Below are 144,179 nucleotides of genomic sequence, written 5' to 3'. Positions count from 1 at the left end.
TAATATCGGCTGCGGGCCCTGAGCCGCTTGCCGTGACAGCGCAGTCGGCGCCAATAACCGATCGCCGAGCAGCAATACCTCAGCACAGCACCGCGTGCCGCACGCAGCACGCAGCATCTTTCCTGATATACGGCCCCTCGCAGCCCTGCCCTCCCTGCCTCCGCGGCTTCTACAAATTTATTGCTCCCAGGTTGTCCCTATATGCGGGGGAACACAACGGGACGTGGAGGAGTGAAAGAGACGACGAATTTTTCTACGCCTGCCTCTGCCTCGCAGCCTGACCGCTCCATCCACGATCACGCTCTCTCACATTCTCAAGTCAAGACTAATTTTTACTTTCATAGGGCTCTTTTCATTTTTTATTTTGTGTTTAATTTATTAATTTATTTTTCTTTTTTCATCCAGTTTATTCAGCGAATTTTTCCTCGGAACACGTAAAAACCTTCTTACTTGAATAAATATCATATATTTTTTTCCGTTTTCGAACTCTTGGTAGGAGATTTCTTCCCTCCTTTATTGGTTTCAATACGGTGTCATCAGATCATCTTTCACCTAAGTGTAACTAGCTTCCGTCGCTAATAAACACATTCTGTCAACAGTGTTCAGTTTTGATAGTCTTACACCAACACTTTCGAGGTAAACATAGCGTAAATTCCTATAATTTACTTTCAGAAATGGCTCTGAGCACTATGGGACTTAACTTCTGAGGTCATCAGTCCCCTAGAACTTAGAACTACTTAAACCTAACTAACCTAAGGACATCACACACACATCCATGCCCGAGGCAAGATTTGAACCTGCGACCGTAGCGGTCGCACCATGCCAGACTTTTGCGCCTAGAACCACTCGGCCACACCAGCCGACTTACTTTCAGTATCAAACAGTTTTCGTTGTCATGGAAATCACGTTTTGATGTTGAAAGTTTCTTTAAAAAAATATTACGTTGACTGTGGTTGTTGTGGTCTTCAGTCCTGAGACTGGTTTGATGCAGCTCTCCATGCTACTCTGTCCTGTGTAAGCTTCTTCATCTCCCAGTACCTACTGCAACTTACATCCCTCTGAATCTACTTAGTGTATTCATCTCTTGATCTCCCTCTACGATTTTTACCCTCGACGCTGCCCTCCAATACTAAGTTGGTGATCCCTTGATGCCTCAGAACATGTCCTACTAACCGATCCCTTCTTTTGGTGAAGTTGTGCCACAAACGTCTCTTCACCCCAATCCTATGCAATAGTTCCTCATTGGTTATGTGATCTACCCATCTAATCTGCAGCATTCTTCTGTAGCACCACACTTCGAAAGCTTCTATTCTCTTCTTGTCCAAATTATTTATCGTCCATGTTTCACTTCCATACATGGCTACGCTCCATACAAATACTTTCACAAATGACTTCCTGACACTTAAATCTATACTCGATGTTTATTGCCTTTGCATTGGTAATTTCTTTGATTTGATAGAAAAGTTGTTTAAGCTGCATCTACTTTAAACAATGCATGGGAAGAGAATCACACTCTGTGATTTACAAGAACGTGCACTGAGTCGCCTAATAAAGGAAACTAGATTCTACGTAAGTTCCCTTCAAAAATCGTAACACTCTGTTTCATACTTCTTTACTTATCTGACATGAAATTTGATAAAACCATAACTGATTTCTAGCATTTTCAAAGGTCGCCACTTGAAATCTAAAATACGATATTTTTCTTCTTCTGGGTTACCAGTGGCAATGAATAACGTTAGGGCAACTGCTCTGTGCAGATTACTGTTGTTGCAGCTGCTGCTATTGAAAGCTAGTAAAAAGGCGAGTGTCATTTATAGAGCTGCAAACTAACTACAGGTTAGGTCCGTGTGCAACGAGATCACCCAATGTGTCTGAAATTTAAATCGCAGTTGTGAAAGTTTATCTACTGAATGACAAATATGTAGAAACTGATCATGAAATGTTATGTTAAATTAATGCTGATGCATTTGAAATGTGTACAAGCAAATTTAGAAAAGTCACTTCACTCGTGCTGCAGATCGCGTTGGTGCCATGTGTAGGTTTCCGCCAGACCATATCGTTTAGTTGGCTTGGTTGCACTGTTTGTCTTCTTCTCGTGTTCACTGGCGCTACTAGGTTTAGCAAGCGCTGTCTGTCTGCTAGTAACGGCGTTTATCGATATGTAGTGCTGCTGCGCTATCTGTGGGACGACCTGAGGCTTCTTCTGTGTGGTGTGAGTGTGGAGTTTGGTTGGGGACGTAGGAGCAGCGAGAACCACTCAGAACGACAATACGCCGGGACCCCTGGCGGCGTGTATGGACTGCTGGATCGAAGGGCAGTGGTCACGAGGGTGCACGACCTCGTCGTCAGCGGATCCTGCACACTTGAAATCATTGCATTTCGTATAGAGAAACCTCCACCACTGTTAAATCTCGCGATTCTCCAGTGACGTGGGTTCGTGTTACTGCTCATTGTGTTGCCGAGGCGAAAAACAGCGAGTGAAGTACCTGGGGAAGGCTGATCTGATTAGCCTTCCTGAGCTTCTAATTACTGTTTACTACTTTCAGCTTCTTACACTGTTCTGCCTTGTGGCCGCTAACACCCCAGTTACCTGCCCTGGGGGTTAAGTGTATCTAACGGCTGTGTACATTTCCTCGCCTTGCCGCTGCTGTCTGGTGTGGCATGTAACTTGGACAGCTTCTTCATTGTAGGTTGGGTGGCCTTCTTCTACCTTAGTGGTAGTCATTCCTCGTTGTTCTGGGTGCTCAAAGCCACGGGATCCGAATTTGGTGTAACTTTACATCTTGCATTTGTTTTGTTGGATGTCAGGTAACCTCACCAAGATTATCATTAGTAGCTCGTTAGACTGTCACTAGTCCGAGTTACCATCTTGTGATCTGAATGCAACTCTTGGCTGCCTTTCTCTTCACTCGCGAAAGTGTTTTAGGTGTGACCCCTTCAGAGTTCGATTCCTGGAGCACCGTCTGTCACTTGTCCTTGTGTTTTGTATTATTATTGTATTATTAAGTTAGCATCATTTGTCTCACCTGTTTGGTGATCTGTTGTTTGTTTTGTTGGGGCCAGTGAACACGAGAAGAAGACAGACAACGCAACCATGCCTACTAAACGATACGGTCTGGCAGAAACCTATATACGGCACCAACCCGAGCTTCCGCATGGTTCATCACTTTACAAAAATATTCATCGTTATAATCAAGAGCAGCAAAGAAATGATATTACGAATATAATATCTGTTCATCGTAGATTACGAAAGGTTGCACCAACTGAGTTAATCTTTCCCAAATGATTTCTAATGTTACCGAATTAAGAAAAGGGGAAATATCTGTGTTGGACATCACATTGTTATATTGGTGTGCAGGCAGCAGATCGCGCGCAATTAAAGCAAAGAACATTAATTATTGCCTTATTATCCGAAAACTACCTCGAGCAATTTAACAGAGAACCGACACGTGGTGATAACATCTTGGACCTATTGATAACAAACAGACCCGAACGTTTCCACTCTGTACGTGCAGAACAGGGAATCAGTGACCATAAAGCCGTTGCAGCATCCCTGAATATGGAAGTTAATAGGAGTATAAAAAAAGGGAGGAAGGTTTATCTGTTTAGCAAGAGTAATAGAGGGCAGATTTCAGACTACCTAATAGATCAAAACGAAAGTTTCTATTCTGACACTGACAATGTTGAGTGTTTATGGAAAAAGTTCAAGGCAATCGTAAAATGCGTTTTAGACAGGTACGTGCCGAGTAAAACTGCGAGGGACGGGAAAAACCCACCGTGGTACAACAACAAAGGTAGGAAACTACTGCGAAAGCAAAGAGAGCTTCACTAAAAGTTTAAACGCAGCCAAAACCTCTCAGACAAACAGAAGCTAAACGATGTCAAAGTTAGCGTAAGGAGGGCTATGTGTGAAGCGTTCAGTGAATTCGAAAGTAAAATTCTATGTACCGACTTGACAGAAAATCCTAGGAAGTTCTGGTCATACGTTAAATCAGTAAGTGGCTCGAAACAGAATTTCCAGACCCTTCGGGATGATGACGGCATTGAAACAGAGGATGGCACGCGTAAAGCTGAAATACTAAACACCTTTTTCCAAAGCTGTTTCACATAGGAAGATCGCAATGCATTTCCTTCTCTAAATCCTCGCACAAACACAAAAATGGCTGACATCGAAATAAGTGTCCAAGGAATAGAAAAGCAACTGGAATCACTCAACAGAGGATAGTCCACTGGACCGCACGGGATACCAATTCGATTCTACACAGAGTACGCAAAAGAACTTGTCCACCTTATAACAGCGGTGTACAGCAAGTCTCTAGAGGAAAGGAAGGTTCCAAATGATTGGAAAAGAGCACAGGTAGTCCCAGTCTTCAAGAAGGGTCGTCGAGCAGACGCGCAAAACTATAGACCTACATCTCTGACGTCGATCTGTTGTAGAATTTTAGAATACGTATCATGTCGTTTTTCGAAACCCAGAATCTACTATGTAGGAATCAACATGGAATCCGGAAACAGCGATCGTGTGAGACCCAACTCGCTTTATTTGTTCATGAGACCCAGAAAATATTAGATACAGGCTCTCAGGTAGATGCTACTTTTCTTGACTTCCGGAAGGCGTTCGCTACAGTTCCGCACTGTTGTCTGCTAAACAAAGTAAGAACCTACGGAATATGAGACCAGCTGTGTGGCTGGATTGAAGAGTTTTTAGCAAACAGAACACAGCATGTTGTTATCAACGGCGAGACGCCTACAGACGTTAAAGTAACCTCTGGTGTGCCACAGGGGAGTGCTTTGGGACCATTGCTTTTCACAATATATATAAATGACCTAGTAGATATTGTCGGAAGTTCCATGCGGCTTTTCGAGGATGATGCTGTAGTATACAGAGAAGTTGCAGCATTAGAAAATTGTAGCGAAATGCAGGAGTAACTGCAGCGGATATGCACTTGGTGCAGGTAGTGGCAACTGACCCTTAACATAGACAAATGTAACGTACTGCGAATACGTAGAAAGAGGGAACTTTTATTCTGTGATTATATGATAGTGGAACAAACACTTCTGTAAAATACCTGGGAGTATGCGTGCGGAACGATGTGAAGTGGAATGATCATATAAAATTAATTGTTGGTAAGGCGGGTGCCCGGTTGAGATTCATTGGGGAGTCCTTAGAAAATGTAGTCCATCAACAAAGGAGTTGGCTTACAAAACACTCGTACGACCTATACTTGAGTGTTGCTAATCAGTGTGGGATCCGTACCAGATCGGGTTGAAGGAGAAGATAGAGAAGATCCAAAGAATAGTGGCACGTTTCGTCACAGGGTTATATGGAAACCATGATAGCGTTACGGAGATGTTTAACAAACTCAAGTGGCAGACTCTGCAAGAGAGGCGATCTGCATCGCGGTGTAGCTTGCTCGCCAGTTCTCGAGAGGGTGCGTTTCTGGATGAGGTATCGAATATATTGCTTCCCCCTACTTATACCTCCCGAGGAGGTCACGAATGTAAAATTAGATAGATTAGAGCGCGCACGGTGGCTTTCAGACAGTCGTTCTTCCCGCGAACCATACGCGATTGAAACAGGAAAGGGAGTTAATGACAGTGCACGTAAAGTGCCCTCCGCCACACACCGTTGGGTGGCTTCCGGAGTATAAATGTAGATGTAGATTATGAAGTATTCATGAAATAAGTAAAAAAATCTTGATTTCTCGCAATAAAGATTTCAGAAACGATTAATAAAGTCAATTTGCACAATGATGAAAATATTTTATTATTCTTGTCATGCCGCTATCGCGTTCGAGTCTCCCTACACGATTACCCATTGTGAAATGGTTGTCTCTGTGACCATCATCATGGCTGAGCAGCCGTCGCAGAGAGTTGTAACAGACGCAGGGTGTAGCGGATAACATTGTGCACTGACTGAGAAACAAAGTAAGCGCGACCGCCGTCTGCGTATCCGAGTTAGAGGGGAAGCTGATATTAAACCAACAGCCCTTTTAGTTGTGGACGTCTCTTCTCAATTTCTGGGCAGCTTTTGTTACCATTTACATGTGCCGGAGTAACGAAATATATCAACTGATTTTATTTCATTTCCTTTAGTTAACTTGTTAGATGTTAATGCAATCAGTTTTATGCTTTCTTTGCAATGTTTTTTTGTCAAATTTGAGTTACAACTGTTTCAAAAGTTTATATCATGCTCAGCACTTCTATTAGGACAGTGCCATATGCAAATACACTCCTGGAAATAGAAAAAAGAACACATTGACACCGGTGTGTCAGACCCACCATACTTGCTCCGGACACTGCGAGGGGGCTGTACAAGCAATGATCACACGCACGGCACAGCGGACACACCAGGAACCGCGGTGTTGGCCGTAGAATGGCGCTAGCTGCGCAGCATTTGTGCACCGCCGCCGTCAGTGTCAGCCAGTTTGCCGTGGCATACGGAGCTCCATCGCAGTCTTTAACACTGGTAGCATGCCGCGACAGCGTGGACGTGAACCGTATGTGCAGTTGACGGAATTTGAGCGAGGGTGTATAGTGGGCATGCGGGAGGCCGGGTGGACGTACCGCCGAATTGCTCAACACGTGGGGCGTGAGGTCTCCACAGTACATCGATGTTGTCGCCAGTGGTCGGCGGAAGGTGCACGTGCCCGTCGACCTGGCACCGGACCGCAGCGACGCACGGATGCACGCCAAGACCGTAGGATCCTACGCAGTGCCGTAGGGGACCGCACCGCCACTTCCCACCAAATTAGGGACACTGTTGCTCCTGGGGTATCGGCGAGGACCATTCGCAACCGTCTCCATGAAGCTGGGCTACGGTCCCGCACACCGTTAGGCCGTCTTCCGCTCACGCCCCAACATCGTGAAGCCCGCCTCCAGTGGTGTCGCGACAGGCGTGAATGGAGGGACGAATGGAGACGTGTCGTCTTCAGCGATGAGAGTCGCTTCTGCCTTGGTGCCAATGATGGTCGTATGCGTGTTTGGCGCCGTGCAGGTGAGCGCCACAATCAGGACTGCATACGACCGAGGCACAAAGGGCCAACATCCGGCATCATGGTGTGGGGAGCGATCTCCTACACTGGCCGTACACCTCTGGTGATCGTCGAGGGGACACTGAATAGTGCACGTTACATCCAAACCGTCATCGAACCCATCGTTCTACCATTCCTAGACCGGCAAGGGAACTTGCTGTTCCAACAGGACAATGCACATCCGCATGTATCCCGTGCCACCCAACGTGCTCTAGAAGGTGTAAGTCAACTACCCTGGCCAGCAAGATCTCCGGATCTGTCCCCCATTGAGCATGTTTGGGACTGGATGAAGCGTCATCTCACGCGGTCTGCACGTCCAGCACGAACGCTGGTCCAACTGAGGCGCCAGGTGGAAATGTCATGGCAAGCCGTTCCACAGGACTACATCCAGCATCTTTACGATCGTCTCCATGGGAGAATAGCAGCCTGCATTGCTGCGAAAGGTGGATATACACTGTACTAATAACGACATTGTGCATGCTCTGTTGCCTGTGTCTATGTGCCTGTGGTTCTGTCAGTGTGATCATGTGATGTATCTGACCCCCGGAATGTGTCAATAAAGTATCCCCTTCCTGGGACAATGATTTCACGGTGTTCGTATTTCAATTTCCAGGAGTGTAGTATGCAACTAAATCTGATTTGACCTTGAACATCTTCGAAGCTTCTTCGATGAAGAAAAAAATGGTTCAAATGGCTCTGAGCACTATGGGACTTAACATCTGAGGTCATTAGTCCCCTAGAACTTAGAACTACTTAAACTAACCTAAGGACATCACACACATCCATTCCCGAGGCAGGATTCGAACCTGCGTCTGTAGCGGTCGCGCGGTTCGAGGCTGAAGCGCCTAGAACCGCTCGGCCATATCGGCCGGCTTCGATGAAGAGATTAAGCAAATGATACAATGAGCCACATTGTTTTACATTTTCTTTAATTTTAGCTTCACGTTGTTCTTCTTTAATATCTAACATCAATATTGGGGATTTTTGTATCTCGTATTGTTATTCTGTCTTTCCAGGCTAAAAGGGTATTTGTTTAAATTACTTCAGATAAAACAGCCAAGTATTTTTTTTATCAATAAAGCCTGCAGATCCCCATGTTTGGTGTGGAATTATAGTGATTTTTAGAAGTTTAGTTCGTTGTGCAATCGAACTTATCGTTTAAAGTTGATATATGCATTTTAGTTGTGTATGAAATTAGGTCTTTCGCTCTCTATTTGGAGTAATCTTATTATATGACTTTCATCGTTTCAGTGAAAGCTCTACATAGCACGAATAACGAATACTCACTTAACCTTAGGATATAAAACGAAATACAAATCACAAATGGACCGTACGAGAATACAGAATATGCATAAAAATTTTAATGCTACGTCCTCATTATGAAGCTGTTACATTTAGCAAGGACTCTAAATGAGCCTGAGTGTGATGCATCAAGAAATCTCCATCCAGTAAAGTACTTACAAAAATGCATTAAACTTGAATTAACATAATTTATCTGTTGCACATATTACACTTCCTTAAGGAAAACTGTGAGAAAACTAGCGTCAAAAAATAACAGATATGGACAACAGCATGATGTGTAGAGTCATTAAAGTACTCTGCGTCAATTACAGACACCTAACATACGTACGTAATAGCTGTGTTAATCCTCTCACGGTGATGGGCGAGCGGTTCTAGGCGCTTCAGTCTGGAACCGCGCGTCCGCAACGGCCGCAGGTTCGAATCCTGCCTCGGATATGGATGTGTGTGATGTCCTTAGGTTAGTTAGGTTTTAGTAGTTCTAGGGGACTGATGACCTGAGATGTTAAGTCCCATAGTACTCAGAGCCATTTGAACCATTTGAACAATTCCGCCCACCATTTAAATCACACGTGGACAAGCAGTTGTAGAAGGACTGGATGCACCCTTAATATATTTCGACGAAATATGCCTATTACGCATCTGTAGATAACATTATTCTTACGTCGTACGACATGCGCAAAAAGTTGTTTTTCTCTAGAGTTTTATTTATCAAAGTAATTGTCGTTTTGTGTAACCATTTTACATTCCAGCTAGTGTTTGCGTAAAAGTTGTGTATTAACATGAAAGTTTTAGGGGCATGATAACGTGTCGTATCGTCTTCATAGCCGAGTAGCCAGCGAGGTAGAATATGACGTGAAAGGCCCAGGTTCGATTCCTGTCTGCGTTCGAGGTTTTCTCCTCTCGGGGAGTCAATGTTTTCTTCAACGTCATTTCATCTTCATCGACTCGCTGAAATGGGTCAACTAAAGACAATTTTACCAGGCAACCGTTAACCCGACGGGGCCCTATCCACAGGCACATTTCATTTTATTTCTCTGAAGAAACCAACGTTTTGGCCAGAGCGTTCAGTGTATGCCTTTTGTATTCCATTCAGAGACTTTGGGCTTCAGAACTTGGAAGTGTCACGGCTTTTTGCGTTAATGTTGTTTCGAAAAACTGCTAAATATTTAGTGCAGGTGACTGTGATGAGAAGTTATAATATTGACATCTCAGTGCTGTTGGTGATGATGAGAAATGTTGGCACTGTAGTAACCATCCCAGCACATAGTCCCCTGACAGCACCAAGAGAACCGCTTAGTTTTACGTTCCCATCCTACAGATGAATCATCATCAACTGTTCCACATGTTAACACTTAATGAGACTCAGCGAAGAGGTTTCTGGTTTAGTCGACAGTACTTACCACAATCTGTGGTTATCAAAGTCGCAATGTTTCCATTTCTCCCTTCCTTGTTGGTCATTTCAGGGAGATGAAATTTTCTTCCACTTATTAGTAAAGCTCCACCTCCATGCCATGTGATGACGACTCAGCGATCATAAAGCGGTTACGGCATCGATGATTTCAGCAGTAAATAGAAATATTAAAAAAAGGTAGGAAGATTTCTCTGTTTGGCAAAAGTGAAAAAAAAGTAGATTACAGAGTACCTGACGGCTCAACGCAAAAGTTTTGTCTCAAGTACAGATAGTGTTGAGGATCAGTGGAAAAAGTTCAAAAGCATCGTACAATATGCGTTAGATGAGTATGTGCCTGCAAGATGGTAAGAGATGGAAAAGAGCCACCGTGGTACAACAACCGAGATATAAAAATGCTGCGGAAGCAAAGCGAACTTCACAGCAAACATAAACATTGCCAAAGCCTTGCAGACAAACAAAAATTACGCGAAGCGAAATGTAGTGTGAGAAGGGCTATGCGAGAGGCGTTCAATGAATTAGAAAGTAAAGTTCTATGTATTGACTTGGCAGAAAATCGTAAGAAATTTTGGTCTTATGTCAAAGCGGTAGGAGGATCAAAACAAAATGTCCAGACACTCTCACAGAGGAAGACTGCACTGTAGTTCCTTTTCTAGATTGTCGCACAGATGACAAAATGGTAGATATCGAAAGAGACGACAGAGGTACAGAGAAATAACTACAATCTCTCAAAAGACGAAAAGCCGCTGGACCTGATGGGATGCCAGTTGGATCTTACACAGAGTACGCCAAGGAACTTGCCCCCCTTCTTGCAGCGGTGTACCGTAGGTCTCTAGAAGAGCGTAACGTTCCAAAGGATTGGAAAAGGGCACAGGTCATCCCAGTATTCAAGAAGGGACGTCGAACAGATTTGCAGAACTATAGACCTATATCTCTAACGTCGATCAGTTGTAGAATTTTGGAACACGTTTTATTTTCGAGTATAATGACTTTTCTGGAGACCAGAAATCTACTCTGTAGGAATCAGCATGGGTTTCGAAAAACACGGTCGTGAAACCCAGCTCGCGCTATTCATCCACGAGACTCAGAAGGCCATAGACACGGGTTCACAGATAGACGCCGTGTTTCTTGACTTCCGCAAGGCGTTCGATAAAGTTCCCCACAGTCGTTTAATGAACAAAGTAGGAGCATATGGAGTATCAGACCAATTGTGTGATTTGATCGAGGAGTTCCTAGATAACAGAACGAGGCATGTCATTCTCAATGGAGAGAAGTCTTCCGACGTAAGAGTGATTTCAGGTGTGCCGCAGGGGAGTGTCAGAAGACCGTTGCTATTCACAATATACATAAATGTCCTGGTGGATGAATCGGAAGTTCACTGGGGGGTTTTGCAGATGATGCTGTGGTGTATCGAGAGGTTGTAACAATGGAAAATCGTACTGAAATGCAGGAGAATCTGCAGCGAATTGACGCATGGTGCAGGGAATGGCAATTGAATCTCAATGTAGACAAGTGTAATGTGCTGCCAATACATAGAACGACAGTTCCCTTATCCTTTAGCTACAAAATAGCAGGTCAGCAACTGGAAGCAGTTAATTCCATAAATTATCTGGGAGTACGCATTAGGAGTGATTTAAAATGGAATGATGATATAAAGTTGACTGTAGGTAAAGCAGATGCCAGACTGAGATTCATTGGAAGAATCCTTTGGAAATGCAATCAGAAAACAATGGAAGTAGGTTACAGTACGCTTGTTCGCCCACTGCTTGAATACTGCTCAGCAGTGTGGGATCCGTACCTGATAGAATTGATAGAAGAGATAGAGGAGATCCAACGGAGAGCAGTGTGCTTCGTTACAGGATCATTTAGTAATCGCGAAAGCGTTACGGAGATTATGGATAAACTCCAGTGGAAGACTCTGCAGGAGAGACGCTCTGTAGCTCGATACCGGCTTTTGTTAAAGTTTCGAGAACATACCTTCACTGAAGAGTCAAGCAGTATATTGCTCCCTTCTACCTATATCTCGCGAAGAGACCATGAGGATAAAATCAGAGTGATTAGAGCCCACACAGGAGTATACCGACAATCGTTCTTTCCACGAACAATACGAAACTGGAATAGAAGGGAGAACCGATGGAGGTACTCAGGGTACCCTCCGCCACACACCGTCATGTGGCTTGCGGAGTATGGATGTAGATGTAGATGTAGACGACTTCGGCTACGCAATAGATGCTTCATGTTTTCCTCCTATCGTCCTGGCTAACATCATTCAAATATCTCTGCACTATTAAGATATACAGCAAAAGAATAAAATGCAGAAATTCGTCAATTGGGAACAAGAAATCTAAAATAGAAGTTGACTCTTGGTTGGCGGTGCCTTTAATAAAGATCTAGGAAACTTACAAGACAACTTCTTTAGTGTATGTACTTCAAAATACACAGATTGAGAAAAAAAGATGATAATCACAACTGCACTTGCAACTGTACAGCATAAGCCAGCGTACGCTAGTACGAAATGTACTGGTAGAGTCCTTAGCTACTGCTTCCCTTTTCTTTATTAGTGGGAGGGAGAGGAGGTGATTACTTTCATGTCGTCCGCCACAACTACCTCTCTTGTGCTGGCGTCTCCTTCCAGGAGTAGCACTTACACTCTAAATCCCGAAAGTCTGATTTCTCCTACAGCCTTCCCGCACAAACTTTCCGCTCTACAACTCCCTATACTATTAGCATGAAGATAATCCCTGATGACTTAGCACATGTCCTACCACAATGTCCCTCCTTCCAGTTAATGTCTTGCTTCGAGTCATCACCAGTGATGCTGAGGACCACATAACTTTCAGCATCTTTCAGTAACATTTAATTTTCTTCCATTCTCTTCTCTCATTCGTCACCCTTTACACATTGTTCACTAGATTGCAAGATAGTGCTCCACAATTACACCTACCGTAATCTTTCTTTAAAATTAAGACCTGTGTTTGATTCTCGTAGACTCTTTTTTGTTATGTATTACTCTTTAATCTTCTGTATTCAACTTCCATTTTTTTTTTTTGTAGACACGCAGGAGGGAGCAATTCATCGGTAGACTGTCCTACAAATGGAAGCTCACTTCGTTGTAACAGTACGCATGAACCACGTTGTGTTGGGAAACGATTCTGCGTACTGTCTGCCACTACAGTTGGATGAGCTCTCCTTGACGTTTTCGCTCTTGCTAAACGAATATGTCACGAAACACGCTGCTCTTCTTTGGATCTTCTCTATTTACTCTGCCTAGTGTCACAGATTGGCGAGCTGTGTTCAAACACTGGTCGAAAATGTTTTTGTAAGCTACCTCCTTCGTGCGCGGGCTACACTTACTATTGACCATCTGACGCAATCAGAGGCTGTTATTCGCCTTTCCTACGAATGCCATTTTATTTTCTTCTTTTTCACTTTCGGTCCCCTTTTAATCGTTCCATATGCACACATCCAGATATTTAACGAGTGAGACTACTTCGAATGCTTAATAAATATTAATGGTCCATTAAGCCTGTTTATGCGAAGTATTTTCATTTAGTCTGAGGGTCTACTGCTACTCCCTGCACCAAGCGTAGAACCTCCACAGTTCTTCCTGGTTTTCATTATAATTTTCCAGGGTTGCGACTTCACTAAATGCAACAGCATCGTCATGAAGCTTCTGATGTTATTCACATAGTCATAAATGTATACACTGAAAAATAATGGTCCTATGAGAACACTTTAGACAACGCCTGAAGCTAAGTCTACGCCTGAAGGTATCACCCCGTTAAGAATGACGTGCTGTGCTTCATTTGCTAGGAACTCTTCATTCACAAAGCTGATCTGTTATTCTGCACGCATGTAATTTTTCATTAGGGAACAATGAGCACGGGACTTTCTCGCACATTTTCCAAGAATTAAAAATTATGGCATCAACCTTTGCGCCGATACGGTTATTTCCAGACTTTCATATCCTCCCTGAGTTCCTCTATCCATCCTACTTGTTGTTTCATGCTCAAGTTTCTCTATAGTTTCTCCACGTGTGACAAAAAAAAAATACATAATTTATTTTCGTACAGTGCGTGTAATGTGCTCCAGTACACTGTAGACCACTTCATTTGGCACTATACACCATTGGCCGTCTTTTGATATATTTATTATTTATGTATGTTGTAGCTATAATTATTTCGGCCTTTAGGATTTTGTTGATTCTGTTTCTCTGCATGATTTTGAGAACAGTTTCAAATTCGCATTTCGTCTCTGGTCGAATTACGGTGTTTTAATGTAGTTTTGAGGGATAGTGTATGTAGACAAATTAAATTTTGAGTTCTTATCATTGTTTTAGTTCTTTCTTGCCATTCAAGTTGTGTGTTATAATTTCTCCTAAGTATTTAAACTGTTTCGGTATTTTTCCTTCCTTGTTATTCACTGTTACTTGGTTGACTGGTAGTGGATCTGGTACCAATATCTCAGTCTTTTCGGTTGATAACTTGAGACCAGTTTTTTGTGCTATATTTTGTAAGCTTGTTATTTGATTTCTGGTTTCTTGCATATAGTTAACTAGCAACAGTAAATCATCTGTGCATCCAAAGCAATTTATTTAATCTTTCTTGGCTGTATTTCTCATTTTGCTTGTACGGTATCATTCCCTTGATGCGTACTTCAGAGAACAGTTGAAAATTAATGGCGATGAACCCTCTACAAGTCTTGGGCCTGTTGGCTTTATTTAATAAGCTCTCAGAGTTTTCACGTAAAAAATTCGGAGACATTCCTTCTCAGCTCACCGTCATGATTTGTGTGCATTTGACGTTCCTCTTTCTCCTATTACTTCAAAATACTAAGACACCGCCGGTCACTCATAACGACCAGAAAGGCGTCAATTCAAGCCTTATCAAATGACTATGAGTCGCTAGCATTTCTTTCATTCCCGAGGTTGATGATCACTTTCACTCTGTACCACTCCATAGACACTTCCAGCAACTGAACTCGAAGCCGAGGGATTTTGGAAAGGGGGTTACCTCACGGTTAGAGGTAACATTCATTAGCATATAACATCTCACAGCTGGCAGCTTTTTTCAAGAGAGATGGAAATCTATAGGTGGCCATTCGCTTGTCCCCTGCCCGGCACATCCGACCCGGACCGGACCGCACGTTAAAACGAGAAGTTTTTAATAACATTGCAATATATGAATTTTCATGACGCGCCGCCTGTCGTTTGCCATTCCAAATTGCCGCTCCGATGATGTGTGGCGCCGCGGCGACATAATGGGACGTATGATAATGGTGGGCGTATCAGTCGGTGCAGCCGGCTCGTGTCCCCATTTGTATGCAGCGAGATTAATTACTACAATTAATTCAGCGGAACGATTGCTATCAAATTGGCGGATCTTATCAGACTACGGTTCCATCCAAAGTTAAAAACAGCCTCCATGAATCACAACCGACACGCATGTACCAGCTTACCTTTTTTTTCCTTTCCTCTTTTTTTCTAAGTTCAGATTTGTCCGACCCGTGTATCGCACGTTAGGGAAACCCTAATTTACCAAGCAGTCATTTGACAAATGCGACGTAAACACGTAACTACGTAATATGCGTATGCTCGTTAAGCTAGGAAAATGTGAGAAATACACTTGTTAAGTACGTTTATAATGCGACCTACATTTCCTATTACTAGTGATTTATGTACACACAAAAATAATCATTAAAAACGAGTGTTTTCTAATTAGCAGATAAATGGGGTGCTTTTTATAAGCCAGATGAGAGAGGAAGGCTGGATCTACTCCAGTTTCCGTCTTCTTCTACAGTTTTTCGCTTATACCTCCCTCTAATGCCATGGAAGGTAATATCTGATGTCTTAACACATGTCCTATCATGCTACCTTCTTCTCTCGTCAGTGTTTTCCAAATATTCCTTTCATCGCTGATCCTGCGGAGAACGTCGTCATTCCTAATGTAATCAGTCCACCTAATTTTCAACATTCTTCCGTGGGAAGTGTATAGAGCACCTTTTTTTTAAGGAGGCACAGGTTAATGGAATATCTGCTACGGAATCCTGGTATATTTAACAAGGAGCTAAGAGGAGAAGATGGACCTCGGTATCTGTTGGGAGGGGGGGGGGGGGGGAGAGGGGTGTTGATAGCAGAAGCAGAACAAGATCATGGAGAACCAGATGAAAGATCATTTTGGGTGTAGTTGTAACGTATGGACGAGAATGATTGTACGACAGTGTAAAGGACAAAGGGCAGCATCGAACCAGTGAAGAGACAAGCGACTTTAAAGATAAAAAATACAAAAAGTCTAAAAAACTTTTTGGAGACAGTCAAGATGAAATGACCACCAATTGGACGGTGCGGATGTGTTTCCTGTAGTCATGAAAGACTGTACCTGATTTTCAGTTCAGATTCTGAGCCTATTAAAATTTTTGGTGATCCAAATCTACAGATATCCTTAATAGTACAGGAGCGGGGACATTGAGTTTTGAAGATTTATCACTCAATTTTCTTTTTCTTGTTTTTTCCCTTGTGACTAATATAGAAAGATATTCCAATTACGAGTTTGCTGTCTAACTTCCTACAAAATGTATAAGCAAGCAGAATGCATAGGCTTGATACGATGTAACTGCCAGTATTAATTTGAAAGACTAAATATATTTGGAAAACTTCCCGTATTTGTTAATCTGATCACAGGACCAAAATTAATTATAATTTCAGATGTATCTGTTTATCTTTGATAGCATAGTGTGTCCTTCCATGTCTTTTACGCATTGAGTAAAATTTTCTTAATTAACTCTAACGTACTGTTAATAAATAACTATTACTACTACTGGGACATTTTTCTCCATATACTGCAGGTGTAGCCAACCTTTGCGGCAGGAGGGTCAAATTTTTGGGAGGAGATATCCCCGCCGGCCGTTTTACTAATTTTTGTTTACTGAATCAAAACAAGAAAAAATATTAATTTCTTAAAGAAAATAAGAAAATGCAGGAAAGAACACTTATTGTTTAATTTCATGAAATGCGATATAAGTGGGATGTCTTTCTTCCTTTGACTGAACTGATTCAGTGTTTATGTCACCTGAAACTGTTGCTACACGCAAAGAGTTTTCCAAATGAACATTGTAATTTGTGTTCTCATTTATGATTTGATGTAATTCATCTGACTGAAACGTAATTCACACACGTGTTTCCAAATAATGAAATAATTTTTAAAGCATGTTTGTAAAACGCTGGATGTTACTTCTTGCCCAAACATTTTATAGCACAGTTCCAAACCAACCTGATTAAATTTATCTTTTAACTGAGCTTCGAATCCTGCCTCGGGCATGGACGTGTGTGATGTCCTTAGGTTAGTTAAGTTTAAGTAGTTCTAAGTTCTAGGGGACTAATGACCACAACAGTTAAGTCCCATAGTGCTCAGAGCCATTTGAACCATTTTTAACTGAGCTTCACATTGTATTTCGCAGAATCCATTTGTAAATGTCCCGGTAGTAAACTCATGTGTACGGAGAATGGCGTAGCAAATGCAGACAGGAAAGAAAACATTTCGTAAAATTTTGAAATCGCTTTTCGAATTCGTATTTAAAGTCCACAGAGGCGTATTTAATCGCGTCGCCTGTGTGTCGTGTGACTTGACACTGCAGCAACATGTGTGAAATATTTGTTCGTAACTATTGTTCCCAAAACCCAAGTTTCATTTGGAATGCGGAAATAAGATCACTCATGACATTAATCGGCTTATCTTTTCCTTCGACTCGAGATTTAATATAATTTAGGTGGCTAGTTATGTCTACCAAGAACGCAAAGTCGGAAAGCCATTCTTTATCTTCGAACTCCGTGGGTCTCTTTTACTTACTTTCAAATAATGATTGTATTTCTTACTTTAAGTCAAACACTCTTTTAAACATTTTCGCAAGTGTTAGTTATCTTACTACTGTATAATACGAAATGTTGTCATGTTACCATATCTGACAGTGATTCAACCCTATTCGACTTAACAAAGGTCACTGTTTTGACAACTACCTTCATGAGATAGTCCATTTTTTAGGGACTTAGCACATAAATTCTCTTGGTGGATAATGCAATGACAGTTTATTAACGACTTATTGCCTACTTTGTGGGCCTCGTTTTCAGTCAATTGAACTACACCTTCGTATTTCCCAGGCACTGCTGAAGCACCATCCGTTATTAGCCCCACAGGTTGTTAAGTTTTACCGAAAAGTGACATATTGTCAATATAATTGATTCCAACAAATTTTGTGACTTCGTGGTATCCTTAATGGATACAATGCCACTAATTGTTCTGTTTCATTGAGATGGGAATCAACACCTCAGACATAAATCGCAACTTCGGTGATGTTCGTCATAACTGTCCATTCATCGAAATATAGACAATAAAATATAAAATCAGACATATTAAAAAACTGGAAACCCACCTCGATTGCGTGAAAAGCACATAGTGTTAAGTGTTAACACAGGTTTCGGCGTAGATAACTACACCTTCTTCAGAACAACAATAAAACCCACAAGCGCCTTTGTCAATGATTAAAAGAACACCATAGCTATAAATTAATAAACGAAAAAGAAAAGGAAAACACACAGTATATATGTACAAAGTCAAAAGCAATACTTAAATTCGCGGTGTACGCTCCACCTCACTCCGGCCTATGTTTTATGGGCCATGACCCGCCATGGCCATTCTGAAGAAGGTGTAGTTATCTACGCCGAAACTTGGGTTAACACTTAACATTAGGTGCTTTTTTCGCAGTCGAGGCAGTTTTTTAGTTTTTTAATATATTAACCAACGATTGCTGACGCACTGCGATGTTGAAGGTTCTTATAAACTCAGATATATGATTTTTTAAAATAGCTTCAATTTGTCTTCCATTGTGGTCCACACGTCTAGAAGTAGTCAGACAAGAAATCTTTTTTTCTTTTACGGATGCACAATTTCAACCAATGTGTCTAAGAATTCTTTATCCATTTCGCTATCTGAATATGGCTTTGATTTCATTGCCTGTATCAAAACTACTACATAACTCGCTTTCATATAGCATGTTGACTCTGAATTCGCTCTTGTAAATATCTGAATTGTCCCCTGTACTATAAAACATAACTGCACGTTTAGTCTCGTAACGTCGTTTGATTTTATATTCATTTGGAAGCGAAATAGCTTCATTTCTTATCAAATTTACGGGTTTTGTATTATATTACACAAAAAAATTGTTTACTGTTCACTTGTCTCGAAAAGTTCTCAACGACTCTGTAACTTTCCTCTTCTTTGGTTCCATTTATTAATTAGTTGACCTAGTTGACCGCGATAAAAAGTTTCGTCTTAAACTGAAACAGACTTTTTTCACCGCAAGTCGGTAACTGATAAAGAGACTCAGAGTGTTTAATTATATAGCGTAAGTATTCGAACTGACCGGAAAGAAACTAAAAGAGTAATGACCGAAACTAGACTCGAACCAGCAATCTAGCAATTACGTTTCAACTACTATTTGTTTTAATCTTTATGTCTTCACCTCTTCACGGAAATGCTGGCAGAGCATGCGACTATGTTTAAAAATATACATCGAATGCACCTATGTTTAAAAATACAACCCACCTGGGAATCGAACCCTACCACTTCACCTTTTCTTTTCGCTTATGACATGTTGTTCGTTGCGTTTCTTCGGGACAAACGTCCCATGACACCTGTTCAAGTTCATCGTTGATTCGTTCACTCAGTTTTTATTACAGACGGTCGCTAACAGTCTGACCGAACACCCTGAGCTACCGTGCCGGCGTGCTTGGTAGTCTAGCATCGTGCCTTATAGCTACGTTGATCGTCGAGGCAGCGGTTTTCGTTTGATTATTACACTCACTTGGAAAACTTCATAGTCTGTTCTCTCGAGAATGTTTTATAGTAGTATTCAATTGCTGTAGGTCACTGATGTTTTAGTTCTAAATGTTATACATCATAAATATAAAACATTATCTATGCTTCACTTAACCTAGCAGCCTTAATTTCAATTTTGACCAACATTTCGACTTCTTTTGTTACTATTGTCTCTTAATACTATCTTACATTTCAAGTCCATAAGATTATTAGTTTCTGTAAATGAGAAAGAATGGGAGGTGGATGAAATTTCAGTTTTTTTTGTAATGCAGAATCCTTAAACGTCATTAATAATAAAAACAAGTTATTAGAGTTAATTGTTTATTTATTTTGTACTAGTAAAATTAAAAGCAGGTACTCAGACAGAAACCATTGCTAATAACGACTGGTGTACCTACTAACCATGACTGAATACATGAGATAAATGCAAGCCTAGTAAAATTAAAGACGAACAGCGAAGATTAATAGTAAAAAGATAAAACACGACCCAACTTACCTGAAGTGATGACAGGTCTATAACAATCGAATGTGCACCACGTATACAAGTGAGGGACCGTAACTTTACCGCTATAGTGCTGTGAGTTTGCAGTAAAATTAAATATCGAATGTATTGGCTACGTCTGGCACTCTTCTCACTCGTGCAGCACAATTAACATGTCCGGTTGAACGGTCCTTACTACGTGCCTAGGAAAATTAAACTGACTGCAGGGGTGGAAATGGTCCCCAAGATTAGATGTATAGTTGCGCTGATCCATTGTGCCTTCCAGAATGACGAGGTCACCCAGTAAATCCCATGAAAACACTCCCAACATGATAACGCTCCTCCTATGGCCTTGACCACCCTGATGATTGTTGCAGTATGTTTTCTTTTCCTTTTTTTTCAGACACTGTAAGACATCGCGGTCTACTGACCTTCATTGCTTACATATTCTGCCCTCACAATCATATTCCGCATATCAAGACGCTTCATTCGAACCCAAACTCGATAAGATAAAGTCAATGTTGTACAAATTCATGTTAATTATATGCAAATAACTAGTAAATCGCAAGTGCGCACTGAGACTGAAATACTCGAGGCTGGCCTACACACACACATTCAAGACATGATGGTCGCAGGGGCTTTTAGTTTGGGAGAGACAACTGCACACCAGGAGGCCGGTCCCTTCAGAGGACGAGAAAACCTATCTACGTCGGCCGGTGACCGCCCATAGAGCAGACAGCGTTTGCCCGAGTGAAAAGAAGAATGACCCCGGGTTTGGCTTAAAAGCAAATTCCGCTACTTGAGTGGGAACGTCCAGCCTATGCATTCTTTACAAACATAGTACACAGTTTCAGAGGTTTCCACAAAGAGACAGCAAACGCCAAACGCCGATGCTACAGATTCCCACATTGGTCGCCTTAAAAGAAACGTCATTCTCCCGTTTTAGAAGAGCAATGCTGATTGGCAGACGATATTTCTGACGCCTTGAGCTGAAGGAGACAATTCCGTAGTCGCTCTTGGTGTGAGAACAAGTAACGAGAGCGTGCGCACTCGTATGTGTACTCAAAGAGCGAGGAACAAGTCTCTACTCAGTACTTCACTGGGAGAGCACCTCTGTCGAGAGCGAATCGGAGTGCGACTCTATATTGAGTCCTTGCGATTAAGCATTGTTCACTATGTTGGCCACCACACTTATTGTGCGGGGTGAACGGACAGAGTTGTAGTTAAACGCCTGCGAGCGAATTTTTGAGTGGCATCGCGGTGGACTGATTGTCTGACCGGTGTATCACGCCAATAGTTATACTAGGGGCGAATAAGAGTCCTTGACTTCATCAAGGCGTAGGGAGAGATTGATTGGCGAAGGTCAATCCAGATAGGATGAGAGTTATCTTATTCGTCAGCAGCGAGTGGTGCAGACAGCAGTCATCGCAGCTTACAGTACTGTGTGCTACAGCTCTTGCGAGCCCCATATTTCCTCCAAAACAGTACACTTCACTGCATTTCACATGTGACAGCCTTGACCATAGCTAGCAGCAATCTAAGGGATAATTATACAAGTTGAGTAGGCGCGGCTCCAAGCCATTCTGCTAAGCCAATAACAATCATAAACTTTCTACAGAAATTTCATTAACGAAGCCTATCCTTGAGAGGTAACTTCACATTCCGTAACGAACACGGAGATGTTCATTTCATAACTGCCCGCATCTCGTGGTCGTGCGGTAGCGTTCTCGCTTCCCACTCCCGGGTTCCCGGGTTCGATTCCCGGCGGGGTCAGGGATTTTCTCTGCCTCGTGATGGCTGGGTGTTGTGTGATGCCCTTAGGTTAGTTAGGTTTAAGTAGTTCTAAGTTATAGGGGACTGATGACCACAGTAGTTAAGTCCCATAGTGCTCAGAGCCATTTGAACCATAACTAAAAGTGCCATTCTGATTTCTCAGAATTTTTGCAATAAAAATAGTAATCTTCGTTAGTTTCATGTTTTTCTTACACTAACTAGCACTACTTCAGTACCCAAGTATCCCACTAGTTACGTAATAAATTTTGTGAATTTATGTGTCATTTCCTTACAGCGGACGACTCCAGAAGATATTTATTGCTGAAAGTTTCAGGCACTTCTCTTTAGAACGTTAGGAGCGTCTGTCTGACTTCTGTAGTAGTGTGGGGGTGGAAATTGCATCTTGCAAGTGCCACAGGGTAAAGGGTACATCTCAGATTAATCCATTGAGCAGAATGACATAATAGCACCCACACGCTCACAACATTTCGCATGATACACGGTAACTACCATCTGTTCACAGGACCACAGAACGTGATTCATCTCACAAGGCCGTCTGTGGCCACTTTGTGGACGTCCAGTTGCGGTATTACTGCGCAGATTCCAGTCTTCGTGGCCGATGATCAGCCGTTACCATGAGTGTATGAACCAGGCGCCTGCTGTCTAGGTACATTCACTGCAACGTTCCTGAACACTCGTTCAAGAGGCACTGTTGGTTCGTCTGGGAGGCCAGCTGCTCAGCAGCTGCACGTATATTCGCTCGTACACGTCCTCTACGGCTAGTGATGTACCTGAGCACCGGTTTTGGATAGCGTCAGTTTGCTTGCTCAGTATACTTTAACCACGGCGGCTTGACTATTTCGAAAAGGCTTTCACCCTTAGCCTGAAAGCTAATGGTCTTCGCTTTTAGATGTAAAATAAACTGCAGCTTCCCGCATTACGAAAACTGCATCGTTTGCCAAGACCCCCCGACACGCTTTATATACTCCCCACTACTAATCCTGCCGCCTGCTGTCTGTGAGTGATCGCATTAACCTGATTGGACCGCGTATATCAGCGCATCTGTGATTGAAAACAACGACAGGTTAGTGAATTTCTACTGTTAACTTGCGGACACCTATTACTTTAGCGTTTGTCCCGCCTGGCAGCACATTCCGCTAATGCGATTCGCTGTCTACATGTTGTTCAATCGTGGACAATGTCTGAAGATTTAGATGTTTCCGACATGGGAAGAGGAATCTCGCCTAGTGCAAGTCACCTATTTTCTGTTTTGTTTCACCCAGAAATGTTTCAGCACGTTTTTTGCTATCTTCAGTGGGTTCTTTTTTTCACAGTTGAGATATTTATTAACGACCTGATGCCAAGTGTGTTGTTTATAACACTAAGTCAAAGTTCTACTTATGGCTAATTGGCAAAAGTGTGGATGTATGCATTAGTCTACATAATATATTTATTAACGACCTGATGCCAAGTGTGTTGTTTATAACACAAAGTCAAAGTTCTACTTATGGCTAATTGGCAAAAGTGTGGATGTATGCATTAGTCTACATAATTTACATGATACTATTGGACATTTATTTTTGTAACTATTCTGCTACACAATCTACAACATCTCATCTGAAAACATCAAAATGTAATTTTTATTCTTGTTTATTATGTATTTACAAACGGAAATCTGTATATATCACGTTTCTCATGCATAACTTACGGTTTTGTTATTGTGGCACTTGCTCATGTGTTGTTGGCGAAGTGATTTGGTATATTTCGTGACCCATGGTCGCTCCCAACATTGGCAGAGTTTTTTCCGCCATTATGTGTCTGTGCGTGTGTTCAGGACTGGGGTAGAGACAAAGAGAGAGTGAGTGAGTGAGAGAGAGAGAGAGAGAGAGAGAGAGAGAGAGAGAGAGACAGAGAGAGAAGGGAGGGGGGGGAGGGAGAAATAATTTTTTCCTCGTGAGTAGTTTTGATGTGGGTGTTTTTTGTACAGTTCTTCCATTGTGGCGAAGAGGGTTGTAGATTGTGTAGCAGAATAGCTACCCAAATAAATATCCAATAGTATCATGTAAGGTGTGTAAATTAATGCATACTTCCACCATTTTGACAATTAGCTATAAGTAGAACTTTGACATAATGTTATAAGCAACACATAGGGCATCAGGGCGTTAATAAATATCTCACTGTGAAAAAACAACCCACTGTAGATAGCCCAAAATATGCTGAAACATGTCTGGGTGAAAGAAAACAGGAAAACGGTGTCTTGCATAAGGCGGAATTCCTCTTCCCATTTCGTAGCAAGCACGGACATAACAAGAAGAACTGCTACACCACAAGGTGATAAGTTCTACGCCAAGCCAGATACTTCCTTCGCAGCTCTTCCAGAACACAGACATCAAATTTCAAGAACCCATCCTCAACATAAACTTCAACACACTTTGTTTGACTTATAAAATAGTACCCAACTATGTAACCATAACTGTAAACAACTTCTCTAAGCAGGCAAAACTTAAGGCTGAAATCATATTGATAATGCAAGAAATCCGGTCTATGTATTCCAAAAACAGGCTCTAAATATTGAACTGTACAGATTTCATATACACTCCTGGAAATGGAAAAAGAACACATTGACACCGGTGTGTCAGACCCACCATACTTGCTCCGGACACTGCGAGAGGGCTGTACAAGCAATGATCACACGCACGGCACAGCGGACATACCAGGAACCGCGGTGTTGGCCGTCGAATGGCGCTAGCTGCGCAGCATTTGTGCACCGCCGCCGTCAGTGTCAGCCAGTTTGCCGTGGCATACGGAGCTCCATCGCAGTCTTTAACACTGGTAGCATGCCGCGACAGCGTGGACGTGAACCGTATGTGCAGTTGACGGACTTTGAGCGAGGGCGTACAGTGGGCATGCGGGAGGCCGGGTGGTCGTCCGCCGAATTGCTCAACACGTGGGGCGTGAGGTCTCCACAGTACATCGATGTTGTCGCCAGTAGTCGGCGGAAGGTGCACGTGCCCGTCGACCTGGGACCGGACCGCAGCGACGCACGGATGCACGCCAAGACCGTAGGATCCTACGCAGTGCCGTAGGGGACCGCACCGCCACTTCCCACCAAATTAGGGACACTGTTGCTCCTGGGGTATCGGCGAGGACCATTCGCAACCGTCTCCATGAAGCTGGGCTACGGTCCCGCACACCGTTGGGCCGTCTTCGGATCACGTCCCAACATCGTGCAGCCCGCCTCCAGTGGTGTCGCGACAGGCGTGAATGGAGGGACGAATGGAAACGTGTCGTCTTCAGCGATTAGAGTCGCTTCTGCCTTGGTGCCAATGATTGTCGTATGCGTGTTTGGCGCCGTGCAGGTGAGCGCCACAATCAGGATTGCATACGACCGAGGCACACAGGGCCAACACCCGGCATCATGGTGTGGGGAGAGATCTCCTACACTGGCCGTACACCTCTGGTGATCGCCGAGGGTACACTGAATAGTGCACGGTTCATCCAAACCGTCATCGAACCCATCGTTCTACCATTCCTAGACCGGCAAGGGAACTTGCTGTTCCAACAGGAGAATGCACGTCCGCATGTATCCCGTGCCACCCAACGTGCTCTAGAAGGTGTAAGTCAACTACCCTGGCCAGCAAGATCTCCGGATCTGTCCCCCATTGAGCATGTTTGGGACTCGATGAAGCGTCGTCTGACGCGGTCTGCACGTCCAGCACGAACGCTGGTCCAACTGAGTCGCCAGGTGGAAATGTCATGGCAAGCCGTTCCACAGGACTACATCCAGCATCTCTACGATCGTCTCCATGGGAGAATAGCAGCCTGCATTGCTGCGAAAGGTGGATATACACTGTACTAATAACGACATTGTGCATGCTCTGTTGCCTGTGTCTATGTGCCTGTGGTTCTGTCGGTGTGATCATGTGATGTATCTGACCCCAGGAATGTGTCAATAAAGTTTCCCTTTCCTGGGACAATGAATTCATGGTGTTCTTATTTCAATTTCCAGGAATGCAGAAATAGCAAATTACATAAAATATCCACCATTCATTGATGAATTAACTGAAGGGTCAGGACATACACAGATACCATAATAGGCAGAAAGCAGACAATCCAACCAAAAAACTCACCAAAATGATAAACCACATATCCTCCTTCACTCTCTCTATGTGCATCTCCTCCTCTTTCCTTTCTCTGTCCACATCCCAAAGCCCTCTGTCCGTTTCCTTCTCCCCAATATTTGTGTTAATCGCCTCGTTCCTCTTTCTGTCAGTCCATTCTCCTACCGTTCTCTCCCAACATTATCATCCCCAAACCTAATAAGAGCGTACCGGTACTGTTTATTATCTCCTCAGCATTTCTTTCCAGATAGTGACAAGTATGTGTATCAGGTTTGACTCAGATAGTTCTAAGAATTTAGGATGAGTTCCTCATCCGCAGCATGTCTCAGATACGCATATGTCGCATATATCTCACATATTTTTAATATATTTCACCTGTATCTCTCAGGAATTTCGTGCTGTAGGTTCGTTTCCACGCAGCTCAACGTTTATGGGATCATGTAGCCTGAAATAATTATTGTACAATGATATAATTTTGTAGGTACATTCACCGGCATATGTGAATACAGTCTGCGAAATGTGTTGCCAATAGAGTTAGTAGAAAAGAACCAATAAATTAAAATTTTTCCCATGCGGTAGTCTCTCTGCATGAACAGCGAAAAAAATGTAGTATTTGATAAACTTTTTTCTTTCATCATTTTGTAGGGATCGTCAGCTAAGAAAAGTTTCGTAAGGGTTTGAAATTGTGTAAAGTTTGTTGCAAATCAATAAATGCTCTCATTCTCAAATACTGGATGGTTAAAGTCTCACCCCCACCACTTTGATAGGTAGGTGTTTTTTAACCCCACAGTGACTGTTTCCAGACACCTGAATGATATGTGTACCAACGTTCGTTGTAATCGGTTCCTTGTAGGAGCCGTCATGGACCATACAAACATGCTTACATTTTTATAATATGTATGAACTTCTTTACATTTTAGACAGACGTAGCAGCTTGTCCCTTGGTGCTGAATTGCAGTGTATGCCAAATGTTTTTGTGACCAGAATGTTTGAGTAAAAATTAGGCCATGTATCAGATTTTATCCTCGCCAGTATTAAAAGAAATAAATTATACAAGAGGACACGTTGACGCATATGCGTTGCCTGTGCGGAACCACAACGTCGACGCAGCAGATTCGGGTCCACGGCTATGGCTCCTTGGGCTTTCTTAGCGTGAAATATGGGCCGGTGGCCTTCGGACAGTTCAGATTTATTGCCTGCCCTTGACAGTTCCGCGAAACGTCTTCGCATACAAGCAGGCTGAACGCCATGTGCGTCGCAGTCCCGTTCCATTCTGACCAGACGTTTCCCCTGGCTGCAAGTAACAGCGTGTCAAGAGCGCGGTCTCACGTTCGAATGTATGCGAATCTGTAAAAAATGAATTCACGTTGTCCTATCATTCACGCCTTCAAGCTCTGTTCGTGCTACATCATTTTCGTCTTTGTGATAGTGTCATAGGTTAAAGCAGGCAAGAATGCTCACTTTTCCTTTGAATGCTAATATAATGTAGGATACGTAATAAACAACAGTAATATTTTAAATTATATTTCGTCTAAATTTTGGCTACTGTGTCAAATAGGGACAAATAAATATTAAACAGCGTTGGAAACTGTAAAAAAAAAAAAGTAATACAAATGTACAGTTCACGTGACCACGGGGTGGGAATATGTCTTTAGTCATGTAAATTTGTTCATCATTATTAAAATGAGAAGAATATACGTAATTCATTTCTTGTTCGCTATGTAATTTTGACAGTAAATTACGGTACCACATCTTGTTAGTCAGAATATGATAGTTACTGTTCTACAAAATTTAATTTAGTAAACAGTTCTCGCACTTGTGAACAACGTAAGACACAAAATGTTGTGAAAAATTCCACTCAGAGCAAATGATACTTAATAGAGATCAGAAATGAAGTGTGCATAATCTAATTAAGAAGATCTAGATTCACGACAGTACTCTTCACACTTAAGATATTAAAAATAATATTTCGTTGTTGGATTGTTGTATATTGCATTAAAGTTGGACATTGGAAAATTGGTTTCTTACGTCAGAATCAAAAATTACCAATCCGGTTTCTTTGTTTCCTGTTCTCTTAAATTGCACATGGAGCTGATTCTGAAATGAGATCGCGGATAATTTTTGTGATTTCTTCCCTTTTTTCTATTTTGGTGATATCTTCTTTTCGGCAATCTTATATCTTTAGAGGAAACAGAGGTACTTTCTCCTTGTTATGATTCATTTGTAAATGCCTGTAGACAGATGCACAGTGCTCCTGTGCGCAAGTTGCAAAGTGTTAAATTGTGCAGTTCTAAGTAAGTGTGGCATTCGTTAGCATAAGAGAATCCTTTCTATGCATTACTATTGTTAACGTATCACAAGACTGGCAAAACATCGCAGTACATGATGGTACAAACTTCTAAGGATTTCATGATCCTACGTGACTGAAGAAGTAATATTTAATTTTAGGTGCTCCCGTCATGCCCTATCTGTACAACTACTGTAACTGTATTTCTTACCCACAAGGAGCTAACGCACAGTTCTATAATTTCTTGCCTCTTCGATCGAAACAATTCTAATTCACTTCTTTTGTATTTGAGGTTTATTGCTTGATTTAGCATAGGCGTTTCTTAGTTTTTAGTTGTTGTTGACTTATTATTTGTTTCAGTAACGTCACAGAGCGCTAAATGTGCTCTGAAGAGACACCTCGTTCCACTACAGAGTAGCAATTAAAATGACCGCCTCCCCAGCATGACGACATGAAAGATATTAATTACATATTCGTCTCAGTATAAGGTAAACTTTTCGACATATCACCATGGTTTGATGAGAAACGGAACGCTCTTTATCACAAAAATAGATAATACCAAAACACTTATCCTATATCTCCGTCAACCTATATGTTTTCGGACAGTTTAAATCAAATATAAATTGACTATCGGAGATCGGCATTATCATATTCCAACTCCAGAATAAATCATGCCAAGTTTTTCGGGTAGACAGTACTTTTCTAAAATAGATGTACCAGAGACTTGTTTACAATTACGTAACTTGAAGGTGAATGTGGAGGTCGGAAAGGGAAGAGAAGGAATGAATGATTTCAGGTGCTTCAGGACTTAAGCAGAATTAGCTGTGAGGCGTGAAAATGCGAGCTAGACCACGACTCAACCCAGAATCGCCTGCTTACTAAGCAGTTGTATTAATTACTGCACCACCCGGACACAGCGTTTATTGCAAATCTTGGCACGCTCTCCATCCAACCCACATTCTCTTCCAGCGCCACCTGACAGCAGTCCCCGTCCATGTCGGTGCTCGCTAAGTTTAGATTCCGCCGGAGGTTGAACGTAAATGTGCATCCGCACTCAAGGTTTTAGATTCATAGCCCATCGAGGGGAATCAATTATATGAATGCACGTCCGAAACAACAGACACTACGCAATCGGGTAATATTACTTGCAGTTGACGCTAAACGAAGAGTCCCGTCAGTTCTTGCTCATCAAAAAGTCATTTGAATTGCAGAGGTTCCATAGACTGTCTTTCGGAGTAGCTAGTACATTAGAGTTTTCCGACGTTTCTTGGAGCAGCTGATTTTAAACATTTCGAACACAGTAAATTATCTGGACACTTTATTAGCAACTGGCACTACAAGAGAAAATCTTGCATACTTACTCCTACTGTTCCAGACACTACAACTCAGTGTATTAAAGTGCAGTCGGCCAGTGTGGCCGTGCGGTTCTAGGCCCTTCAGTCTGGAACCGCGTGACCGCTACGGTCGCATGTTCGAATCCTGCCCCGGGCATGGATGTGTGTGATGTCCTTAGGTTAGTTAGGTTTCAATAGTTCTAAGTTCTAGATGTTAACTCCCACAGTGCTCAGAGCCATTTGAGCCATTAAAGTGCAAACACACACAAGCGTGAAATCTTTCTAGAGCAAGTGCAATAGTTAGGACATACACTGTGTTAAAATAACCTGAACCGGTTCATCAAGATGAGGAAGCAACAACATAAAAGACCTACAATCCTTTCATGACAAAACAAATTATTATGCAAAATATATACTAGATCTGCCCAGATTGCCAAATCCCTCAATAATATACGCAAGGAAGGTGCAATAAAAGAATGAACAGAGTAGTATCAGGAGACCTCGCACATGCTACAACGTTATCTAATGTCCGCTCGTCGTCTGGCGATCAATGATCCACCTACTGCCTCCACCTGGCCATCGACGCGTTTCATCATGGCGTCAGAGCCGTTATTTCTCATGAAAGCGGTGATGCACGTGGATAAACCATGCGTACATATCTAGAACTTCACCTCACATGAATTACTCATAAATCGAGGAAGCAGCACTAGCTAAAATTCTACGTATTTCATTTCGGCACAAAATTAAACCTCACAACGGATCACACACGACTAATTTCCTTGTTCGATCCTGAGAACCGCCGACAGAAAAAGTGGCACAACTTATAGGACGACATCTCTTTCTCAGACATTACAGTTATTCAATCCCCTGTCGGCAAACAGAACGACGTGCTAACGCCGATGCCCTATCAGTTAGTGGGAACCAATATCACATTTGACTGGCGGGACACACTGTGCTTCCGAAGAGACAACTGCTTACAAAATCACCTACAAGAGTTCCTGTCACTATATTCGTAAATGAGTTGGATACAGCTGAGGATCTTGTCTCGAAGCAAGTTGTGATATGCATTCGGAAAGGCAGACTGGAAAGCCTATAACACAAAATTTCCTTTTTTCTTTGAGTCATTAGTCTTCTCAATGGTTTCAGGCGACCCGCGACGAATTCCTCTTCTGTGCTATTCTTTTACCTCAGAGAAGCACTTGCAACCGATGTCCTCAATTATTTGCTGGATGTATCCAAGATTCTGTCTTCCTCTACACTTTTTACCCCTTATGACTCCCTCTAGCTCTGTGGAACTGATTCTCTGATGTGTTGACACGTGCCCTATCATCCTATTCCTTCTTATTGTTAGTGTTTTCTATACATTCCTTTCCTAGCTCTTCTCCAGAGGACCTGCTCATTCCTTACCTTATCAGTCTAACTAATTTGTACGTTCTTCTGTAGCACCACATCTCATGTACTACGATTCTCTTCTGCTTGCGTTTCCCCACAGTTCATGTTTAGCTATCGCCCAATTCTGTGCTTCAAACGTACCTACTTAGAAATTTCTTCCCCCAATTAAAGCCTATGTCTAATAGCATTAAACTTCACTTGGCCAAAATTGTCCTTTTTGCCTGTACTATTCTGCTTTTTATGTCATCCCTCCTCCGTTCATTATTTTCGTTTCCTAGGTAGGAGAAATTCTTCGCTTTCTCTGCTTCCTGATCCCCAATTCTACTGTTAAGTTTCTCGCTGTTTTCATTTGTGCTACTTCTCATTATTTTCGTCTTCTCTTCGCTTTACTCCTAATCCATATTCTTCACTCATTAGATTATTCTTTCCATTCAACTCCTCCCGTAATTAAGGCTATCTTCCATTAGGAATGTTGGTGCACTAAACCACTGTGATATCATTTATAAATTACAGAGCGCAGCAATCATTCATCCTTTTTTGTAGGTTATATTTGGCAAATCGAAATTTCGTTTAGTGCGTAGCTATTATCAACGTAACTGACGCCCGAACAGCAGGGAACTGACATGTATCGAGACTGGAAAATAATGCGTCGATAATGCCTAGGCACTAGCCGAAATCTGGATTTGCAAAATGAAACCTTCAAAAAAGGACGACTGATTGCTGCGCTGTATAATTTATGAAGAAAAATATCCCGTAATTATTCTTAAATTATCACTGATATCTCTTCACACTAAATTTTAATCCCAATGTGCATCCTTTCTTTTATTCCGTCATAGCTCCTTCGATGCATGGACTGAAGAATAGGGGTGAAAGCCTACATCCCTGTCTTATACCCTTTTTCATCCGACCACTTCGTTCTTGGTGTTCCAATCTTATTGTACCCTCTTAGTCTTTTTACGTATTGTGCATTAACTGTCTTTCCCTATATTTTTCTTAGAACATCGAACACCTTGCACCATTTTACGCTGTCGAAGCCTTTTCCAAGTGGACAAATCCTGTTTCCTTCTGTCTTCCTTCCACTATCAACCGCAACGTCAGAACTACCTTTCTGGTGCCTTTACCTTTCCTAAAGCCTAACTGATCGTCATCTAACACATCCTCACCTAACTGATCCTCATCTAACACATCCTCAATTTTTTCTATTATTCTGTATATTATTCTTGTCAGCAACCTGGAATCATGAGTTGTTTAGCTGATTCTGCGATAATATTCGTTCTTGTGAGCTGTTGCAATATCCGAAACTATGTGAATGATGTTATTCCTCAAGGCTGATTGTTGCCGTGAGATCACTGAAGTTAAAGCGATGTCGGGCTTGGCTAGCGCTTAGTTGGATGACTGTCTAGGCATATCACGAGTGCTGCTGGAACTGTTGGAAAGCGGGCTGCACCCAGCCCTTGTAAAGCCAGTTGAGAAGCTACTTCAGTGGCTTCCGGTCAAGAAACCGACAAAGGCCGGGAGAGAAGTGTGCTGACCAAATACCCCTCGATATCTGTACCCAGTGACGCCTGTCTGTTAAGAATTACACCGCGGTTGTTCGGTACCGTTTGGCCTTCCGAGGTCTATTCGGACGGAGCTATTCATTATCGCAGCATCTATAGCCTCAGTCTCCGCATATTTTTTCTCCTAAATCATGATCTGGATGGTGCAAGAAGTATTGATACTAAAATCAGATGACAGTGGCTGTTAGGTGGTCATCCCCGCCACACAGCGTCGGTATAAATCTTGTCCGTTGACGACTGGGCTATGGTACATTATGCACATATACAACGCGGCACGTCTATTAGCTCGGATTTACGCAGGACGTCGAAAGCACAGCCTGCTCCTATGACACCTGCATGGCAATACAGTCAGCATCCCCGCACCATTCGGAAGCCTGGGCCATGGGGGCGCACCCACGTTGATTTTGTCAAACTCTTCCTCAAAGCGACGTGGCTCATTGCCATGCACACATTTTCTGGTTTCCTTGGGTAAAATGAATGTCAAATGCAACAGCAATGGAGATAAAAGGTGACTCGAAGAAAATATTGGTCACTGAAGGGGCCGCCTACACAATCGTTTCGTACAATGGCCCTCATTTTTCATTCAGACTGTCACTCGAGTTTTGTTCTGGAATCGGCATAAGGCACTCGACAACTGGCTGCTCCATTCGGCTTCCAGTAGTGTTGACAAACAGTTCGTTCGCGCTTTTAAGGAGCAATTTGAGAGGTTTCTGCCAACCGAAGTGAAGGTCGACGTGCAGACAGTTCCTCGCCTCCAATAGGACCAGTCCGATGCAGGGATGCTCTATGGTAGCACTGCTGCAAGGCCAACTACAGCAGTCACGTACATGACGTTCCCAGGATCTATACCTGGTATTGCCAGAGCCATCCATGGACGACAAACGTTCTCAGTGGACACAAATTGCGCAGTTCTGGTATGACGAACCAGCCAGATGCGTGTCAAGCTTAGTGGTTTCCACCTAAAGACGAAATCCACTGTTCCGTGGAGCTGGCTGGATTCTACTTCAGATCTCTGGAGAACTTACATTTTATACTTCAACGTCTATGCAGGTGATCTCCCATGGAATGGGACCCTCTTCCAACACACTGAATCTTCAACTGGCTTGTTTAACTATACCTTCAATTCACTGGTACAGCAATTACAATACAGAGACTATCATTTTGCACGCTGACGTCAAGCCCGGGATAAACACTGGACATCGGGTACTTCAAGGCACTTCGAAATGGCCTGAGTTTAGGTGTCTACCTCACTTACACCATGTTGTTGTCAGCTGATGGTTTACTGTATTTCAATCGGACTATGTCTGGGATTGCTGTTCTGCGCTTTCTTTGACTCTGAACCGCCCCGATAATTATTCTCTACGGTGTTCTACAATTAACTAGGACCCAGCGCAGACTTCAACTGTGGACTGTCATGTGATTATACTGCAACAATACTTTCTTTGCGACAAAGGAAGTGGTGCACTAGAGCAAGTGTAGTAAGTTCAGTTTTCTGTCCTAGTGATGTTCCAAGCTTTATTTCTTGTGATGACTGTTCAGATCACTACATTTGTTGCCATGAAATCACTACGCCTCTCACTCTGAAGTGGCCATACTTACGGCTGGAGATGACATCTATGTCACGTAATGGCTTTTTTCCATAGCCTTCATAGAGATGTCTTGCGTGGAATTATTTCTGTAGTACCAGCAAGTTCATTACAGGAATTTACTCTTTACCATACGTTCCAGAACACTCCTTTACTGAGTGAACAATGTTGTGTGGGCAATTAAACCACATTAAGACGCCACGTCCTCTACAGTCTTTGCAAGAAACTTGAAACATGCCAAGGCTCTTCCTAAGAAGCCTTTCAGAAGGCGATAGAGCGTCCCTCGTTTTCGTAGTGTCTTTTATGAAGTTTTCGGTTAAATACATTTTTTGTGCAAGGAGTTAGACACTTTTACAATACCGTGGCAGTCAAACATTTAACAGAAGGCATATTACCCGTAGTGTGGGTGGTCAGAGATAACTCTGACAATCTACGTCATAGATATAACGGTCCCTAAAGACGGTCCCGTTTATTTACTGCATCCGTCTCTGTTCTGTCTCACGAGAAAGTGCCGCTTACCGTAGTTTAAAGTGGTTGTCATTTCAGACGTTCATTAATTATGCTGTGTGTATAATGAGCACCGTAAAGACTGTTACCCTCCGGTAACTTTTCACTGTTATCTAGGGCGTCATTCCTCTTTCTATTCATGTTCCTCTTGATAATGTCTTATCTGCCCACCAGTGTAGTTGAGTCTTTATTACGTAACCCTCTTTTCTTACGGTCGCCTTCAGTCCTTACGGCGCGGTATGTTGTCACAACATTTGTTTTCCGAAACGGCGTGTATTCTCTCTCTGATCTTGCCTAGAAAGCCTCGCGAAACTGCTGTGGGCTCCTGCGTTCCATAACTGTGTAATAAGACCTTAATTTTTTATAAGAAATTAATGATTCTCCTGCCGAAAATAGCTGAGCTTGGATCCCCAGCTGCAGAGGTTCGTTCTGAAAGTTAAAAAAACACCATTTCTATAGTACAATGTTAAAGCTTGAAGTATACTCGTATCTTTCACCAAACTAATTTACACCTATTACTAGCTCGATTATACTGGTAGGTAGGTCGTCCCTGAAGAATAGCATTACTGATCTTTCAAAAACCAGTTAATTCTTTCTGTGATCCCCTTTGACACACTTGATCGGTTTTATTATATAACCTATTTCTAACCAGGAATATAATTTAACTTGTGTTTTCAGAACGTATTTTCAACACATTGTACATTAGATTTTTCTGATTAGCTACGTAACTTAGTTTATCGATGAAACCACTTCTGATATTACAAAACAGAAATTCCCAGCGCCTGCTGTTTCCGAATCCTTACAGTCGCAAAAACTTAAGCTCATTCTAGGCGCCCTTAGTCTAATTTAAATATTACTTTATGAAATCTTTTAGCATTACAGAATGTTTACACATATCTAAACGCCATTAGAATTTTTAACATGCTATTTTATGAATTACATTTCGGTTTAATAGACATCTGTCTTTAATCAGTCTCCTGTTATGATTCTTGATAGTCATGCGTGTATGCTCTATGCCTAAAGTCACTATATTGTCAGTGGGATCGAGCTAAAACCAGAAAGTCTACAATGCCAAAGTAATGTCTCTTAAGGACGGTAATTAGGAAGCGCTGTCTATGTACATTCACTGTAGTCTTACTCACGAACGGATAGAATGATATTATAAAGTTGTCATGGCTCCATTTGCTTATTATATTTCTCACAGCGACCCGTTCAACAGTTAAAAGCATTCCAAGTATAAATAATGTTGCTGCTTGTCCAAGTAAACCGTTTAAAAGAATTAAAATCTAAAACTTACACAACTGTGCGTGGTGTGAATTTTTCTTGGGGACGACATGAGAATAGTAACTGCTTTCAAACTAATGACGTACACAAAATATTAGTAACTGTCTGAATAAGATGATTATGTAGAACATGGCAGTAAATAATGCTATTAACTAACAACAGCTTACGTATATTTTCTTTCCCACGTATGTATGTGTTCACACGGCGTTAAAGTCGGTTCCATTTCCGTTGCGGTACTCTAATAGTTACCTTGAGCCTCGTATGTGTATGCAGTATTATGCAACATGCGGATCTCTCTCATCAAAAAAATCAATAGGAATATGAATGTATTGTTACCGCATGCTGATAATTTTTACATTTGGACCGTCTAGTTACAACTGAATGAAACAGTTTTCGTGCCACACGCGTTTCGCTTTTATTTTTTGCAAGACGTCTTCGGTGGCCTGTAATATAAACATACTTTTGTTTATATTGTTTATTTTCCTTTTTGGCACGATATATGTTACAAACACTTGTGGTAGTTGGCTTTCTATGATGCAGTAACAATAAGAAATTCTACTTACAGTTTCTGTCTATGTTATTCTACACGTTGTGTTTTTGTTTCATTTTTGGCGCTGTCCTTCTTATAACTGCATAACTGCTATTTGAGGTTTTATTGGTGAGACTTCACAGCACCAATAACGTAGCACTTGTTTTGATGATACGTTCCTGTTCTTTCTTTTTTTTAAAAGAAAAAGAAAAATTAAAAAAAAAAGAAAACTGCCGACTGTATTGCCAAATATCGAATGTTATTGTCAACTTTTGACTGTAATTTCGCGGTATCTGTAATCAGTTTGTGTGTGCGTCTGGGGGTGTGTGTGTGTGTGTGGGGGGGGGGGGGGGGGAGTGTTCGAATAAACACTAGAACTCAGGATAAAATATGCCGATACAGAATTCGATTGACATCTTTTTGTAATTGCAGTGTCTGCATTTTACAGTGTCCGTGTAGTTCGATGCAAATTTCGTTGAGACATGCGAGCTGCAGTAGTATTAAACAAATGAAATGTTTTCGCAGTTCGTTAATACGATTATACATCAGCTGTACCATTTACTCGATATACACGAAAATCTATGTCGGACCAGAAATCTAGCTTACCACAAGTGCTCGTCTTAATCACTTCGGCTTCCGTAAACGGCTCCCGGAGAGATCCAGATTTCTGGATGTCCTAGTTTGTCGTCCCATACAACTAACAAATTTTGTGATTCCAGAACAGGAATGGAGAATGTCTTGCTCGTCTATTTTGCCCGTGCTTTGACATGAAATAGAGTTACCGTAGTGTCTGTATTTTACTGCATCTGTGTAATTCGATGCAAATGCTCTTCAGACATGAATGAATCTTGTTTTGAAAATTTCAGCACCCAGAAAGACACATAGAACTGAGTGTTGTGCAAAGCAGCGAACGATCGATATGCGTACAACAACAGTACATGACTCTCAAGCATTAAGGGAAATATGAATAACATACGTATTACCAGCATGACTTTGAAGTGTGAAGCACTGCATCTCGAAGAACGTGGATAACAATAACACAGAGAGAAGTGTTTCCAACTGTATTGACTAAATATTGAAGTTGGCCCTCCAGTTTCCTCTCTTTTGAGACACGAAATGGTACTCCTTACTCGTTCAGTAAACAACAGCAATAAAAACAAAACAAACAAAAACTAGTGGGAAGTTTCAATGTGCTAGGTCAACGTGAAAATTTTAAACAGTAGCCAGTGAGTGAGTTTCATTAAGCAAGAGATTTGACATACCACGGTATTTTTATCTCCGGAGGTCACAATTATACGACAGTGATGTGTTTCTAGACGCTATGGATAGCCATGTGCGTCAGATAGTAATATCGAATATACTGTTCAAAGATCACGAGAAGAGGGTTTATGCTGGAAGAGGCTTGGAGACAAAGGAACGTACCATCTGGAAAGCATCATAGACAGAGACTACGCAATCAAATATTATAAGGCATACCCATGAACAGACATCAATTCAGATCTCACTTTTATTTAATGAATAAGAGTAGCCGGAAATTTCTGCCTCAAGGGGAATTAATGTGGGAAGAAACCAGATAGTGAACTACAGCAAGATGATGTACTTTGAGTTATCTGTGGCTGTAGGCTTTGCGGTAATGAATACCACAATTGCCAGCACAAATGAAGAGGAATGAACATCTCTAGAAGTTTCCATGATAGAAGGTGGACAGAGAAATATAGATACAAGGAAGGTAACTACTAACTTAAAAAGAACGAAATATAAAAAAATTAGGTAAAACCGAAACACCACAATATCTGTTATCTGGAATCGAAATTAAAAGGCACTGCAGAAATGATCAAGCCAAGTGGCCGCAGGAAAAATGAGAAGATATCGAAAGCAAAAAGGTCGTTGGAAGTTCAGTTTCAGTAGAAATCTCGAAACACATTCGGTGAAATTATCGGCAACATTGTCAACATTATGTGTGCAAGAAAATCTGACGACAAAATAAATGTTCGTACGGCATTACTGGCCGCATAATGTGTCTGGGACTGTTCGGCTACTTTGGTAGCTCGCGCGTCGATGAATATGAGGAGAGAACACCATTACTCTTTTTTTTTTAGTGTCATTCTGTGTTCCTCTACGGTTTTATCCTCTACAGCTCCCCCTTCTACCATGGAAATTCGTGGGTACGATTTAATCCCTGATGTCTTAGCGTCCGAACATTTTGTGGCTTTTTCTCGTCTGTGCTTTAAATATAATTCTTTCGTCGTCGATTCTTCGAAGAACCTTCTCCTTGCATAACTTTTCAGTCCATCTAATTTTCAATATTCTTCTTTAGCAACACACGCCAAGTGCTTCGATTCTCTTGTTTTCCAGTTTTCCCGCGGTCCATTTATCACTTTTATACAATTCTCTACACCATTCGTTCAATCTCAGACATTTCTTGAAGTCAGTAGAATTCTCTTGGGCAAGAATGCCGTTTTGGCAGTGCCAGTCTGCCTCTTACGTCCTCCTTTCTCTATCCTTCGTGGATTGTTTTGCTACCTAGGCAGCAAATCGTCATTTTATCTACTTCGAGATCACCAGTGTGGCCGAGCGGTTCTAGGCACTTCAGTCCGGTACCTTGCTGCTGCTGTGGTCACGAGTTCGAATCCTGCCTCCTGCATGGATGTGTGTGATGTCCTTAGGTTATTTAGGTGTAAGTAGTTCCAAGTCTAGGGTACTGATGATCTCAGATTTAAAGTCCCATAGTTCTTAGAGCCATCTGATCCATTTGAGATCACCGGTCCTGATGTTAAGTTTCTCGCTGTTCTCTTAACTGGTACTTCTCATTATTTTCGTCTTTCTTCGATTTACTGTCAGTCCATATTTTGTACTCATAAGACTGTTCATTCCATTCAGCACATCTTGTGATTCTTCTTCGCTTTCACTTATGGTAGTAATGTTGCTAACGTATCTTATCACTGACATTCTTTCACCTTTAATTTTAATTCCACTCTTGAATGTTTCATTTCCGTCATTGCTTCTTCGATGTATGGTTTGAACAGTAGAGGCGAAAGACTACAACCCCGTCTTACACCCCCTTTTAATCCGAGTACTTCATTCCTGGTCTTCGAATCTTCTCGTCCCCTCGTGGCTCCTTATGTTGTATTTTCCCATGCGTCCCTATAGCTTACCCCTATTTTCTCAGAATCTCGAACATCTACTACCATTTCACATTGTCGAATGATTTTTGCAGGTAGGCAGACCCTGTGAGTATACCTTTATTTCCTTTAGTCTTACATCCGTTAATAAGCGCACTGTCAGACCTGCTTCTATGGTGCTTTTATCTTTCCTAAGGCCAAACTCACCATCATGTAACACACCCTCAATTTTCATTTCCATTCTTCTGTATAATGTTCTTGTCAGCATCTTGCAGCAATGAACTGTTAAGCTGTTTATGCAATAATTGTCGCACTTGTCGGCTCTTGCAGTCTTCAGAATTGTGTTGATGTATTTCCGGAGGTCAGATAGTATATCACCAGACTCGTACATTATACCGTCAACGTGAATAGTCGTTTTATTGCCGCTTCTCCCAACGATTTTAGAAAGTCTGTCGCATGTTATTTATCCCTTCTCCCTTAGTCGATACAAGTCTCCCGAAGCTCTCTTAAATTCTTCTTCTAGCACAGTATCCCCTATCCCTTCTCATGGACTTCTGTTTCTCCTTCTGTCACATCTTCACAAAAGCCGTCCCCGTCATAGAGCCTTCAGTGTACTCATTCCACGTATCTCCTCTTTCCTCTACGTTGAACAGTGAAATTCACAGTGCACTCTTGACGTTACAACCCCTGCTTTAAATTTCAGCGAAGTATGCTTTGTTTTTTGTATATGCTGAGACATTCGTTCCGACAGACATTTTTTTTCTTTCTTCGATTTCTTTATATTTTGCATGCTGGCGTTTCGTCTTAGCTTCCCCCAACTTCGGGTTTAATTCGTTTCTAACTGACTTACACTTTTGATTGTCTGAATGTCTGTGAACATTCTTGTTCTTCCTTCTTTCATCGGTCAACTGAAGTATTCCTTATGTTACCCGTGGTTTCTACGCATTTACCTTCTTTCTACCTATGTTCTTCATTCCACATTCTGTGATTATCCTTTTCGTAGATGTTCATACCTCTTTACTGAACTGTCTACTGAGCTATTTCTTATCGCAGTATATATAACTTCAGGGAACTTCAAGCGTATCTCTTCATTTTTTAGTATGTCGGTATGCCATTTCTCTGCGCATGGATTCTCCCTGACTTAAACTTCAGCCTAATCTTCATCACTCCTAAATTGTGATGGACTATATCTGTCTTGCAGTCTAGTATCTGATTTCGGATTCTATGTCTGACCACGATGTAATCTAACTGAAATCTTCCTCTGTCTCCGAGACTTTTGAAAGTATACCTCCTTTTCTTGTGAGTTTTGAACAGGGTATTCGTTATTACAAGCTGAAATTTACTACAGAACTCAATACGTCTTTCTTCTCTTTCATTAGTAGTACGAAGCCCATATTTTCCCATAACTCTTTCTTCCATTCCTTCCCCTACAGTCGCATTCCAATACCTCGTCACTATTACAACTTTATCTCCCCGTATGTATTGAATTACCCTTTCAATATTCTCATATACGTTCTCCGTCTGTTCACAATTGCCTTGTGATGTCGGCGTGTATACCTGTACTATCTTTGTCGATGTTGGTTGGAAGTCGTTTCTGATGAGAACAACTACATCACTGAACTGTTCACAATAGGTCACTCCGTGTTCTCACTTCCTTTTCATAACGAAATTTACTCACGACATACGATTTTCTGTTGGCGATTGACATTACCCCCTGCTTGTTTGACTAGATATCCTTCCCCTTGCCCTCTTTCCATTTCACTTCACTGATCCCTCCAATATCTAGATTGAACTTTAGCATTTCCCTTTCCAGGCTTTCTAGCGTCTTTACCACATACACGCTTCTGATATTCGACATCTCTCCTGACAGAAAGTGATCATTTTGTTATATATTCAAACTTTGTCTCATGGTCTACTGCCCTTGAACCTTCGTTGTCCCTCAATTTTTCTGTAATACAGCAGGTTTCATTGCATTCTGACTCCTCAGTCCGTTGATTACTGTTGATTCTTCTCACCTCAAGGGCAAGAAAAAGCTCAGAACCTCTATCCACTCCTCCGTTCACTTTTCTAAGGCCATTGGCTGAATAAGGGTGACTTCTTATGCCGGAGGTCTTCAGGCGCCATTGAAGATGATAGCTGTTCGAAGTTTAAGCACCGGCGGGTTTCGAACCAGGTACTAAGAACATTTTTATTACTAGTCAAAGAAACTGCCCCTGGGCAGGATGGAAGGGAAGAGTTTACTGAAGACCTTTGCGAGGTTGGGAAACTGTCTGGTGAAATGACAGAAGAAGAAATGGGAGTCACTTTGGAAGTCCAAGACGACCCAGTACTAATGTAAGTTTGACAGCATTCTAAAGACTTTTTTTTATATGTGGGGAAAGCACTGACAACATTCCTTCAGAAATTTTAAAGCGTTGGTGGAAATGAGAGCTAAACTGCAAATCCAGTTAATTTGCAGAACCTCAGAGAATGAAGACGTACCACAACACTTTCACGAAAAAATCATCCATGAAGTAGTAAGAGAAAATTAGTACGAGAACCATCTCATAATCCACTTAACACTTCAAACGCCCACTTTTTTGGCGAGAGTAATAGTAGAATAATGGAAGGGAAAACTTGGAAGCCTTCAGATGATCGTTAGCTTGGCTTCAGTCAAGTACCGGAGAGGCTGTTCAGTCGCTTCTCATAACGGAGGTCAGGCTTAAAGGAATCAAGACACGTCCAAATAACGTGCTGGTCTAGAAACAGTATTCGTCAATGTAAATTGATGTAAGATGCTTGGATGTCTCAGGTGAAAGCTATGGGTTAAGGTGGGTATGTACATTGAGGTGACAAAAGTCATGGGATAGCAACATACACATATACAGATGGTGATAGTATCTCGTACACAAGGTATAAAATTGCATTGCATTGATGGAGCTGTCATTCATACTCAAATGATCCATATGAAACAGTTTTCGACGTAATTACGGCTGCACGACAGAAATTAACAGACTCTGAACGTTGGAATGGTAGTTGCAGCTGAACGTATAGGATATTCCATTTCGGAAATCACTAGGGAATTCAGTATTACGAGATCCAAAGTGTCAAGAGTGTGTCGAGAATACCAAATTTCAGGGATTACCTCTTAAGACAGACAACGCAGTGGCCGACGACCATCACTTAACATCCGTCAGTACAGTGCTGCCAAATTTGGCGTTAATGGGCTGTGGCAACAACAACCGACGATTGCCTTGGCTTACAGCGCGACATCGTCTGTAGCGCCTCTATGGGCTCGCGACCATATTGGTTGGAGTCTACACGACTGGAAAACCATGGACAAAAGAGACCTGACTTTGTAAGTAGGCTGTTTAAGTTTTCATGTTAGTGGTGGTGGTTAGTGTTTAACGTCCCGTCGACAACGAGGTCATTAGAGACGGAGCGCAAGCTCGGGTTAGGGAAGCATTGGGAAGGAAATCGGCCGTGCCCTTTCAAAGGAACCATCCCGGCATTTGCCTGAAACAATTTAGGGTAATCATGGAAAACCTAAATCAGGATGACCGGATACTTCATGTTGGTAACGTCACCTAGTGCTCTGTATGAAAATCACTGGCTGTGCTGTGTGCAGTCTGTGGCTGGTTTGCATTGTTGTTTGCTATTGTAGTGTAGGGCAGTTGGTTGTTAACAGTGCGTAACATTGCGCAGTTGGAGGTGAGCCGCCAGCAATGGTGGATGTGGGGAGAGAAATGGCAGAGTTTTGAAATTTGTAACACTGGATGTCATGAACTGCTATATATATTATGACTTTTGATGATATTAAAGTAAATACATTGTTTGTTCTCTATCAAAATCTTTCATTTGCTAACTATGCCTATCATTAGTTAGTGCTTTCAGTAGTTTGAATCTTCTATCTAGCTGGCAGTAGTGGCGTTCACTGTATTGCAGTAGTTCGAGTAACGAAGATTTTTGTGAGGTAAGTGATTCATGAAAGGTATAGGTTATTGTTAGTCAGGGCCATTCTTTGGTAGAAATTTTTGAAAGTCAGATTGCGTTGCTCTAAAAAATGAGTGATGATCAGAATAAGTAAAGAGAGAAATGTCTGAGAACGTTCAGTTTTGCTCAGCTGTTTGAAAATCAAATAGCGTAAGAGTTTTATCAGCACAGTAGTTCATGAATTTTTCTAAGGGGATGTTTCATGTTTCAGTTAATAACATCTAATCAAATGGTGAGTGGCCCAGATCCCACGACGCCTGGGAAGCAAGTTGTGAACAGTCACGGGCTGGATTAGGCAGCTTCTTCCACTTAAAAAGAGTATTCCTGCTTCGGCAATGGCCAGTACGGAGTCTGTTGAGAGTAGTCTAGGTCTTGCGTAGTAAGTTGAATTCACTTGTATGTTTAGCACTTGCAGGCGCACAATTGTCACAGCTCCCCACCGAACTTTCCATTCTTCAAGAGGTTTGATATCCTTAGCAACCATGTCAGCAGCATCGCACAGTGTTGCATGGCGTGGCTACAGTCTCTTACGATTTAAAAGTGGCAGGTCGCTATGCACGGGTAGGTTAGAATTCCTGGAGATCTTGTGGAATTCCCTCATAAGAGCAGTACATCTGCATAGATCAGGAGGCATTATGCTGGTTAAAAGTGGAAGCCAATAAACTGGAGTATATCTGATTGCGTCAACAAGCCTTGTATGATGACTGTTCACCCAAACAGGTGCACAAACTCAGCACTTGAGTACACCAAGCCCAGAACTGAATATCGCAGGGTGGTTGCTGAAGATGCCCAGGCAGTTCCGCACAGCTTACGGAGGATGTTGTTTCAACTTTCGAGCTTAGTTAAGAAGGTGTTGTTTGAAGCATAGCGTAGGTCCAGGATGACACCAAGATGTTTTGGGTTCCAATTATGACGACAAATTCTTCTTCCGTTTTACATTCGACACCGATTATTTAAATGGAAGCAACACGCTTCTGTTTTACTCACACTGGGTTGGAGTCTCCAGATTTTGAAGTAGTTATCTAATACAGATAGGTCATTGGTTAAAATCTCTTCTGTTGTCTGCTTTTCCTGGTGTTGTACAGGTAGAGCCAGATCATCGACATAGCAGAATATTCTGGATGAAGTATCAGGTAGATCAGATAGATATAGATTGCACAGTAGTGGCGAGAGAACTGATTCTTGGGGCAATCCATGGTTTAGCTTTCTCTCTTTACTTATCTTACTTCCAGTGATCACCTGGAACTTCCGATCGCTTAGCATGTTAATCAGTCGAGCCATTGTTCTGCAGGGTAAGACGCAGAGAAATTTGTAGATAAGGCCTTCCCTGCACACAGTGTCGAAGGCGGCAGTTAGATCAATAAACGCCACAGATGTTTTCTGCTTCATATGGTATCCTGACTCTATGAAGGATGTGAAAGACAATAACTGGTCGCAGCAGCTACGCCCTGGTCTGAAGATTGCCTGATCAAAATTCTCTAGGATAGTGCTACTTATTCTGTTATATACTTACATACTAGCCTTTCAAAAAGCTTGTAGCAGCAACTGAGTAGGGCAACGGGCCGATAACTTTCTACCATGTTGCTGGGTTTTCCTGGTTTCAGAACAGATATTATATTGGCTTTTTTAAACTGCAGTGGAAGTTGACCAGTCAGCAGGATGTCAGTGAAGATTTCTGCCAGCCATTTCTTAGCTTGTCCTCCCATATGGATCAGGAATTCTGGATGGATACAACCTAATCCAGGCGCCTTATGAGGTTTGAGGTCCTTCAGTCCAGAGTCAATGTCTGAAACAGTGAAGGGATGGGAATTTGAAGAAAAAAAATGATCTGTGGAAAAAATTAATGCTATTAAAGGGAACGTCTATCTATACTACAACTGCCTACCTTCCTACCACCCCTACTCGGTAGTTGTGGTCAACTTCGTATTTTCAAATGGGAACCCCCATTTTTAATGCATGTTCACTCAAACGATTGTTTCCCACTCTACATTTCATTCAGATATTAGATGTAAACTTCTGATACTGATGGTCAATGGTCTCTTGAACGTTGCAAATGTGATGTACAGTACAAGTAGTACTAACCATCATGTCAAATGTACTACTTTAACATTTGACATGCCGATGTGTGCTCTTGGTGGCCGTAGGAAGTGTATATGCAGTGTGAAGCGACATGAAACGCTGCCAGTAAGTTGTAAAAATTACAAAGCTAGGAACCGATGATGACAGTATTGCTCTCTCGAATCAAGTCATGCAATAAAATGCTTTTTAGCCATCTTGACTTGTGAAGTTTTCTTCGGCTACCAAATATTTTAACTACGTGATGCGCCTGTTATCTATTGCGTACTTCAGAAACATCTACACAAGCCCCTGACAGTGTGTGGCGGAGGGTACACCTGGTACCATTAACCGAATTCCCCTCCCCTGACCCAATCACGAATGCCGCGTGGAAAAATGGGTGTAAGCCTCAGTGTAAGTTATAATTTGTCGAATTTTCTCGTAGTTGTCATTTGGCGAGAGGTATGCAGGAGGCAGTAATACGCTATCTGACTCTTCCAGGGACGTACTCACTCCAAATTCCGACAGTAATCTTCTCCGTGATCCATTTTGTCTTTCTTGTAATGTCTGCCACTGGATTTTTTTTGAGTATCTGTGCAACGCTCTCGCGACGATTAAACGATCCCTCGACGAAACGTGCCGTTCTTCATTGCATCTTCTCTATTTCAGTCGTCTCTGGTAAGGATCCCAGATAGATGGACTATAAGAATCGATGGAACAAGCACCCAGTAAGCCACTTCTCTGATGGATGAATTACATTGCTGTAATATTCATCCTATGTATTTGTTAGGCATCTGCTTTTCCTACTATAGTTTTATGTGGTCTTCAGCATAAGGTCACTCTGAATAGTTACTGCTAATTCTTTCACAAAGATACTGTTTCCAGAAATTTTCCATCTGTAGTGTAGCTGTAAACTTCAGGGTTTCTTTTCCTATGAATGCGCCATATGACACATTGATTTAAGTTAAGGATCAACTGCCAGAGCCTGTACCATTCATCAATTCTTTGCCGGTCATCCTGCAAATCTGCAGTCTTCTGGTGTTGCAAGCTTGTAGACATTCCGAGGGGCGATTTTTTTCCCGTCATTCATAGTGCACCACTTGACTCATCATTACAGTTGCACGTATTCAGTACTTTAGTCTAACCGTATGTGGCAGAACAGTCAATGGAAATCTGTAGAGTACAGACCATTCTCCCAACTGTTGTCATTACGTTAGCGAATAACATGGAGTGTGATCATCCAGGACAGTGCTGGAAGACTTGTTAGCGCTACGGATATTCATAAGCAGTTGGTGGCAACGTGTGGAGAGACTGCACCATCACGACGACAGCTCTTGAAACACCTTTTGGGTCGGAAAACTGCGGTTGCCTTCACTGAAATGGGGTTCCAGGTACTGCCATACCTTGACTTCGCTTCTTATTACATTAACATATGAGGATATACGGGTCTATAAAAGAATGTCTGTGCGCACACTATTTCTCAGACTTCCAGGAAATACGAGCAGCTGCCCCGAGGCGGGCGCAGCAGAGTCCAGTAAAATGGTTCGAGGAGCCCTGACGAAGTCGAAAGGGCCAAGTCATGGAAAACACGGTGGTCGTTGCAGTACGCGGAATCCCATTTCAGCGATGGCATCCGTAGTTTTTCGAGCTTTGTGCATACGATCACACTCGATGTTGTGTGCTCAAGTAATGACAGCAGTTGGAAAATGCGCTGCATTGTGCACGGATTACACTTGTGGCTGTCCTGCGACCTACGGTTCGACCAAAGTACTACTTACCTGCAACTGTAATCATGCCTGAAATGACGCACGATGAACAGTGAGTAAAAATAAAGTGTAAACCAGTGTGGAACACCAGTCGTATTTTCTTCCAAAAATGTTGTGGAAAACCGTGCATTCAATCAACACAAAAGTACTACTCCCCTAACAGATCCACAACTCTAATCTTAATGTTGTGTACATAATCTATACTTAAAGTTTATTTCATTCAGGCAAAAATAGAAACTCTTCCCACCCCCGGTCCTGACCACTACTTTCGGAATGTTTCTGTCGGTTATAAGGTCAGCGTTGGAATCGGAAATCAACTCTTTAAATATTCTGATTTGGGACTCCTCATTCCCAAATGAAAAATTCCTGACCCTGTAACTGGTCCCTGTACGAACACTCCATTCTGCCAAAAGAACGAAAATTATACAAAAGGAAAACTCGAAGCAGAATGTACGCTAGATAATATGTGATTCATATACAGCAGCAAGTATGCTAGGTAACAAGTGATTCGCACTACCTCTAACTATACAGCACACGAAACATTCTGCGGTATTCTCGCAGTAGTAACATTACGGTATCTGTATATGCATACCGAGTCATGTTAGTACCTATTTAGTCCCTAGCACGAAATTGCAATTAGTTTAGGCTTGTTACAATTTGCTTGAGGTTGGTAGAGATCGCTTCGGTGATAGCTCTGAGGCGCCGCCTCACTTATCAATGACGTGAGGCGCTCGCAGGAGTCCGCCCTCGAACTTGTACAGTGATGCTCTGCACGTTGGCATCAGTCAATGCTAGTTGTGGAGTTGTGTCCAGAGTCGGTAAGGCGTGTAGGTGCAGCCGTGATAAATCTGATGTCTAAGTCTGGTAGGTGCAAGAGACATAAGCGATTATCACTCACCCAAGAGCAGCCTGTATGTCTCCGTGCACAGTTTCACCTGTGGTTTAGGTGACACGATGGTGTTTTGGAAAAGCTGTTATCTGTTGGGAGTGAAACGTAATTGGCTATTCCGGAACGAAGTGTAACGTAGTACGCTCTGCAGGATCGTGGCTGTAGACGAGGGGATCGTTTGTGGAAACAGTGGACCCAAACAGCAGGACGTGTCGTCTGGCAGGCCTCTGTTTGCAAAACGTGAGCATCACGTGAGTTCTGTACATGAGCTGTTCGCTTGAAAATAAGGCGTTTGCCTGAGCGACTCCCTCCGCGTGTCATTGTTCTAAGGATTCACCTTGAATACCATTTGTAAATTTTAGTGTGGTTTTAATTATCAGTTTCTAACGCCCATTTTGCTCTCTGCTTAACTTCCAATCTTACCACAAGTTGTGGGGCTCAGATTTCTTGTTTACCTCATTGTGAACTATTGTACAATATCACAGCTTCATGATTGTTAGTCATTAGTACGTAAGCTGCTTGCTATAAATCATTTGTCTGCTGTGGTGCAGCAGGAGTGTTACTGAGATTACTGTATATTTCGGCTTAGTTAAATTAATGAAGTTGTAATTTTGTAGTAGATCACTGTTACTTGCATGCTTTTTAAGAGTTCATTACCTACAGAGGAGATCGTAAGTCTTAAAATTTACTTGTTACTTAGTTTTTTGTAACGTTCCTTGTTTTTATTTTTTTAATCTAGTGCTAAACATAAGGTTTAATTATTTAAGGTTTGGCTGCTCAGCTGTTAAAAGCTATCCTCAGAATTTGACTATGTAGGTTATCTGTGGCCGATTCTGCCTGGCTTTAAGATTTTATGTTTTGCATCTTCTGCAGAGTACCTTCTCTCTGTTTCAGTTGTGTCTTAACTGTCCAAGGGGCAAACTCGAGAATCCCTTCCTTATGAGTAGGATATGCATCACTGTAAAATTAAATTTGAAGTGTTCTTCGCGTTATGAAATGCTAAATTTGGTAATGACATGTTGTCCTCGCTGTTGATTGATTCACTTGTGCTGGATGTATTGAATATTGTAAAGGATCAAGAAAGAGACAGTTCAGTCTTCTTAAGGGGGAAAAGTGGCACTCTTGCACTGATATCTTTGTAAATCCATCTCTCTGTCGTTTTTGTTGAAGCTCATTGAAAGTTTGCACATTTATATATAGGGATACAATACACTTTAGACAATTTTTACAAAATTTCTAATAAAATTATAATGCTGTGAGAGAATTTTGGAATTTTTTGTTAGACTATTATTTTAAGATGCACTTTTTCATTATTTCAAGGCAACTTTGGCAAAATTTATCTGTGGTAAAGAAATCTACACGAACAAATGTCCAATGAAGTTGTAAGTAGGCTGTTTAAGTATTTTTATTGGTAACGCCAACAACACGTAGCGCTCTGTATGAAAAATCACTGGCTGTGCCGTGTGCAGTCTGTGGCTGGTTTGCATTGTTGTCTGCCATTGTAGTGTTGGGCAGCGGCAGCTGGATGCTAACAGCGGGTAGCGTTGCGCAGTTGGAGGTGAGCCGCCAGCAGTAGTGGACGTGGGGAGAGAGATGGCGGAGTTTTGAAATTTGTAAGAATTGGTGTCATGAACTGCTATATATATTATGACTAGTGAGGTAAATACATTGTTTGTTCTCTATTAAAATCTTTCATTTGCTAACTATGCCTATCAGTAGTTAGTGCCTTCAGTAGTTTGAATCTTTTATTTAGCTGGCAGTAGTGGCGCTCGCTGTATTGCAGTAGTATGAGTAACGAAGATTTTTGTGAGGTAAGTGATTTGTGAAACGTATAAGTTAATGATAGTCAGGGCCATTCTTTCGTAGGGATTTTTGGAAGTCAGATTGCGTTGCTCTAAAGATATTGTGTGTCAGTTTAAGCACAGTCTTGTATAATTTTTCTAAAGGGACGTTTCAAAGTACATTAACATTTTAGTAAACTATTTCTATAAATTTCTTTATTATTTTGGGTTTGAACATTTTTTTGCGGGCAACTTTACCATAAATTATCAACAATAATGCTGTTTATAATGTTTAGATTAATACTTTCTGATATGTGTGTTGCAGTAAGGAGAAAACCTTTGTTGCAGAAAAATCATTTTAAAGTTTGGATTAAGTTTTTAAAATTTTTTTAATCATACCTTAGCTAAAACTGCCCATATCCATATTACAGATCGTTTTCATAGTCTTCTGCAGCTCATATGGCTCCTCTGCTTGTGTTCCTCGCAATTTTTTGGGCATTTGGGTTCTGTGTTTTGCCGCGCAGACGTTCTTCTAGCAGTTTCCGGTGAAGCCAGTACTCGAAAAGTTGGTTTAATGGCCATTTCAGCCTCATGACGAAGGTTATTTTTATGACTGTAAACTTCCCCATTTTCCTTGCTGTTCAGAGATTTACACAATTCATTAGAACATGGACCATCTTGAGGTGTATCATCTTTCGATAACTAATGAAGACAAATGGCTCATATTATCCAAAACTGGGAGGTTATTTCTAATTGCAGCATCATAATAGACTAGCAGGCAGTTGGTTCTCTACTTTGTTAGTCTGTTTTTGCCTCCCAGTGGCTTCCCATTCTCTAGAAGCTTCCCTTTATTGTATGCAACAAGGTTTCTGAGTTTCCAGATTGAGATTTTCACTGTGCAGCGGAGTGTGCGCTGTTATGAAACTGTGTGCCGTACCGAGACTCGAACTCGGGACATTTGCCTTTCGCGGCCCAGTGCTCTAACAACCGAGCTACCCGAGCACGACTCTCGGTCCAGCACACAGTTTTAATCTGCCAGGAAGTTTCATATCAGCCCACATCCCCCAGGCTGTGGCTAAGCCTTGTCTCCACAATATCCTTTCTTTCAGGAGTGCTAGTTCTGCAGGTTTGCAGGAGAGCTTCTGTAAAGTCTGGAAGGTAGGAGACGAGGTACTGGCAGAAGTAAAGCTGTGAAGACGTGGCGTGAGTAGTGCTTGGGTAGCTCAGTTGGTAGAGCACTTGCCCGCGAAAGGTAAAGGTCCCGAGTTCGAGTCTCGATCCGACACACAGTTTTAATCTGCCAGTAAGTTTCAGGTTTGTGAGTTGTCCACCCATTCTTTTCTAAATATGGCCTAGGCACTCCAGTTTCTCAATAGTGTTTTCCGTAGGGCTGACTTTCATATACGTTCTTGAAAGCATTAGCGTCTCCATTTCCTAAGTACAGTGTGTATCTTTCGCAAATACCAATTACAGCCATTGGAGCTCATATAATTCGTGATACAAACAGCTTTGTGACCTTCTTGCCATTCTGTTTCTTTACTTGCATCATTATATTTCATGCACAAGATAAATATTTAGACATCACTTGTGTGTCTACTACTTTTCCAGTGTCGACAGTAACGACTTTTGAAACTCCATGCAGTGAAGTATGGAGGAACTGGCAGAGGAAACTGCTGTATCTTGCATCACAATTTTCTCGGGTTGTCCATTGGACTACCATTTACATGCTCTCTTCACTTACCTCTGCAACTGCATTGAGGAGAGTAGTATTCATTGCAATAAATTTAATGGGTGGACCAGGCAAGATAATAATATCATAAAAAAGTCTCATATTAAGTTCATACATTCCATTACTGGCCTTCGATGTGTTGAATGGTGTGTCAGCATCACGGTTTTCACATAAAATGTGTAGTGTGCAAACCAAATCAATCTCTCTTTCCATCATGCACACCAAGCGAGGTGACACAGTGGTTAGCACACTGGACTCGAATTCGGGAGGACGATGGTTCAAACCAGCGTCAAGCCATAGTGATACAGGTTTTCCATTATTTCCCTAAATCGCTTCAGGCAAATGCTGGGATGGAGAGATGACCTCTCGTTAGGTCCCCTTCCCCGAATCACCCAAACCGTCACCCCCTCTGGCATCATCGGCGAGTTTCACATTTCCTCGTTAAAAACAGCACTTTTAGGCTTTTCTAAGTGCCTGTCTCACCAGTTCCAGATCAAAAATTCTGAAAGCTGTATTTCTGTCATGAATTGTTTATTCTGACAAAATATCTTTCCCAATCTTTAGTTCAGATGTTCTTTGAGATAAGCTAATTTTTGCATCTGTAGCTATACCGTAGCCACAACATCAGTTTTTCGCTTTATATTTGAATTATGGAATTCATTGCTTATTTTAAATGCTTCACCAAGCCTAGGTATTGTAAAAAGCGTTCAGAGTGTTCAACCTTGAACAAGGAACGACACAATAAATCCAACTTCACTCAAATTCCACTAAACAGCACAAAACTTGTTTATAAAGATCCACAGCCATCTATGCCACAGTCCTTGGACCAAACAATCACAGCTTTGTAAAGCAATATCTTCCAGGTTCACTCTCACAATTGAGCAAGAGATTTTTTTCCTCCACTGCGTACCTTGAAACTTGGGCATGGTGCATAACACTGCTTACGTTTTAATTTCTTAGTATCATTTGTAGTTGGAATTTAAATGAAAGAAATTGGGATAGTAATCTCAAATATACTTACTTTCAAATAAGCAAATAAAAGAAATTGTGATTTTTTTCATGATTTCTGCAACCGTCTCCCCTTAAATACTTTCGTGGCCTACTCACATACCATTCATCCCAAGTCCTTGTTCCACACCAGGTACTATGGAACAGCAGCTTGTGTAATCTACTTGAGCGTAGCCTACTTAGTTCGCTTATGAAACTGAAGTCCGCTACTTTCATTCCGCGGATCGAGTAGAAACAAATATACAGCGTGTCTCTCCTTAAGAATCGTGAGCAGAGCTGGTGTTTCAGCAGATATTTGCGATTTTATTTATGCAGTAGGAAGCTATTAGTACTCATCAGGTCTTTCATGCAGCCCCACTGCCGACAGAAAGCGTCATTTGTTTCCCGTAACAGACAAAATGATTTTCTAGTGGAATTTGGCATGCCCTTTGTGTAGAGCTATCCCGGTTTAGTCTAGCTCGTTTGTTTTGATATATGGTAACAGGGACGTAAAACAAAAAGATTAACCAGTACCCCGATAGCAACTGCACTGTCCTGGTCAGCGATGTTACCGCCAAGCATGCAATGCTACTGAATCGCTGCTGGACTGCTATTCTTCGTGTTTTACTGTCCCAGTTAATACATATCGATAAAATGAATGTCGACCTAGACTAATATAGGTCCACTCTATCGAACGCACACGAAAAATTCCAATTTAAAATAATTTCTTTTCTAATTGGAAACGCACCGGCGCTCTCTGTTGTCACCGGACGTCGCATGAAAGACGTGACGAGCAGTAATTTTTCGAGTTGTCTCCATCTACGCAATGCAGAAACGATGAGGAAAGTTAGGAGAGTATCTCCGAAGAGTGGTAATACTATTATTTGGAATGGTTCTTTTCTGCTCCAGCAGTCGAATCGTGTGCAAAGAACAGTATTTGTTCTTTCAAAATTCTTCTTCAAAATGTAATTACGTAACTTGATTCAAACATTCACACTATCCATTGATTGTGGTTACTATGCCGAGCAGTGATCACCTTTAACACCAAGATCAGTCAGTGCGACTAATTCTGGCTGGAGTGTTAATAACTTTTAAGTGTAGTAAATCATTATCTTTGTAATTCATGATCGTTGTAGTCACATTCTGAATCATAAGACTAATCACTCTTCCGAGATATACATTATCTTGTCCATATACTTCAAAATATTTCTTACCCAAAGTTCATTTAATTTGCGCGTGATATCGTCAAGTTTGAAATTCTCAACCCCTTTCGACTGGCTTCCTAATACCTGTTACGATACGTCCAAACGACGCCCCTTTCGCCGTGCGCAATTTCAGACGCACTGGAATAAAAAGGCAAGGACAAAAAATTGTGGAAACAATGCATTTGGGCGTGGGCGTTCTCGTGTCCACACGTTGCTTCATTGTACAAGCAGTCTGCTATGATTTCCCTTCTTTGATTGGGAGCTTCTGTTGCGTTTATTGTGATAAAAAGGCAACAGAAAAAGAAAACACAAAAGCCACTGTAGGTAAAGAAGCATCTAAATTACAGAGGTGTGAGAAAGAACGAAGTGATGGCAACGTTTAATTCGCAAATTTTAAAGGAGATCACTGCGATATTTTAGATTTTCTGCTTGTAAATCTGCAAGGGAAACAAAAAATTCTGTTAGCTAGTATGTAGCGACGTATATAACAGATTCAACTATTTATTCCTCGTTTCAAACGAAAGCATTTTACTGATTATTCTTGAAACATAGAAGTATTGTAGAGACTTTTTCGTCATGACGGGAAGGTTAATTAATTTTCAATGCATGAATTGTATTTTATTCCTTTATACAATGTTAATCACGAAAGATGTTACGTACATTAACAGACTAGCACTCGACAAATTTGGTTTTCATAGACCCCAGAATCACCTACAGTAACGACGTTTGTTTCTTTCAAGATTGTATTTTTTGCATCATCTATTTCCTTCATTTCAAGTTTGAGTAGTTTTTTGAGGAGCATAACATATCCCATCAGTTCTTTTATTCAAGTGTCATGCTCCCCCGGTATTCTGATTTTAATTCGCTATACCATGGGTTTCGTCCACAGTTTTCATATAGGCCTAAACTTTCATAAATTTTTGGCTTATTGTCTTAGATTTTCTGCTTCTAAACTTACGGTACCTTATTCTTTACAAAAATGTGATCGGGGACCTTTTACGTAATACTTGACGCTCAAGTCAACAGATCTCGAGCTTTTATTCAAATAACCTTCAGAAGGGGCACTCCATACGACTGTCTTCATTCCGTTTAATCATCTATAAACTTAAGTGTGCTTCCTTTGGAGCCAAGAGACATTATTACGCATAATTAGACTCACAGCATAACTTCAACACAATGCATGGTCAAACACATACGGGCCTGAGCTACCTGTCGTCTGCTAAAAAGGGCAAAGATTCCCTCCGAAGTCGGATAGCAATGCCCCTTACGCGTGGCCTCCATTTCCAGGAAATTACGCACGTACAAATGCGCGAGTGTAGTACTACTTTTGTTTCAAATTGTGTCTTCCCTAATGCAGCCTCTTACAGACTCCAGAAGCTATATTTCTGATTCTTATAGTGGCCAACTCTCTAATAAAAATAATAAAGTACGAATTGGTATGGCTTTATAAAATTTCTGATCTGTGTCATCCCTTGTTATACCCTTAAGCGCTATTCTTATTGTGCCAAATATTCGACTTCCTTATGGACTGAAATCCCACTTGCTATTCTCCACTCCTCCGGTATCTCATATTTTACCAAGGATATGTTAAACTGTTCTTTAAGATAATTCCTCCGTGTTTAGTCAATTCGATACTTGTACCATCTATTCCTGGTTATTCTCGGTTTTCAGGTTTTTCAGAACTTTTTTTTTTAACTGTACGATATTCGGTCATCATATATGGTGACATGTATAGCAAGAGGTTTTGTAAATAAAGTCCAGAAATCTCAGGTGAGCAAGCAGCCGTGACACGTGAATCCTAAAAACTTGGATATAAATCAAGAGGTGAAAAAAATAAACCGCGACATTTCTCAGCAGAAATTAAATATTGAAAGCAATGTGGCAGATGTGAAAGACCCGGATCTCCCCTTTTACAGCGTCAACGGCTTTTCCTGCCGTGCTACCAATTCATCTTTCTGATAGGGCACAGCTCGGGCCAGTGCTGCGCAACTTTGCTGAGCACTCAATGTCATCGCAATTTGTGGTGACACACGCACATACAACCACCTAGTCTGTTATTAGTGCGTGGGTAACGTCCCTTGGATGACTCGCAACATCTGCGAATGTTACGGTATTGTAAAGCTCGCCAGCGATTCAAACTCACCTGAAATTACTATTAGACGTTAGAGAAATCAAAACAAAAATATGAAATGCAATTAAAATTTCATCCTCCATTCACAATGAATTGAAAAGCATTTCAGTTTATACAAATATGTACTCTATATGATCTACAGAAACCAGGCCGCTTAACAGCAGGCGCTAATATGGAGTGCGTTCCCCCATCGCCTTACTAACGGACTGAATCCGCTGGGACACTTGCAATGAGTTGTTTGAATGTCTGTGGATGAATGACGCTTCAGTCTCCCTTAAGATCCGAAGCAAGAGAAGGTCGTGATGTTAGACGCTGGGATTTGCAATGAAGTCTTCGATCTTACTCAGCCTCAAAGGTAGTCCGCAGGGTTCAGGTTGCGGCTCTCGGCAGACCACGCTATACCAGGATTACAGTCCACAACGATTTGTCTCATAGATGCTCCTATTTGACAGGTTGCATTGTCATGCTGATAGAAAGTAAGTGTTCCTCTTCTACATGCAGTACACAATACTGTGTACTGTGTTCAAATCCTTCTAAATTCAGGACTCAATGCAAAAACTGTATGAAAACACCCCATACTGTAACACCACGTCCTCCTTATTTCATTTGTGGGACTCCACATGATTGCTGTTAAGAGGTCTGGAGGCATTTGCCAATCCTAAGCTTTCCCATCGAACTTCCGAGAGATAGAGAATAATTCATCAACCCCAATCATTTGTTTTCAGTCAACCACTTTCCAGTGGTGTCCATCTTTGCACCACCTCAAACGTTTCTTAGTACTCCCTAGAGAAATGTGTGGCTGATAAGGAGCTGCTCGAACATGGTAAGCCCGCATCTCGTGGTCGTGTGGTAGCGTTCTCGCTTCCCAAGCCCGGGTTCCCTGGTTCGATTCCCGGCGGGGTCAGGGATTTTCTCTGCCTCGTGATGGCTAGGTGTTGTGTGATGTCCTTAGGTTAGTTAGGTTTAAGTAGTTCTAAGTTCTAGGGGACTGATGACCATAGATGTTAAGTCCCATAGTGCTCAGAGCCATTTGAACCATCGAACATGGTAACAAATTCTGTTTAACTTCCTACTAACAGTCATTTTGCTAGCTTTTCTGCTGGTACCATTTTGCATCTCGGAATCGATTATTTCAGTTGATTTCATGCGCCTTTTTTACGACCGCCGTCCTTAGTATTGTGCACTTTGCTATAATAGGCTTGAAATATCAAAAATTGTTCAAATGGCTCTGAGCGCTATGGGACTTAACTTCTGAGGTCATCAGTCCCCTAGAACTTAGAACTACTTAAACTAACCTAAGGACATCATACACATCCATGCTCGAGGCAGGATTCGAACCTGCGACGCAACGGTCGCGCGGTTCCAGACTGTAGCGCCTAGAACTGCTCGGCCACCCCAGCCGGCCGCTTGAACTATCCCTTTCATATTTGTTACTCATGTGTCATTGAGCTACACGTTCGAAGTCACAAACCGACCCATTCAGCTGTCACTGTTTCTCTTCTGACAACATAAAAGCCACACCGCCTCCCATTCATTTAAAAAGGCGGATCAGCCTCTCCTGACATCTAGTGGTTTACTCTACATTACATGGGTGTGTCTAGATACTTTGGATCAGGTAGTGTATTGCAAGACGACAAGTGTAAACATCTAGTTCATTTAAATACAAGCTTTTCAGTTCATAGGTGAAATATGTAATGCAAGAATAAGTGAACGCAAAACAGTTAAGCAACAGTATAAAGAAGCAATTAAAGAATGTTATGTTAATAACCTTTCATTTGATGACGTATTTCTGCCCAACAGGCAATCTAAGCGGCCAGGCTTTTTCTGCGTATTAAATAGAGGATTGCATGGTGGCTTGAGTCAACTTGCAGTTCTAAGAGTTTACTTTGCGTAGATGAGACCTAAATGTTGCCTGAAGCTCTGTACGAATTAGAATTGTCACCACTCGCAAATCCGTCATATCTCTGCAGCCCAAAAACACTTCAATTTACTGGAATTAAGAGTTTTCAATAGGACTTATCTAGCACGCATGGTATCGCACTCAGGAAAATTTTTCCTTTGATGAATCTGTGACAATTTTTAAGACTGTGTGTAAAAAATGAGCACTGTGGCGTCAGTTTATGGCTGTCAAAGTACCGAAATATTAAAGTACCAGTATTTAAAAATATATATATTACATGAAAACACTAACTTGCGGTCTGGTCGACTGATAATTGGGATAATGTAGAGAGGACAATAATGTGGTTCAAATATGTTTAAAGTTAATTTTTCCTGCTCTTATTGTGGGTTGAATCCGCACCACATGGAATTTTATATTTCTCTCTACAATAAAGTGCTTCGGCGAGCTACTTGAATACGGTCATTCTGAAGATTAAAAGGAAATACAGTGGAACCCTCGTAGACCTGGGGCATGAGAACTTATACGGAAGTTAATTTAGTTTATACTGCAAATATCAGAAGAGAATAGAAGATCTCGAAATGTGGTGCTACAGAAGAATGCTAAGATTAGATAGGTAGATCATATAACTAATGAAGATGTATTGAATAGGATTGGGGAGAAGAAAAGTTTGTGGCACAACTTGACCAGAAGAAGGGATCGGTTGGTAGGACATGATCTGAGGCATCAAGGGATCACCAATGTAGTATTGGACGGTAGCGTGGAGGGTAAAAATCTTAGAGGGAGACCAAGAGATGAATACACGAAACAGATTCAGAAGGATGTAGGTTGCAGTATGTACTGGGAGATGAAGAAGCTTGCACAGGATATACTAGCATGGAGAGCTGCATCAAACCAGTCTCCTGACTAAAGACCACAACAACAACAACATTTCAAATAAAATATTAGTGTCCTAATTAGTTTTAAGCGAGATTATTTAATCAAAAACCATCATAGTTTCATTTTCAAAATGGAATGTGATATCTTCCCTTTAAGGATTTAAGAGACCAAAGTGACTATTCATAAAAACTGAAAATAGTTAACTGTCTTTCGAAGCGTATCGAGAAATATCGTAGGTGGAACAGATATGGGACTGCAGGAAGCAACACTACGTTGAGAAAAAGGAGGCCGGATATCGAAAATTTCCTCGCTCTCTGTTGAGCCCGAGATACTGGAGGCTCTGATACAAGAAGCGCGAAGACTACAGCAGTCTACAAACTGCTTCGGGAGCATCACTAAACTTCGCTTTGCTGGTGTTCTGCATTGAAGGCTCCTAGCTCTTCTGATTTGTCATGAACTAAGCGCTTAACAATTGCAACTTTCCTCTGTGGTATCATTATGAATGCACCTCTGGTTTACCCCTTTCCATCGCGAACACTTTTTTTAAGTCAATGGTGAATTACGTTCTATACTCTCATTAATTTGAATTTTCGGGAAAAACATTCCTTCTCAAAATGTACGATCAAGCAGGGCATGTTTTCTTTTCAGCTTAATTGCCCTCTGACTTTCTGACACCTGTTTGAGAACTATAGTGCATTAAAGCTTGCTCTTTTATTGCTTTTATTTGCTAGAAATGCTTGAAAAGATTAAAAATGTAATAATCACAACAAAGTTATAATTAATGTAATTCTAAGACACGGTGCAGACTCCACTTTTTGTGAAATAATGGGAAACAGTCCTTTTCTGCATTTTGTTTGATAACCAACAGTGGTTCACACTCTTCTGGCCTCCTGTCTGTGTCTGGTCAAATCTAGAGAGCCTTTTCCTGGCACATCCTAAAGTTAAGCAGGTCCGCCATGCTCTCTTTCGCGGTCTCGTTTTCAAAGCGGTGCCCTTACATAGCAGTAACAATACAAGTGTCTTCAAGACCTGCAGCAAATACTGATGCCATAATACTCAAATAAGAATCGTCGATCACACGAAGAATCTAAACTTCAGTTGAACCATCATGTAATAAAGCTAAAGTGCACCAAAGCTTTCCCATCAAAAAAGTACGAAATGCAATATTGGGGCTCACAGCCGTTTCTGTTCTAGGCTTAAGTTACACGTTAAAAACATAAACTGAAAAATCGTTCTAGTGCAAATTCAACACAATGTTACTGCGCATCAACATGAGATTACTAATAGCTGTCGATAGCGCCACAGCACAAATTAATTTCTAAGCGACCATAGCCAACAGATCGAAGACCTCAATTTAAAGTTCATATTGGAGATTTAAGCTCTGTTCCCCTGTTTACAGAAAAAAAATTAAATTAAAATAGTCTGGGTTGTTAAGGCGCATCATATTCCCTCCAACAAACACAATGTCCTGAAGAAGATCCCAGCAGACGGGTCGAAACGTCGACAATTGGCAGAAATATGGTTACAAAATAAACACTGTAGAAAAATTGAGCCAAGAGTGACACAACTGACACCAAATACGCACAGAAATATTATAGCACTACACAGAATTAACAAGCACACAACAGAGTTTACACAAAGAACACGAGATCAAGAAGCCAGTCAACAGCAAAACATGGCAGACACTTCATTTGACAAGAAAACAATAAACAGAACGGAAAACATTACGGGAGAACAAGATGTAAATATGGCATGTAAAAAGCCGATAAACTACTGAAATACCCTTCATCACCATAGATACATTCAATGTACATAGGTCTTATATGCTGTAATTTCAGGATAAGATACTCAGAACAGTTAAGAACACTGGAAAGTGACAATGCACGTTTCTGAACTGTTGACAACCTCATTAAAAGAACACCATTCCAGTGGCGTGGAAACTGACCTCCAGATCTTAAAACGAAGTAATCATTTCTACCATCCTTTAAAAATAAGAGAATGTTACCACATCCAGAAAGATATCACACATCGCAAGAGACTCATCTACGTCAGTAGTTTGCAATGAAATGTTGAACACTTCCAGCAAAGTATCAAACAAGACACGTACACTCAAGCAAGAAAACAAACACACAGAGGCACACGCACGCGCTCTCACACACACGAAATGAAAAGAAACGGAAATAATTCAAATTTCGCGGACATCATCCAAAAACAAAGTAGTGAAGTGAAACAAACGGCCGTCAAAATCGCACAAGAAAGTCAAATTGTGTAGTCAAACGTATTCTCGAGCCACAATAACATAACAAATTGTGGCGTACACCAACGAACAGGAGAAAATACGAGTAAATTCTATTAAAATACGAAACGTAACCCATGAGTATCAAACCACACCGAATTCTTCTCTATGCCAAAACCTCACCAACAACTTTTATCGTTGTCAACACGTCATTCTAAATACACAGACAAGAACAAAAACACATTTTTCAGGCAAATAAAAACCAAACAGAGCACAGGGAAGCTGAATACAGCAAAGAAAAGGCTAAAAAAAACTGAGTGCATGTCACGTAACATACCTAATGTTTGCAGAAGACGTGCTGTCTTAATATAGACACACAATGTAAATAAAATTTTAAGTGCGTAAGTTTTAAATAACAGCAGAAACCGATGTAACATATTTCTTACCAACGATAAATTCTTTATGATTGTATTTCAGAAAAAATAAAAGAAAAGCCAGCTGATGATTTCAAACCTGTGGTGAAACAGGTTTGGGACTTAAAGCAAAACAATAATAGAGTACTTGCAGAAAGGAGGATTCATCTTTAATTCATTTTCAATTTAACGTAATTACAAGCTACTAAGACAGTCGGTTACATGTGCTGTGATCCACTTCAGCTGAGTGGCATAATAAACAAGAGAAATACGCATCGCAGAACGTGCAAAATCGTTGCAATTCGGATGGAATCAGGACAAGAGACTCCATCAGGCAGAAAAAGATTAAAAACCCAAGTCACAGCAACGCGTTGGTGTGGGAGTAAAGGCATTGAAGACACAAAAAAAAAAAACGGCAAAACCAAGGTTCCATTGAGAACCGCGGTGCCGCACAGTGCGTCATCCAGCACGTCATATCGGTCGCCTGCCAATATAGAGCGGGGGCGCAACAGGCTGTTTTCTGTTGCTGGCACACTCCGAGGGCCCTCCGTCAATAAAAATACGTCGGCGTCCTCATACTCAATGCTCCTCGCGGTGAATGCGAGTCAGCGAACACGTCAGCCGGACAGGCAGAAAAACGGTAATGATTTAGAGAGCGACACGTCCAGCCTGTTCGTCCGGGCAGGCAGCTTATTGCGCGACACTACGCCCGTGATTGATTGACCTGTCGAAAATAGCCGAATGACGCTTCGTCAATTGCAGTCTCCTCGGGTGTCCCAGTTCACACACACACACACACACACACACACACACACACATTTAAACGCGCACACACATACTGACAGACATACACGTTCAGACGCACGTCATGTACTCACACCATCGACCCCCGCACATGGCCTTCTCTCTCTCTCTCTCTCTCTCTCTCTCTCTCACACACACACACACACACACACACTCTTTCACAGACACGTCATGAACACAAACGCATTGCATGTTTACGTACGCTGCTGTGAATGAACAGGAATGCGAATTACACCTGCTCTCGTCCTCTCGTAGCCATTGTTAAAGTGTCAGAATGTGCTGCAGAAGCTATTCGTTGTTGTGCAAAAAGATACGACTTGACGTGCCATGATTTACGATGCTGGTCTCAAGACTGATATATAAATCATAATTCCAGGGAACAGTAACTACCCAGCACTATGCCTCATAGCATAAAGCCTCATCAATTTTGCAAGTTACAAGAAACCAACATATTTGAATTAAGTGCGTTGTCAGTATTCCTCTACCAATGTCACCGTAGTGCTCATAATAAAATAAGGTTTCCCCAAACACTATTGAACCATTTGCCGCTGGTAAATAGTCCACGACTTCTTCATACTTTTGTTCATACGCTTTTGTCAGTAGCGTCAAATGTGATCCGTGTTTATATTAGAAACACTCCTTTAAAATGCTTTAAAAGCATTTTCTAATCTCATAAACATATAAAATTATAAAAAGTAAGTTGTGGGACTCTTTTTCTGGAGGACGTAAGCAAGTATTTGTCTGACTACTTAAAACAAAAATATGTTTACACTTTGCTACCATGATACTTTATTCTGTTTTAGTAATGTTTACAATAACCAAATATTTTGGTATGACACCTGTATCGGCGGTTTATTGTTTTTGAGTGTTTCTTATAATTGTTGTTGTTGCTGTGGTCTTCAGTCCTGAGACTGGTTTGATGCAGCTCTCCATGCTACTCTATCCTGTGCAAGCTTCTTCATCTCCCAGTACCTACTGCAACCTACATCCTCCAGAATCTGCTTAGTGTATTCATCTCTTGGTCTCCCTCTACGATTTTTACCCTCCACGGTGCCCTCCAATACCAAATTGGTGATCCCTTGATGCCTCAGAACATGTCCTACCAACCGATCCCTTCTTCTGGTCAAGTTGTGCCACAAACGTCTCTTCTCCCCAATCCTATTCAGTACTTCCTCATTAGTTATGTGATCTACCCATCTAATCTTCAGCATTCTTCTGTAGCACCACATTTCCTAAGCTTCTATTCTCTTCTTGTCCAAACTATTTATCGTCCATGTTTCACTTCCATACATGGCTACACTCCATCCATACAAATACTTTCAGAAATGACTTCCTATAATTGACGTTTGTGAAATACCTTCGTCCCCTCAACTCACACATATCTGCTCACTCCTACTGAATTTATTTATTTTTTTCTTCTTCTTCTTTAATGCCTGCTCAGTTGGTGGACAAATTTTGACACGTTGTGTCTTGAGTAAGGTTTATTTTGATTTTCCATTTATCACTTACTTGAACTCTGTCACGTATTTCAGTTTACTCTATTTCTCTAACATTGGCGTCAGCATTTCTGATGACTATTTATCAGCGATGGTTTACATGTAGTGTGTGTCGGTTGATGATTGTGATATATGTTTTTCGAGGGGCGACTGTCTGTTTTCTCTTTTCCAACTTCTTAATTTTCCGTGCATTTCGCTATGCAATTTTGCACTAATTCTTTCGAATTCCACTGCATTCCAGCCTAAGCGTGCGTGTTGGTGTATGAAAGGTTCATAGAATATTTCTCCGTCAACTATTGATATTGCCGCGTTAGCACTTACTATACAGCTCTGTCAGTCGTCGAGATATGCGACATTCCAGCACGGATGAGATATTTCCAATCCTAGAGAATTATTGAATTGATTAACCAATCTTAGAATATTACGACATACACTGATTTATTACTAGACTTTATAAAATGAAAACAAGTTCATTATTATCTTGTAGACCGTAAAGAAAAATCAAGGAACGTTCAAAGGACTTGTCGACCAGCAAAATGCGTCCGACAATGTAAAATGGTGGAAGATGTTGAAAATTCTGAGAAAATTAATGGTAAGCTATAGGGAGAGACGAGTAAAACGCAATTTGTACAACAGCCATGAGGGAATGCTAAGAGTGGACGACAAGATCGAAGTGCTCGGATTAAAAACGGTGTGAGACAGGGATGTAGTCTTTCGGCACTACTCGTCAGTCTGTACAAAGAAGAAGCAATGATGCAAATGAAAGAAAGTTTCAGGAGTGGAATTAAAATTCATTGGTGAAGGGATGTCAATAATACGATTCGCTGATGACATTGCTATCCTTAGTGAAAGTGACGTAGAATTACATGATAGACGGAGCAAGGAGCACATCAAACGCAGACTAGCTCTGGTAAAAAGAAGTCTACTAATTTGAAACATAAGCGTTAAACTGAGGAAGAAATTTCTGAGAATGTACGTTTGGAGCAGGGAGTTGTATGGTAATGAAACATGCACTGTGGGAAAAACGGAAGGTATGAGAATCGAAGCGTTGAGATATGGTGCTGCATACGAATGTTGAAAATTAGTTGGACTAGTAAAGTAAGGGATGAAGAGGTTCTGTGGACAATCGGAGAGAAGGATGTCGAAAACCTGACAAGGAGAAGGGACAGAATAATAGAACATCTGTTAAGACACCAGGAAATGACTGACATGATACAAGACGGAGCTGTAGAGGGCAAAAACGGTAGAGGAAGACAGATTGGAATACATCCAGCAAATAACTGAGAACGTACGTTACAAGTGCTACTCTGAGTACTATGAGATGAAAAGGCTGTCACGGAGAGGAATTCGTGGCGGGCCGTATCAAACAGTCAGGAGACCGATGACTAAACAAAAAACCAAAAAAAGGACCCTGACAAAATCTTTGTTCCCAACATAGATGTGAGAAGACTTGTAAATACAACTAGGTTTTAAGTACGGTTTTCTTAGGCTTTCAGAAGGCACACGGAAACATCTGCTGGAACACTTTTAAAATTTTTTTGGAACCTGTGGTTCCAAAAAAACTTGTTTAAGCTACGAACGTCACGAAATATCATGGAATTATAGCAAGAGACAATAATTTTACAAATGGGGCACTTCTGGATAACACTGTGAGATGACCAACCATTCATAATAAACTGAAACGACACGCTCAGGGCCTGACTGAAGTCGCAGATAATGGGGTATTCTCAGTCTTCAGAAGACATAAAAGGTGCGTCTGAAAAGCTCGGTGAATGAAGTCAGAAAATAAAGGAAGCTAGTGTTACAAACAAAACACCTTAACTGCCCTCCAAAATAAATACTACCAGCTACAACTTAGTTCTGATATCGATTTTAAAGCTGTTAGTAATAGTCAGTTAATGCTTCTTGTGGAATCGCTCGAATCACCGTGGTCGCACGTTGTTGGATGTCCCCATCGTGACAGGAGATAAGACTTCGTGCTACCAATATGGTACGGTCACCAGGTGACAGTCGGTGGCATGGTGTTCATCTTCTCCCCAATTTTCATCGGGTAGAAATTCGTAATGGATCAAGTCCTTGGTGTCGAAAAAGGAGATCAACATCGTCTTAATCTTGGGTTTTGTTTAAGTCGACATGTTTTGGCAGGTGGGGAAGCGGCGCTCACCATGGCACTGTCTGTCACTTCATCTGCGGATCGTGCCTTACAATCGGTCGCGGGAAGCAGTTGCAGAACATTACTGAACTGACACATCACAAGTAAAAATATATGTGAGAGTCGTAGTATTAGGATCTTGAACTTAGACAGTCTGTGTATCAAATGATGTTTACATCAGAGAAATACACTACTGGCCATTAAAATTGCTACACCAAGAATAAATGCAGATGATAAACGGGTATCCATTGGACAAACATATTATACTAGAACTGACATGTGATTACATTTTCACGCAATATCGGTGCATAGATCCTGAGAAATCAGTAAACAAAACAACCACCTCTGGCTGTATTAACGGCCTTGATACACCTGGGCATTGAGTCAAACAGAGCTTCGATGGCGTGCACAGTTACAGCTGCCCATGCAACTTCAACACGATACCACAGTTCATCACGAGTAGTGACTGGCGTACTGTGACGAGCCAGTTGCTCGGCCACCATTGACCAGACGTTTCCAATTGGTGAGAGATATGGAGAATGAACTGGCCAGGGGAGCAGTCGAACATTTTCTGTATCCAGAAAGGCCCGTACAGGACCTGCAACATGCAGTCGTGCATTATCCAGCTGAAATGTAGGGTTTCGAAGGGATCGAATGAAAGGTAAAACCACGGGTCGTAACACATCTGAAATGTAACTTCCACTGTTCAAAGAGCTGTCAATGCGAACAAGAAGTGACCCAGACTTGTAACCAATGGCACCCCATTCCATCACGCCAGTATGGCGATGACAACACACGCTTCCAATGAGCAATCACCGCGATGTCGCCAAACTAGGGTGCGACCAATATGATGCTGTAAACAGAACCTGGATTCAGCCGAAAAAATGACGTTTTACCATTCGTGCAGCCAGGTTCGTCGTCGAGTACACCATCGCATGTGCTCCTGCTTGTGATGCAGCGTCAAGGATAACCGCAGCCATGGTCTCCGAGCTGATAGTCCATGCTGCTGCAAACGTCGTCGAACTGTTCGTGCAGATGGTTGTTGTCTTGCAAACGTCTCCATCTGTTGATTCAGGTATGGAGACGTGGCTGCACGATACGTTACAGCCATGCGGATAACATAATTGTCATCTCGACTGCTAGTGATACGAGGTCGTTGTGATCCAGCACGGCGTTCCGTATTACCCTCCTGAACCCCCGATTCCATATTCTGCTAACAGTCATTGGATCTCGACCAACGCGAGCAGCAGTGTCGCGATACGATAAACCGCAATCGCGATAGGCTACAATTCGACCTTCATCAAAGTCGGAAACGTGATGTTACGCATTTCTCCTCGTTACACGTGGCATCACAACAATGTTTCACCAGTCAACGCCGGTTAACTGATGTTTGTGTATGAGAAATGGGTTGGAAACTATCCTCACATCAGCACGTTGTAGGTGTCGCCACCGGCGCCAACCTTGTGTGAATGCTTTGAAAAGCTAATTATTTGCATATGACAGCATCTTCTTCCTGTTGGTTAAATTTCTCGTCTGTAGCACTTTATCTGTAACAATTTTTTAAATGGCCAGTAGTGTAGATCAGTACTGTGATGTTTATGAATTGACATGAAGAAATTCTTACGTACGTAAGTCTGTAGATCAAAAACGGTGACCGGAAGTAAACGCGTAGAAAAATGTATATATCTGAGTCAGAAAGATAAACGGTACGATTGTGTTTTGTATAGTTCACGGATGGAAAAATATCTAACATCGTAATTTGTTTAAAAAATTAATAAAATTTATGGTGGTAATAGGTGAGCTAAAATCTGTTTCCTCTCATCTCAAACATAAAGTTCAAAAAGTAAAACCCAGAGCGGAATCTGTGCTGTATTCCAAGAGCTGCTGTAGTCCAAGAGCCTACCGCGGTTGAGTGGAGAAGCTGGAAGAGTGGTTCAAATGGCTCTAAGCACTTAACATTTGAGGTCATCAGTCCCCTTGACTTAACACTAATTAAACCTACGTAACCTAAGGACATCACACACGTCCACGCCTGAGGTAGGATTCGAACCTGCGACCGTAGCAGCTGCGTGGTGGGAGATTGGAAAGGCCTGAGTACGAAAGGGAAATGAGAAGTGAATATGAATGAATCAGGGAAAAGATCATTAGGTAGGACTAAGGAGTGACGGCTAGACGGAGTTAAAAAACTGCTGTGGCTGAAGAAATGAGAATGCTGTGAGAAAACTGTTGTGTTAGAGGTGAATGGAGAACCTTATTAAGTATCTCGCTCGATCCACTAGTCCTAATCGTGAAAAGTAATTATTACTCCTTTCCGTTGCCATTCTAGGTGAAACTGCCTCTCAGGTAACTATTCTGTAGCTAGAACACCAGCCTCTACGAAATTCAGTTTACATCAGTGGCATAGAAGAAAAGCCAGTCCACATTGTATTGTGCCTGGCAGCAGACAACAAAACTTGTTAGTTAATGACGGCTACAGTGACCTGGCTGAGTAAAGAGGCCACTTTGGTTTACTCTGTTGTAGAGAATATTCAAATACACTACTTTGCTTTGTCGGCGAGTTTCGTGGCGATAATTACGGACGCTCCTCTCTGAGTCCGATGCAAGGCAAATCATAAATTCCTTTCCATGTATTTAAAAATGTGTTCATTGTGACAATTTCTACAATGCTGGTAGAACGTTTTGTTTTAGCCTTCAAAACCACACTGTCTAGGTTATTCAATGTCGTATTCAAACAGGGCTTAGGATGACGTTGCCCAATAGGCCATAGTCCAGGAGGGAGGTGGCTACTTTGACCGAACACGTATTTTGTGTTGACTTTGTTTCAAGACAACGGAATTAATATTAAGAGGATAATATATCATAAAGTAAGTGCACTACTGCATTTGTGTATTTGCTGGTGAAAAGCTAGGGTTACTTATTATAGATGTGTGTCAACATGTCACCAAATTTATTAAGAAAATCAGTGTGACAACGATGCGATATCCTAGCTGTGCAACAGGTATTGAATGCCTTAAGAAAACAAAAGATGGCGTTTGCTACAGGAGCAAAAATATTCGGTAGTTCGAGAAACACACTTAAAAGCGAAGCTCTTAGAACCAATGATGCTACAAAATATACGGAGATTTTCGGGAAATTCGGACGTGTATTCAAACAAGAGCTAGATAGGGTAAGGACTCCTTAACGCTGTTGCTGACAAGGAACAAAGTTAGTGTGGCATATCAGTAATTGATTTACGACACTTGACATTTCACCTTGCTGAGAGGAATAATGTACCACAGCAATTCGGGAATAAGAGAGAAATGCGACACGCAAGGATTGGGAGACACATTTTAGGAAGAAAAATCTACGCCCTGATAAAAAAAGATTCCACATGACGTAGATCTTACTTCTACTTTCCTCTGGCTCTGGCCACTTTGCCGGTAGATAGGGTAAAGAAGTCCTTTTGCAGACTTTCGCTGAAGCTCACTTTTCAACTAGAAAGTGAGAATTTGTATAATACTGTAGTTGTGTTATAGTTACAGAAAGTTTATATACGCATAATTCATACACTTATATACAACACGATGTCAGAGAAAAACTCTTTTCTCGCGGTGATATTTCTAGCCAGCTATTTTCCTTCATTGTCAGAGGCTAAGAATGACTCTGCCAAAGATTAGTAGACTCTTTCAGAGTCATGAATGTGATTGGTAATAGGTTTCAAAGTCTTCATATCATAACCAACATTAAGATTAACTGTACGGAAAATTCTGTCAGCATAGCAGCTGTCTGGTATAGTAAAAAACTCTCTGGCCGTCTCTCAATAAAAATACCTCGAAAACAGAATTCAAGCTTCTGTGCGTCATTTTGTGAGGTTATTTTAGTCAACAGCGGCATATTTAAATACTCATTTTACAGTTCTCATATTAATATATTTCGCCTCTAAAATTGGCCTGACGTTTCAGTCCATGGCAGTAACTGAGCGCCGCATTTCATCAAATAATCGTGTTAGATTTGTTTCGAAAGCAGTATATACTTTGACGTGAACCATTGTAGTACTCTCTAATCTCGTTATCCTAATTATCGTCTACGGCTCATGTCGAGCTGATGAACGATGCCCTATTTTTGGAAGCTTATGAAACTTTTTCCTGGCACTATTGTGTTCCACAGTTCTACGTACAGAAAACCGAAACGTGAGAGACGCGTTATTTGGATCTCTATCGCTCTGCATTATTCCTTCAATTCTGATTATCTGTAATGATCACCTATGATGGAATTACAAAACTAACGTCATGCAACGTACCCTCCTCTTCCTGGTATAGTTATGAGTTGCGAGCTATGTTTCCAGAACAATTACTTGATAGTTTTAGACATTTTCTGTCAGTTTTCACCTATTTTGACAACATTTCCCCAAAGAAAAGTCCCATTTACTTTATACAACTAGATGTTCTTGCACATTTTAATGTGTCCTGTGGTTGCTTAATAACCCATTTTACATCCAAAATAGTTTAAAGTCTTTCTGCAATTTTAAGCTGTGACACATCTCTACATCATGTCCTTTGGTTACTGCTTGTCCATAGCTCGTTTCTATTGTCCCTGCAGATGATTATTCTAAATTTACAATTTTCTTCCACTGTAGTAGGAGGGCAAGGGGGAGCACCAGCCAATTTTGTTAGTGGAGCTTGGCTACGTCATGGGCAGGTATGCCCTCAGGGGAAAACCTATTGTTATCCTTTGATTGACAGGTACTTAACCTATTGTTCTCTTTTGATTTACAGGTACTTAACTTATTGTTCTGCCAAAAGGATCCTTTCTTTTGATTGACAGACACTTAATCTATCGTCGTCCCCTCCCACAGACACACAACCACTATCCCTCCCCCTCCTCCATCCACTTCTCCCTCACTGCTACAGGTACACTTTCAGGTCTCAGTTATTGGAATAGCTTATCAAGTTGATTGACTACTTAATTAAATTGATCAGTTAATTAACCTCTCCCAGAAATTGGTGGGAAAAAGACTCAACTATTCGGTCATTTTGAGGGAAAACGATTGCTGTGTGTGGAATATTGTTTATTTAAACAATTTAATGTATTCAAGGTAATGTATGAAATATATGGAAATTGGTAGAGAGGAAGGATCTCATAACAGGAAATTCAAGGGGATATTGTTTATTTATAAAATATTCAGTTTTAGTGGGTTGGAATTCTCTTGCTCATCATTCTTTGCTGTTTGGAAACATGTCAGTCTTGCTAGATGTAATTACATTAGGCAAACGTGTTGGAGAACCTAATGTTCGGCACTGTACTCTGGGTGTCTTAAAATAATGTTTGGACCTTTGCCAGCACTTAACCTATTATTCTGTTAAGTGGTTTTCCATGTCACCCCCATTTCCTCAAACTATTGTACAGCATTTGACACCAGATTAAGTAATCGGTTATGTCCTCCCACTATTTTCTGGTACACTTTTCGAATTTCACATGCTTTTGAACGCCATTTCTTCCACATTTTTCTTCTTTGTCACCGACCCCCTTAAACTATAGTACTGCATATTGCATAAAAATTAGCGTAGTGTTCTGTATTTAATCTGCTGTTATGCCCCATGTCACCCATTCACGCACACTCCCCCATTAACTATTATACCACTAACACAATACTGATATAAAATATTTATGCACATTAATTAGTCGATATTCTTTACATGTTTAGGGTATTTTTTCTTAATTCGATGCATGATTTTAGTCGGTCAAATCAATGGAATATACTTTAAACAAAAGATTGCTAGTAAAAAAAAGGGCTCTAACGTGTGCAGGCACCATCCACCACCTCCTATCCACTGGACTGCATATGAAGCTACTGCACACACTGCCAGAAGTCTAGATGCGTGGACAGCCCCTGTGGCCGTCAGCTGCCAAGTCACACATTGGTGACCGTTTGGATCCCTCAAGCCTCATGAAGCGGAGGCATCGCTTTCATGCTTGACACCTGGGAAATTCCTCTCGAAATATGTGATCACTTAGGCACCGTTGCTCACATGACCGGAAGAGGCGAAGACCTATTTTCAGAGCGCAGTCTCCCCAAGGGCGCGCATGCATCGACACCACCGCGACCTGCCGCTGAGCACAGCCCATTACTCTCACTCCGCTGCTGCCTGCAGCGAACAGGTGAAAGTTGAGTCTGTTTTCGGATATACGGTTAGATTTCTTCGAGTGTTATACTGAACTCCAAAGCGTGCTTACGGCAGTCGCATACGTGAGACGCCTCTCGGCAGTGCGTGTTTTTACCGTTGCTGACGAGGTACCTGCAGATACTGGCGTCACAGAGTAGCACAGAGTGCATTCCTTCAACAATCCTAATGGGGCAGCCAAAATGTCACAGAATTTACTTGTGAAACTGCTGTTGCTGCTTGTGTGGGAGCTCCGTAAGGCATGGATTTCTGCAGAGGAAATTTTCTGAGCCCAAATTATATTTTACAGACCACTACACTGCACTGACAATTAAACACCGCAAAGGTTGTGAACAGATCATCAAATACATAAAGCCTCACGAGAATATTGGGAGCCAGGAATTTATTTACCAGCATAACTACGATTAAATATGACGGCTGTTGCTACAGTCTGGCACCGATCGATGTTAAGGTAATGTCGCCTCTTGATGGCTGTTGCCTTGGAATGAATCTTAGTATCTATAATGCACATAGCTTTCTACATAAAAGTTTGTCATTACTTTGCAGCCGGCCGCGGTGGTCTAGCGGTTCTAGGCGCTCAGTCCGGAACCGCGGGACTGCTACGTTCGCAGGTTCGAAACCTGCCTCGGGCATGGATGTGTGTGATGTCCTTAGTTAGTTAGGTTTAAGTAGTTCTAAGTTCTAGGGGACTGATGACCACAGATGTTAAGTCCCACAGTGCTCAGAGCCATTTGAACCATTTGAACCATAACGGTTATCAATGTGCTGAATTTATTTATCCCTCACAATAGGATACACACTCATCTACTCTGATCATACAACAATATAAGCCTTAGTAACTTTACACTGCATTATATACGAATTTCAGACGAACAGTGCAGTTATCTTCTATATCTGTACATCACCCGAAGAAATTATGGTACGCCTACACTCACATCGGCTGAATATCTCGATTCTCCTCAGTTCTTGGAAATTATCTGACAAAGTCTTAGAATCAGCACTTCTGGAAGATTCTGCATCCTGACAAGTTTCTCTCAAACAACTGTCATGAGTGACAGGCGTCCAGCACTATGTGTGATAATGAATACCGTACCTTCGGACATAATGCTTGAAACGACATCACCGGTTTGGGGTGGTGTACTGTAATCAACATCACTATCGATAGAACAACAACGAAAATCCTAGGGTACACTTAGCATTACCGACGAGGGGACGTACTGTTACAGGCGCATTGCCGGTCCTGTTTGTACACTATAGCAGCTCCAGTTGAACACTTGCCTTCCTGTATTGTGCAGCTGTTCACGAAGTGAATCTATCAACACTTTCTTTCTGATGTACTTCTCAGTGCGTTGAAATCACAATTCAAAATGTCCAATCAATCCTTCCATTATGACTAGACCTACGCAATCATTTTTGTTTTTACGTGAATAGTAGTTTGATTACTTCCCACAACGTATGTAGGAACATAAGTCACGATACCTACACGTTCAAGCTCCAGCATAACATTTCCGACTATCAATTATAGGTGTATAAAAAAAATTATGAGTCATCCACACTAGCAAAAGCTGGATGCCATTTTCGCTCTGCAAAAAAGTATCCCGTCATTACGCCTTTGTCGATGAATAAAGGATGTTATTACACCTTTAAAAAGCCCTAGATTATTTTCGATTTATCGATTTGAAAACTTCCACGATTATGTAATATGTTCTATACTTGTAAATCCATCCAACACACAGTAGCGTGTTTTTTATGTTTAGAGCGCCAACTCAGGGTTTGTGTCAGTGCATAGCATAGCATCCACCGCACACAATTTTTCCCTGACAAAGAAATCATTGCGAATGCAAGATATACTAGAGGACGTTCATTCGGAGTTAGTTTCTACCAGCGTAGTTGTTAGGTGGAGAAACAGCAAAAGTTCTGTAGTCTAAGCGCATTTTTCAATTCATGTTCCCAAGCACCGTATCTGTATGATGTTTCAACTGGCAAAAAAGGTTTGTTACGAGAAACTAAAGAGGCTGTTAGATCGTCATACAAAGATTTTGTTGTTTGTTACGACAAACGGTGACACAGCCCTGTTTAGATCCTTTAACGTGTGTGTGTGTGTGTGTGTGTGTGTGTGTGTGTGTGTGTGTGTGTGTGTGTGTGTGTGTGTGTGCGTGTGTGTATGTGCGTGTGTGTGTGTGCGTGTGTGTGTGTGTGTCTGTGCACGTGTGTGCGTGTCTGTGTGTGTGTCTGTGTGTGTGTGTCTGTGTGCGTATGTGCGTGTCTGTGTGCGTGTGGTTTGCGTGTGTGTGGGAACTGAAGTTTCAAAAAAGAATATATTATGACGGAACACGTTATATGCCTGAATCGAAGGATTGGTTTATTACAAGCGTGCAATATTCTTGTGTTTGTCTCTTTCAGAGCACTAGCTTATTGTAACTGACTAATCATTATGATTCGATCGTCATTCAGTTATTCAACTTCATGTGTGTCTTGGATGACTGTGAATAAGATAATGCCGTAGTTCCGAGGAGCTGTGCAAAGTATGGTCGTGCTTTAGTTATCGCTATTGAAGTGGGGATAGTGACTGCGTGACCCTACTTCTTCAACAACAGAGTTGCAGCCACACATTAGAAAAAATATTCCATAGCTCTTACTTACTTAATATGTTACGACAATTAACCTTGAGAACTATGGATTCAAAGGAAAAAAGAACGTTACTGCTTACGGCGTGTTTGAGCTAGTGACATCAAGAAATGCGTGTAATGTGCTCTTGGATATTTATATGAATTTGATAGAGAGTTGTCACCACGTGAACGCTAATGATTATTACATGTTCCCGACACGTCTTGTTCCCTTACTAGGTGATATATATTTTACTTTCCACCTGAAGTATGTCAAAGTATGAGTCATGCTTTAAGCGCTATGACTCGAATGCGTGATGCCACGCTGATGAGCCGTTATCAGCGTCCCTTACGTTACTTCGGTTTAAGCTTTACAGCAACGCCTTTCTCTGTTTTGTGAGTCATGAAGCGCTTAATTTTTTCATAAAACGAGGGAGGCGTGACTATGAAGCAGAATGCGGACGGGGAAATAAGAGATATTAATTATCATCTAGATGTTGTAAAAACAAATCAAACATTCATTCTGAAAGCACTTAAAGAATTGGACATTTACTTTGCTTCGAATTCATTCAAACAGAGGCAATTAGGAACTGCAGTGAAATGAGCAAATGTGCTGTGATACCGTTAAAAGTCATAATGTCTTTTAAATCGCTGAATTATACTTTCTCGCTAAGCTGGAATTTGTTTAATGTTTTCGAGGCCACAAAAAGCGTCACGTTGGGCATAACAAAATCAACAGAAATTCTAAAATAATTGTTAGTGCCTGACACTGGCAAAGAAATAAGTAGCTGCAACTGTTCGCAACCGAATAGCATTATTTGCTCCCATCTCCCACTATTGTAAGTTTTAGTGAAGTAGTCCGCTTTGCTCGTTTTCCCCTTCCGAAATTACGTCCATTTTTAGTCAATTTGAGGGAAATGTCCTGGTTTGTCAGACAGAAATTGTAGCAACTCTAGATACATAGGATGCTGAAGATAAAGTTATTGCGAAATCGTACGTTCGGTTTTGTTGAATAGGAAGAATTTCACAGCCAGCTGGACACAGGAAGTACTCGCAGACCGGCACAGACTTGTCCAGCGTGGTCAAACAAGCATTCACCTGCCGGTGGGATGCAATGCTGCGTTCCTATTGGTTCCCTGAGGGAAGTGGTGGGTTGATAAAGGGGAGGGTACATCAAGGCCATTCTACGCCCACTTGTACTCATTCTTTCCTCTACCACCGTAGTGTCTTGGATCACTCACGCGAGTCAGTTTCCTCATTATATATCGTCTTTACACTACTGGTGTGGCCAGCGACTCCGTAGATGATTTCGAGAATGATCAAAATCGATGATGATAACTTTTTATCACGAAGAATTTCGTACTGAATATGCGTCTTCTTGGTTCAGCGTATATCCAGCAGGTAATTGATGAATCTGAGTGTAAACATCAGCAGCAGTGGCAGCAACAACAGGGGTTGCAGCATGCTCCAGTAGCAGCAACTGCTACTGCTGTTTCTGCTGACGATGCCACTCAGATTCATCAATTACCCGCCGGATAAACGCTGAAACAATAAGACATGTATTCAATACGAAATTCTTCGTGAAAAAAATTACTGCTATCGATTTTGATCTCTCTCTAAATCATCTACGGACCAGCTGGTCACACCACAATGAGGATTAGGGGGTGGGGGAGGGGGGGGGGGGGTAGAATGGTCTTTATATACCCTCTGCCTCATCAACCCATCACTTCCCTCAGGGAACTAATGCTGCCAATGCTGCTGCTGACGGAGCAGCTGGTGCCACTGTATACGCCGTTGCACGATAAGGTTCATACCATCCACACTTTGGTGTTGGTGGACATGCGCCGAAACAATAAGAAGAAGAAATGAAATAAATACTATGAAATTCAAAGTGCAAGAGGAAAGTTATAGTTACCGATTTGAATCTATACTTATCAGGTAATTCCCCATCATGCTCTAAAGGTCTCTACCGTTTGCCGCCACTGGCACTACCGACGGTGCACGATGCCGCTGCTGAACGTTTCAGTTTTTGTACATAAACTGGTAACACGCATGCAAGAAATGAGAAAACTAACTCGTGCGAGCGAGGACAAGAAAATAAACTTCACACTACGCTGGTTGGCGAAAGAATGAGGAGAAGGGGTCGTAGAATGGTCTTGATGTACCCTCTGCTTCATCAACCCACCACTTCCCTCAGGGAACCAATAGGAACGCATCATTGTACCCCACCGGCAAGTGAATGTTTGTCTGAGCACGCTGAACGGGTCGGTGCCCGTCTGACCACGCTGGACAAGTCTGTGCCCGTCTGCGAGCAGTGCCTGTGTCCAGCCGTCTGTGAAATTCTTCCTATTCGAAAGAAAACCGAACGTAAGATTTCGAGATAACCTTACGTTCAGCATCCTATGTATCTTGAGTTGCTACAATTTCTGTCTGACAAACCAGGAAATTTCCCCCAAATTGACTAAAAATGGACCTAATTTGGGAAGGAAAAATCGGGCAAAGCGGACTACTTCACTAAAACTTACAATAGTGGAGGACTGGAGCAAATGATGCTTTTTGGTTGCGAACAGTTGCAGCTACGTATTTTTTTTTTTTTTTTTTTTTTGCCAGTGTCGGGCGCTATTTTAGAATTTCTGTTGATTTTGTTATGCCCAACGTGACGCTTTTTGTGCCTTCGAAAACATTAAACAGTTTCTAGCTTAGCGGAAAAGTATAGTTCACCGATATCAAAGATATGATGACTTTTAACGGTATCACAGCACATTTACTAATTTCGCTGCTGTTACTAATAGCCTCTGTTTGAATGAATTTAAATCAAAGTAAATGTCCAATTCTTAAAATGCTTTCAGAGTGAATGTTTGATTTGTGCTTTACAACATCTGGATGGTACTTAATATCTTTTATTTCCCTATCCGAAATTCTGCTTCAGAGTCACGCCTCCCTCGTTTTATGAAAAAATTAAGCGCTGCACGACTCACAAAACAGAGAAAGGCGTTGCTGTAAAGCTTAAACCGAAGTAACGTAAGGGTTGCTAATAGCGGCTCATCAGTGTGGCATCACGTATTCGAGTCATAGTGCTTAAAGCATGGGTCATACTTTGACATACTTCAGGTGGAAAGCAAAATATATATCACCTAGTAATGGAACAATTCGTGTAGGGAACATGTAATAATCAAAAGCGTTCACGTGGTGACGACTCTCTATCAATTTCACATAAATATCCAAGAGCACATTACACGCATTTCTTGATGTCACCAGCTCAAACACGCTGTAAGCAGTAACGTTCTCTTTTCCCTAGAATCCATAGTTGTCAAGGCTAAGTGTCTAAACATATTAAGGAAGTAAGAGCTATGGAATATTTTATCTAATGTGTGGCTACAGCTCTGTTGTTAAACAAGTAGGGTCGCGCAGTCACTATCCCCCCTTTAATAGCAATAACTGAAGCATGACCATACTTTGCACAGCTCCTCGGAACTACGGCATTACCTTATTCACAGACATGCAGGACACACATTAAGTTGAATAACTGTAGATGGAATTATAACGATTATTCATTTACATAAAGGTAGTGCGCTGAAAGAGACAAACAAAAGCCTACTGAACGCTTGCAATAAACCATTCATTCCATTCAGGCATATAGGGGGTTCGACACAATATGATACACTTTTGTGAAAATTCAGTCCCCCCCCCCCCACACTGACACACACAAACACACACTCACACACACTCACACATACACACACACACACACACAGACAGACACACACACACACACACACACACACACACGTTATTAGATCTAAACAGGCCTGTGTCACCGTTTCTCGCTCATGTAACAGACAAAATCTGTGTACGACGCTCTAACAGCCTCTTTAGTTTTTCGTAACAAAATTTTGCCACTCGAAACACTACAGCCGTCCCGCGGTGATCTTACTCCTGCTCCAAAATGTTAAACAAGTACGGTGCTTAGAAACATGAACTTAAAAATGCGCTTAGACTACAGGAGTTTTGCGATTTCTCCACCCACATGCTAGGTTCGCGAAAATTAATCCATGTGAACGTACTCTACTATATTTTGCACTCAAGACAATTGTCAGTCAGGGGAAAATTGGGTGTGGTGGAAGCTATGCACGGAACGCACTGATGCAAACCCTGAGTTGGCGCTCTGCATATATATAAAAGACGCCACTGTGAGTTGGCTGGATTTACAAGTATCGAACATACTATAAGGTTTAGTGAAAGTGGTGAAATCGATAAACCGAAAATGCTCTAGGGCTTTTTCAAATTGTAATTACATTCTTTATTCATCGACAAATACGTAATTGCGGGAGACTATTTTGCAGTGCGAAAACGGCATCCAGCTTTTGCTAGTGTGGATGTATTATAATTTTTTTTTATACACCTATAATTGATAGTCGGAAATGTTATGATGCTGCTTGAACGTGATGGTAAGGTGATTTATTTCCTACATACTTCTGTGAGAAGTGATCAAACTACTATTCGCGTAAGAACAAAAATCATTGCGTAGTTCTATTCGTAATGTAAGGATAGATGGAACATGGTGGACTTGATTTCAGTGCACTGAGAAGTATATCCGAACGTAAGTGGTGATAGATTCATTGCGTAAACAGCTGCACAATATAGCAATGCAAGTGTTCAACTTGACCTGCTGCAGCGTAGAAACAGCACGGGCAATACCCCTGTAACATTACGTCGCCTCATCGGTACTGCTAAGTGTACCCTAGGATTTTCGTTGTTGTTCTATCGATAGTGATGTTGATTACAGTGCACCAAGCCATGTTGGTGATGTATTTACAAACATTATGCCCGCGGTTTTCATTATCACACACAGCGCCGGACGCCGGTCCTTCATAGCACTTTCTTGAGAGAATCTTGGCAGGATGCAGCACCTTCCAGAAGAGCTGATTCAATGACTTTTGTCAGATAATTTCCTAGGACTGAGGAGAATCATGACATTTAGCCGGTGTGAGTGTAGGCGTACCATAAGTTTTTCGGGTGCTGTACAGATACAAAAGGTAACTGCACTGTTTGTTTGACATTCGTATATAATGCAGCGTAAAGTTACTGAGCCTTATGTTGTTGTATGATCAGTGAAGAGGAGAGTATATCCTATCGTGAGGGATGAGTAGAATCAGCACATTGATAACAACGAAGGTATGAGATTCTTAAGTAGAAAATTATGTGCGCTGTAGATACTGGGATTCATTCCAGGACAACAGCCGTCTAGAAAGGACATTACGAGTACATCGATCGGTGTCAGACTGTAGCAACAGCCGTCACGTTTAATTGTAGTTATGCTGGTAAACGTGTTCCTGGCTCCCAATATCCTTATGAGTCTTGTATGTATTTGATGATCAGTAGACAACTTTTGCGGTGTTTAACTGTTAGTGGAATGTAGCGATCTGTAAAATATAATTTTGGCTCTTAAAGTATCGTCTGCAGAAATCCACGGCGGACGCTGCTCCCACACCGGCAGCAGCAGCAGCTTGATGAGTACATTCAGTGACAAATGGGTTGCCCTGTTAGAATAGATAGGAGGAATTCATCCGGTGTTATTCTGTGATGACAGTATCCACAGGTATTTCGTCAGCAATGTTAAAAACACGTGCTGTCCAGAGGCATCCCGTGATGGGACCGGCGTGGGGGCACCTTGGAGTCAGTGTAACAGTCGAAGAACTCTAACTCTATACGTTGAAAATGGACCCAACTTTCACCTGTTCGCTGCAGGTAGCAGCGGCGTCCAAACGATGACTCGCGCTGGCTTGAGTCCGGCGGCGGGTTGTTATGGTGTCGACGCGCATGTGCCCTTAGAGCGACTGCGCTATGCAAACAGGTCTTCGCCCCTGTCGGGTCGGGTCCGTGCCTATGTGATCATGAATTTCGAGAGGAATTTCTTAGGTGTCAAGTGTGAAAGGGGTGCCGCGCCTCCTGTGCAGTTCAGTGGACGGGGGGCGGCGGTCGGTGCCTGTGCACATTGGAGCCCTTTTTTTACTAGCGACCTTTTGTGTAAACTATATCGTATCGATTTGACCGACCAATAGGATGCTGCGAATTGAGAAAAACTACCCCTACATGTGAAGAATATTGATTTGATTAATTTGCATAATTTTTTTATATCGCCGTTGTGTTAGCGGTACAATAGTTAATGGGAGGGTGTGCGTAAGTGGGTGATGGGGAGCAGAACAACAGGTTAAATTCAGAACACTACACTAATTTTCATAATTTTTGTGTAAAATGCAGTACATTTTAAGGGGAGGTGTGACAAAGAGGAAAAATGTGTCAGAAATGGCGTTCAAAAGCATGTGAATTTCGAAAAATGTACCAGGAAATGGCAGGAGGACATAACTGATTACTTGTTAACAAAGGCGATACAATAGTTTAAGGAAATTCGGGTGATATGGAAAACCACTTTATAGAACAGTGCCGACAAAGTCCCAGACATTAGGTTAAGACACCCAGAGTACAGTACCAAACATGAGGTTATGCAACATGTTTACCTCATGTAATTGCTTCTTGCAAGACCTTATGCTTCCCAAAAGCAGAGAATTATGAGCAAGAGAAATCAACCCCCACACATTGAATTTTTTATAAATAAACAATATATCCTCGAATTTCCTGTTATGAGATCCTTCCTCTCTACGAATTTCCATATATTCCATACATTGCCTTGAATGCCCTAAACTGTTTAAATAAACAATATTCCACACACAGCTATCGATTTCCCTCAAAATGACCGATTAATAGAGTCTCTTTCCCACCAGTTTCCAGAAGGCAGTGTGGGAGGGGAAGGGGTATACCAGAGGGTGAAAGGTTACTTAATTGATCAATTTAATTAAGTAGTCAATCAAATTGATAAGGGTGGAGGGGGGCCTAAAATAACTCAGACCTGAAAGTGTACCTACAGCAGTGTGGGGGGAGGGGTGTGGTGGAGGGGGAACCATAGGTTAAGTGCCTGTCAATCAAAATGAAGGATTCTCTTAGCACAACAATCAAAGGAGAACAATAGGTTAAGTACCTGTCAATCAAAGGATAACAATAGGTTTGCCCCTGAGGGTATACCTGCTCATAATGTAGGCAAGCTGCACTAACAAAATTGGCTGGTGCCCCCTGTTGCCCTCCTACTCACTCTATCACACATAAATCTATGGGATTCATTCAGTCTGTAAAGGTTGGTTAAAGCCGTTCCCTAACTGGCACTTCCTTCCATTCCTGCATACGTAATTTTTTACCTTCAGTGGAATCATCTTGTCATCATAACCGAAACGGCGTCAAACTTCTTGTATTACTGTAGGTTTTTCTGCCAAAAAAGGCAGTATATATGGGATATGGGACATCTGGGGCTGTTAGATTACAATTAATATTAATTAATAATGAATATTAGATTACATCACATCACACCTATTCCCTCATAAGAATAAGTCTCTCGGCACATTGTTGCGTAAACTTACACAAGTCAAAACTGAACCAGAGTGAGTTGAAGTTACAGTGAGTAATGGTCTGCTAAGCACACGTTACGTCAGCTTCTGCCCTGTGCTCTCTTCTGCTCAAGTGTCTCCAAAAAAACTCCAAAAGTCTCGAAAAACTAGTGCTGTCTATTTTTGCTCTCTCGATGTCCCCAAAACTGCTGGTAAGCCAGAGGAAATGAACGTCCCTAGCTCTGACATTGGGAAATCCCGTCTAAAAACTGGCATGCTCATTGTACAAAGTAGTTTGATCATTTTCTGAAAGTTGCAAATTCTGATGAATGGCATCTTACCTTTTCGATAGTTTGGTAGACCACACCAGCCCAGGCGCCGCAAGTTCGTACAAAAATTAATCCTCTGAAATACAGAAACCACCGGTCCATTTGAAGGACCAAGGCGAAAAGGCCCTCTGCCCTGGTCTTGGAGGCCGACCGGTTCCTCAGACGCTGACCTGGTTTCTGCAACCCAGTCGTATAGGCACCCCTTGGCTACTACTCTGCCGTTGTACCCTCTAACTGCACAGAGATTCAGTGCAGCAAGACGTATTACAATTAGAAACTGGTAATCTCAGTAATCATCACTCATATCCCTTAGAAATTAAGACCTACATTACATGCTCGATGATAAAATCTGCCTATCATGTCAGTGATGCCTAATTAGAATTAAGCGTCAGGCTGGCTCGAGCCTAACGAATCTCAACACGTCTTACAAAATGTACTTGATTTTGGTTCCGTTGACTGTTTACTATTTATACCCACATAAGTAATTACATACGAGCACGTGGAAATTTAAACATTTTTATATATATTTTTTATGTTACATTGGGCTGAAAACGCTATACGCTTTTATCATTTTCAACTACGACAGTCATTGATGTGTGCATAAGCCCTCAGTTTACCATATTACATTTTAAAGGGTTTTTAAGAAGATTCTAAAATTTTAAAAGTTATATAAGATTAATTATTTGTGCCCTAGCCTACGCTTTTAAAACATTAATTTTAAATGTTATCCGCCTCGTTTTGCCTTGATTTCCTCCACCTATTTGTATCCCTTCCCCCATTTTGCCGTCACACTCCTCTCCCATAACTCCCATATAACAGCAGAAGGAGGTATTTTAATTTCTGTCTTTTTACCATGTGACGATAATATGCACGTTCAATGAAATACGTTTCTTGATTTCATAATGTTCAAAGAGCCTTGTCAAGTGCTCGGATCAGCCCATCACTAGCAAAACGTAATTGTTCAAATTTCTCAATTTGTATAACTTTTTTATTCATTTCGTTAATAAAACGATAATGACAGTGATGTTAATAATAGTATAAGAAGAATTGGTAATAGTAAGTTATCTGAATAACATTTTTCAAGGCATGTTAGTGACATGTAAACTCGAAGAATCCTGACTGAATAGCAGATCACGGAGGCAGCGAAAGATACTCCTCGAAAGAAAATCACACGTTTCACTTCAAAGCTCTAGGGTTAATGATATGATGAGAGAGCTAAAGTCCAAGTACAAGAAAGAGACTGAAACTGTGGTAGGAGACTGAGTGTTAGCCGTCTAATGAATCTAGAAAGGTGAATAATTGCTCCCTAAAAACTTGGCAGATCGAGTCAGAATGAGAAATTTTTGGCAGTCAGCAACGTTATAGAATGGTGTTGATATGATCTTTTACTCTTCTGAGAACATAAACATCTCCTATATTGTTGTCGTTGAAGTATTTCGGCCAAGGGCGAAAGGGAAATGTTTCACAAATTTTGCTGATGCCAAATCAGTGATACTGCGGTTGCCTTTACGACTGTCGGCAAGGAGGATGCAGTGATGTGGCCGATAACATTATCGTCACAGTTGGATACCACAGTTGCGTTGCTCGCTAGACCCTGAGGGTGAGAGCAGTTTTTCACACTGGCAACACCATAATCGTGAGTACTTGTTATTGAATGAGCTTCATTTTGAACTCTACACCAAAGCTATTATTTAGTTTTAATTATACGAGTATATGTGGTGACAGTGTTGCAATGTTACAAGTTGCAGACCAAGTTACAGAGGGTGAACGTTAATAAAACCGACAAACTACAGGGACGGATTCCTTACTGGAAATGGTGGAAAAATAGGGACTATGAACTACGGAAGGGCCTTGAGGCCTCGCTACATGGCGCTGACGAATGACAATTTCTCTGACAACGTGTCCAGTGTTCCGTGTGTGTTTCAGGATGTGTGATTGACGCAGGTAACTGTAAGCAGCAGAATGGTACGGTAGTCATGCCGGAAACAAGCCGACATGGTGTTGCTGTACGGCCAAGTAGATGGAAACGGCCGACATGCTGCACTATACCAAAGCAAGTATCCTCACAGACACCAACCATATCACGCAACATTTCATGCTCTTTTCTGGCTTTTTGGTAAAATCATGGGTATTTTCAGACAGATGAACGTGTAAGCAGCTAAAATGTTGTGTGAGGTGGTGGGTGTCAGCGAAGTGTCTCCCAGCCGTTTCCATCTGCTTGGTCGGACATAACCACCATCTCGGCTTGTTCCCGACGTGAATAGCGTACCATTCGTCTGTTTACAGCACCCTGCGTCAATTACACAACCTGCAACACGCAACGAACACACGGCACTTGGTCAGAGGAGCTGTCATTCGTCAGCACCATCTACCGTGGCAACGATGCATTTCAAATGGTTCAAATGGCTCTAACCACTATGGGACTTAACATCTGAGGTCATCAGTCCGCCTGACTTAGCAGTAATTAAACGTAACTGACGTAAGTGCATCACACACATCCATGACCGAGGCAGTATTCGAACCTGGGACCGTAGCAGCAGCGAAATTCCGGTCTGAAGCACCTAGAACCGCTTGGCCACAGCAGCCGGCACAACGATGCATTTCGGGACAAACAGTCACAGGAACTTTTTTCCTCCATTTGCAGTCAGGAATCCGTCCATGTCGCCGTTGGTTTCAATAATGTTCACCATGTATAGGTTGATCAGCACTACGAGCAGGTCCCCCGTTCTCGAAGCAGATTTTCATTTTTGTACCACTTAAGACGAAATGGAAAAAAATTCAGAAGTGAGATACAATGTGGAATGATAAAAGTTGTATGAGCGGCTGATATTCCTTTAAAGTCAGGTTGACTGAGAGTAAGTTCGATAGTATTATCACAATCAGAGCATGACTGACAAAGTGCTTATTTAAAACATTGCGTAGCAGTCATGAAGATTCAATGTGTCGATAGTGTGAACGTTACTTTTAATTGATTATGCAATTTTTTTTCTCCGACGTCCGCTGTCGCCCAGCGGTTCTACGGTGGCAGGTTCGAATCCTGCCACGCGCATGGATGTGTGTGATATCCTTAGGTTAGTTGAGTTTAATTACGTCTAAGTCTAGGTAACTCAAAACCTCAGATTTTAAGTCCCATAGCAGAATTTAAGTCCCATAGCAGATTTTAAGTCCCATAGTGCTTAGAGCCATTTGAATCATTTTTATTTTTTTGTCTCCTTTCCTTGACTGATGGAACGATAATTAAAGTGACGCCTATGTTGCTTGAGGCTTTCCCGACGGGATGGTTGTAAACATGGTTCTCTGGCGAAATGCCAGACGTCGTTGCAAAAACCCCACAAAATTTCGTCTTTGCAGATGACCGTCAGACGCAGCGAACGCACAGGTCAAGCTGTGAACGAAGTATCTTATTTATCACAGTCAGAAAAGAAACTGCACAGGTGTGAACGTACCAAATTTCGGCGACCAATAGCGCACGTTTGCTGATCGGTGGCGAGAGAGACAACTACGCCACATGTCGGACGATGAACGCACGGGCAACGGCTTTCAGTCGTGCTGTGCGCTACGTCGGCTGCCCCAACGCCCCCTGTCGGGCGCTTGCCGGAAATACGTGTCCTCGCTGGCGCGTACCCGTCTCCGCCACTGTCAATCAAATATCTATGTCATTCCTGCACTTTCATCCCTCGTACGAGCAACTGTTCTGTTTCGTCTTCGCCAGAAGAAGAATGGGTAGCTTTGAGAGATGAAATAGTGAAGGCAGCAGAGGATCTAGTTGGTAAAAAGACGAGGGCTAGTAGAAATCCTTGGGTAACGGAAGAAATATAGAATTTAATTGATGAAAGGAAAAAACATAAAAATGCAGTAAATGAATCAGGCAAAAATGAATAAAAACGTCTCAAAAATGAGATCGACAGGAAGTGCAAAATGGCTAAGCAGGCATGGCTAGAGGACAAATGTAAGGATGTTGAGGCTTATCTCACTAGGGGTAAGATAGATACTGCCTACAGGAAAATTAAAGAGACCTTTGGAGAAAAGAGAACCACTTGTATGAACATCAAGACCTCAGATGGAAACCCAGTTCTAAGCTAAGAAGGTAAAACAGAAAGGTGGAGGAGTATATAGAGGGTCTATACAAGGGCGATGCACATGAGGACAATATTATGGAAATGGAAGAGGATGTAGATAAAGATGAAATGGGAGATACGATACTGCGTGAAGAGTTTGACAGAGCACTGAAAGACCTAAGTCAAAACAAGGCCCCAGGAGTAGACAACAATCCGTTAGAACTACTGACAGCCTTGGGAGAGCCAGTCCTGACAAAACTCTACCATCTGGTGAGCAAGATGTATGAGACAGGCGAAATTCCCTCAGACTTCAAGAAGAATATAGTAGTTCCAAACCCAAATAAATCAGGTGTTGACAGATGTGAAAATTACCGAACTATCAGTTTAATAAGTCATAGGTGCAAAATACTAACACGAATTCTATACAGACGAATGTAATAACTGGTACAAGCCGACCTCGGGGAAGATCAGTTTGGATTCCGTAGAAATATTGGAACACGTGAGGCAATACTGACCCTACGACTTATCTTAGAAGCTAGATTGAGAAAAAAACAAACCTACGTTTCTAGCATTTGTAGACTTACAGAAAGTTTTGGACAATGTTGACAGGAATACTCTTTCAAATTCTGAAGGTGGCAGGCGTAAAATACTGGGAGAAAAAGGCTATTTACAATTTGTACAGATACCAGATGTCACTTATAAGAGTCCAGGGGCATGAAAGGGAAGCCGTGGTATGTAAGGGAGTGAGACAGGGTTGTGCCTATCCCCGAAGTTATTCAATCTGTATATTGAGCAAGCAGTGAAGGAAACAAAAGAAAATTTCGGCGTAGGTATTAAAATCCATGGAGAAGAAATAAAAACTTTGAGGTTTGACGATGAAATTGTAATTCTGTCAGAGACTGCAAAGGACTTAGAAGTGCAGTTGAAAGGAATGGACAGTGTCATGAAAGGAGGGTATAAGATGAACATCAATAAAAGCAAAACGAGAATAATGGAATGTAGTCGAATTAAGTTGGGTGATGCTAAGGGAATTAGATTAGGAAATGAGACACTTAAAGTAGTAAAGCAGTTTTGCTATTTGTGGAGCAAAATAACTGATGATGCTCGAAGTATAGAGGATATCAAATGTAGACTGACATTGGCAAGGAAAGCGATTCTGAAGAAGAAAAATTTGTTAACATGAGTATAGATTTAAGTGTCAGGAAGTCGTTTCTGAAAGTATTTGTATGGAGGGTACACATGTATGGAAGTGAAACATGGACAATAAATAGTTTGGACAAGAAGAGAATAGAATCTTTCGGAATGTGGTGCTACAGAAGAATGTTGTAGATTAGGTGGGTAAATCACGCAACTAATGAGACGGTATTGAATAGGTTTGGGGAGAAGAGAAGTTTGTGGCACAACTTGACTACAAGAAGGGATCGGTTGGTAGGACATGTCCTGAGGCATTAAGGGATCACAAATTTAGTATTGGAGGAGAGCGTGGAGGGTAAAAATCGTAGAGGGAGACCAAGAGATGAATACACTAAGCACATTTAGAAGTATGTAGGCTGCAGTAGGTACTGGGAGATGAAGGAGCTTGCACAGGATAGATTAGCATGGAGAGCTGCATCAAACCAGTCTCAGGACTGAAGACCACAACATGATTTTAACATGGCCAGTGCTGAACCCCATAGCGTGTTGAGTTGGTATCCAATGTACCTTTTTAGCTACTTAGTCAATGTGAATTTCCACTGCTTCCTTAATAACGCTGACCCAGGACGAAGGCGTAGACGTACTTTTGTATTCGATAAAATTTACTGTCCTGAGGCAATGTTTAGCCACTGATTTGTCTTGCTGGTCCCGACGTTTGTGTCGTCGATGTTCGCTATGTCTGTCCTCTACGGTGCGACAAGTTGTCTAGAGTACGACAATTCTCAGCTAAAGGGAATGTCATAGTCATCACGCCATCTTAAACGAAGATCATCTTTCACTGAGCCTAAAAGAGCTCTGCGTTTCGAAGGTGGACGAAAGACCCACTTAATTTTATGTTTCTCCAATAATGTTCCTATTTTCTAAGAACCGACACCGACACAGGGTAAAGCGACCATTCCTATTTGTTCATAGCTTTCTTAAAAAAAAAAAAAAAAAAAAAAAGTTCGAATGTGTGTGAATTCTTATGGGACTTAACTACTAAGGTCATCAGTCCGTAAGGTTACACACTACTTAACCTAAATTATCGTAAGGACAAACACACACACCCATGCCCTAGGGAGGACTCGAGCCTCCGCCGGGACCAGCCTCACAGTCCATGACTGCACACTTCCAGCTCCTTTCTCGAGCACACACCGGAAGTAAGGCAGAACATCCATTCTCTTAAAAAAAGGCACGGAGGTGGTGTAGCTCATCAACGAAGCTGCCAGAATACGTTATGGTTCGTGCGCCACCTATGTTTGATGCTTTGACGCCTCCAGATCTTCTTCTCTGATTGTCATAAATAGGGGGCTTCGGCCACAGCCTGAGTAGTGTGTTCGGCGCACCTGAAGATGCGCCGACAAAATATTGTGGAGTTTTCACAACGGCATCTCAAGTCTCAGCCGGGAATCATACTTACAGCAGTGACAGGTTGTTAGACATACACACATTTCTCGAAAGCTATTGTATAGTGCACTGCGGAGCATAGTTAATGTTATCTACATTTACATCATTATATATACTCCACAAGCCATGGTACGGTGTATGACGTGGTGTACCTTGTACTGCTGCTAGTCACTCCTTTTCTTGTTCCACTCACAAATGAGCCGAAGGAGAAATGACAATGTATGTCAGAACATTCCACAGTAATTACATTAAGGGTGGTGGGAAACTATTAAATTTACAATGTCAAACAAATGAAAAGCTTGTGATTAAATAAAACTAAATCTCCTTCTCTTGTTTCAGTGCAATGTATTACACGAGTGGCTGGCATTCTGAATTCCACTATTTCGTGCATGAAACTTCCTATTATATCACTAGATGTCTGTTCTACAGGTGTACTTTGGCGCTCTCCATCGGTTCATGTTTTAACGAAGTCTTCAAGCGGTGACAGTGGGAGACTGAACACTTTTCATTCAGTCCGTTTCCTTATGGCGATCGTGACGAGAGCCATTATTTTACTTCTTCCCAAGAGATATAATTTACAGAATTCATCAGAAACAGATAATTTCCTTAAAGTCAGTACCGCCATTTCTCTGTTGTTTATTTACAGTGTTACATTTACACTTATAGAATCATGGTTTCGGCTTCAAAGTGACATTATCAAGTGTTTAATGATACTTTGAAGCCGAAGTCAAGATTGTGTAAGTGTAAATGTAACACTGTAAATAATCAACAGCCCAATGGTGGTACTGACTTTAAAGAAATATATTATGATGGTGGCCCCGCATTGTGAAGAAATTATTAAAACAGATAAATTTGCTGTCAGAAAGAAAACTTCGGTAATTTATGAAAGATCTGTTGCAGAGCAACAGTCAAGCAATGTGTATGAAACTTCAGCAGAAAGAGAACAATCAAACTCTGCTAGAAAGCTTGAGGTAGTTATCTGAGGAAGTGCCTGTGGATTTCCAATTCTTGTCAAACTTAAGTGGATCACAGAATTCACAACAGCATTTTAAAGTTCTGTATCGGTGGAATGGTATTTATTATACAATTATACTATACTTAGGAATGAAATGCAAAATAAAATTTCTTTAAAGTGTCATTTCTTACAACAGCCGGCTTCAGAAAACATCGCTCTTGTGCAACGCAGCTAGCTCTTTATTCGCACGAAGTAATGGCCGCTATCGACAGGGGATCTCAAGTTGATTCCGTATTTCTAGATTTCCGGAAAGCTTTTGACACCGTTCCTCACAAGCGACTTCTAATCAAGCTGCGGAGCTATGGGGTATCGTCTCAGTTGTGCGACTGGATTCATGATTTCCTGTCAGGAAGGTCGCAGTTCGTAGTAATAGACGGCAAATCATCGAGTAAAACTGAAGTGATGTCAGGTGTTCCCCAGGGAAGCGTCCTGGGACCTCTACTGTTCCTGATCTATATAAATGACCTGGGTGACAATCTGAGCAGTTCTCTTAGACTGTTCGCAGATGATGCTGTAATTTACCGTCTAGTAAGGTCATCCGAAGACCAGTATCAGCTGCAAAGCGATTTAGAAAAGATTGCTGTATGGTGTGTCAGGTGGCAGTTGACGCTAAATAACGAAAAGTGTGAGATGATCCACATGAGTTCCAAAAGAAATCCGTTGGAATTCGATTACTCGATAAATAGTACAATTCTCAAGGCTGTCAATTCAACTAAGTACCTGGGTGTTAAAATTACGAACAACTTCAGTTGGATGGACCACATAGATAATATTGTCGGGAAGGCGAGCCAAAGGTTGCGTTTCATTGGCAGGACACTTAGAAGATGCAACAAGTCCACTAAAGAGACAGCTTACACTACACTCGTTCGTCCTCTGTTAGAATATAGCTGCGCGGTGTGGGATCCTTACCAGGTGGGATTGACGGAGGACATCGAGAGGGTGCAAAGAAGGGCAGCTCGTTTTGTATTATCGCGTTATAGGGGAGAGAGTGTGGCAGATATGATACACGAGTTGGGATGGAAGTCATTACAGCATAGACGTTTTTCGTCGCGGCGAGACCTTTTTACGAAATTTCAGTCACCAACTTTCTCTTCCGAATGCGAAAATATTTTGTTGAGCCCAACCTACATAGGTAGGAATGATCATCAAAATAAAATAAGAGAAATCAGAGCTCGAACAGAAAGGTTTAGGTGTTCGTTTTTCCCGCTCGCTGTTCGGGAGTGGAATAGTAGAGAGATAGTATGATTGTGGTTCGATGAACCCTCTGCCAAGCACTTAAATGTGAATTGCAGAGTAGTCATGTAGATGTAGATGTAGAAAAGCATGTCTCGTGAAATTGAATGTATTTGACAAGTACCGCTATGAGAAAAAATAAGGAAATCTCTGCCGACGGTGCCAGCTCTGATTACTCTTGTCTTCGTGATCCTCACGCGATATGGATTTTGGTGCCAGCAAAATCATTCAGAAGCCTGTCGCAAATGCCTCTCCTGTAAATTTTCTCAGTAGTAACACGCGAAATTAACGTCTTCTTCATTTCATAGATTCCTATTTAAATTCAAGGAGCATCTTCGTTAAACTGACGTGTTGACCATATATATCGGTAACAAATCCAGCAGCACGTCTCTGCATTGCTTCGATGTCTTCCTTTGATCTGACCTGGTATGGATCCCAAAAAATGGGTCAGTGGTCATAAATGGGTCACACAAAGTGTTCAATACTTGATCTCCTTTATAGATGACCTACACGTTCCCAGAATTCTGACATTAAACCGAATTTGTCCATTCGCCATTCGTTCCATTTTATGTCGCTTTGCTGTGTTACGTCCAGATACTTAATGGATGGGACCAACAGTAGACGATTAAAACTATTTTAGAACACTTTATTTTTATTTTTCCTAGTCATCTGCATTATCTTGCATTTTTTCCACGTTTCGAGAAAACTGTCATTGATCACATAAAATAGCCACTTTTCCTTTCATTATATCGTCATCAGCGAAGAGTAGCAGATTGCTTCTCATCCAGTCTGTCAGATTTGTGGAAATGGCATTAAATCACTATACGTAACACTAAAAGTGGAACAAAAGAAGAGTTATTTACTTAGAGCAAGGACTAAAAGGAGGGTGTGTCTTTTACCAATCATTTTGGCAGTATATGCGGTGCCCCACATAACTCAGCCACCTCACATATTTTCGAAACGAATCAACATGTCAGAAACGAAGTTGACCAGGCACGCGCATAAGTCAGTGGTGGACACAATGAGCAGAAATACATAATCCTTAAATGTAAACAAATATCACTCTTTGTTTTTTCAATAGCATAGATATGTTTCCTTCTTTTTGCTACGGAAGCGAAAACTAGAGGTACAATTAGTAACGGAACACTAGTTTTCACTGTTCTAAACCTCATACAGACAATGGCGTCACAGTTTCTGCGGTAATATGCAAGGCAGGGGTTACCTACAGCCTTGTGTACAGAGTAGGCACCCCGCATTAGGGTGTTACAACATTACGGCAGAAACATTCGCATTGTAACCATTATTTAAAGTCTAAGTATTGCAGAGGATAAAAGGTTCAGTGCAGTAAAACCATGACTCCGACCACTAATTCTAGTTTTCATTTCGGTAGAGACAATGAAATAAAATAAAAACAGAAAGTACTTCTGCCATTCAAAAAACGTAAAGTGAAAGTAAAAGTAGTATTTGTTTATATTTATGGTTTGCGCATTCCTGCCAATGTATGAGACTCTGACATAGGTGCATTCCTGGTCAACTGGATTTTTCATATTTTATTTCATTTCAGAAATATTTGGGGTGCCAAAGTTAGGCGGGGCACTCTGTGTATCCGCAAATTCCTAGATAAACGGAAATCGGTTAACATCCCCGAGAAATTGATGTTATAAGGAACAAATCTACTAACACTAATTTATTTGCCGACTACAAAGTTCTTCTAGTAGGCACTGAAAGCGCTTCACTGGAAAACGCGTTTAAAGTGAATAAAGTTTTATAAACTAATAAACCTGTTATAGCTCTAAATAAAATGAAAGTAATGCCAATGGTAAAGAAACAGTACTAAGAGGAACAGCTGAACTCATTTAAATATCTAGGAAGAGAGGTACCAGTTTACAAAAGTAATTGAGATATTGTTCAAAATATACGGATGTGTAATCAAAAAAATGTTCAAATGTGGGTGAAATTCAAAGGGACCAAACTGCTGAGGTCATCGGTCCCTAGACTCTCACGCTACATAAACTAACTTATGCTAAGAACAACACACACGCCCACGTCCGAGGGAGGACTCGAACATCCGACAAGAGGGTCCACGCAGTCAGTGACATGGCGCCTCTAACCGCGCGGCGAAGTGTAATCCTTGAAATGGTTGTACACTGAGGAATAGTGACAAAACTAAGAGGAAAGAGGTAACATTACAATACGCAACTTGGTAGCTAAGCTCGGTCTTATGAATGACAATGAAAACTTAGTCCTAACAAAACGAGACGAACGAATAATTGAAGCAGCTGTGATGAGGTTTTTGAGAACACTTCTTGGACTAATGCTAAAACATAAAATGAGAAGTGAAGATGTAAGACAACGCGACTTAAGGACAACAATTCAGAACTGACCAGACACAATAAAAAACTATATGATAACATCAAAAGGATGCCATCAGAGCCTCTGGCGTGGCAAACATTACATTTCAAATTGAGAGCGGGACACAGGAAGGCCAATGAAAAACTGGAGACCATAGTTTCTTTAAATTCCCTTGTCTTCGGCACGGGCCATGACACATTGTTTGAAATGAAAGGAGATGAAGACAACAAAACAAAAAAATAAGAAAAAAATATGAACACTCCTGTCAAACTTACCTGAGGTATTTCGATGATACTTTAGTCTCCGATGAACAGCCACACCACTGGTTGCGCCAGAACGGTATTTGAACCCAGGTCTCCTGCTTACGAGACAGATACGCTGACCACTACGTCATCTGGACACAGCTGTCACCGGAACAGCACGGACTACCCTCCCGTCAACCCAAATCTTCAACCGACACCACACATAGTGCCTTTGCCCATAATCCTCATTACTCGCAGCAACTCGCCTATTCCTCTAAGAGTTCGGACTTGGTGTTCATTTGCACTGAAGGACCCCACAAATATAACCAGAGGGATGATGGCCAATGCCCTCTTTATTTCAGATGCATACCATGCATGAGCAGGGACAGTACATTAGTAGTGCAGTTATTAGGTGGCACAAACTGCCTACTGGCTTCTGTCTCGGGTTCTTCGGCCCACATAGCCTGATGATTCTACTGACGTTTGTGTGTTTATGTGTGTGTGTGAATTCCCAAGGAACCAAACTGCTTAGGTCATCGATCCCTGGACTTGTACACTAGTTAAACTAACTTAAACTAACTTATGCTAAGAACAACACTCATCCATGCCCGAGGGAGGACTCGAACCTCCGGCAGGAGGGGCCGCGCAGTCCGTGACATGACGTCGTAAACCGCGCTGTCACTCCACCCGGCTACTGACGTTTCGCCGGCACGAGTGGCTGATATTGTCAAAGTTTCACCCTCCATTGCTGGTGGTGACTGGAACCGAACTCGCGGCCGGAGACTATGTGTACCTGGTGAGCCAAAGTCCGAGAGCTTCTCCGAAGTCATTTCCGGTGTTCAAAAACGTTTGTGAAATCTTATGGGACTTAACTGCTAAGGTCATCAGTCCCTAAGCTTACACACTACTTAATCTAAACTATCCTAAGGACAAACACAGACACCCATGCCCAAGGGAGGACTGGAACCTCATCCGGGACCAGCCCCACGGTTCATGACTGCAGCGCGTAGACCGCTCGGCTAATCCCACGTGGCAGTTCCGGTGTGATCCTTCTCTTGCTACCTGCGACAGTTGTTCTCTGCATTACGGGAAGCCAGTATCCGTTTACCTTAAGGCTTTTTTCTTTCTAGTTGAAGCTGTTAAAGTTATTTTGTAATGTATAGTTTCTCTGAACAAGCAGGTCTGATAGTGCTTTTCTACAGCCAGATTTTCCGTGCGGGAGAATTTTGTTACGTGGTCTGTCTCACTCATAGCGTGCTCTGCCACGGCTTATTACTCCACCTGTCCCAACCTATAATGTCACTTATGTTCTTTGATCCTGGTGTTGATGGATCTTCCAGTCATTCAGACATAAACTTTTCCGCGAGTGCGTGGTATGTGGTTTATTCCCGACAAAGCAAGTGGGTCCCTTGTCTTCTTTGGCGATCTAAGACACTCTTTGACCTTCTTTGTCCGTTTGAAAATCGTCTTTACGCTGTATTGGCTGAATATACGGCCGATTCTGTCCATCACTCTGGGAATGTATGACAGAAAGGTGGTACCCGACATTTTTTTCTGATTTCCTACTTCGACGAGTGTTTAACTCGGTTACACTTGTAATATAGGCTGTGGAGTACCCATTTCTTCCCAGAAAAACTTTCCAAAGTGTTCTATTTCAGATCTGAGGTGCTGCAGGTCACATAATTGTCCTGCTCGCATTATGCCTCTTTTTTGGCTCCGCTGGTGGTTTGATGGTTGGTGCAGGTATCGGTCCGTGTGTGTCGGTTTTCGATACACGCTGTGTCCCAAGTTGTCGCCATCCCTTGTGACCAGCACATCTAAAAATGGTAGTTTTTTGTCCTTTACTGTTTCCTTGGTAAAATTTATGTTGGCATGGAGGCTGTTCAAGTTGAACCGTTAAAGTTACTACTGGTTCACCAAAGGTTATTAATCACAATTAATACACAAAATGGAAAGTGGAAGTAGGTGCCAAGGAATAGCTGGTGAAATTATGCACAATTTTCAGTAACACTCTTTATTCAAATTTGGTGCAAGACGTTACAATATTTAAAAAAAAACAACTGTCCTTTATCGAATAAGTCACAATTTACACTAGGAAAGGACTTTTAAATTATTAAATTAGTATAAAAAATTTCACCCCAGTAAAAGACACGTTCAGGCTATCGATTTAACGTATACAACGCGACGATGTATAATATTTCAAGCTCAGCTACATTACAGGTGAATTTCACTCCATTAATGAATACAATTTGAATATATGACTTCACTTTTAGGCAGACAAATTTCCGATTTGGTTACAACAGCCGTAGCTACGGTCGCCCATAATAGCCTCACTCAGGCTCATTAAATGGCGCAGAATCTAACTTGTCTGCAACATATAAAGACAGTCCTGTTTACAAAAGTTCTCAAAATAGAAAAACCAAAACGCATGAGTCATGCACACCGGGGGGACAATCACAGTTAATATCATTATCATTTCCAAAATACACAAAAATAAAAAAAATAAAAAAAATTTTGCCGTTTAACTCACGGCAAACACACACACGCTCGCAACGTAGGACTTGCGAACTTTTACAACATTCTCCTTTCAAGGCAACAATTTCTACCCTTAATGAAATGGCAAGCTTTTGCATGGCAAGAAAACTCACTAATAATCAACTATCTGTATAAAACACGTAAGCAGTTGAGTAAAAGCCTTAAAAGGTATTGAATTTGAAAAAAAAACACACACACAAGCTTTTGCTGACTAATATAAAAAAATCCACTACGATGTACATTAACAACCTTGCTTGATTATAGCCAAATACAAATAAAAATAAATTTACGTATGTTACAGCGTCCAGATGAGTAGGAATTCGTTATGCAATTGACTAGTTCTTACCACGAGGCAGAAGGATTTTTTTTTTCTTTCTTAGCGTACCTTTTACACGTGAGTCTAGTAACACTAGTTGTGGCAGGCTAGAGAATGGATCAGATCTCAGTGCCTTGCATTTTAAACAGTATAACCATTGGTGCCTTAGACTTTCACAGACATAGCAGAGGCTAACAGTCGAATAACCCGTAGGTAAGCTGGGAGGGGAAAGAAGCAATCCGAACCACAGATTTACTATGACTCCCCCACCCCCCTCTCCCCTTTCGTCCTCAAAAGGGACAAACGGACCACACTTTCTAATATTACCACCTTCCCGCGGGTGGGCAGACGAGAATGAATGGCGGGAAACTCCCAAAATATACGGCTGGTATAATTAACAATAATAAGTAAAATTAATTCAATTAAACTTCATAAAATCTGTTAACAATCTATACTCAACCTCTGGTGCGTTACGACTCCCAGGACTGAACCAACGAAGCACCTCCAAATTGTCTGCCGAGCCGCCCGCTGCCAGCCGTTTCAACGGACGCAGGAATGCGCGCCGATTTTCAGAAACTCCTCGCCGGTCGACGGCATTCTGCCGAACTGCAAATTAGGCCCCGTGCGTACCCACGCTCAGGATGTTTCCTTTCGCGACGAGCAGTTAACGCCCCATACCACGAAGCCTCTGCTCGCGTCGCGTGCGCTGATGCCGTGATCTGCGTGCTGTAACTCTAGCACCGGCAGAGAAGTCGCTTCTTGACGCCCCAACTGCCCACTCTCCATGACAGCCCATACAGCCATCTCTTAAATCAACGCGAACAGCCCACTTTTCCCCCTTTCCGCTAGAGGGAGACACCGAAGTCTACAATTGTGACAACAGCGCCACAGCCAGAAAAGGGAGGGCGACTGCTTCACGCTACGTGCTGCGGCCCGCTTTTCGAAGCTAACGTTACTACGGCTCACAAGTGACTTAGGAAATCACCGATCAGTTCTTCACCATGGCTCCATACAACGAAAGTATCATCGACGCATCTGTACCACACCTTATACACTCCTGGAAATTGAAATAAGAACACCGTGAATTCATTGTCCCAGGAAGGGGAAACTTTATTGACACATTCCTGGGATTAGATACATCACATGATCACACTGACAGAACCACAGGCACATAGACACAGGCAACAGAGCATGCACAATGTCGGCACTAGTACAGTGTATATCCACCTTTCGCAGCAATGCACGCTGCTATTCTCCCATGGAGACGATCGCAGAGATGCTGGATGTAGTCCTGTGGAACGGCTTGCCATGCCATTTCCACCTGGCGCCTCAGTTGGACCAGCGTTCGTGCTGGACGTGCAGACCGCGTGAGACGATGCTTCATCCAGTCCCAAACATGCTCAATGGGGGACAGATCCGGAGATCTTGCTGGCCAGGGTAGTTGACTTACACTTTCTAGAGCACGTTGGATGGCACGGGGTACATGCGGACGTGCATTGTCCTGCTGGAACACCAAGTTCCCTTGCCGGTCTATGAATGGTAGAACGATGGGTTCGATGACGGTTTGGATGTACCGTGCACTATTCAGTGTCCCCTCGACGATCACCAGAGGTGTACGGCCAGTGTAGGAGATCGCTCCCCACACCATGATGCCGGGTGTTGGCCCTGTGTGCCTCGGTCGTATGCAGTCCTGATTGTGGCGCTCACCTGCAAGGCGCCAAACACGCATACGACCATCATTGGCACCAAGGCAGAAGCGACTCTCATCGCTGAAGACGACACGTCTCCATTCGTCCCTCCATTCACGCCTGTCGCGACACCACTGGAGGCGAGCTGCACGATGTTCGGGCGTGAGCGGAGGACGGCCTAACGGTGTGCGGGACCGTAGCGCAGCTTCATGGAGACGGTTGCGAATGGTCCTCGCCGATACCCCAGGAGCAACAGTGTCCCTAATTTGCTGGGAAGTGGCGGTGCGGTCCCCTACGGCACTGCGTAGGATCCGACGGTCTTGGCGTGCATCCGTGCGTCGCTGCGGTCCGGTCCCAGGTCGACGGGCACGTGTACCTTCCGCCGACCACTGGCGACAACATCGATGTACTGTGGAGACCTCACGCCCCACGTGTTGAGCAATTCGGCGGTACGTCCACCCGGCCTCCCGCATGCCCACTATACGCCCTCGCTCAAAGTCCGTCAACTGCACATACGGTTCACGTCCATGCTGTCGCCGCATGCTACCAGTGTTAAAGACTGCGATGGAGCTCCGTATGCCACAGCAAACTGGCTGACACTGACGGCGGCGGTGCACAAATGCTGCGCAGCTAGCGCCATTCGACGGCCAACACCGCGGTTCCTGGTGTGTCCGCTGTGCCGTGCGTGTGATCATTGCTTGTACAGCCCTCTCGCAGTGTCCGGAGGAAGTATGGTGGGTTGACACAGCAGTGTCAATGTGTTCTTTTTTTCATTTCCAGGAGTGTATTTGCATGTCACCAAGTCCAGTGCCTGTGCTTCGAAATGTTCCGTGAAGAAGTTGGCGACCAATGGACTAAGAGGACTACCCATGGCGACGCCTTCCAGCTGTTCGTAGAAACGGCCATTCCGTGTGAAATTGCCCGTGGTGAGACATGCATGAATGGGCCTTGTGATCTCTTGTGGGAAAATGGAACCGATGTGCTCCAGAGAGTCACTGAGTGGCAGTTTCGTAAACAAAGAAACAATATCAAAGCTGACCAGGATGTCGTTTGATGCAAGTTTTAGTTTCTTCAGCTTCTCAGTAAAATGTAATGAGTCCTTTATGTATGTGTCAGTCTTCCCCTTGTGCGGCAGGAGCAGAGAGGCCAAGTGTTTTGCCAGTTTATATGTCTTGAGCCAGGAGCACTAACCAAATAGGTCTTGGTGGAACGATGTTCTTATGAATCTTAGGTAATCCATACAGCCGAGGTGGAAGGGCTTCTGTGTTGCGCATGTTTCCCTGTATGTCTGCCGGAAGAGAAGATGCCTCGGTTAACCGATTCGTGATCCCTGTAATATGCTGCGTCGGATCTGCGCTTACCTTCTGGTACGTCGTCGAATCTAGTTGATCCCGGATCTTTTGCTCATAATCTTCGGTCTTCATTACGACGGTCGCATGCCACATATTGGCAGGCAGTTCCAAGATTGTTAATAGCTTGTACCTCTTCTTTCTTCAGATTATAAGCTGTTGGGTTTGAACAGCGCAGTATACTGGCTATTTCAGTGTTATTTCTGTGTTATTTCATAAGCAAGGGTCAGAATGGCCGCTTCGGTGTTCGCAATTACGTCCTCCATAGGTACAGTTCTCGCGATGACAGCGGAATTCCCTCCTTTCCGAAGAAGAGACACTTCCTCTTCCGTCAGTTGCCGTTCAGTGAGGTTGACCACTGTGCGTGACTATCAGTCTACTTCCGGCATCTTTCAAGCTTTTTCTTCTGTCGCCTAGTAAAGAACTCGATTTCGTTCTGCATGCTCCTTTGAGTGATGCTGTCGTTCTTGTCCCAGCTGTCTCCATGCAAAAGTTCTTGTATAGATTCGCTCACGAAGAAAAGATCGTTCCATTCAGTCGTAAATACCACATGCTTGGTCGGTGGTGAACAGGCGCTTATATTTCAAGAACTTCGGTGTAGCAGTTTCATCCCGGCACCGTGACAGAAAGGCAAGAGAAGACATCAATTGTGCTTTCTTCTTCTGTCGTTAGTCAAGGCGTCGGTGCAATCTGCAAATCTCCTCCCCGTACAGGAGCAATGGGTACTCCACAAATTATATTACAAGTGTAACAAAGCCAAACACTAAGCGAAGTAACAAATCAGAAAAAGAAATATCGGGTACCACCTTTCTGCCATAAATTACCAGAATGACGGACAGAATCAGCCGTATATTCAGCAAACACGGCTTAAAGACGATTTTCAAACCGACAAAGAAGATCAAAGAGTTTCTTAGATCGGCAAAGTAGAAAAGGGTCCCACTTGCGATGTCGGTTATATACCGGATACTATACACACGCGGAAGACTTTATGTCGGAAAGACTGGACGAACCATCAACACCAGGATCAAAGAACATAAGTGACATTGTAGGTTGGGGCAGGTGGAGAAATCGGCCGTGGGAGAGGACGTACTGTGTAAGACCGACCCCGTAATAAAATTCAGTTCCGCCTGTAGAGAAGCACTATCACACCCGCTTGTTCAGATAAGCTATAGAAATACGTAAACACGGGAATAGCATCAACAAGAAAGAAGAGAGATTTAAGGTAAACATATCCTAGCATGCCGTACGACCGTCGCAGGTAGCTAGAGGAGAACCACACCGGAAATGACCGCGGAGAAGGCCTCGGACGTTGACACGCCAGGTACATATAGTCTGCCGCCGCGAAGTCGGTTCCGGTTCACAACCAGCAATGGAAGGTGAAGCTTTGACAATGCCAGCCACTCGTGGTGTCGAAACGTCAGTAAAATCATCAGGCGATCGTCGTCCGTATAACCCGAGACAGAAGAGGCAGTTTATCAATAAATGGCCGCGAAAGCCTTAACAATATTGTATTAGATGAGAATTTGCGTCTGACTAGAGATGTGCTAGGGTCGTATGATCAGTTGCTCTGACCACCGTGTCCTAAAGGCGTGGTGGTCAGCACATCTATCTAGTAAGCAGGAGACCTAAGTTCAAATCCCGTCAGACATATGTTTCGAAGTAGCCCCGTTAATACGACGTACTTTAAATGGTGATTAAATGGATAATATGTACTACATGGAGTCAGCGACTCCGACAATGACTGCAGATAATTATCTTTCGTGATACATTTATTGAAAAAACGGTTTTAAGCCGGGGCTCCTGTATTTTTCAACTCTTTGGCTCTTATTTCTAAGCTCTTGCAAGTACAGTTGCTGAAGCACAGGCACGTTCAAATTCTTGTCATAAATGTCTTTAATTCCTATTTGTTTTGATTGTTTTGTGTTTGATTCGGACATGTCCGAAAGAACAGATACCACAAATATAAAACTATTTATTTGAACTGTAAAGTCACCCATCCCGATCACAAAAAATGATAATCCCTGCGAAATCTACCGACGTGCATGGATATTTCTCACAGCCTTGTTGGATTTACAGGATAAAACGATCGATACTTAATTGACGGCATTCTGGAAAGCAATACCATGGATTGTAGGAGCCTGGCAAAGCTGGCGCTGACCTCCGGGTAAGATCCACTCACAATATGGCGCGAGGGCTGATACGGACGGTCGTCTTTTGTTTTCCCGCAGAAAGGGAGGCGGAGAACATCTGGAGCGAGCGGACCGCCCGCAGCTGGGTGGAGGAAGACGCGGGATGTAATGTGACATAAGGAAACATTATCAGACGGGGACGTGTGGCCGCCACGAGGGCGTCCGCCATTGTCTCGCCGGGAATTGCTTCCTCGTTCGGCCAGCGCGACGTAGTATGGCGTAGGGCCGCCGGCGGAAAGGAAAGAGAAACGACGCGGCCGCGAAGGGCAAAGGGCGGGAAGGGTGGGCCAAATAAAAGGGCAGGACGGTCCGCGACGCGCCCATTTGCACAACAACGGGCCCCGCGAAAAATATGATTCCATAAATTATGCGTAAGCGCAAAGCAGAACAGCGGGCTACCGGCTTAACGACGTTAAGAATAAGCCGGTTTGGCGAAATAAAATTTTTCACGTGAGTGCACACTACTTTTTCTGTTCTTCCTGCACGTCTAGTTGCCCTTTTTGGCTCCCTCCCTTCCGTTGCAACACACGTTTCGTACAGCTATTCTTGTACTGATTATCTTTATAGCGGTGGCACGTTTGCCTTACGCTCAGTGTTTACGAGAATGAGTTCGCCGATTAAAAATTAATATTTTTTTGCGCAGTTGGAAATTCAGGTTTTGTCTGAGTTTGTACATTTCGACACATCAGCGAGCGCAACAAATCTCTAGCTTTATCTTATTCTGAATTATGTGCTGTAATGTGTAAATGGCAGATTAATTTTAGCGAAAGAACAAATCACAGTAGTGTACTCAACCAAGAGCACGTGGTGTACAATAGTGACGTTACTCAACCGTTTATATCCATGTTCAGCCAACCAGTAGTTCAGATTGAGAATACTTAGTAACTTGCAACAATCCTTACATATAATTTCAAATCATTACCAAACTGGCCACTCACACAAAATAATGAAATGAAAAAAATTATCGCTTGCTACATTTTCGCTTTCACGCAGGAAAACTATAGCATGAATCACGACGTTTCACTTTATTACTCCATTACTAATAACTATATCCGCGACACATTTTACAGACGGTATTCCCATATGATACTAATCTGCTGCCAAAATTATAACATGCACGACACCTAGTTCAGGAGAGATGACATCATAAACACGGATGTACGTGAAAAACTGGCGCATTAACATGACTTTCAAATGTATTACATCTTTGCTATTAACTTCATTCGCAACATATATCTCCGAATGTGTCCACATAAGTCGCTGAATCTACCTACAAAAATAAATGACTGTACGACACAAAGCGCAGGAGATATGACGACAAATAATGACATGCGTGAAAAAATGTCACATCATGCATGCCGTTTAATTTTATTACTTATTTCTTACTAACTCTTACTCGTACCACATTTGCCAGACAGTACCCATATATGCCACTGAATGTGCATACAGAGGGATATGATTCTACATAAATCAGGAGATATGATGTCAAACAAAGTGCGAAATAATGTGTGACTTTTTAATTTATTACTTCTTTACTGCTAGGTAAATTCTCAAAACTGTTCGCCTACGGTAGTCATATATACCACTAAATGTACCTCAAAAATTATGTCATTTTACTGCACTTATTTTAAGATATACGATGTCATAAACATTGAGTAGCATGAAAATGAAACTGTAGCGTGAAATTCGCAAGAGGGACATGCGGAATGTGTGTGGAAATGAGTGCAAAATATAATAGATACATGTGAAATATGGACTGATAATTGAGGTAGGACTTACAAGAATCAAGACACTCTGACAGTATGTGATGGCCTAGAAACAGTGTTCGACAGTGTGGAATGGGCTGAGATGTTCGACAGTCCCAGAAAAATAGGTTAAGCTATAGTACAAGATGCAACTGTGCTGTGCAGCGAGCTACGTTAATTTAAGTATTAACTGTATTTTTCTTACTTGTCACTTCTTCTTCCGTGTGTTTTTGCTTTTAGGAAGCTTTAATTGTAGAGTGCTAGTAATAGTGTTCCATAGATTTCGTGTTTGTTTTGAATACAGTCAGAGAGAGTCCCTTTAGTCAGCCATAGTGCCAGTAGTGCTAGTGTTTGTTTTCAATACAGTCCAGAGACAGGTAGTGCTATTTTCATTGTTTTCTATAAGAAAAGGCTGGCAACCTCAGTTTAGTATGTTTAGTCAGCCGCCCTTACTGAATTAGCAGTCTAGTTAAAATTTGATTAACTCTCTACAGTAAATTGATTTCTTAGGATGGATAGGATGTGTGACTGCTGTGTACGGACGCAGGAGGAGCTGGCTACTGTTCGCGAACAGCTGAAAGTGTTGGTGCCCTCGGTCAGCCGTCTTCAGGCTGCTGCCTCGGAGTGTAGCGGCAGTGGGGTGTCTGGTGCGTCGCATAGTACACTTCAGGTGTTACATGCTTCACCCACTGTCCTTCACGGGTACCGGGCGCGATTGGGCCACCCTCTCCCAAGGGGAGTGTCGGATTCAGCAGCGTTCACGGCGAACGAGGCGGAGGGAAAATGTGGAGGCTGGCCGTGCGGCGTCGCCCGTTCTGCCTGTGAGTGGACATGTGGCTGCTCCTTCAGCAAGGTCCGAGCAGGCACACGGGGGGAGGGGTTTATTAGTTATTGGGAGCTCCAACGTTAGGCGGGTGATGGAGCCCCTTAGGGAAATAGCAGAAAGGTCGGGAAAGAAGGCCAGTGTTCACTCTGTCTCCTTGCCGGGGGGGTCTCATCCGAGATGTGGAGGAGGCCCTGCAGGCGGCGATAGAGAACACTGGGTGCACCCAACTGCAAATTGATGCTTATGTCGGCACCAATGACTCCTGCCGTCTGGGTTCAGAGGTCATCCTCAGTTCGTACAGGCGGCTGGTAGAGTTGGTGAAGGCGGAAAGCCTCGCTCGCGGGTGGAATCAGAGCTAACTATTTGTAGTATCGTTCCCAGAACCGATCGCGGTCCTCTGGTTTGGAGCCGAGTGGAAGGCTTAAACCAGAGGCTCAGACGATTCTGCGGACATCTGGGGTGCAAACTTCTCGACCTCCGCTATCGGGTGGAGAAATGTAGGATCCCCCCCCCCGAATAGCTCAGGCGTGCACTACACGCCGGAAGCGACTACAAGTGTAGCGGAGTGCGTGTGGAGTGCACATGTGGGTTTTTTAGGTTACAGAATTCCCTCCCTAGGCCTCCTGAGACGCGGAAAGGTAGGAGTAGGCAAAGTGCAACAGGGAATAAAAATATTAATGTGCTAATTGAAAACTGCAGGAGCTATAGAAAGGTCCCAGAACTGCTCTCATTAATAGTCACAACGCCCATATAGTACTAGGGACAGAAAGTTGGCTGAAACCAGACGTTAACAGTAATGAAATCCTAAACTCAGATTGGAATGTATACAGCAGAGACAGGCTGGACAGTCAAGGGGGAGGCGTGTTTATAGCGATAAGAAGTGCAATAGCATCGAAGGAAATTGACGGAGATCCGAAATGTGAAATAATTTGGGTGAAGGTCACGGTTAAAGCGGGCTCAGACATGGTAATTGGATGTCTCTATAGGCCCCCTGGCTCAGCAGCTGTTGTGGCTGAGCACCTGAAGGATAATTTAGATAATATTTAGAGTAGATTTCCCCACCATGTTATAGTTCTGGGTGGAGATTTTAATTTTCCGGATGTAGACAGGACTACTCAAACTTTCATAACGGGTGGCAGGGACAAAGAATCCAGTGAATTTTTTTTAAGTGCTTTGTCTGAAAACTGCCTTGAGCAGTTAAACTGAGAACCGACTCGACGCGATAACATATTAGACCTTCTGGTGACAAACAGACCCGAACTATTTGAAACAGTTAACGCAGAACAGGGAATCAGCGATCATAAAGCGGTTACTGCATCGATGATTTCAGCCGTAAATAGAAACATTAAAAAATGAAGGAAGAATTTTTTGTTTAGCAAAAGTGACAACAAGCAGATTACAGAGTACCTGACGGCTCAACACAATAAAAGTTTTGTCTCAAGTACAGACAGTGTTGAGGATCAGTGGACAAAGTTCCCAACCATCGTACAATATGCGTTAGATGAGTATGTGCCAAGCAAGATCGTAAGAGATGGAAAAAGGGCCACCGTGGTACAACAACCAATTTAGGAAACTGCTGCGGAAGCAAAGGGAACTTCACAGCAAACATAAACATAGCCAAAGCCTTGCAGACAATCAAAAATTACGCGACGCGAAATGTAGTGTGAGGAGGGCTATGTGAGAGGCGTTCAATGAATTCGAAAGTAAAGTTCTATGTACTGACTTGGCAGAAAATCCTAAGAAATTTTGGTCTGATGACAAAGCGGCAGGTGGCTCAAAACAAAATGTCCAGACACTCTGTGACAAAAATGGTACTGAAACGGAGGATGACAGACTAAAGCCCGAAATACTAAATGTCTTTTTCCAAAGCTGTTTCACAGAGGAAGACTGCGCTGTAGTTCCTTCTCTAGATTGTCGCACAGATGGCAAAATGGTAGATATAGAAATAGACGACAGAGAGACAGAGAAACAATTAAAATCGCTCAAAAGAGGAAATGCCGCTGGACCTGATGGGATACCAGTACTATTTTACACAGAATACGCGAAGGAACTTGCCCCCCTATTGCAGCGGTGTACCGTAGGTCTCTAGAAGAGCGTAGCGTTCCTAAGGATTGGAAAAGGGCACAGGTCATCCCCGTTTTCAAGAAGGGACGTCGAACAGATGTGCAGAACTATAGACCTATATCTCTAACGTCGATCAGTTGTAGAATTTTGACCGAGTATAATGACTTTTCTGGAGACTAGAAATCTACTCTGTAGGAATCAGCATAGGTTTCGAAAAACACGCTCGTGTGAAACCCAGCTCACGCTATTCGTCCACGAAACTCAGAGGGCCATAGACACGGGTTCACAGGTAGATGCCGTGTTTCTTGACTTCCGCTAGGCGTTCGATAAAGTTCCCCACAGTCGTTTAATGAACCAAGTAAGAGCATATGGACTATCACACCAATTGTTTGATTGGATTGCAAAGTTACTAGATATCAGAACGCAGCATGTCATTCTCAATGGAGAGAAGTCTTCCGAAGTAAGAGAGATTTCGGGTGTGCTGCAGGGGAGTGTCATAGAACCGTTCCTATTCACAATATACGTAAATTACCTTGTGGATGACATCAGAAGTTCGCTGAGGCTTTTTGAAGATGATGCTGTGGTGTATCGAGAGGTTGTAACAATGGAAAATTGTACTGAAATGCAGGAGGATCTGCAGCGAATTGACGAATGGTGCAGGGAATGGCAATTGAAACTCAATGTAGAAAACTGTAATGTGCTGCCAATACATAGAATGACAGTTCCCTTATCCTTTAGCTACAAAATAGCAGGTCAGCAACTGGAAGCAGTTAATTCCATAAATTATCTGGGAGTAAGCATTAGGAGTGATTTAGAATGGAATGATCATATAAAGTTGACCGTAGGTAAAGCAGATGCCAGACTGAGATTCATTGGAAGAATCCTTTGGAAATGCAATCAGAAAACAATGGAAGTAGGTTACAGTACGCTTGTTCGCCCACTGCTTGAATACTGCTCAGCAGTGTGGGATCCGTACCAGATAGGATTGATGGAAGAGATAGAAGAGATCCAACGGAGAGCAGTGTGCTTCGTTACAGGATAATTTAGTAATCGCGAAAGCGTTAGGGAGATGATAGATAAATTGCAGTGGAAGACTCTGCAGGAGAGGCGCTCAGTAGCTCGGTACGGGCTTTTGTTAAAGTTTCGAGAACATACCTTCACTGAAGAGTCAAGCAGTATATTGCTCCCTCCTACGTGTATCTCGCGAAGAGACCATGAGGATAAAATCTGAGAGATTAGAGCTCACTCAGAAGCATACCAACAATCCTCCTTTCCACAAACAATACGAGACTGGAATAGAAGCGGGATCGATAGAGGTACTCAGGGTACCCTCCGCCACACACCCTCAGGTGGCTTGCGGAGTGTGGATGTAGATGTAGATGTAGAAGTCATGGTATACCTCCCAGTATCGTGTCGAACTTTCTTTTGCTCAGCGCAGTGCAGTAAGTCGACATGCCAAGGACCCAACAAGTCGTTGGAATTCCCCTGGAGAAATACTGCGCCATGCTCCCTCTATGGTCATTCATAATTGCGGAAGTGTAGCCGCTGCTGGATTCTGCGCACCAACTGATCTCTAAGTTATGACTCATACTTGTTCGATGAGATTCGTCAGCTCATTCGCTCAAGTTGTCCAGAATCTCCTTCAAACCAATCGCATGGCGCATTTTCATCCATAAAAATTCCGTACTGTTTGGGAACTTGATGTCCGTGAATGGCTGCAAATAGTCTCCAACTAGTCGAACATACCAGTTTACCATGACTGGTTGAACAGGAAAAGGGGACGTAGTCCATTCCATACAAAACTGTATATAACCATTGTCCACACCATTGTAAAACCACCATCAGCTCGCACAGCGTCTCGTCGACATTTTGGGTCCACGGCGTCGTGGGTCTGTGCCACACTCCTACTCTACAATCAGCTCTCACCAGCTGAAATCTGTATTAATCGGACCATCTCATGGTTTTCCAGTCACCTAATATCCAAATAATAAGGTCACGAGATCAGAAGAGGTGTTCCATACAATGTAATGCTGTGAGGAAAGGCTGTCGCGTCGGTCGTCTGCTGCCAGAGCCAATTATCACCTAATTTCACCGCACTGTCGTAATAGATAAGTTCCTCGTACGTCCAATATTGATTTCTATTGTTATTTCGTGCAGTGTTGCTTGTGTGTTAGCACTAACAACTCTATGTAATTGCCACTCTTATCGATAATTAAGTGAAGAGCGTCGGCCACTGCGTTGTCCGTGGTGAGAGGTAATGCCTGAAATTTGGTGTTCTCGGCACACTTTGCTGATCTCCGTATGCTGAATTCCCTAACTAGTTCCGAAATGGAACGTGCCATACGTCTAGCTCCATCTGCAATTCCGCATTCAAAGTCTCATGTTTCTACCATAATCACTTAGGAAACTTTCTCACATGAATCGTCTGAGTCCACATAACATCTTCGCCAATGTACAACCCCTTTATACCGCCATTTGTTTCAACAAAATGTAGTATTCAAAGAACTGTGAATAACGCCCTAACAACAGGGACTTACATGCATCGAGAATAAAAAATGGCTCATTGAGAATGGCTAGCTACTAGCCGAAATCTGTATCTGCATAATAAAATCTAAAAAGGACGACCAATTGCTGCACTCTGTAATTTATAATGACTAATTGCTGCACTCTATAATTTATAAGTCACATACAGTAGCTGAGTGCATCCACTTTCCGAATGGAAGGCAACCTGGTTGACACAGATCGCGGGGGATAGAGGGACAAGAAAAGAGAGATGGTGAAATGAACAGCGAGAGGAAGGATGAAAAGAGGGACAGAGAAAGGGCGATGAGGAAATGGGTAGACAGGAGGGGACGATGAGATACACAATGAGTGGGTGGAGGAAGGGATGAAAAACAAATGAGGGGAAGGTGATGTGGTTAGAAGGGAATATGAACAAAGGGAGGAGGAGGGAACGGACAGAGGAGGAGAAGCAGATGGATAGAGGGAAGGGGAGGAGCTGGTGGACAGAGAGATGTATTTCAGTTGGCTAGAGAGAAGGAGTGGAGGGGGCTGACAGAGATGGGAAAGAAGGAGACGGACAGAGAGAAGGGGAAGAAGTAGACACAGTGGAATAAATACATACCCATCCAACGCCAATAACTCTGCTAGTTTTATGGACATAAATTTCCGAATTTCTTAGCTGTCTTCCAGAGAATAAAAGCAGCAACTCGGAAACCGTACGGACTTAAAGGATACTGAAAGAAGCTTTCACCCTTGGGGCCCAGCCTGCCTACTGACCGTCTGCGAAGAATATTTTAGGCAGGTGGAGGTGCCCATTCACAGCCAGACTGCACCTGCTGCTAAAAATAAAACATACGCGTTTCGATAGTGCAAATGTGTGACAGGTGCCCTATAAACTTCTATCTGTGACATTTGCACCCGCAAGGATCAAGGAAAGGTCAAGCTGAAGGCATCATCATGACAGCTGACGTAGAGGACTGCATATGCTCTAACAGGAGGAGTGAAGCCAAAAATTTACTACAATGGGAATCAGTGGCGGATACAGAAAAACCTCAAGTAGGGGGAGCTAAAGATATCTTGCGATACCTTTACTTTCACCGCAATAAAAAATAATAAAGTAACATGCAAAGCTTAAGAAATTTTTAGCAATTTTCTCGAAAGTCACTATCACCGGAGATACACGCATACGAGTTCAGTCCTAATTCTTCAGTCCTAATATTCTTCATTCTCCAGTCCTAATACTCCTCCTTCTGAGTGTAAACTAGCTTCCTATCCGGTCAATAGTCCGATTTATAACGAAACATATCGAGAGTTCTCTGTACAAGAAAACGGTACAACATTCTCGATTTTTCTTGAACAAATTCCAGACAGAATAACGTATCGATATCATCAGAATGGCCCTGACCTTTTTCGTACGTATGTGTTAGCTACCTATGCTCCAGACAGAAACGTATAAAATACGATGTGGCGGAAGCGCGTGCTACATAGGAAAGTACAACTACTCGATAACCCGATCCACTCGAATCGACTGACGAGAGAATCGAACGAATAGCGTGCCGGATGAATAGCGGCGGCGGCGCGGGACGCAATGTGGGCTGCCCCGCAATGAAAAGTACCCGCCACTAATGGGAGTTCATCACAATTTATTTTATTTTAACTTTGGATGGGATCATCAGAAATTACAACAGAAAACTTAGAAACCAAATTACAAACAAGAAACTTAAAAATCGTTTCTCTTCTACTTGATTAATCATAGTTTAAGGCAAACATCAAACGAAATCTAGTCCATGTCTGTAGACCAGCACATGATACATGTAGTGCACAGATTAGCCTGCTTATGATTTTACGTGCAGATCTCGTTATCTTTATTTCTACGAGCATCAGGTTGCTCGTGGATATCTGAAGATGGCTGTGTCCGAAAGGTGTCTAACTTCGCGCAGTAAAGGTTTCTATTTTTAAGCATAGCTTTTTGGTTAGCAACCTGTCCAGCGTTTGTACAGTGCCACTGTCAAGTAGGCGGAAATGCCTTGTAAGGTGTCAGGCAAATCCAACACCTTACATGAAAACCCTGACATGATAAGTAAATCCAGTAGTATGTCACATAGCTCGGAATAAATCGTGACATTAAATTAACCAAAGTAATACGAGTAACGAGTGAGCAAATGGAATACCACAGACTAACACAAGAATGCCTAAATGCATGTCGTACCTTCCCACCGTGAGGCAGACGCAGTTCCGAGAGGAGAAACGAGGACAGAAGCCGAGAGCTTTTTCGCGTGTCTGTTACATTAGGATCACTCCCCAGCCCATGTTAAAAGATAGAGCCCTCCAGAAGAGCAGTATAGATCTTACGATAACGCTAAAAGGACCACACTAGCTGCAGGTTTTAGCGTGAGACTTTTTAGCGTCTCTGTTACGTTGCAAACTTTAAAAACATTGCCCCACCTCGAAAAGTATACCGTTTCTCATTAGATAGACAGAATTTTTGTAGGCGGAGCTTAAGGTTAACATTGAGACCCTGATTGGTCAGATGAAAACATAGCCAGATAATTTTTTTTTAAACTAACTTCGGTAAATTGTAGTAAGGAGAAGTTAGAGAGTTAGTTCCGGGACGGCGAGCTGGATGGCTGGTGCGCCGGCCGCTGCCGCCCTGACGCTGCCTTAACACCGACAAGGTAATGAACGCACGCGATGCCGCATTTTTGAGCGCATAAGGCTTCACTCAGAACTGCAGAAGTCTCATCTGTTACACCCCTTTTTGCGTAATACTAGTGTCGATCGTTAATTAAAACTCATGGTGTTCACATTTGCCACTTGAAGTAAAGATCTCAAATGCGATGATTTTTCTATTTTATAGTTATTGAGAAGCCACATCAGCCACTGTAATTTACGACAGGTTAGATAAGTAATTAAAGATAATTGAGGGTCACTGTAGACTATTTTGTTAATTTTCTCTTTTGTGAAACTTAATTTAAACCTAGATTATAGATGTGATATGACATAGGTCATCCTTCGATCGATTGTAGAACTTGGAAACCCATTCAGGGAATATTCGTTCACATTTTTTGTTGAACGCAGTTGGTTTTTACCATCCTGTATTAAAACATTTCCTTTTATCAATAGTGCAATTTATAAACGATGTTTTGTGATTAGAATAAATTTCCAATGGTAAACTTAACTGCTTTTTCGACGTTATTTTACCAGCTAACTAAAAATAGGAAAGCCTTGAACCCTTTCCACTATATTTAGTTATAATTAAGATTCTTTTACAGGGAGTGCAGTGGAGCTGACGCTGAGATCATTAAGTATTTGGTTATATCATCGCTAGTCTCACTGAACTCTTCTGAATTCTACATGTCATGTGTGGTCTGCCGTCTCCTTACCAGCAACAGGTCCCAGGTTCAAACTAGTTAATTCCCTAAAAAACACGCTCAGAGCGTCGTTGCGCGAAAGTGGTAGGGAGACACGATATAGTACAAACAGACACCACCATGAATGATTAAAGCCTGTTAGAAACACCACAACCTCTCGCCCCCCTCCCCCGTTCCCGCCCTTCTTTTACAAACTCGATTACTTGATTAGATAAATCCTGCAGACGTTCTTTCGTAATCATGGTGACAACTGAAATACTGATAATAATAAACTCAGACTTTCCCCGTATCGTCCCAGTTTCTAACATGAGAACAAATGGAGCTTTTGTGACACTCCCACTGTTTACACAAAGGCCTCTCTCATTCTCCACCCACTTTACGCCAACTGGCCGCCTGGCCCAGGAAAAATATTTTGCGAATGGGCGGCCTTTTCTTCGACACTAAGCGGAAGGAGGAGATGTCTTTGGCCAGAAGTCCCTCTGCACGTACGATCCACTGAGCACTGCTTTCCAGAATCACTCACACACCAGGTCACTGCACTAAGCATTTGTGACTGCCATTTCATCTCACTCTGTTTCCCTTTTTTTGTCATCTTCACTTTCGCCCTCGCGGGTACAAGTTCTCTACAAGTTAGATTTGCAGTTATAAGAAAAATTCTGCTCACAATTTACACATTACTAAATGTAGTAATGTGGAACACTGAGATCATGACCTGAAACATAGACGTTAATCTGACTGACAACGTTGTTAAAGTGACAGAGTGGCGTACCACGCTGACATTTTGTTGCGGGTCTGCCATTCGACCATTTTCGGCCGCCGAGGCAAAAAGTTCTCGTGTTTCTAACAGATACGGAACTCGCAGGAAGGGTCACACGAAACATTAGGTGGATGCCTGTGGAATCTGAGGGAGACACTCTCCTTGACAGGAAGCTATTATCTGGGCACCGGTCCACCGTGAAGTCGTTGAAGCTCTGATGCAAGCCACTGGGACAATGTACTGTATGTTCGCAAAGAACACAGAGCATTTCTTTGCTCATGGCTAGAGAACCCAACGGTGCTCAACCCGTGTTCACCAGTGTCCCTTCCTCTGTGTGAAACCAGAGGTCGAGATTCCCAGAGCCAGTAGGTATACCTTCAGGGGTCCCGAATTCCCCGAAATGATGTCCGTTTAGCAGTCGTAACTGTCCTATAAAACATAAACTAAGTCCCGCCAACGCAAAATTACTCCATGCAGTTAGCTCCCATTGAATTCTTTAACAAACATCATGTCGGTCACCGTATCACCCTAAATCGATACAGGTTTCTAAATTGGCTGCTTCCGAATGATCTGAATATAGAAAGTGAAATGAATGTGAGCTCAACGGACTTGACACCTTTCAACGGTGGAACACGTGGCGTGTCTTGAGCGTATACCTCAACTCTTTATTTCGGTCATAACAAACTTTCTTTAAAAAAAAGTATTTTATCCAAGCTATATCATGTTGAACTCTGGGGTTGTTATTCAGTTAGTTATTGCTGATGAAAACCCCAACCGTCCACAAATACTTTTAAGAAATCTCACATTTTAACCATTGCTGGTTTCGGGCTATCATGTCAATTTTCAGATGTGTACGCCATTTTTTACTAAAATATTATATTCTTTCGCATAAGAATATCTGCGTAGTCAACGCCACATCATACGCTGTGCCGATGGCTTCAATAATACAGAAAAATATAACAACATGCAAGAGATGGTCACATATAAAGCGATAGAGTAATACACACTTTCATTTGTAGTAGTGAGCTCTGTTTCGCCTTGCTTTCGCCAGACTGCATTTCTGGGATGATGGATATAAGATACACCCTTTTCAGAATTATCGATGGCACGTGCGTTCCCCTCCAATAACACTTAATTTGGAACAGACTGTAAACCACTTACGTGTATCTACTCTCCTGCTATAAATGACCATTTATAACATGGAATACTAATTTTGCCCAAAAACATCCTGTTCAGTCGAAATACAGGTATGAAGAGCATATTTTCAAGCCATTGATAGTTTCTTCTAATGCGTCGACAGAGTGGCACATCATTTCTAGGTCACCCAAGGTATGTCTGCAGAATGTGTTCCTAATAATAACAAATGTATCTGGGTGTTGTTGTAACTAAAACTACAGCAATAAATAACTACCTAGTTATCACTTTATCAACAGTGAACGTATCAGGAAGTAACACCAGAACGAGGATATTATACATTTTGCGTGATCTGATAGAGCCAAGACGAATGTGGCAAAGGAGCCCTGTTTCGAAACAATGTTCTTTATTCTTGTTTCTGTACTTTTTGTTTAATGTTGTGACTACTTGAAATCGACAAAGTGCTAGACTTCAAACATTTGTGGTCAGCCATACTATGAAACACGGTACTGTTGGGAATTACGTGGTACGACAGCCAAATAATGGGATGACCTGTTTACTACCAGAGTAAGTGCTTATGGTCTGATGAACTTCTGATTCAGTTTCGTAAATAAGTTTTCTGGCCTTTACTCCCAGTGAAAGTTCTTTAACAGTGCCCCAAAGTTCTACATTTTCTCCAGTTTTTAAATTAGTTCCCTAATTAAGCTAACAAGTAGTGGATTGCGCAGCAGAACAAGAAACGCTGTTACGACAACGCTTTTCTGTAAACCATTCCACAAGTACAAAGCACGGTAATTAAAATGAGAGACTTCTTCCGAGTCTAAGCCGGTTGACGAGCTAATTAAGACTCTTACGGGAGTTCTGTAGGAGAAAGACAAAAAAATTCCTCTCCACATCCTTCCTTCCGTTGGTCCCGCGACGAAATCTAGCCTTGAGGTCCCCCCAGAGGCCCTGCGCAAATAGGCAGCGACAACAGTTTACCACAAAGGAAACACACAAAGTTTCGAAGACTTTTCTTTTACTTTCGGTATCTCTTTGATGGACCACGAAGGTGTGACAGTTCAAAATAAAGGAGTGCTGAAATGAAGTACGGGTATTGAAAGAAAGTACTGTGGAAGAGTAATGTGATAATGGAAATTAAATTGCCTACACTGTCGGAAATGCGTATGCTTATCTAACTTCTTTGTTTGCTTTTACTTAACGTGACTTCAGTATGACCAAGCCCTCTGATGGAAAGGTGTATGTAATTTTTTTGTTTGTTATTAATGTCGTTGTAATTTATTTACATATAAAAATTTAAAAATAACGCTCTGTAAGATAAAGCAAATCTTTAATTTTTTTGTACTGGATATTCAGTTGCGACCTTGAAATTGTAATCATGCAAAACATGGAGGGAAGCCCCTCCGCAACGACACTGGCATGGTAGAAGTAAAAAAGGTGGGTCTGGCCATCGAACTATAAATCTCCTGTCTGGCAAGTATTAGTCGTCTGCTAGCGTTCGCATCTCGAGTACTGAATGAAGTAAAAAGGGCGGCAAGATTATTTCATATTGACTCGGAGTTGGAAGAATTTGGGATAATCATTCATGGCACACGATGATTAGCTGTGTACTACGAATATCCAACGTTAAGAAGAGAATTTTCAGAGCTTGTTATATAGCGAGAGAGATGGATACTTTTGCCACGTTTTCGAATAACCACATGAAATCGCTACAGACACGATCTAAGACTCCAATAATCGGTTGAATACTGTGTAGTAGCGTGGATTAGTTGTGTGGTTTCTTATCCAATAACACGTTTATTTTCTTTAAGCTTTGTGTCTTGCACCAATCTTTTATCGTTACCTAGACAGCGTCCTATTCGAAGTGCTACTGTTATTCCGAGTATCCCAATTTAGGGAACTGAAAAAAAAAATTCTTCCTTTAATTACATTTAATAAAGTTTATATCGGTTTGTAACTCCCCGTGTTTTTCATAAAAGAATAGTTGAAGTTCCACCAGTGCAGAATTTCAAGAATGTGATGAAAGTGTTTTGCTCAAAACTTACTCTTATTGAAACATCACAACAGAATTCAGATTGTTAGCATGAAACTATGATCATTCAGAATAGTTTACTTACTATTAGACTTAAGAACCAGGTTGAGAAATAATTCTTGTACGCGGTTGTAAGTAATAATGATTATAATTTCGTTTACATGTAGTTAAAAAGTGTTTTTCTTTTCTATTGTGCCTTTACTGAAATGTTCAGTCTTGATCTGATTCTACTGGCAGATTGCTTTCTGCTCCCCCCCCCCCCTCCCTTCTTATTGCTCCGTCAGCTTCACTTTCCACATTACAATAACAGTTTAAATGAATTGCTACTACCAATCTTATAACATTTGTGTGTTGTAATAAGTAACTAGTTACAGTTAGTAAGACTGTAATTTGAACTATACAGCACAAAGATGTTCTCCATAAGAACAGAGAACATAATTATCATAAAGCAGTTTCAGTGACAGCATTTCCCATACATTAGGCTGACAAAAGGATCTCAAGTTCAAGTTAGTAGTGCCCCACCACCAGTCATAATTTATCTAGAATAATCATTAGCTTTCTGCTTCAATATACAGACTGTTAATGTTACTGATAGCCATTTGTTGTCACAGCATTTTTAGTACCAATTCTGTGTTATTCATCCTAAACCACTGGTAGATTTCTGGTTGATTAGAGCTACTATCTTGTAGATAATCTGTAAAACGTAATTTCAGTACCTAGTAAAGTCCATTACAATTAACGTTCCTTATAAACAGTGCAAGTACTTGGTACAAACATGCGTCACTAGGTTCGCGACCGTTTCCTTTTACGTAACCCACAGTCCACTTTATTACTAATAAAACCTTGGTCCGAGTCCTGTCTATTTTGTTACTCCTTGCTTTCAGTAATAATATTTGGAGAAACGAAACAAACACCTTTCTGTTACCCACTATCATGCTCATATTTCCAATTATAGGCAAATTGTTAATTCTGTGTCACCCGGCAGTGTAATGTTCTCCTGAGTTAGACGCCAAAATGATGGTACTGCTACTATAGCATCAGTAAATTGATAGTGACTTGCTGCTACAGCGAAGCACCGCGCATGAGATCGGTAATAGGGAGGTAAATCAGGTGCAGTGGGAGTCTACCCAGTGGATTAACCATCTGTCTGGTCCACTATCTAGCCATAATGTTATTTTAGGTGCTTTTGCACACTCGTTTGGGCAAATGTCTGACTTGTTTCCAATCACCATCCTAGAAAATACGATATTCGGTTAAAATACGATACCATACAGAGCAAACTATGCTCGATTCAGCTACAGATAACGAAAACAACTATTCTACCATAGGTAATAGACGAATGTGGCGTCAGAGAGAACATATGGCCTCAGAATGGAAATAAACTATTTTCAGATCACGAAGTAGCAGGCCCAGTAAGAAAGCCTTTGGCAGTCTCAGATCTCGCATTTTACGATAACTACACTCCTGGAAATTGAAATAAGAACACCGTGAATTCATTGTCCCAGGAAGGGGAAACTTTATTGACACATTCCTGGGGTCAGATACAGCACATGATCACACTGACAGAACCACAGGCACATAGACACAGGCAACAGAGCATGCACATTGTCGGCACTAGTACAGTGTATATCCACCTTTCGCAGCAATGCAGGCTGCTAATCTCCCATGGAGACGATCGTAGAAATGCTGGATGTAGTCCTGTGGAACGGCTTGCCATGCCATTTCCACATGGCGCCTCAGTTGGACCAGCGTTCGTGCTGGACCTGCAGACCGCGTGAGACGACGCTTCATCCTGTCCCAAACATGCTCAATGGGGGAGAGATCCGGAGATCTTGCTGGCCAGGGTAGTTGACTTACACCTTCTAGAGCACGTTGGGTGGCACGGGATACATGCGGACGTGCATTGTCCTGTTGGAACAGCAAGTTCCCTTGCCGGTCTATGAATGGTAGAACGATGGGTTCGATGACAGTTTGGATGTACCGTGCACTATTCAGTGTCCCCTCGACGATCACCAGAGGTGTACGGCCAGTGTAGGAGATCGCTCCCCACACCATGATGCCGGGTGTTGGCCCTGTGTGCCTCGGTCGTATGCAGTCCTGATGGTGGCGCTCACCTGCACGGCGCCAAACTCGCATACGACCATCATTGGCACCAAGGCAGAAGCGACTCTCATCGCTGAAGACGACACGTCTCCATTCGTCCCTCCATTCACGCCTGTCGCGACACCACTGGAGGCGGGCTGCACGATGTTGGGGCGTGAGCGGAAGACGGCCTAACGGTGTGCGGGACCGTAGCCCAGCTTCATGGAGACGGTTGCGAATGGTCCTCGCCGATACCCCAGGAGCAACAGTGTCCCTAATTTGCTGGGAAGTGGCGGTGCGGTCCCCTACGGCACTGCGTAGGATCCTACGGTCTTGGCGTGCATCCGTGCGTCGCTGTGGTCCGGTCCCAGGTCGACGGGCACGTGCACCTTCCGCCGACCACTGGCGACAACATCGATGTGCTGTGGAGACCTCACGCCCCACGTGTTGAGCAATTCGGCGGTACGTCCACCCGGCCTGCCGCATGCCCACTATACGCCCTCGCTCAAAGTCCGTCAACTGCACATACGGTTCACGTCCACGCTGTCGCCGCATGCTACCAGTGTTAAAGACTGCGATGGAGCTCCGTATGCCACGGCAAACTGGCTGACACTGACGGCGGCGGTGCGCATCTAGCGCCATTCGACGGCCAACACCGCGGTTCCTGGTGTGTCCGCTGTGCCGTGCGTGTGATCATTGCTTGTACAGCCCTCTCGCAGTGTCCGGAGCAAGTATGGTGGGTCTGACACACAGGTGTCAATGTGTTCTTTTTTCCATTTCCAGGAGTGTATATTCGCACGTTCACAACGTAGACACTTTATCATAACATACATAGAATCTTGTGATACTTTTAGAAAGATGTTTTTCAGCTGTACTCACAGAGAACCGAATTACTTTTGCCAGTACTTAGTTTTAGTAATCCTTTTTTTCATCACACGGGTGACTATTTCACCCGTATTTTTCCACATTGAAAGGTCCCTTCTACGTGGTGCTGACTCATTAACTACGTGATATTTTAGTATTAGTACCTGTTTTAATTTAAGTCGCACGTATATCTGCGTGTGCGAACAGAAAGAACTTCCCATGCATTATAAACAGTCATTCATTTCTTGCGGATACTCATTTGCTGGTCATGTAAGTAGGCTGTTTAGGTTTTTATGTTGGTAACGCCACATAGCGCTGTGTATGAAAGTCACTGGATGTTCTGTATGCAGTCTGTGTCTGGTTGGCATTGTTGGAATATTCGCTACTGTAATGTTGGGCAGATGGCTGTGAACAGCGCATAGCGTTGCGCAGTTTGAGGTGAGCCGCCAGCAGTGGTGGATGTGGGGAATGAGATGGCGGAGTTTTGAGAGCGGATGATCTTGACGTGTGTCCATCAGAGAGAGTAAATTTGTAAGACTGGATGTCATAAACTGCTATATATATTATGACTTGTGAACACTACTGAGGTAAATACATTGTTTGATCTCTATCAAAATCTTTCATTTGCTAACTATGCCTATCAGTAGTTAGTGACTTCAGTAGTCAGAATCTTTTATTTAGCTGAATTGCCGTAGTTCAAGTAACGAAGATTTTTGTGAGGTAAGTGATTCATGAAAGGTATAGGTTATTGTTAGCCAGGGCCATTCTTTTGTAGAGATCTTTGAGAGACAGATTGCGTTGCGCTAAAAATATTGTGTATCAGTTTAGTGTTGATCAGAATAAGTAAAGAGCGAAATGTCTGGGTACGTTCAGTTCGCTGTTAGCTGTTTGAAAATCAAATAACGTAAGGGGTTTATCAGCACAATCATTCATAAATGTTTCTAAGGGGAGGTTTCAGTCAGAGATGCCATATTCGCTGTGCTCAGTAAAATCAAGTGACAATGGAGCTGAGTACAATCATGTATCAACAGTGGTCTAGTGATAAAGGGTTCAGCAGAGGAAAGGGTCACCTACACACTGACATGGAGACATTCGTGGGATACTTACGTCAAGCACGTGGCGTGTGACAGACCTCGCTGCTGTTTGAGTACCTTCTGTAGTTTCATGCTTTTCTGAGAGAGCAAGAATTAATTTCATATTCACCTTTGTCACTGTTTCTTCCTCTCAGTTTAATTATCGGAAGCAGTTCCATAATCTAAGCTGGAGAACTTGGCCGTCAACAACGGTAAGGGAAACGCTGTTTGATTTGAGGTTTTTGTACACTGACGTTTTAATAACATATCGTATTTAAAAGATATTTCAAGTGAGACGATTGTGATTTTATTGTATTTGGATAAATCGTTGTTGCAAACCATTTCTAATTTGAATAACGAAGTGTTAATTGAATCGTAAATTCTTTCCAAAATTTTATTCTTGAAAAAGCTTCAGTGAGTACTTAAATTGTTTACTTGGAAACTGAATGCATTTAACACGAATTTCCAAGTTTTCAATCATTAACATCGACTTACAATTGTTTACTTGCTGGCTGTGGTAACGAAATATTACTTGAAACAGCTCACAAATACAAATTTAAAACATCAAAATTGTTTCATTTTATGATACTAAGATATACATGATCAATTTCTAAAATAATGATGCATAATAACCTAAAAACATTATCTGTGGTTCAGCACAATGTGAATTAAACTTCACTGTCGCCTTACTACAGCACGTACAGCATGTTACGGATCGCCCCTAAAATTTGAGATATCTCACTGTGACGTTATTTGTAAGGAACTTAAATTTGTTTACTTGCTTAAAGAATTATTCACCTTTACCTGACGACCAACAGCTTCTGAGCCGCATCTTCGTTCAGGGACCTATTCAGAATCCTTATCTTAGCAGAAGCTATAGTCATTATCCTTGGATTTGTACAAATTGACCCTAAACAGCATTTTCATGGCAGGAACACCGTACACGCTAATACTACTAGCATGCATGTTTTTGGTACTTACTACTGTTTATATGCACACATCCTTACACGGCGTTAATGAGAACTTGAAATTAGAGACACAACTGCCATTTTTCTGTATATCGAGTAACTAGTGACCAATATACAGAGCTACAAATTATAATTTTTAGCCAAGGCTTTAATTTCATAATATAATTTTGTCTCTTGTTTAAGAATTTGAACTCAGATTTTGTAATAATGTAAGGACTTAACAAAATTTCAATTTTAACTTTTGTTTAACCTATAAAACTTCCACAGGAAACTAGTCATAGAAAGGTACTTGTAGCTCTCTTAAAATGAAATCATCAAAGGAAACGGTGTATTTATGACATTGTCAACGTATAATGAGGTTTATGGCACGAGGAAAGTCCAACTGAATGATGTCTCAATCTCGCTTTATTATGCTGCTGTAATGTTGTCTTCGAGATTGCCTTATATGTTGCGACTCCTCATTGACCTTTTTGATAAGCTAATGTCTTAGAGCTACTATTGCCCTTATAACGCCTTTCTATCTTTCATGTCCTAGTGGGACCACTGAACTTGTTCTGCACTAAAATCTCCCACGTTTTTAAGGGAAAAGGTCGAGATGACTTTGAAGAGAAATTTTTTATACCCACTAACATTTCTTCCACACATTTCTTGTAATCTTGGTAATTTGTGTTCCCCAGAAAACCGTTTATCGCTGTCTTCAACCCTACCAAAGCCATTTTTTCCTCGTAAATTATCATTTCCCCAAATAATACGTCTGTCTTGAGATTCATTATCTCTGGTCCCACAAAGAATCCTTCTTCCAATTCAGCAGCAGAGAGAAAAGAGAATTTCTGACAGATATGCTTAAAACATTCTGTATTCAGTGTCTTTACGAATTGTCTCATGTTACCGAGTTTTGATTGGAGAGATGGCAGAATTAGTTAGTCTTATTTCACCGAACCTGCTTTCATCGCGTTCTTGTCTCCGGGATTCAGATTTATTCTAGCTGCCATTTCCTTTTCATCCCAGTGTCAATCACATACACGACTATCCCACAAGCAGAGGAAGCAGTGATATTTTGTGTAACCTGACTGTTGTCCAGAAACCATTCCGATAACCTTTAGATCACAACACACACAACATACTCGTGAAGTGAATACTTTATAGCCGTTAACACCATTCCAAGGATTTCCTAGTTTTACTTCAAGACGTGAGAGTACCCTACTGATATCGAACAATACTTATTGGTAATGTGTAATTGTACAGACTTGAAATTTTTAGAATATCATTTCGTTCTTATTTAAGTGAATCCATGTGTTTACATTACTCCATCAAAGTTACTACAGTAAACAAGAGGACCACCCTCAGTGAAGTACCCATGAAACTCACATTCTCCTATATGAGAATGTTACACCGGGGGATATCAGTCATTTCTCCTTGAACCAACTTCTTTGAGGGCCCCAAATCTCTAAGTGAGTTATTTAGTTCACTTTGTGTTAACAGCTATCGTTTCAATTCTTCTGTTGGCATCACAATTTCACCGTCTGTAGGATCAGATGAAAATTACGTTGATGATGATGATGATGATGATGATGATGATGATGATGACTCTATAGTTACATGTATGCTAGATCCATGTGCGCCGGCCTGATGGCTGATTTCAGGTATGGATATGCAGGGTGATTATAATTAAAGTTAAACTTTCAAAATTCTGTAGGAAAAAAAAACCACTGGTCAGAATGTCGTTGAATTGCAACAGGATATTATCAAGAAGGGAGGAACCGTACGGCAGAAGAAAAATAAATAGTTAAGAATTGTAGGAATAGATGGCGCTGTAAGCGTCATAATTTAATAGTGGTCGACTACAGGTAATAAATGAATCGTTCAACTATGCCTAAGGTGTACGTTTGACGTTAAACAAACTATACTACTCACCGTGCATGGGTGTACAGCTGTGATACTGTTAGCTACGTAAGCCCATCTAAGATGGCAAGGCCATATGACATCGGATGGGAAAAATCGGTTTATTTGTCCTGATACCACAAACGGCATAAAAAGCATGACTCACATAGGTTTATAACTGTCCTCAGGCGAAAAACCGCATAAAAACATCAATCATATTGGTTTTTAATTGTCCTGAGGCCAAAACCGCATAACAAGCCAAAATCAATATCAAATCGGATGATTTCCGTGTGACTGGTGCAAAAATGGTCCTTATGCTGTCCACCGTTTTCTGAAACAAGTTGAAATTGAGAAACAGTATGTTCCGCGACTGATCGAAGTGTTTCCGGGGTCACTGTCAGAATGTGTTGCGCATGCGAGCCTTCAATGCAACCAAGATTGAAATCGGAACACTGAACACAACATCTTTCAGATAGCCCCACAGCCAGAAGTCACACAGATTAAGATCAGGTGATTGGCACAGCCGGGCTGTAGGGAAATGGCGGCTGATAATTCTAGCATTTCTGAAATGGCGCTTCTGCAGCAGCTTAACTGGATCTGCAATGTGGGGAGGTTTGACATCTTGCATAAAAATTATCCCTTCCACACATCCACGCTGTTGGAGAGCTGAAATGACGTGTTTACGCAAAAGATTCTCATAGCTCTTACCAGTGACGGTGCAGGTAACAGGACGGAAGCATCTGTCTCTTCGAAAAAAAATGTGGCTCTGTGATAAATGATGCCGTAAACCCACACCGCACAGTGACTTTTTCAGGGTGAAGTGGTACTGGCTGATTTGCGTGTGGATTTTCCGTTGCCTATATTCGACAATTCTGTGTATTGACATATCCTGTTAGATGGGAATGGGCTACGTCTGTCCACAAAATCTTCCACGACCAATCATTGTACACTTCCATGCGAGCAAGAAAGGTACCTGTTGCTGGCAGGTCAACAGGAAGCAGCTCGTGCACATTGGTAATGTTGAATGGATAGCAAGGAGGGATGTCTCGTAGGATTTACTCACCGTGCTTACGGGTATGTCCAATGTTCGGGAAATTCTCGGTGTTCTACACGTTTGCACACCACCACTCGTCTCCTCCTGTATTGGTGTGGCCACTGCTTCCACTGACGTCGAATCAGTTCCTTTCCTCCCTCTACCAGGTTGCACACCAAAAGAACCCGTATTTTCGATTTTTCGAATAATTACTTCCAGACCTACAGCAACCATAGGACCAACGCCTTTTTTCAAACCTATAGTGTCCGGAACTTTTGCAGAGCGCAGTCATTAGTCCTGTAATACAGCTTTACTAGCAGAGTGCGATCCTGCATTGAGACAGTCGTGACGAACGTTGCGGACGCGAAAGGAAGAAAAGCCGTGTACCCGGCGTCTTTATACCAACTTCAACGTGTCGTGAGCATGACAAGTGTTTTCCTCCACTTGTTCTGACACGTACAGGGCCATCTATTGATTAATTTTCACACAATTTTTTTCTTCTGACATACGTTTTCCCCTTCTCCGATAATATTCCGTTGCAATCTGACGTCATTTTGATTACAGGTGTTATTTCTACAACGTTTTCTAAGTTTAACTCTAATTATAATCACCTTCAACAATGCTGTCAATAGGCCTACTCCTATTGTTACTTAGCCTAGCTTTTACCACGCAAAATAACAACCAGCTATGAGTTTCTTTTTGCTTTCGCCACATCATCAAAATTCCACAACGTAATGACTTCTGCTTCCTCTTTATCCACTTTCTTAATACCGTAACAAAAGCAAGGAATACGCTGTGCAGAGCGAATGCTTTATCTTGGTTGCCTATCTTGACACCAAGACAAGCTGGGTAAGCTTGTTCCAAGAATGAGGTTACGTTCCCTCTCTTGATTCCTAAGTAAGTGACCCCCACATGAAACGAGACAAGTCGGAATTATTTAAGTACTGTCGTCTTGAGGAGCTCATCATGTGTAAACCGTCGAAAATTCACTGGTAAATGTAAAAGATATGAACAGCACTTATAATGTTATGACCTTAAGAAACTACAATCGTTCAGTAGAACTGTGGGTTCTATGTTTGCTTTGGGACATGGTGGGGTCACAAAACAGCAAGGGAAACGCTGGACCACTGTACTACAAGAGTGGTAAAAAGATTTCGTAACATTATACATTGGGAGAGGAATACGCCGAATATGTACAACTGTCTTTGAATATAAAGCATGACTTGATTCAGACATTTATCAAACTTTTCCCTTGAGGCTCGAAATCAGAGTTCAAAATAAAAGCTCAGTGTAAGACGTGAGTAACACGTGATTCCTAACTAGACGATATTGTCTGCTTGATCGAAAGTCACGAACTCGGCCAAGCCTTCCTCTCCTCGGTTACATATCAGCCTCCATGCAGTAACGCTGCTAAGTTTGGAGAGATGGTATGTCTTCGCCAGCACCTCACATTAGTCATTACAGTATGCAGTGAAACATCACTTTGCAAGTTGCCGACTTTGCTATGGCAACGCAATCTTTTTACGATACTACACATAAAAACGGACCTAAAACTGTAGCAGCGTTTCTGTGTGAAAATATTATCAGAGTACATCTATGTGAGTAACTGAACATATTCGATTACTCCAATATACACTCTAAGACAATTAAAAAAGAAGAAACGGCACGCCACGAAGGAATTATCCGATGGGAGGAAAATCTGTAGATGTGATTTACATGTTCAGACAGAAAAAAAAAAAATTTCAGAAAAACTGTATGATTTATTCAGAAGAAACAGCGTCACAATTTGAGAAAGTTAATAATGAGTTAGTCTACCTGTAGCAGTTAAGCACTTATTCGCCTTGGTATATAGTGAAAGAGTTATTGTATGTCCGAATCAGAGCATTCCTGCCAAATTCTGTCCAATTGGCGAGATATATCAATATCCCGATCTGGTGACAGGGCTCTGCCCATAATACTCCAAAAGTTCTCTGCTGGAGAGAGAGACGCGGTGGCATTGATGGACAAGGTAGGGTTTGGCAAGCACGCATACAAGACCAAGAAAAGCTTGACGTGTGCGGGTGGGCGTTATCTTGTTGAAATGCAAGCGAAGGATGGCTTGCCACGAAGGGTAACAAAACGGGCTGTAGAATATCATCGACGTGCTGCTGTTTTGTAAATGTGCCGCAGATGAGAATCATAGGAGTCCTGCTATGAAAAGAAGTGGCACCCCATATTACCATTGCTGGCTGTTGGGCCATATGTTGGGCAGCAGTCAGGTTGTTATCCCACCGGTGTCCGGGACGTCTCCAGACACACCTTTGGCTTGTAATCTCTTGACTGCAGTATAACTGTCTTCACTGGTGAATCTTGTTTGTGAATTGAGTTCCAACCACTTGCAATATACATTGTCAATTATTTGCTGGATGTATTCGAGTCTCTGTCTTCCTCAACAATGTTCTCTCTCTGTATCTCACTGTAGTACCATGGACGCTATTTCCTTTTGCCTTAAAACACGTCTCACCATCCTGTTCCTTCTTCTTGTCCCGTGTTTTACACATATTCACAGTCGTTTCCTTCTACTAAACAGCAAAGTAGCTTCAGTCTTAGAAATATCGACCAGTCGATTTTTCATTGACCTAAACAAACGATTCGTAGCCATTCATTTGTCACTAAACTTTCTTAACAGACACTACTTGAATTTCAGAACTATTTGTAAAAGAGTTTCTCCCAGTACCAGCCTAAAATATAACGATAGCAAGAGAAGGCTGACAATGTTTAAGTACTTGGTATTGCCAATTGATAATGAATTAAACTGGGAGGAGAATTCCACAGAACTGGTGAAGAGCCTTAACAAATCTTTGTTTACAATTAGAATGTTATCACAGGTGGGAGGTGTAAAAATACAAAACATAACATATTTCGCTTACTTTCGTTCTGTAACGTCATACACGATAACTTTTTTCGGGTAACTTATCAAGCGAAGCTGAAGTGTGTGACGGAAATATCCTACAGACTCCAGTTCCAGGAAGTGTAGATACCAATTAATGTTTCTCACTACATTTCTTAACGATATTTGTCAAATATAATATATATCTTTTTCAAAATAGCATCTAAGAACTGTGAATCAACAGTATAAATAGGAATAATTTTCACGAAAGTCTGAAAGTCATATACATTGGTCAAGAAATATGTAAATTATTCAGGAAAACACATTTTCGATAATTTACCCGCAACCATAAGGAGTTTAAGTACCTGCAGAGTAAAATAGCAGTTTTTTCTATCCTATTGAATTAAGTTTGAATTAATTTGAATTTACTGTTTGATACGAGTCTTTAAAATTATTAACCATTCACAAGTTTAAAGTGACAACATGAACTGAATTTAACGATCGAGTCAATAGAAAATAAGTCGATAGTGGAGCTGGACAATCTTACTGCGAGTTTGTGAAGTATTTGATGACCAGCAGTAGGTTTGCTCATGACCGCCCAAGACTCCCATTATTTCCATACAGATGAATATCTGGGTTGTTGATTAATGGATTAATGAAATAAATAAAATTACATTATTCCAGTTAAGCCCCGCCATCTGACTCTTGATAAAATGTTTGTTGCCGATCTAGCATCAGAACTCCACAGTTAATAATTACAAGTATAATGAGGTCGAACTATATGGTGTGTTCAATTATAGGTCCGTTACCAACGACTTCACGTTGACCGGAAACGCAGATAACACATAGTTCTTCTTCATCCAGATCTTAACGATAGAAAGCAACAAAGCATAAAAGGCGAATTGAGTGCATAAGGCTGCTGATGTAATGTAAAAATACTAACTCTGGTCGCTAAAGTGGCCCATTAACTGTACACATATTTAACTTGAATAACAGCTTGGAAAAACAGAGTGATATTAGATCGGCCACTAATATGAACAGAGTATGCAGATGTGAAATGATAAAGCGATCATTTTAAGGAAAAAAAGAGTTTCCTTAGTGATGAGTTCACATAGAGTACAAATGAAGTAAGAGTTTCAATTCAATTTATCTAATAGAAGATCTTTTCTTTCAGTTAATTATCAGTGAATTATCTTTCAACACTCATGTACGGTAGGTAAAGTTCTCATGAAACAGTCACTTTCCCCAAACACATAACTTCTTGGATGTATGTTGTCAAAATATTAGTATCTTATTAGGAAGTCTGTGTAGTCAATTGACTTGAATGGTGTATTAGTGTAGTGTAGCTACATGTACCTAAAACTCTATACAACTATATATCTCAGAGTTGGAAAACAGACTTTATCTAGGTTACTGACGAAACCTTCCCATTTTCCCACAGTTCTGAGGAAAACCAAGTAGAACCAGGACAAGAGCTTCAACATTGAAACTCTGAGGGAAGTAATCACTACGAACATCAGTGTTCATTTTATTTTCACACTGACGATAAAGGACGCAGTTGCAGAAGATTTCAGTCGTTAATCAGTAAAAAACAACCATTAGACGACCCACCTGGAGATATTTAGGTGGCAGCCGTTGTGGCCGAGCGGTCCCAGGTTCGAATCCTGCCTTGGGCATGGATATGTGTGATGTCCTTACGTTACTAAGGTTTAAGTAGTTCTAAGTTCTAGGGGACTGATGATCTCAGATGTTAAGTCCCATAGTGCTCAGAGCCATTTGAACCATTTGATGTTTAGGTCAGGGTCAGCACTCAATGTAAGAAATATTTCCAAAGCGTTAATTACGTTTCAGTAATGTGGTATATGAAAACATTCTGTTACATATATAGCTCACATCGAAAATTAACTGTGATAAGCAAAGGGGAATGGAACTGGTTGGCAACTGCATAAGTAAGAGGACTTTAATCAGTTTTAGAAAGTTCATATAGTGGTCAATATGTGGATCAGTTACAAGAAGTGATGGATGGCTTTGGTGTTAAGACGGTGATTGCATGAGGTTGGTAAGACGGGAAGGTACTTCAGGATGTGAACTAGTGGATTCAGGAATGGTGACCAATTACATATTTGGTTCTCTCCCCCAAATCCGTCAGTGAAGTAGGAATGGTGTCACCAACACCGTCTCAAACAGGTACGGTCTCCTGCCAGGGCCAAACAGAAATGTTGACAGCACAGAAGAAACAATCGAACAATGCTCTCAGAGACAGAACAGAATTATTCATTGTTTATACAAATTGAAAGAAACCGATTAGTTCGTGTTTGCCTTCAATTCTACTTGAGTGATCTGTCCCCTGTAGAAACTCAGATTAATTAGCTACAACGTGAAATTTAGTATACACTGGTTAGGTCATGAAAGGAACCACAACAGTTATGTCTATAGTTTCATATCAGCGCACACTCCGCTGCAGAGTGAAAATCTCATTCTGGAAACATCCCGCAGGCTGTGGCTAAGCCATATCTCCGCAGTATCCTTTCTTTCAGGAGTGCTAGTTCTGCAAGGTTCGCAGAAGAGCTTCTGTAAAGTTTGGGAGGTAGGAGACGGATACTGGCAGAAGTAAAGCTGTGAGTACCGGACGTGAGTCGTGCTTCGGTAGCTCAGTTGGTCAGTCGGCCTTTGGCTGTGGAGCGGTGCGGTACGTCCCGGCCGCTCCGTGTCGCGTTTCCGGGTGTGCTGTTGTTTACCGCGCCGGCGCGCTAGTGTTACGTATAGCCGTCACGTTCCTGACACACGATGGCTCTTTCGTATCGGAAAGCCACGATCAAGCTGCAGTTCGACACTACGTATTCTAGACCCAAGGCCCACGAAGTAGAGCGTTTTTTACGCGATGTGGTACATGTTGATCCTAACGAGCTGATCGGTATCCACTTATCTATTGTCTCCAGCGTCGTATATCTTAAGTTCACTGACGACGAAGCATGTGACAAACTTCTCAGACGCTCGACGGCAGGTTATCGGTTCTGCCACTCAGACGGAAACGTGGGTGTGGTGACGCTTGAACGTGCTGGATTGGGAATCCAAAATGTGCGCGTGTTTGAGCTCCCTTTTGAAGTTCCAGCGGATTTGGTCACCCTTGCTCTTCGACCCTATGGAACAGTTCTCGGCCACACGGCCGAATAATGGAAGACCTTCGACACCTACCCTGTCCTTAACGGGGTGCGACAAGTCCGTATTGATCTGCATCGCCATATTCCTTCGTATCTCACGATCGCTGGTTGCAGGGCAATAATTATTTACGACGGTCAGCCGAGAACCTGCTCCGGTTGTGGCCAGACGGGACACATGCGTACCGAATGCCTGCAACGCCGTCTCGCGCAGACACCCTCGACCGACCAGATTCGTCCGTCGACACCGACCTCTCTGCCGATTACGTATGTTGCGGCGGCGAGACGGGAGACGCCAGCTATATATGACGACCCCACTGTATTGGTGCGAGCTTTGGAGGACCCTGCAGTAGCTTCCACTGAGCCCCAAGCGTCTTTCAGTGCTGATGCTACTGATGTCCTTTCGTCGGACCCCGGCGCACCGTCACAACGGCTCGCCGACGGTGCGATGGAAGTTGAAGCACAGGATGCAGCGTCCTCCTCTTGCCCTACGTCGGAAACAGAGGCGCGGCAGCGTAAGCAGAAATCACCCAAGCGTCATAAGAAGCGGCGCAAGACAACCGACGACGTAGAACAGCCCGAGGCGACACCGCTGGATGACGAGGTGCCTCAATCGCTCCACCGCGCCGACACAGGCGACCCTACCGTCTCACACGGTTCGACGTCTTCTCCCACTACCGCTGGGTCTGGACCACATGGGGATGCGGGAGATCACCGCAGCTCCGACACCGGGGATGCACCCTTGTCTCCGTCTGCCTCTCGAGATCCAGTGGTGTCAACGTCCCTGGGCGACTGGGCGCAGGAGATGGAGTTGCAGGATGCGTTTCAGAACCAAGACGATGCACCGATGCCGATGGCAGCGTCTACGCGGCCGGCGACAGACGCCTAGGATGGCATGAGCACCTCTCGTCGCTGCCTAGCACTTCGCAAGACCGGCGCTCCACGTCACGACTACTGCCCTCCTGTCATACCATGGTCACCTCCCGAGACTTGATGGACCAGGCATACCGCCTCGCCACGATCAACGTCAATGGCATTACATCTGATGTCAAGACCCGTATGCTGAAGGATACGTTACGCGCTGCGGATCTGGACGTTGTTTTCCTTCAAGAAGTCCGATCAGGACTCTGTCTCGATGCCTACGGATATGACGCCTACACTATGCCTGCAGATGTGGGCGGCGGAGGTACGGCGATTCTACTGCGGGAAGGGATAATGGCCACTGATGTCTCCTATTTACCGTCGGCCCGGGGGGTCGCACTTACGATTGGTACAGTACGTCTGGTGAACTTACATGCTCCTTCAGGCACCGGCAAAAGGAGAGAACGGCGCACCTTTTTTGCCGAAGATATAGCCCCGCTCTTCCAGGGCAATACCGACCACTTGGTAGTAGGCGGCGATTTTAATTGTGTGCTCCGCCCATCCGACCAGGAGCCACACTATACCACCTGCCCGGCACTCCAGGCACTTGTACAGGACTTGGCCTTGTTGGACACCTGGATCATCCAACACGGCGACCGTCGAGCACACACCTACTTTACTAGTCACTCCGCGAGCCGTTTGGATCGAGTCTACGTCACCCGCGGCCTACGATCGGCCGTTGTCGACGCTGAGATGTGGCCGGCAGCGTTCACGGATCACCTCGCATATGTGTGTACTCTCACCCTTCCCCGCCAGCGCGTCCGCCGAAGCAGGGGTCCGTGGCGCCTCAATGTGGCCCTTCTTGATGAGATACATTGCAGACGCGCAGTCGAGTCCACATGGACCAATTGCCAACGGCGTTTACCCGCCTACCGTTCTGTACTTCAATGGTGGTTACGGTGTGCAAAACCCGCACTGTGCCGAACATTAGTCAGCTATGGACGCGACCGAGCGCGCTGGTATACTGCGACTACTGATTTTTACTATACTGCGCTCCGCGAACTGGCTGTACAACCGCCGTCGCCAGAGCGACAATCAGCAGTACAACGCGTCAAGGCACAATTGTTTCGTATCAACGCCGTACGTCTTGCGGGTGTGCGGGTGCGAGCGAGGACGACTGATGATGTTCGTGGTGAACGACCTTCCCTCCACCATATCATTCAAGAACGCCGAAGACGCAAGAGGCAGCTCATTACCGAGGTTGAGACGGAGGACGGGCGACGCGTTGACGCACAAATGGATATCGTCCGAGCGTTCACACAGTCATATAAACTTCTTTACGAGAGGGAGTCCCACATGAATGTAGGGGTCAGGGAAGTCCTATCTGACCTACCAGTCTCTCGGAACCTACAAGATGATGCTACGCTCTTGTCGGCGGTGACTTTGGAAGAACTGCGAGAGGCTCTGTTGCGTGGCTCTCCCAACAAAACGCCTGGCCCTGACGGCCTCCCTCTTGAATTTTACAAGCGGTTCTTTGATCTCATGGGCCCAATGTGGGTCAGGATGTACAGTGAACTCCTGGACGCCGATTTTCAGGTACCATCTGACTTTACTGAGGGTCTCTTGATCCCTGTGCCCAAACCCGGTGGAGGCCGTCGCCCTCTTGATTTTCGCCCGTTGACAATGATAAACACTGACTATAAGCTGTTGACACTCATGCTCCGTGAGAGGCTCAAACCTACGGTAATGGCGGCCATTCACACTGATCAAACCTGCCTCGGGGGTGACACTAATGTGTTTACGACTTTAAGCACCTATAGAGACGTGGTGGCGCTCATGCAAACTTGCCGCCTCCAAGGCGCTCTTGTTGCGCTGGACTTCGACCATGCTTTCGACCGCGTTAACCATGGTTTCCTGCGTACTGTTATGGAACACATCGGTGTCCCGCGTCTGTCGACGTCTGTTGTGCTTCGATTGATCCACGGGGCTGTCACGAGGATTATGATCAACGGCTGTCGGTCCGCCCCCGTCCGTGTCAACAGGTCCGTCCGGCAGGGTTGTCCTCTTTCTGCCATGCTCTTCGCCGTTGCCCTCGAACCAGCTCTTCACGGACTACGGCGACGCTTAGAAGGACTTACCCTCCGTTCCGTAACCTTTCGATGTGGTGCATACGCCGACGATGTGATGTTCTTAGCACGGTCTGGTGACGAAATACACACGGCGTTTTCCTGGCTCCACCAGTATGGGGTGGTGGCAGGCAGTGTGCTCAACCTTCGGAAATCACGCTACATGGAGGTAGGACGAGGAATGCCTGCAGGTCTGGCCGTACCTCTGACAAAGGTCCCGATGCTCAAGTGTTTAGGGATATCACTCCATCGACAAATACAACGCACGGCGGCCTTTACGTATCGTATGGTCTTACGACGACTCCGTTTAGAGGCTCGTCTCAATAAATTCAGATCATTGTACATTTTGCAGCGCGCCCAATACGTTAATGTGTACATGGCTTCTCACCTTAACCATTACGCCCATGTACTGCCGATAACGGACACGATGGCTTCCAGGATACAGGCAGTGTTTGGACACGTGGTGAACGATGGTGCTGTTTTCAAGATCCGTTTTGTTACGCTTACTTTACCCTTCGACAAAGGCGGTGTTGGACTCACTCACGTCAAGCACAGAGCGCTGGCACTGTATCTCCGTTCCATGAGGCGACTCTGGCTTTCACCAACAGCCAGTCTCCCCGGCCTACTGATTGAAGAAGTGGCCCCACGTACGCTGTACCCACCGGTACCAGTTGGACATTTATCGCCCTCGCTGTCACACATTAGAACGTTTTTCGTCGAGCATAGCTATGTGTTGCGGGTTATATCGGAGACACGGAATCCGACAGCGAAGACTTATTATAGTGCTCTCCAGCACTGGACTCCGGATAACGACATTGTACGGCGCCACCCTACGGTCGACTGGCCACGAGTATGGCGAGCCATCCACGCGCCGTTCCTTTCTACTTTCGTGCGATCGACGTGGTATGTGGTCGTTAACGAGAAACTTCCAACCCGACAACGGCTGCATGCCATTCACCTAATTGACGACCCTGTGTGCCCCCGTTGCACGACGTTAGACACGGACGAACATAGACTGAACTGTGGCCCCGCGCGTGAGTGCTGGAAACTGATCCGCCAGATCCTGGCTTTCCTGCTCCGCCGCCCCTACGTTTCGATTTTACCCCAAGAACTCTTTCATCCCGACGCTGTCTATTTCCCTATGACCCGGATGAATGCGGTTAATTGGGTACGAGGAATGGCGATACACTACATATACCGCGATGGAGACAAAGACGTCCTCGATTTATGGTACTATATGATCGACGAGTTTCTGGTCTTAACGAACAGACAGGATTACCGGAACCTTTTTGCGAACTATTTGGGTTCGTCATTCATGGACCCACCACCCAGCTGGGGTGTGCCGGGTGTGAGAAGACATTAACTTGTAGATGTGATCTTTCCACGATTCCCCTATGGTAACAGAAACAGTCTCTGACTGTGTGCAGCGGCCCCGGGCGCTCCAACGATTGGTGGCTGGTGATGTCCAATGCAATGACGACCGCCCGTTCCTGGCCGCCCGCCTAGCAATGTGACCGCGGCGAGCAAGATGGCCCTTTTTAGTTCACTTTATTGGCAACTTTTTGCGCATGGCTGCCTTGTTTTTTTTTTAATGCATTATCAAAAAATAAAAAATAAAAAAAATGTAGTTAGTAGTTTGTGAAATAAGCATTGTAGGCTGTGATTATATTTTTGTTGAGCTTAATAATTAGTGTGTGTAGAAACACCATTTTCTTTAAGTATTCATTGACATATTTCTGTACATGTTATTTGCATAAGTGCCTTAGTACAACTTCAGTTTTGTGGCTTTGTCATCGCATTTCCATGAAAGTAACCAAAAAGATGGGAGGTTATTTTATGCACAGACTGATTTTTTCTTTTCTTTTTTTGTAATATTTTTATTTTCCATTTGAAGTGTAAAATTTGAGCTTAATTGTTATGTTCTGCACCACAAAGGTGAAGCTTTGTAAGACTTTTCCCAATAAGTTGTTTTCTTGTGTACTATTTTGTAATTGAATCTCATTTGTATTAAAAAAATAAATTTTGTACTATGAAAAAAAACATGGATCAGGCAAAAAAAAAAAAGTGGTTAGGATAGCTGGCTCTCACCCAGCAGGCCCGGGTTCGATTCCCGGTACCGGAAATTATTTTGAAAAAAAAAAGGGGTAGCGTCTTTGATTCATAATCAAAACGTCTTCGGTCCCGGGTTCGATCCACGCCACTGCCTAAATTCAATTATTAAAAAAAAAAAAAAAAAGTTGATAGAGCACTTGCCCGCGAAAGGCAAAGGTTCCGAGTTCGAGTCTCGGTCGGGCACACAGTTTTAATCTGCCAGGAAGTTTCATATCAGCGCACACTCCGCTGCAGAGTGAAAATCTCATTCTGGAAACATCCCGCAGGCTGTGGCTAAGCCATGTCTCCGCAGTATCCTTTCTTTCAGGAGTGCTAGTTCTGCAAGGTTCGCAGAAGAGCTTCTGTAAAGTTTGGAAGGTAGGAGACGGGTACTGGCAGAAGTAAAGCTGTGAGTACCGGACGTGAGTCGTGCTTCGGTAGCTCAGTTGGTAGAGCACTTGCCCGCGAAAGGCAAAGGTTCCGAGTTCGAGTCTCGGTCGGGCACACAGTTTTAATCTGCCAGGAAGTTACAGTTATGTCTATGTTTAAGACGTAGTGATTGAGCGCACTCAGACAGAGCACAACACGGTCCACACTTACAAATTCATCAAGATGTGAATAAAACAAATACTGCTGCAAAAACCCCTATATGCATATGACACTTGCTGCAAAAGTGCAAGTGTTTTCTCATGCTACGATGGCCATTACAAGCTCATGTGTTTTGGAATCGGTTTATGCACTTGACACTAGAAGACGTGATCATGTCTCTATTACGATACTTCGGTTCTTTTGCACAAATGACATAATACATAACACAAAATGTACACATGTCCGTTGATAGACCACACTCCGATTATACATGTGGTACACGGGTTTGAGGCATATGCTTTTTCCGAATGTCCAGAAAATTCTGTTTGTCCCATATTCATCGACATTGTTTGGAATTAACACAACTGATTATTTATTAACTCCATAAGCTAACAGTACCATATTTGCTTTGCAGCAACATCTATACACCCATTTCACGATTTAGCAAGAAGGACAAAGGGTATTGTTTCAGTAACCTAGTCATGGCAGTGTCACAACAAGGAAAAACCAGAAGTTATAAAGGCCCAACCCTCACTTAACTGACAGTTCCGAGCTGGCAGATTGTCATTTTTGTTCGCTTTAGCCAAGCTTTTATCCCATGGTAAAGCTGTCACCAGAGGTATTATACCTTAACCGACATAGAAACCTTCTCTAGGAACTTAATTGGAAACCTCTATGTACTATATAACTGTAATTATTGCTAGACAGGTACATAACATTACAATATCTCAAATATATGAACTTAGTTCTCTGCCTCATAGAGTATTATTTTGTATCATTGGGAAGGGCAGTCCACATCTACATAGTTACATATCTATACATTGAATTAGTTATTATACACATAGAACATAGGAAAAATTGATAGAAATCATTTAGCCATTTCTACTACTTAATGCTAGACACTAGAGTTATTCACATCACACTTTCACATTTAGTCCTCGAACAGACCCTCATAAGAAATTAACTCCCCAAATCTTTATGTGGATGTAGTCCTTTAACGTTGCTACTTCTTTGATATCCCAAGTGGTAGGCACCTGGATTTGGCACGGCAATTATTTCAAAAGATCTGGAGTACAGTAACTTCAATTTCTTATTTCTTCTCCGAAGAAGTGAAAATTTCAAAGGCCACCCAACATCGAAGTGCTGCACTTTCTTAATATTTTCGTCGCAATGCCATTTTCTTTGGAGTACCTTCACTAATCAGTGTTGCTCTAACATTCTGTTACAATGACTCATCGTCATAAGAAGTTCCCAGTAATCGATATATACATTGTATTAAAGTTTTTTTCAGCATCTGTTCAAAGGGAGTTGCGTTCATTGCACATGGACAAGATTTTTAAATAGTTCATCAAATGATCATTGGCATTCGATGTACATTGTTTATTTTTGCTGTCAGTATGTTTGGATGAATCGGTTTAACTCTCAAAAAAAACATTCGATGGCGCCTTATACACATCAGATACTCACTCCTGGCTTCGCAGCTAGGAGTAGTGGGCTGCAATACAGACTATCTGAAGGATCGATGATGTCCTACTAAAGCATTTCTTGATCAGTGTAAGATCTTAGTGTCCATGGAATTGAATACTGATTGTGGCAGTAGGTGTATGTGAATTCTTAATCCACGGTGGCAAACATAACCTTGAATTAGTCCTAGTTTCTCCTCAAATACCTGGGCATAATCTTGTAACATCTCCAATAGTTCAATCTACAGGGATAGCAATAAAGCATTAGATTCAACTATTTTGACTCAAAATTGTTATTGTGCTGTGTAAGTTTTACTGATGACAGGCAGTTGTTTCGATGTGGCAACAGTATCTCTACTCATCTGCGGTATAGTTAGTTCTTGAGAGTACTTTCTGTGTTGTAGGGCCTTGTTCATCAGTAAGTGGAGCTTGCCTCAGGAAAGATCTATTAACTGCTCCTTTTCTCTCAGTCACTGAAGTCCATTAACAGAGTCCATGACCAAATGAGGGTCTACCAGACATGTGCATCCAATCGCTACATCATCCAAGTTCCTTCAGGACATGTCTGCACCTTAAAAACATGAGAGTGTTCGCAACAGGTCCTGTTATTCATCATTAATCAATATTTGATAATGAAAACGCTTCGTGATTTGCAACAACGTCGCACTTAACCTGAAACTTTGACGAAACTTTTTGTCGATGACATCTGTCATAAATGATGAAAAGAACAAAGTTTATCACGTAGAACATTTTCGGTGTAAATGCAATAAAACAACTTCATATCAAAAACATTTTAACTTATGAGTTCTTCAACAACTGTAGTTGCAATACATTTTGAATACAGTATCCACATTTACCACTGAAATATTCCAATGAATTTGAAAGTGTCAAATGGGGTGAACAGAAACAGTGAGATGATCTGAAATGAAACATCTTAAAAGTTCTATGCTATTGCATCAAAAGACAAATGGCAATATTATTCAAAGATTTACCTACATTGTTAGTCAACCAATAATACAGGGAAATTGTTAATTTAAAATTTGATGTACTGTCAGTCGATGTTTGAACACTCTATTATGTACATCTAATGTTTTGTCGAACTTTTTTACGTAGAACTTTAATTGTAAGTACCAGCCTGAATTGAATTCTTATGTTTTAAGTACACGATAAGAAAAATTACAACCCAGTTTCAATAACAAAGAGTATAGTTTTAAAGTTTAGTTTAGCTTGTGGCTAATTAGACATGTAGTTGTGTTTTCGCAATTATTGGGGTGATTAGAAATAATAATCGTCAGTGTTCCTTCGGACAAAGAACAAGATTTTGACGAAAAAGGTAAATGCCACTGTTCTCAGACCACAGATTAGGCTGTGAATGAAGTATCTGGAAAAGGTAAGCAGTCATTTAGATTGTATGCATGTAAAATTTTTTATTTAGTATCCACATATTATGATGACGTTTTTGTGAATAAACATGTTTACTTTAAGAGATGAGGTATAATTTTTTAGACAAGGGGTCGTTGTTCGAAAGCTGATCTTTAATTCATATTTATCCGTCATATAGGTGACTTACGGTATTAACAAACAAATCATGTTCATAAATTTAACCTTAAAATAATGTACTTCGTTGTATAACACTTTTTATCTGGAAAACAGAATAAAAAACAAGATTTCATGAAATATTTTTAGTTATTTTACTAAATAAAATTCTTGGAATCAATTAAATTTTGTTTCTTATTCTCCTAAATTGACAATTGATTAGTAACTTTTCTGTTCATCCCAAAGACCTATAAATAGAAAACAAAATGGGATATAAGCTGCAGTTCCTAATCATCCATCTAGCGATCCGATCTCAAACACTAACTTTTAATTTTTCATGTTATAAAAGCATGAGCTGCGTGTCGAACCTATTTTAAATTTGTATGTAGACGTATGACCTATAATACCATGAATTTGTGTCTCCATATTTATTTTTAAAATTATCATGTTTTTCTCTTGAAGTTGAAAAATTTTGTTCTGATCGCATTTTACGATATGCGTATGACACATAGTTAACAGACGCGCGAAAAATAGCTTCTTCTTAAAGCGGAACTCAAATAACACAAACCACACTCATAAAAGTTTGATAACAGGTGTACTTAGTGACTTCCTATGAAACTGATCATTTCGATACTTTTATGAATTTCTTCTTGCTTACGCATTGAACGTCAAACATTTTTAACTCATTTGTAAATTAATCGAAAATTATAAGATGTCATGTAAACGGCCATTTGATTCATTAAAGAATAAGGCGTGTAGTGGTCCAATCGAACCTTAGCAGGTAGTTATACGGGTTGGAAATGAATGGGAACACCTCCAGAAATGCTTGGTTCAACATAGATGCAGATAATAGCGAAGTCTACAGGTTGTGCTGTTGTATTTGACTACGAACGGCAACTGTGGAACATCCTCAGTACGTTTCAGGTGTTAGTCTGGGTCAGAACACTGTTCTGTGCATTTGATTGTGCATTATAGTGGACAAAGTGAATTCGAAAGTGGGAAAACTGTTGGTGGTAGTGCTTCCTTAATGGAGTGAGCCAAGGTGTTGGATTTCAAAAGGCACCGTATGGAAGATTTGTACCACATACAGGGAAAGTGGAAAGACATCGTCGCGTACTAACCCACTACGCGGGCGAAAGTCTTTAGAGTTAGATCGTGCAGATAGTCGCTAAATAGGTTGGTGGTGAAAAGCAAGAGGACGAAAGTTGCAAAAGACCCTGCAGCACCGAATGTCGCAACCATGAAATATGTCAGCACCGAAACAACACAAAGGGAGATCCATGACCAGGGAATTCCAGGGAGAGCAGGATAACCAGTGATGGAAATACCCGAAACGTGGAAATGTGGTTCTGAGGTCATAAAACCTAGACTCTAGTAACAGAAAAAACAGATTTGCTTTGATGAATCTTACTTCGTATTTTTTCAACTCCTGGACTAGTTTGCGTCTCATCGGATTTGGGAAGGACGGGGAAGGAAGTCGGCCGTGTCCTTTCAAAGGAACCATCACGACATTCGCCTGGAGCGATTTAGAGAAATCACGGGAAACCTAAATGAGAATGGCCGGACGCGGCATGTTGGGAGTTCTGTGATGGATTTTGTAATCATATCGTGGTGTTCCATGTACCCACAGTTACTCTGGGGTATCATATTAATGCCGATCATTATGAGAACTTTTCGGCTGATCAGATCTATTCCATTGTTTGTTCCCCTATGGTAAAGCGGTATTCCAAGACGACAAGGAGCCAATTCACATAGTTCTTATCGTCCACTACTGATTGTGTAAGCACAAGGATGAAACTGAGGTATATTCCCTGGCCACCGCACCGACGTGATCTTGATATTATTGAGCCCTTATCGTCACCTTAACAGAGAAGGCTCAGCGAACGCTGGCCACCTTAATCGTTGTTAGCTGAACTTGCCACCTTTTGCAGGAATACTACTGTAAGCTTCCCTTGAAAACAACGTGGGATGTGTATTCATCTATTCCGAGATCACTACGAGCTGCTTTTCAATGACTCCGTGTTAGGCTTGGCGGTGTGTTTTGTTTTTTGTGTCTCAATATTTTGTCTGCCGTCTATATGAATTATATTCAGTGTGTAAGTCAAAGATAATTTTTGGGTCCTAATTACTATGTTTGTCGTTGCCGCAAGTGAAGTAAATAGCACCCAGTGTTATTTTACGTGGCATCTGAGATCTGAATTAATTGAATCACAATTAAAGACGGAAAGAAACGATCAAATTCAAAGCGGTGACCGTAAAACACGATACATGGACAGCAAGTAGTCTCGTAGGTGACAAAAGTAACTTGAAGGCTGCGAAGTACCACCACAGTATCATCCAAGGTATTGTCTAGCTCACTAGTCAATATTCCGGCATTTGGTTCATCTTTCAAGAGCGTAATACTCGAGCATCTCGGGCGCCCTTTGTGATCGCTTTCTGGGAAGGCACAGGCGTCTATCGAACCGAATAGACCATGATGTATTCCGACTTGAATTCGATTCCACTAGCATGGGAGCGGTTGAGAGATGCAACACGCCGTCTCAGAAACACGCAAAGGAGCACCAAACAGCCTACAAAGATAAGGCACTCATAAATAAAAGGTACACATAAAATCTGATAATAAATATTTTCTATCTAGACAAATGAGGGCATACGTCAAAAGTAGCGAATGGCTTCGGCTGCATCATCTCTGCATCTTTGTGAATAGCATGCAAACGAGTAAACTACCACTTTGCAACGCATGAAGTAGAGTAACATGACTCTGACTGTTGTTCAGCAGTAAATATTGATTTCACTTTCCTTTCTTGTACCAATTTAAGTTACAACGTTTGCTACCATTGAATCTAGGCCGACACACGTTCGCAGATGCGCAATGATACTAAACTCCTTTCCAGATATTTGTGTGGTTTATCCGTCTGGCCTAACGTTTTGACAATAAACAAAAATTAAGGAACTAATTTTCGGGACTCTCATCGGAAACAGAGACCTAGGTTTTAAATGGAAAAATGGCAATGCAAAGATCGGGGAAAAAACTGAAAAAAAGATTCCATCTTCCTCCACATTTCGTTTTAAATAACTAAAGAGCTTCAAATCCTTAAGTTCGTTACATTTCTGTCGGTAGATCACAATCTCACATGAACGTGAAAGTATTATTTTTGCTTTTCAGCATGAAGTTGGTATTGCATCAGGCTGAGTAAACAAAGCATAGACTTGATAGGTGGATTAAGGTTTCATTTACAGTTTATTCTGCACGCGAAACGGAATCCTTCCATTCCATCGAGAAATTATTGCCTTCGTAGTGCCAAATATTTCATTCGTATACGCTAGTACTTCGTAGTATTCTACTTATTTTCGCCAGTTCACGGCCATTTAACTGTTCCACACTTTTCAGCTGTCTCCTTTGTTGTTTGTTCCCTGTGTATACAACCGATCGCTTCCGTCAAAGCCATTGTGACGCAGAGGACAGATCGCGTGTTTCTCTGTGCCTTCCCGTCACGAACAAAGGGTAAGTCAGCGAAACTGATACAGTATTCATAAAGCGCTCTGAATTAGAAATGGGACTGCTAAGGATCTTCTGGAATGTTTAGTCGTGTTGCGTCATCATCATTACTGTTTACTGCACTGGGCATTTTGCATATCACTGACGAAACACAGTTTTCTTCCTTTTTTATTTGAGACGTTTTCTCATAAAATCTAAACTCTCACAATTTAATCTGTTGGTGGAAAGTGTGATGTTCACAGTAAGAGAGCCAGATGTTCTGAAGGACAAAGTGGACTTAGCTACGAGAAAGCGTATAATATTTTTCCGTTTCGTGAATATTATCAAAGAACTGAACAGATGAACGTGTGTACAGCTCTCTCATGTATATTTCCAGCTGTCAAGTTCGTTGCCATGTCGTCATTAGGTTAATGGTCTTAAATCTGCGTTAATTTGAGTCAAAGCACCATCGCAACACTAGTGAGACCGCAGTTAAGTTCACCTTAATGAGATGCTAATTAACGAAATTTTGTGCCAGTGGTAACGAACCAGTTCAATTATCTAACTCACTTAAGCGACCACCTTTGTAACTATATTTCGACAATACCTACTTTTTTCCTTGAAGTAATTTCAGTATCCCCTGTCTTGGAAATGCATAATTTGATTTATTTTGCAGTGATTCATTGTCCTCATGCGAGTGCAGGCGTGGCGATCCCGCTTCCATTCCAAAGTAAGATAGCTCTGTCGAGCTAGAAAACGTATCTGGTCTTCTTTTCGTTCCGCATCAGTAAACAATATATATTCTAACACTGTTTTGCCTGTATAGGCTGTTTGGTACTTTGCTGCGTTTTTGTTAATTACACTTTTTTTATCTTATCTTCCGTTAGTCCAGTTTTTTCAGTTACCGAAATTAAAGTACAAAAACCTGTACTTTTTATAGTTCATTTCAAGGTACTCATGCATAAGCATAAGCGCTCCACCAATTTACACTTTTTACAAGAAAACAAACCTGTGCCATGTAAGTCCCCTGTACTATCTATAAGTCTCCACACACTATGTAACAGCTATATTTAAAAACATTTTCCTCTCCTCTATTTATTCAAGTCATCACTACTGTAACCAAAATAAAATTTGTTACTATGAAACATTATTGGTCTGTATTAAACAGAGCGATCGTCATACAGATTGCCACCTAAAATAACACTGTGTGCTATTTACTTCACTTGCGGCAACGACAAACATAGTGAATAGGACCCAAAAATTATCTTCGACTTACACACTGATTTCTGTCTTTAATACAATTAATAAACTATTGAAAAATCTCTGGCGTTTCTCTACTGATACTTTCGGAAAAGCAACGACCCACAGTTTGCTTAGAAATAATTCATTTGGTTCAATTGGCTGACATCGTTAATATTTTCTTCAACTGTATGAATCTTAAGATTCTAAAAGACAATCGCACTTCTGAATAAATGAAAGTGATCGCAGGTTGTAACGTATTTAATGAGAATTTATGCTGCTGTAATTGGCAACTAGAATTAATCACTACATCCAAACGGAAAGCCACCGTATTTAACTGTCTTACATTTTTTAACAGTTCTGAACTTT

Source organism: Schistocerca gregaria, chromosome 5 (assembly GCF_023897955.1).
Source record: "Schistocerca gregaria isolate iqSchGreg1 chromosome 5, iqSchGreg1.2, whole genome shotgun sequence".
NCBI classification, from domain to species: Eukaryota; Metazoa; Arthropoda; class Insecta; order Orthoptera; family Acrididae; genus Schistocerca; species Schistocerca gregaria.
This window is presented reverse-complemented; position numbering follows the sequence as displayed.